The sequence below is a fragment of the Crocuta crocuta genome, unplaced genomic scaffold (genome assembly GCF_008692635.1).
Source record: "Crocuta crocuta isolate KB4526 unplaced genomic scaffold, BGI_CrCroc_1.0 scaffold56, whole genome shotgun sequence".
NCBI classification, from domain to species: Eukaryota; Metazoa; Chordata; class Mammalia; order Carnivora; family Hyaenidae; genus Crocuta; species Crocuta crocuta.
In genome coordinates this window covers 2219102-2363280 of record NW_027531334.1, presented here as the reverse complement: position 1 = coordinate 2363280, position 144179 = coordinate 2219102, and the positions used below count along the sequence as shown (strand labels likewise).

The 144179-nt window shown below is 37.6% G+C and overlaps 2 protein-coding genes across 5 annotated transcripts; one reads left to right on the top strand and one right to left on the bottom strand.

The window, feature by feature from the left end:
- Positions 1-26754: 26754 nt before the first annotated feature.
- NAA50 (N-alpha-acetyltransferase 50, NatE catalytic subunit) lies at positions 26755-54545 on the bottom strand. 2 transcript variants are annotated; one of them, XM_077771792.1, is made up of 5 exons: positions 54235-54545; positions 31931-32067; positions 31154-31273; positions 30668-30734; positions 26755-29717 (listed from the first exon to the last, which is right to left on the bottom strand). In XM_077771792.1, exons 1-5 carry the CDS (start codon positions 54240-54242, stop codon positions 29540-29542), a joined length of 510 nt encoding a protein of 169 aa, XP_077627918.1. In that variant the 5' UTR covers positions 54243-54545; the 3' UTR covers positions 26755-29539. The 2 variants fall into 2 exon arrangements, with proteins under 2 accessions (XP_077627918.1, XP_077627919.1); XM_077771793.1 differs by having other exon boundaries at positions 31931-32064.
- Positions 54546-55179: 634 nt separating this feature from the next.
- ATP6V1A (ATPase H+ transporting V1 subunit A) lies at positions 55180-121400 on the top strand. Of its 3 annotated transcripts, none has more exons than XM_077771817.1 (15): positions 55180-55425; positions 85855-85949; positions 89418-89546; positions 93261-93475; positions 93761-93898; positions 96986-97137; positions 98943-99105; positions 99626-99734; positions 105690-105812; positions 106136-106250; positions 106818-106881; positions 108913-109116; positions 113881-113975; positions 115753-115924; positions 119053-121400. In XM_077771817.1, the coding sequence occupies exons 2-15, from the start codon at positions 85865-85867 to the stop codon at positions 119143-119145; spliced, it is 1857 nt and encodes a 618-aa protein (XP_077627943.1). In that variant the 5' UTR covers positions 55180-55425; positions 85855-85864; the 3' UTR covers positions 119146-121400. The 3 variants fall into 3 exon arrangements, with proteins under 3 accessions (XP_077627943.1, XP_077627942.1, XP_077627941.1); XM_077771816.1 differs by having other exon boundaries at positions 55180-55432; XM_077771815.1 differs by having other exon boundaries at positions 55181-55411.
- Positions 121401-144179: the final 22779 nt, after the last annotated feature.

Sequence of the window (144179 nt, the reverse complement as noted above, 5' to 3'; positions counted from 1 at the left end):
CCAGAGTTGGATACACAACAGACTGAGCCACCCAGGCACCTCTACTCTTTTTAAATGAGTATTTAAGAAGAATCTCTATTATTACCTACTTAGGTGTAATGTTGTATTAAGTATTTTTAAAAGAAAATGTTTGCCCTTTGAAATAAACTTTGATAACAAATTACTATGCATGCATTTTCTTTTACTCAATAATTGCCTGGGGCATGTATATGTGTATTTTATTTTTAAACTGTCTACATTATTTTGTTTTATATTTGTCTGACATAACACAAATCAGGAGATTTGGCTCTACACAATCTAAGAGCATTAAAAAAAACAAGAAACAAAAGGAAAGAAAAGGAAAGGAAAGGGAAGGAAAGAAAAGAAAAAAGAAAAGTAGAGGATTTATTCCAGTCACATTTATTGTAAATATTGTCCCATGTGGTCATATTCTCTTCTCTCTCTCCTCCCACCTATATTTTACTTTTCCTTGCCTGATTTTTTTGTTTTATTCCACAACACCTTTTTTTTCTCTTTTATCTGTTCAATTTATGAATTTCTCTAGCTATTTTAAGAAACACATGATGGCGGACATTTGATATGTTCTCCTCTCCACCTCATGGAACTCCCTGATTCCCACTGAGGCGTGTGCCCCTAAACCAGCCCTTGTGCTTCAGTGGCAGGCCTGGGCAGGGCTTGGCAAATGGCTTTTTTCTGGGCACAGTGACTGGTCTCAGACTGGTCCAAATATAGCAAACTTTAGGACTTTTCCTTGATGTATGGGTAGCTATGCCTTTCCCTTTTCCAATTTAAAGAGAAAGCATGTAATTTCAAATATGGACGTTACAGACATCATGCAAAAGAAAGAAGCCAGTTTGAGGATGAAAGTGAAACACAAAGAAAAGCAAAGCTGAGAGAAAAGCAATTGCTTATTGATAAACCTATCTTCACATTAACATTTAAATATATTGTCTTCCTCTTAAAAACAGTATCTATGGTCTCCTTCCCTCTCATTACGAAAGGATTTTTTAATTTTTTTTTTTTTTGAGAGACAGAGAGAGAGAGTGCACATGCAAGAGGGGGAGGGGCAGAAAGAGAGAAAGGGACAGAATATCTGAAGTGGGCTCTACACTGACAGCAGAGAGCCTGATGGAGGGCTCAAACTCATGGACGGTGAGATCACAACCTGAGCCAAAGTCAGACTCAATCAACTGAGCCATCCAGGCACGCCATTATAAAAGTTTTAAAATATTCTATTTCTTACCCACCAACTGCCCACTGCCCATCTCTCATGCCAAGCTTAACTGAAATTGTGTAGAATTTTGGCTCTAGTGGTTAGTTCTCCTCCTTGATTTATCTTGCATATCCAACAGTTTATAATTTTCTTCTTTGTCTTTTTGTACCATATTTTAAAAATATACTTTATTTTTGGCAGAGTGCAAGCAGTGGAGGGGCAAAGAGAGGGGGACAGAGGATCCAAAGTGGGCTCTGTGCAGACAGGCTGACAGCAGCGAGTCCCGTGTGGGGCTCAATCTCACGAACTGTGAGATCATGACCTGAGCCGAAGCTGATGCTCCAGCAATTGAGCCACCCAGGTGCCCCATACTATATTTTAGAAGAATTCCTTGGTTTGATTATCTAGTTTATTAGTCATCTATTACAATCATGTTGCTATTCAGCCTGCTACTGAAGTTTTTCTTTCAGAAAACATGTTTCTAATTTCCTAAAACCTTCTTGTTCTTTTTCACAGCACCATTGTTTTTTTATGGAAATCACATGCTCTCAAATTTTTTAGGATATTTTAAACAAAAATGTTATCTTTTGTCCATTACATTCAATTCGCTCTCTCAAAGATCAATTCCTCTTTTTGTTCAGCATGATGTCACTCTTTCATCCTATTGGTTTTCCTTAAATATTTAGTGAGAATTCGTTAACTGGATTAGCAGAGGGTTTCCCTGGCTTAGTAGTTTTCAATTCTGGATACACGATAGAAACCATCCCTTTAAAGAAAGCTCCCTAGATGATTTTAATGTGCTTCTACCACTAAGAACCCATGCTTTAATATATGTGAAAATCACTCTTCTCCCTGCCATGACTGTGCATGCTAATCATAAAAGTTCTGGCTATCAAAAGTATCACACATGGATGGAGAGGTGGCTTTTGATTCTCTCTCTGGTCCTAAAGCCCATGGAGATGCCCTCAATTTATATAAACATATTCTACTAGGTTAGCCTGTGAGGAAACACTGTAATTAGGTATTTTAATTGGTCCTGTTACAGCTGTTGTGAAGTCTGCTATTTAATCACCTTTGACCACTGCTATGGTCTGAATGTATCCCCCTAAAATTCTTATGTTGAAATCCTAAATCCCAAGGTGATGATATTAAGAGGTAGGGCCTTTGGGAAATGATTAGGTCATGAGGGCAAAGCCTTCGTGAAGGGGATTTATGTCCTTAGGAAAGATGGTCCAGAGAGCTTGCTTACCCCTTCCACCATGTGAGGGGGGTACAATATCAAGTAGGTAGACCACAACCTGGAAGAAGGCCTTCAGCAGAATCCAACTATGCTGGCACCATGATTTGGACTTCTAACATCCAAAACTGTGAGAAATGAATTTCTGTTGCTTATAAGCCACCCAGTCTACATTTTGTTACAGCAGCCTGAATGGACTAAGACAACCAACCTCAAACCCTTACTACTTTTCAAAATTTCTAAGCTTTGGGATTTTCCAGAAGTACAGTGGGAAAACTCACTTTCCTACTTTAAGTTTGTGATGTGTTGCAAGTTCTCCAAACTGTATAGTTTTGCCATCAACCCAATCCCATATGTTTTGCATTTTTCACAAATTCCTTAGTGTTTTTGATCTTTAGAGGGCATCCTTCCCAGCTTTTCAATGTTAATAAAGATGTATCCTTATTTTCCTATTTTTAATTCTTTTTGTTGCTTAATAATTTTTTTCACTATACAAATAAAACATCCTTATATTAAATTACTTAGATCATACTGAAGGTTTTAAGTCATAAAAGATACAGTCTTTCACACCAACTTTCCTCCTCAAATTTCCTGTTAAGATGACTCAAGTAATTACTGCTATGCTACTATTTTTCCCTTTCCATACTCTAGTCTTTGGAAGCGGGTACTAAGTCTAACCCATACTCAAGGAGAAGGGAATTAATCTCCATCTAATAGAGAAGAGAGTACCTAAATATATTTTTTAAAATTATGCTGCTAAGATTTGTCTCTTCTCCAATTTATTTACTCAATCATTTATTTATATCAGCATGGTCTCAAAGAAATATTTTACCCTTTCGGTTAAAATATAATGATATGGTTATTTTATTGTTGAAATTATTCAAGCTTTGGCCATTGGGCACTCTTCCGAGCTAGTTTCTGTGTCCTTTTCATGAGCCCTCCTCTCCCTCCCACCGCCATATGATGCTAGATGATGTTCTGAGCTCATCTTGTGATATATATTCTATTGGTTCTGTTTCTCTGAAGAACCGTAACATAGTAGGTAATCAATAAGAATGCTAGTGAGGTGTCTTGGTAGCTCAGTTAGTTAAGCGTTCAACTTTGACCCAGGTCATGATCTCACAGTTTGTAGGTTCAAACCCCACATCAGGCTCTGCGCTGACAGTGTAGAGCCTGCTTGGGCTTCTCTCTCTCTCCCTCTGTCTCTGCCCCTCCCCTTGCACTTTCTAGAAACAAACAAACAAACAAATAAATAAAACTTAAAAAGAAAAAGGATGTTTGTGAAGGAATGAATGACTGGTGCAAGGTGCAGGAAATTTTTTAGGCCCCAAAAAGTGATTCTGAAGCACAACCACTATAATTACTAACACCCCATACATCTGTCACCTCAAATTAATGAATGAATGGCATAGGAGAATGAGAAAAGTCTTTGATATCAGACCTAATATCAAAAAGCTGACATTTACTAGCTATTTGGTTTTAAAATAACTATTCTTTGGGGTGCCTGGCTGGCTCTTGATCTCAGAGTTTTAAGTTCAAACCCCACACTGGGTGTAGAGATTACTTAAAACAATAATAATAATGGGGTGCCCGGGTGGTTCAGTAGGTTAAGCATTAGATTCTTGATTTCAGCTCAGGTCTTGATTTCAGGGTCATGAGTTCAAACTCCATGTCGGGGTCTACACTGAAGTAAAGCCTACTTAAAATAAATTTTTAAAAATAAAAATAAAATAAAATAAAAAAATAAAATGAGTCTGGGTGGCTCAGTTGGTTAAGCATCTGGCTACCATTCAGGTTATCATCTCATGGTTTGTGGGTTCAAGCCTCATGTCAAGTTCTCCACTGACAGTTCAGAGCCTGGTTCGGATCCTTTCTCTCCCTCTCTCTCTGTCCCTCCCTTGCTTATGCTCTTTCTTTCTCTCAAAAATAAACATTTAAAAAATAATAATAAAATAAAATCTTTTTTTTTCCCCCCCAAGTCCTAGGGATTCCTGCATAGCTCAGTCAGTTGAGCATCCAACTCTTGGTTTCGGCTCAGGACATGATCTCATGGTTTGTGAGATGGAAGTCTGAATCCAGCTCTGTGCTGGTGGTACAAAGCCTGCTTAAGATTCTCTCTCTCCCCCTCTCTCTCTGCTCTTCCCCCATTCATGCTTTCCCTCTCTGTCTCAAAAGAAATAAACCTTTAAAAAAAGTTCCTCCGTTAAAAAATAAAATAGGTCATGATCTCACTGTCCATGGGATTGAGCCCCATGTCAGGCTCTGTGCTGACAACATGGAGCCTGCTTGGGATTCTCTCTCTCTCCCTCTCTCTCTGCCTTTCCCCAACGTGTGCACACTTACATGCATACACACACACACACACACACACACACTCTCTCTCTCTCTCTCTCTCTCTCAAAAATAAATAAAATTTTAAAACTTTAAAAACAGTAAAATAACTATTACTTGAAGTCTTAGCATCGTCACATTTAAAATTTGGGAGACTATCACCAACCTCTTGGAGGACTGTTAGGATTTTATAATGCATTTAATGCGTCAAGCATGTGTCTGGTACATGGCAAGAGCTCAGTACACAGTAGTTGCCTTTTTTCCATTTCCCACCTAATTCACTGGGAAGATGGAGGTCATCCGGTAAGAGTTCCTTCACTGCATCCAACATATACCATAACAGACCTGTGCCCACGCATACTTTCAGCACTCCAGAATACCCAAAGGTAACTCTTCCATCTACAGAGAAGGACTCTATACTTGACTCCTTTCTCTCTAGCACTTTATCTCCTCCTTAACCATTTTCTCTTTTGCTTCCAAAATACAGAGCTTATTAAACAAACATTTACTGCCTTTTCTATCATTCCATTTCTTTCCTACTACTCCTCTGAAACTTCGCATCTTTCCTGCATTAGCCAATCCCTCCTAACCCCAGGGTAGCAGTCTTCTGATTGTCCCCACCCACCAAAGCTGCTTTCTCGGAGGTCTGGACCACTCTTCCCCACACCAGAGGTCTTTTCTCTGCCTTCCCTCTCCTCTCTGCAGGACTGGAGGCTGCTGCTGTCTCCCTTTTCTCGGTGATTTCTCTCTCAATTTGTCTTCCTCTTCTCCAATTATGCATTTTCCTTCTCTAAATGAATCCTGGTCTCTCACTTTGACTTCCAAGGCTCAATACCGTTTGCTTTTCTATTTGCTTTCTCTCTACAAAGTTTCAAACTGTTTCCGTGTAAAAGGCATGTTTTGTTTTGTTTTGTTTTATGATACAGCCAACTTTCAACACAAATCTTGCCCCAAACCTTTGGTGAGGCAAGTGCTCTTCAGAATATTGTATTTCAAAACCAATTAACAGGTTTTTGCAACATGCTGAATAACCTTGCCTCTTAAGAGACCTACTTCCAACTTCTCCATTTTTATCAGTGACACCAAAACTTTATCTAGGCCCTAAAGCCAAAATTAATCTTCAAAATTTCTCACCAAATCCTATCACTTCTTTTCACAATGTTCATTTCCTCCTGTTTATTCCTACAATCTCAGATTAGGCCCTGTTTTATACGTCTGGCTTTTTTTTCTTTTTCTTTCTTCTTTCTTTCTTTCTTTCTTTCTTTCTTTCTTTCTTTCTTTTTCTTTCTTTCTCTTTCTCTCTCTCTCTCTCTCTTTCTTTCTTTCCCTTCCTCCCTCCCTCCCTCCCTTCCTTCCTTCCTGAGTAGGGTTCATGCCCAACACAGGGCTTGAACTCACAACCTGAGATCAAGACTTGAGCTAGGATCAAGAGTCAGACACTCAACCAACTGAGCCACCCAGGCACCCCACATGTATGTCTCTTAATAGTCTTTTTAGCTCCCAGTCTTTCCCCTATTCTTCAAAGGCTTTATATTCCAGTGTCTCAGTCATCTTTCCAATTTACACTACTCAGCATGCACCTCTCCTGCTTCAAAATCTACAGTACTACTTCCCAGCGTCTACTGTATCAAATCCAAACTCTTGGGACCTAACTTTCATGGCTCTACCTAATACCATTTTCTTCACTGGCCAGTCTCACTTATCCACTTCCACTTAATACAACACACACAGGAGAAGGGCAATCAAGCTAATCATGTCATCTACCCTTCTTTCCAATCCAGACAGGTTCTTCTCTATGCTACTTATCAGCTAGTTCATTTTTTGCTAAGTCTACGCTATTTGCCCACCGAAGTGAGCTTTCTACTACTTTGTTCTGCTTATTCAAATACTATTAACCCTTTAAAGAAACTCTGTCCTCTTCTCTAAAACCTTTCCTAATATGTCTAAATAATACAAAACTCTCTACCTTTGTTCTGGATTCTATCATTCTCACTTCTTAGTAATCTTATTATGTAATATATCTTCTCTCATATATTATTAATCTCTCCTCCTCTGTTAGTGCTTTTTCATTTAAATATATCCTTATTCAGGGCACCTGGGTGGCTCAGTCGGTTAAGTGTCTGACTTCGGCTCAGGTCATGATCTCCCAGTTCGTGGGCCCGTGGGTTCGAGCCCCGCATTGGGCTCTGTGCTGACAGCTAGCTCAGAGCCTGGAGCCTATCTTCAGATTCTGTATCTCCCTCTCTCTCTGACCCTCCCCTGATCACACTCTCTCTCAAAAATAAATAAAACATTAAATATATATATATGGATATATATATTTATCCTTATTCAATTGAATACATCATTATTCAATTTTTTTTTCATTTAAAAGGCAAAAAAGGTTTTCTTTCTGATATTGTAAGTCCTTCCAGGTTTCATTCTTTCTCCCTCCCAACCATCAGGCTTCTTCAACAGTAGCTTATACTTGCCGTCCCTTCTTCCTCACTTCCCATCCACTCTTCACCATTACCTGGCTTTATTCACCAAACTGCTTGCAAAAGATCTCCACACTATCAATCCAATGAACTCTGTAGGAAATATCTGTTGTTGTTGTTTGGCTTTCTGGCAACAATAGCTTACTTTTCCCTTGGAGAGCTTCTCTGCCTGATTTCTGAGGTCTGATAGGACCATCAAATATGGGCTTATCTCTGAGGTAGGCAAAGGGCTGACCAATAAGACCACAAGGAGGAAAGGAGGCTGGGGCTCAGTTAGCCCTATGGGCCCATGGGATCCTGGAATATGCTGTTTCTAGGTATTCTGCCTTCCTTCACTTCTGTGAGCTTAGCCAATATCTATCCATAAGCTTTCTGCTTCAGTTAGCCAAAGGCAATTTCTATTGCTCATTACCAAAGAGAAATGAGAGTAGAGGTAGAAGTGGTACCTCTCATGGTTACACCACACATTTCTTCTCCCTGTCCCCTTCACTGTGGCTTCTGCTGTTTAAGAAATTACAGAGCTAAGGTGAGGATGCCTTCACCAGGGGACCCAATAATGGCTTCATTAACTGTGAAGTAAAGCTATCTGGGGCTCCACACGCAGCCAAGCAATAGTTAAAAGGGAAGATACAGGAGCACAGATGGAAACTGGAGAATCCTGGGGCACCTCTTTGTATTAACACTAGCAGTGAAGTTACCAGTAGATTACTGCTACCCTACACAGGCAAGACCTGCAAGGGTCCTCTATTCCTGTGTTCAGGAATAAAGTTTGCAAACCACATATCTGACTCCAAAGTCCATTCTCTTTGACATACCAGTTTCTACTGATACCAATCTATTTGTAGCTCCTTACTCAAGAAAGGATCCCACTTGTTTCCATTCTTTGGTACCTGTTAGTTCATGTGGAATGTTCATATCAACCTTTCAACTGAAAACTCCTAATTTATCCTCTTTGAAACTTTCTCTGATCCCTAGAGGTTAGTCCCAAACATCCTGACATAATACTTCACAATGTCTTAACATGAAATACACTCTATTACGCTTCTTGGTTTTTCTCACTAGCCTGTAAGGCTTCTAAATGGTAGAAACCACATCTTTTATATTTGTATCCTCAACAATTAGTACTCAAATATGGGCGTAATAAATTCTACTGAAAGAATATCTGGTCTTTCTTAAGTTTTCATAATATTAGTCACTGCATCTTAGATTTGGGGTATTTATGTTTAAATTTGCATCTAATGAATACCATCTTCAGTACTTTAATTTATGAAATGGTGTTCCCCAATCCTTCCAATAAGTCTAAAAACTTAAGTGCTGGGTCCCCGCTGTTTACTATTTCTGTATTCTCTTTAGCACCTATGAGTATTAGGCACATGGTAAGCACTCAATAAATACTTGATGAACTGAATTTAAAACACAGTATTAGCACATTAATAGGAGCAACTTATCATGCTCTACTGATCTAATTAAAAGATCTGGCCTTCTGAAGTAGTGCAATTGTACTCATATGGAAAATTTAATGAGAAAAAGAAAAATTATCCAACTGGACAGTTAAAAGCTTTTTTCTTAGTGAGAGTTCTGCAAATATTTTATGGATAATAGGAGTGAACCTCTAGAGCTCAGAGTAAAAGACTCAAGATATGTATCCCCACACATATTGGAAGGAAGATTACATGTTTAGGGGAACTGCTGCAACCATAATTACTTAAATTCCATTAACCCTTACCAAATCCATAATAGAAGTATAAGACATAAAAATATTTAATAGCAAATCTATCCATGTCAAGTCTACCTACACTAAAGAAGTATAGGACTATCTCTGCATAATGTATAACACGGCAGTCATTTACTCACTCAACAAACATTTATTTGGTCCCTACTAATGACACGTGCTATGTTAGGTCCTAAAATTACAAAGATGGGGGTACCTGGCTAGCTCAGTTGGTAGAGCATGTGACTCTTAATTTTGGGGTTGTAAGTTCAAGTTCCATGGGGGGTGTAGAGATTACTTAAAAACAAAATCTTTAGGGGCACCTGGGTAGCTTAGTTGGTTGAGTGTCAGACTCTTGGTTTTGGCTCAGGTCATGATCTCACAAACCACAGGACTAAGCAGCGTGGAGCCTGCTTGGGATTCTCTCTCCCGCTTTTTCTCTCCCTCTCTGCCCTCCCCCTGCTCGCACCTGTGTGCTCTCTCTTTCTCAAAATAAATAAATAAACTTTAAAATAAAATAAAATCTGGGGTGCCTTGGTGGCTCAGTCAGTTAAGCGTCCAACTTCGGCTCAGGTCAGGTCATGATCTCACGGTTCAAGGGTTCGAGCCCTGCGTTGGGCTCTGTGCTGACAGCAAGCTCAGAGCTCGGAGCCTGTCTTCAGATTCTGTGTCTCCCTCTCTCTCTCTCTGGCCCTCCCCTGCTCACGCTCTCTCACTCTCTCTCTCAAAAATACATAAAACATTAAAAAATTTTTTAATGAAATAAAATCTGTAAAAAATATAAAAAATTCAAAATGACAAGGATGAAGAAGAGCATGCACTTCCCATGTTGGGGGATTCTAACTTTGCCATGCTGCAATGGTATTAAGAATATAACATGAGGGGTGCTTGGGTGGCTCAGTAGTTTAGGCGTCCACTTCGGCTCAGGTCATGATCTCATGGTCTGTGGGTTCGAACCCCACATCGGGCTCTGTGCCGACAGCTCAGAGCCTGGAGCCTATTTCAGATTCTTTGTCTGCCCCTCCCCAGCTCCTGCTCTGTCTCTGTCTCAAAAATAAATAAGCATTAAAAAAAATTTAAAAATGAGAGAATATAACATGAAACATACCTCCTGGAATTGCTCAACATGGAGGCTCAAGATAGCAGTCTGGTAGAAAAGGTAGATAAACACACACTATGGCAACGTGATTAGCAGTACCCCAGAAATAAGTACAAATTGTTATGGGGCCACAGAGGAGAAAATAACCAACCTACTGAAGGAATCAGGAAAAGATATGTTAGACACTGACATCCATACATGAAGTCAGTGCAAGTTAAGGTGTAAGAAAGCTACCACAACAGAAACATCAGGGACAGAATCAAACCTGAAACTAGGGATGCAAGCAGTGTCAGAAGAATTCCAAAGAAAATCAATCCAAATCATAGCAAATTACTGTAGAAGAGCCAAAAAGTAAAATGCCCCTTGCTGTTAAGCTTGAGAGTAATGAAACACATATACAATTAAACCTCCACAAGGTATAAGCATAAAGGGGGTCTTTTAAACAACATGTGGCAGAAAGTTCAAAGGGAACCAATCACTAAGAGTTAGAGCTGTTAGGAAAACCTTCGAAAAGCAGAGTTAGAACTACTGTTGGTGGAGAGAAGGAGTAAAAGGAGGGCTGTCCACATGCTGAAAATGACCAATGTCATTAACAAAAGCAAGATTTGAACTACACAGTTGTGGGACCATGAAGAGGTCCAAAGGTTTGGAAGCACTGGGTTAAAAACTGGACACATGAGTGAAGGCCTGATTCAGCAGAGCCAGGAACACAAACCTAGCAGCTTGAACACTGTTCTAGACTCAGGAGTTATCAACCATGACCGCTACACAGAAACACCTGGGGAACTTTAAAAACTATGTCTCTGGCTAAGGCTCACCCCATATCAAAAGTAAGAGGGGCACCTGGGTGGCTCAGTCAGCTAAGTGTCCAACTTTGGCTCAGGTCAGGATCTCTCAGTCTGAGTTCGAGCCCCACGTCGCACTCTGTGTTGACAGTGGGATGCTTGGAGCCTGCTTCATATTCTGCCTCTCTCTCTCTCTGCCCCTACCTCGCTCATGCTTTGTGTGTGCGTGTATCTGTCTCTCTCTAAAAAATAAACATTAAAAGTTTAAAAAAAAAAAAGTAAGAGAATCTTTGGAGGGAGTGGTATGGACATTAAAATGTAAAAGCATACAAGGTGATTCTACTCTACAGTCCAGATTCAGAACCACTGGACTTGAGGCTAGAGAAGTAAGGGATGACAGATATGGTAAAACCTAAGCTTGATTTCAGTCCCTGTTTATAAGTAACAATGCTGAGCTGATTACCTGTGGATGCTTATCTTCTAACCTTAGTTAAACATTCTGTTTTCTTAATGTTTCTTTTCCCTTGTTGACCATGTAACCCATCAATTTCTCTTACATGACTGGTTCACATTTCCATGATGTCTTATAGACAACTAACTTAGAAAATAAATATTTCAATCCTATGCTGCCCTTATATCCCTGCAATGCTGTGCTTTCATATTAAGGACTGTTCTAGGCTGCAATCATTTTTTAAATCCTCTTTTAAATATAGATAGAATATAATACCTACATATACAAGATCTATATTACTTAAACTAGATCAAAATATAAGATTAAGTATTTATTCTTGTAGTATCTGGAGACATACTATTCCCAGTTACAGACATACAATGATTGATTACAAAGTACTTTGCTTCAGGATCCTTTACAAATAAAGACAAGCAACAAATGTATCCCATACAGTAACTCTGTACTACATTAAAGAAGTGTCCTAACTGAGAGGAAAAACAGAGATGATTAGAGAGTAGGGCAGCCTTCAAAAAGCAGGTTGGTTTGTTTGCTTACTTGTTTTTAAAGAAAAAGCAAAGGTATGGATATACTTTAGGGTCCATGTTACTCACTGCAGTATTTATTCAAGAAATCTTTACTTTGTCTAAAGGTAAGCAACCTTCTTTATGCAAACTTAAGTCAGCTACAACTGTCTTATTGTTGGTGGTGTTAGATCAGTGTACCTACTTAATGGTAAAAATGGTATGAGTACATAATCTGGAAGCTCTTAGCTGGATTCCACACACACATAGGTTTGTGTAGTCTCTAATTTCCAGACAAAGTTAATAAACTCGAACGACCATATCCCAACGTAACCGTGGAGCGGGGAGGGGACAGTGAGCATTGGAAAACCCAATGGTCAAAATGTGAAACATGAAAAAAAGTCCAGAAATATTTCTTCAGAAATATGGAGCCAGATTTCAAGAGTTGGCCATTTGCTTGTACCGATCCTATTAAGAACGGAAAAGAAAGCCTTCTAAAATGAAAACGCAAGCCTAACTCTCTGACTGTAGGGGTGAGACTCACCAAGCAAGTCTCATGAGTCGGACCAGCGGGTCCGAAGAAATTCGGAGAGCAAGGAATAAAGTGGGGATGAAGGAGACGGAAAAAGGTGAAGGAAACAGGCAAAGGCCATCCGGTGTGAACCTTGATGCCCGGCTCTTTATGCACCCAGGGCAGCGTGGAGCCTCCTTCGCCCCGCGCGCATCTGGGGGCCCGGCCGCAGCGCAATTCCCCCACCGGCCCGGCACCAGGGGGCGCGGGGCGCCGGAGACCGGGGAGAAGAGGGGTAGGTTCACCGCCCACGCTCGCACCCCACCGAGTTCCGTACTCAGGGGTCCCCAGGAAGGAGACACACTCTGCGCAGCCCTAGTCTNCGCGCTCCCGCCCCTGCCACTCCGCCCACCAACCCGGTCCCGGGGAGGTTGCCGCGGTGGCCAATCAGAACCTGGAACGCCGTTGCGCTAGGCTAGAGGGCGGGAGGAGATAGAGGGAAAACCGAAGAGTGAACGGGCCTCGGGCGGCCCAATGAGGAGGGCCGGGGGGCGGAGGTGTGCAAGTTGGGTTGAAGGAACAGGAAATATTCTTAAAGGTAGAGTGATGGGCAGCAAGGAAAGCCAGTAGGTGAATGGGAGAGAGGTGGGCCTGGTTCCTTAAAGGGGACGCCTTGAGAACCTAGAAAAGGAGGTGGTTTTAAGAAACTTCTTTGTATCTTGTTCTCTGTGCTGCTTGTCACGTCTTTCAGTAGTTTGGAAGTGGAAAAGCTAAAAAGGAAAAAGGCATGGAAGGCTTTCAAGAACGACTAGAGAGCTCCTCTTAGCCTAGATGGTAGGAAGGGAAACGATACCTCCGTCACAAGAAGTGGGGGAGAAAGAAGAGAATCCAGACGTCTCAGACTGCCCTTTCTCCGGAAGATCATTGCCAACCTGACGCTGCTCGAATTTGTAGGTTGCGGTCATCTGTCATCCTGCGTTTACAAAAAAGCACGGATTCCTTTCAGCTGGAGATGACTGTGTTCAGAAGTGTCCTGGCGGCCTTCCGGCCGGGAGAAAACAGTATGTGGCATTGGGGGTTGGGGTTTGGAACCTCAACCTTGCGTTCCTAGAGACCTAGAGCTGAGAGGTGTAGAGCCGCGGGTCGTGAATGGAGACCTGAGGGTCCCCTAACTGCGAAATGGGCTTGGAGCGTTGGAGCCGTGGTCATAACTCCCTTTTCCTCCTTTCGCTTCATATTTCACAACTCTTCCTCTCCTGAAACAGGTGTCCTCCACCTAGTGGTGGTGAAAGATTCCCAAGCGCTTCCACAATCAGGTTTGGAAATGTCCCAGATAATAGATGCGCATGGGCCAGACCAGGTAACTTCCAGAAGGTGCACACAGGGCATGGCATAGTAGGAATTACTGAAGCCTATATACAAAAGACGCTGACCTTGTATTGAGATAAAGTTAAACAGTAACTGCATCTTAATGTTTAAAAGGTATGATGTAACAGAAAGCCTTTAAAAGGTTGCCTATAAACTGTGGCACCACAGACTGGATATTTTCTTTTAACTCGTCTATCTAGGCGAATGAAGTTCTAATTAGCTTCTAGATAGACTTAGCCCACCCAAATCAAAGCTGCAGATGAGGAAGACTCTACAATTCAGAACCTAATGGCAATCGTAATAGCACCTCCATGAAATTGTATAGTATTACTATGTCCAGCGGTGGAAAATCATTTCCATTAGGATCAGAATATAAAGTATTCTTGTTAAGAAACTATTCTGGCTAGGGGCTTGTGGCTGGCTCAGTCGGTGGAGCATCTGACTCTTGATCTCCAGGTGGTGAGTTCCAGTACCACATTAGGCATGGAGCATACTTAAGAAAAAAAAGAAACTATTCTGGTTAATAAATATCATATCTAGGGTGTGTATGATTTTCTAAACAACTACAATTTATCAATTCTAAAATAACACAATTTGGATGGTTCAGAAAACAGAATTTAAGAGTTTTGTTGGACCGCTGTTTAAAACAACACATTAACACCTTAAAAAAAATTTTTTTTTACAGTTTTTATTTATTTTTGAGAGACAGAGTGTGAACTGGGGAGGGGCAGAGAGAGAAGGAGATACAGAATCCGAAGCAGACCCCAGGCTCTGAGCTAGCTGTCAGCACAGAGCCTGATGCGGGGCTTGAACCCACGAACTGTGAGATCATGCCCTGAGCCGAGGGAGTCGGAAGCTCAACCGACTGAGCCACTCAGGCATCCCACATTAACACCTTTCTAGCACAATTTAGAAGTATTAAATAAGAGAAATTTCTGTTTGGTCAAAGATCTGAATGTTAGTTTTTTAATTTTATCCTCATTTGTGACTAAAGCTGAAATTCTAATCATACATCTTTCTATTGGCTTTGCTCATTCAACACTGGTTTACTACACTGGATATGAGGGGATGACATCAAATAATAGCACCAGTCCAATTTTCGGGTTAGCTGGCATGCGTTTGCAGTTTGTAAACTAGTGATATAATAGGGTGGCCAAGTGAACCTGGTCTGCCTGTCTCAAGACCAAGTCCATTTTTCACATAGCCTATGTGAATCTGGTTTTCACTCACATGCTTAAAACCCTTCAGTGGCTCTGAAAGCCTATTTGCATGATGTACAAGCCCCTTGCTTGCATCTTCAATTTATTTTTTTAAATATTATTTACTGTCAAGTTGGTTTCCATACAACACCCGGTGCTCATCCCAACAACTGCCCTCCTCCATGCCCATCACCCACTTCCCCCCACCATCACCCCTCAATTTGTTCTCAGTCTCTTATGGTTTGCCTTCCTCCCTTTCTGTAACTTTTCCCCCCTTCCCCTTTTCCCATAGTCTTCTGTTAAGTTTGTCAAGATCCACATATGAGTGAAAACATATGGTATCTGTCTTTCTCTGACTGATTTATTTCACTTAGCATAATACCCTCCAGTTCCATCCACATTGCTGCAAATGGCAGAATTTCATTCCTTCTCATTCTTTGCCAAGTAGTATTCCATTGTATATATAAGCCACAACTTCTTTATCCATTTGTCAGTTGATGGACATTTAGGCTTTTTCCATAATTTGGCTATTGTTGAAAGCGCTGCTATGAACATTGGGGTACATGTGCCCCTCTGCATCAGCACTCCTCTTTCCCTTGGGTAAATTCCTAGCAGTGCTATTGCTGGGCCATAGGGTTCTGTTGTTAATATTTTGAGGAACCTTCCACACTGTTTTCCAGAGTGGCTGCACCAGTTTGCATTCCCACCAACAGTGTAGGAGGGTGCCCATTTCTCCACATCCTCTCCAGCATCTGTAGTCTCCTGATTTGTTCATTTTAGCCACTCTGACCGGTGTGAGGTGGTGTCTCAGTGTGGTTTTGATTTGTATTTCCCTGATGATGAGTGATATTGAGCATCGTTTCATGTGTCTGTTGGCCATCTGGATGTCTTCTTTGGAGAAGCGTCTATTCATGTCTTCTGCCCATTTCTTCACTGGGTTATTTGTTTTTCGGGTGTGGAGTTTGGTGAGTTCTTTATAGATTTTGTATACTAGCCCTTTGTCTGAACAGTCATTTGCAAATCTCTTCTTATTCTGTTGGTTGCCTTTTAATTTTGTTAACCATTTCCTTTGCAGTGCAGAAGTTTTTATCTTGATGAGGTCCCAACAGTTCATTTTTGCTTTTGATTCCCTTCTCTTTGGAGATGTGTCAAGAAATTGCTGCTGTGGCTGAGGTCAAAGATGTTGTTTCCTGTTTACTCCTCTAGGAATTTCATTTCCTAACACCTCCTTTTCTCTGTTGGTGGGGATGTAGGAGTAGGAAAGAAAGGTGCTGCCAGCCAGGCTGAGGTCATGGTCCGCTGGGGGTGGAGGGAAGGCTCCGCAGGGCTGCTTTGGGCTTTGCTCCGCCTACTGACTTCAAATCCCGAGGTAGGGGCTGTGTGATGTTCTTCCTTCCTGGGAATGAGTACAGAGGCTGGTGGAGTGCAAACATGGTGGCGTGTGTGTCCTCTTGTCCGAGACGTCTGGGCGCCCTGTGCCCCCTGGTGCCAGGTGCGTGGGGTTTCCCACGGCGCTGTGATCCCTGATCTATGTACTGGGCAAGAGAGATTCCAAGCTGGCATTTTCTTTTTAGGAGCTTCCAGAAATAAATGGCAGAGTCTATCTAAGGCCATACCACCCTGAACGCACCGATCTCGTCTGATCTCGGAAGCTAAGCAGGGTCAGGCCTGGCTAGTACTTTGATGGGAGACAGAAATAAATGGCAGAGATGCAAGCGAATAGCCAACTCTTGAAATCTGCTTTGGTATTTCCTGTGGAAACGGCCTAATTGTTTTCCAGAGTGGTTGCAAGATTCTGTATTTTCAACGGCTATATAATCAGATTCCAGAGATTCCACATCATCTCCAACCTTTGATGTTATCAGTCTTTTTAAGTCTAGCCATTATAGTGGGTGTGATGTGGTTTCTCCTGATTTAATTTGCATTTCTCTAATTACTAATGAGTTGAGAATATTTTTGCATGTTTATTGGCCGGTTGCATCTATGGTAGAGTGTGCAAATCTTTAGCCCACTTTTAAATCAGAATGTTCTGGATAAAAGTCCTCACTTGTGGAGATGAGCACTGGGTGTTATATGGAAACCAACTTGACAATAAACTATTTGTAAAATAAATAAATAAAAATTAAAAAAAAAAGTCCTTTTTCAGATATGTGTTGTGTAAATACCTTCACCCATCTGTGACTTTACAAATTAAAAACAAAATAGCTTGAGGTGCAAGGGTGCCTTAGTCAGTCAAGCACCTGACTCTTGATTTCAGCTCAGGTCATGATCTCACTAGTTGGTGAGTTCCAGCCCCTGGAATTTATTTGTTCATGAAAAATCAATAAATATATAAATAAAATATACAACACTGTAAGTCTGACATATGTAAACACCTTTGCAAACATCTCAATTAAAAAAATATATATATATTTATCCTACCCTCAAATTTCCGCATGCTCCATAGTAATTCCTTCCTCTTGCCTTCATCTGTTCTCCAGGCAACCATTAAACCGCTTTTTGTTGCTGTAAGTCACTTTCATTTTCTAGAATTTTATGTGAATGGAAGCATTCAGTGTATACTCTTTTTTGTCTGTCTTCTTTCATTCAGCATACCTTTTTTTTTTCTTTTTGAGATTCACACACTTTGTTGTATGTATCAATAATTTATTAGGTTTTGTTGCTAAGCACTGTTCCATTGTATGGATATGTTGTATATACTGGGTTGGAGAGCAATTGGACTGTTTGCAGTTTTTGACTGTTACAAATAAAGATGCTGGAACAATTGTGCACAAATCTTTTTAAGGACATTTGCTTTCATTTTCCTTGGCTAATACTTGGGTAAATACCTGGTGGAATGGCTGAGTCAGATGGTAAGTGTATCTTTTTATTAAAAAATGCCAAACTTAGTCATAAAAAATGAAACCTATTTCATGTTGCTATTTGCAACAACATGGATGGGTTTAGAGGGAATTATGCTAAGTAAAATAAGTCAGAGAATGACAAATACCTTATGATTTAATTTCAATGTGGAATCTAAAAAACAAATCAAGTGAACAAACAACAGACTAAAAAATACAGAGAACAAACTGGTGGTGGCCACAGGGGAGGTGGGTGGGCAAATGAGAAAAATAGGTGAAGGGGGATTAAAAGGTACAAACTTCCAGTTATAAATAAGTCAAAGGGTTGTAAAGTACAGCATAGGGAATATGGTCAATAATACAGTAATACCTTTTTAAAGTGACAGGTGGTATTACACTTATTGTAGTACTTTTTTTATGTTTTTTTTTTTTTTTTAATTATTTCTAGGGGAGAGAGAGAGAGACACAGCGTGAGCAGGGGAGGGTCAGAGAGAGAGGGAGTCACAGACTGAAACAGGCTCCAGGCTCTGAGCTGGCAGTCAGCACAGAGCCCGACGTGGGGCTTGAACCCACGAACTGTGAGATCATGACCTAAGCGAAAGTCTGACGCTTAACCGACTAAGCCACCCAGGCACCCCTGTAGTATTTCTTAATATATATAAATGTCAAATCACTATGTTACTCACTTGAAACAACTAAAATATTGTATGTCAGCTATATATCAATTAAAAATAATTTAAAAATGGATACATACATAAATACTGCCAGTTTTTCAAAGTTGTACCATTTTATGTTCCCACCAGTAGAATATGCAGGTTTGAAATCTGAATCATACCATACCCTTGTCAACACTTAATATGGTGATTCTTTTCAAATGTTAGTCATTCTGATAGGTGTGTATTGGTATTTCATTGTGACTCTAATTTGCATTTCCATAGCAAGTAATATACTGAGCATCTTTTCATGTACTTACTAGCCATTTCTGTACCTTTTGTGAACTGTTGTTCAAATCTTTGGCCATTTTTATTGAGTTTTTTTTGTTAAGGCTTTTTAAAAAAAAATTTTTTTTTTTTTTTAAACTTAAGTAATGTCTACAAGCCTATTGGACTCAAACTCATGACCCTGAGATCAAGAGTTGCATGCTTTATTGACTGAGCTGGCTGGGTGCCCCAAGATTTCCTTATATATTCTGGATCATATATATTTTTTTACGTTTATTTATTTATTTTGAGAGAGAGAGCATGCATGATCAGGGGAGGGGCAGAGAAGGAGGAGAGAGAGAATCCCAAGCAGGCTCTGTGCTGTCAGCACCAAGCCCAATGCAAGGCTCAATCCCACCACCCTGGGATCCTGACTTAAGCTGAAATCAAGAGTTGCTCAACCGACTGAGCCACCCAGGTACCCCTGGGATACATATTCTTTTTTTTTNTTTTTTTTTTTTTTTTTTTGAGTATTAAATTTTTTTTTGAGTATTCTTTATCAAATATGTGCTATGCAATATAACCCACTAGTTTCTGTGTTATTTTTTCATTCTCTTAACAGTATTTTTCAAATAATTCTTAATTTTAATTCCAACTTACAAGTACTTATTTTATGGATCATACTTACGGTGTCATACTTAAGAAATCTTTAACCAGTACAAGGTCACACAGATTTTTCCCATTTTTTTTCTAAAAGTTTTATGTTTTATATTTAGATCCATGGTGTATTTTAAATTAATTGTATACTGTGGAAGTATGGGTCAAAGTTTACGTTTTTGCATTGGGAAATCCAGTTTTTCTAGCACCAATTATAAAGACCATTGTTCCTCTACTGAATTGCCTTTCTACCTTGGACAAAAATATATTGACAATACATATATTGATTATATATGTATGGTTGTATTCTTGGACTCTTTTCTGTTCCATTGATCTATTTGTTAGTCTTAACACCAATATCGCAGTGTTTTGATCACTGCAGCTTGAAGTCAAGTAGTATAAATTCTTGAATTTTCTTGTTCCTTTAAAAATTAACTATTCTAGGTCCTTTGTATTTCCATATAGACTTAAGTTTGTCAAGTTAAAAAAAAAGTCTGCTAACATTTTCATGGGGGGCGACATATAATTCAATTTGGGAAGAAGCTATAAATTAATATTGAGTCTTTGAAAAGAATTCATGAAGATGTTATTTCTCTCCATTTATTTGGATCTTTTAAATTTTTCTCAGGAGCATTTTATAGCTTTCTGTATACAGGTCTAACATATATTTTGTTAAATTTATCCCTGAATATCTCATATTTTATGCTACTATATGTATTACCTATTATTTACTTTGTTAAATGTTATCTTTTCAATTTCAATTTCTAATTGTTATAGTTGAAAATACTATTGATATGTGTATCCTGTGACCTTGTTATACTCACTTATTAGTTCTAGGAGCCTTTTAAAAAAAGTTATAGCAGGGACACCTAGGTGGCTCAATTGGATGAATGTCAGACTTGAGCTCAGGTAATGATTTCATGTTTCATGAGTTCAAACCCTGTATCAGGGCTCTCAGCTGTCAAGGAGGAGCCTGCTTTAGATCTTCTGTTCCCTTTTCTCCTTTCACCTCCCCAACTCATGCACTCTCTCTCAAAAATAAATAAACATTTAAAAAAAGTTATAGCATATCTGCTTCATCATCTCATCTGTAAATAACATTTTTTTTCTATCCAACTTGCATACTTAATTTTTTCTTGTTTTACTGAACTGGTTGGGGCTTCCACTGTAATACTGTAAAAGATAATCACATTTTTCCTTTAAATTTGTTAATATGAGGGGTGCCTGGGTGGCTCAGTTGGTTAAGCGTTCAACTTTGTCTCAGGTCATGATCTCACGGTTTGTGGGTTTAAGCCCCAAGTCGGGTTCTGTGCTGACAGCTAGCTCAAAGCCTGGAGCCTGTTTCAGATTCTGTATGTCCTCTCTCTGACCCTGCCTGTTCATGCTCTCTCTCTCAGAAATAAATAACACATTAAACAAAAATTTGTAAATATGATGAATTACACCAATTGATTTCCAATTGTTAAATAATCGTTTTAATCCTGGGACTAATCCTATTTGATGATGATATAACGTTTTAATAAATTGCTGGATTTAAATTTTTTTTTAATGTTTTTTATTTATTTCTAGGAGAGAGAGAGACAGCATGAGCAGGGGAGGGTCAGAGAGAGAGAGGGAGTCACAGACTGAAACAGGCTCCAGGCTCTGAGCTGGCAGTCAGCACAGAGCCCGACGCGGGGCTCGAACCCACGAACCGCGAGATCATGACCTAAGCGAAAGTCGGACGCTTAACCGACTAAGCCACCCAGGCGCCCCTAAATTGCTGGATTTAATTTGCTAATTCTTTTCAAGGATTTTTCCTGTATTATTTTATAAGTTTTCTTGTAATGGTATACTGATACCAATACTGCTATAATGCCATTCTTATAAAATGAGTTAGGCAATATAATTCTACTGTTTTCTTGGAAAGTGTAGAATTAGTATTATTTCTTCCTGAAATATTTGATAGAATTCACAAGACAAGCCATCAGGGCCTGAAATTTTGTGTGAAGGATTTTAACTACAACTTCTTTCAGACATAGAAGACTATTCAAGTTACTAATTTAAAAAAATTTAAGGGGAACCTGCGTGGCTCAGTCAGTTAAGCTTCTGACTTTGGCTCAGGTCATGATCTCGCAGTTTGTGGGTTCAGTCCCTGCATTGGGCTGTGCTGACAGCTTGGTGACTGGAGACTGCTTCGGATTCTGTGTCTCCCTCTCTCTCTGCCCCTCCCCTATTCACGGTCTCTCTCTCTCTCTCAAAAATAAACATTAAAACTTTAAAAAAAATTTAATGCCTATAATACATATTTATATATATCTATATATAAAAATCTGTCTACCTACATATGTATATTGGTAGTAGCTTATGGAGTTATTCACATACCATACAATTTGCCCATTGTGGCTGAATAACATTCCATTATAAGGATATGGAACATTTTATTCATTCATCAGTTAATGACCATTTGGGTTTCATCTACTCTTTGGCTATTAATAACACTGCTATAAACATTCATGTAGAAGTCTTTTGGTAGACATATATTTTCAATTCCCTTAAGTATATGCATAGGAATGGAATTGTTGAGTCATATGGTAACTCTGTTTAACCTTTTGGAGAACTGCTACTTATTTCTTCTTGAGTGACCTGAGTGATTTGCGTCTTTCAAAATATTTGTCCATGTCATCTAAGTTGTTGAATTTATGAATAAAGTTTTTTGCAGTATCCCTGTACTATCTTTTTGTTGTAAGTCGTTTCTTTCCATCTTGGTTTTCTGTTTGTCCCATCTGTTCTTCATTGTGTGCAATTTTGTATCTTGCCTTCTTCTGCCTTAATCACATTATTTTTAAAAGCTAGGTAACATTGACATACTTACCCTTATTATTCAGCATTTTGGATGCTTCCAGTTATTCACTGTGAACATTATTATACAGGTGGCTTCTCCCAACTTGGTAATTGTATCAGGAAGATTTATTTCTCCGAACTGGAATAGTGAGTGCTTATGCCTTGGCCTCTGGAGTCACAAAACATGGACCCTAATCCCAGCTTAGCTCCTTAATGAGTTATGATCTTGAGAAAATTACCTTCTCTAAGCATGTTTCTGGCACTGTAAAATGAAGCTAATGAAAGTTCCTACCATCAGAGATTGCTGTGTGAATTAAATAAGATGTATGGAGCACTGATACATGGCAAACTTTCAATAAGTGTTAACAGCAATGAATGAATCCAGTGCAAGCAAGTAGGTTAGGCCTAGCAGGACATAAATGTTTTCAAATACTCAGCATTAGGGAACATAAACCCATAGTTTCATAAATTGCCCATTTGTTAGAATTCCCTTTTCCATCATTAATTGTATTTTTTTAAAAATTTTTATAAAGGTTTAATTTTGAGAGACAGAGTATGAGCAGGGGAGGGGTAGGAGAGTGAGGGAAACAAGAATCTGAAAGAGTCTCGAGACTGAGAAATGACAGCACAGAGTCCGACGCAGGGCTCGAACCCATGAACCATGAGGTCATGACCTGAGCTGAAGTAAGACAGCCACCCGGGGCACACCAGTAATATATCCTTTGTGATAATAAAAACAATTTACAGAGGAAATTATCAAGATCTCAGTGTTTCTCATAGATATGAGCTCTTTAAATAGAGTAAGTTCTTAATAGATTTTCCAGTCTTTTTTTTACTATATACATTTGTAATTCTATTTAAATCTGACCATATTTTAAAATTTTTATTGTTGAGAGCAAGCAAATGGGGAAGGGGCAGAGAGAAGGAGACAGAGGATGCAGAGAGCCCGATGTGGGGCTTGAACCCACAAACTAGAAGATTGTGACCTGAGCCAAGTCAGTCATTCAAGTGGATGAGCCACCCAGCTACCCCACTCTGACCATATTTTTTAAAACTTTGTTATTTCTGGAATTTTCCTGCATACACCTGTTAGACTTCCCTGTTCTGCATTTTTAGAGACACTTTATATTCTTTACATCCACGAATGTGGCATATATCATCACTTTTTTTTCCATTAATTCTCAGTAAGTTCCAAAGAACTTAATGTCTTGTATATATACAACTTATCGTTTTTACTAATTACTCATCCTGCTTTGTGATAGTTTTCCATTCTAGCTGGTGAGTGCAGGCACAGTGCTGCTGACATTGTATCTAGCTTTTTTTTATTAAACTTAGTTGGTTCTGTATTGAAATGTTATCTTGGATTTCTCAATTCCAAAGCATTGTTAACATTAACAAGTGCTTTTTTCCACAGGTGCAAAAAGAACAATATTAACAATTATTCATTTTGTATTGAGAACCAATGTCAAATTGTCTTAGATGTTTTTCCCCAAATTCCAGAAAATGTATTATACCTGCCATTCCAATATACTACCTCATGGCAACTGAAATGTTTGTTCCCGACCACACTGTTAAAGATTATGAGGGTGGGTGTCATGCCCATCTTTGTCACTGCTCTGTTCTTAGTACCTGACCCATTGTGTACACTCCTTGGCCAAATCGAGGGCAATGTAATTTAGCCCTACCCGTTATAAAGAACAATTTTTTTAAATGTTACAGACATCATAATGCAGAAACCATGCCCTAAACTTGCCTCAGGTTACATATTATTATTAGCTGAATTTCAATTTGGAGTGACGAGACCCTAGATAATTCTATGTAGGCAAAAAGGGCTCGGCGAGAGAGGAGGAAGTCAGTAAGTATGCGATAGTTGTGGTAGTTACAACTGCAGGACTTAACAGTGTTTTAACCACAACCAAGTATGTAAGACAAGGTGTGAGGAATCTCGCACAAAGCGTAAATGAAGGTCATGTAGATTTGCTTACATGTAAAATAAACGAATTCAATCAAGTCTCCAATAGGCGGTCATTCCTAGAATCAGTCATCAGAAGTCCGTGGTAAGGCTCAGAAACCAAGTGAAGGAAGGCCTAGGGATGCAGAAGTTCACACTTTGGATTCTGGTGCAAAAGATCAGCTGTGTGGAAGGTCATACCTAATTTGGCTGATAGTATGATCTCCAGCTAAGATGCCAGTTTGGGCTAGTCTGCTGTTTCTAAGCTTCCCCCAGGAAGTTGAGACTAGAATAGGCTGAGTCCAGGGAGACAAGCAGAACCTCTACAATGTAAATTAGATGGTTTCTGTTGCATATTCCTGATTTGCACTCCTTCTCATACTTTTAGTCTCAGCTCTTCTATGGGAATTAGGTGTTTTTTTTGTTGTTGTTTTACTTAAATTATTATTATTATTATGAGAAAGCAAGTCAGTTTAAGGAAATATTCCTCTCCAAGTTCCTTCCAAAGTTAAAGTAAACAGCCTCAGAGGCTCTAATCATTATTTTAGTAAAGAGGCAGGCCTTTACTTAGACATGAATTCCTTTTAAAGAGGCCCCGGCTCTTATCTGCCTAGCTCACTGACATATTCTTAGAGCTTACAATAGTAGGTACTCAACAAATTAGTAGGAACAATTTGTAATTTTTTTTATCTATATAGAAAATTTTGTGGTAATTTAGTTTCAGTAAATCAAGAATATCAAAGTTCACAAACTGCAAAGTATTTCCTTCTGATAGGGTACCTTCCCTAATGGTGGATTTAAGCTTTCATCAGAAATTAATAGAAAACAGGCCATTAATTCTTTCAATTCTATGCTGGAGGGCACCAGGCTGGCTTGGTAGAGCATCCTTCAACTCTGGGTTCTAAGTTTGAGCCCCATGTTGGGTCTAGAGATTACTTTAAAAAAAAAAAAAAGTTATTTCTATGCTGTTTAAAAGTAGTGACTGCTTCATAATAACTTTATGCTCCCAACTATTCCTAGAGTAGACTTTGATTCTAGATAAACAACTTTTACCTAAGAAATCCAAGTGTTTTGGAGAATTAGAAAGGTTGAGAATTTTTCCCCAATAACAGACTATTTTCTGGCTTCACATTCCCCAATGTTCTATCAAGATAACTATATCAACATTTAAAAATCTGACTCAAGCCCTTCCCCCCCCCATATGGCTGTTACTTGGTTGTATCATAAACTAGGACTTAATTTCTACAGTACAGCCTTATAGTAACCCTCTACCATGATTTATTCCCTGAAAATTCTTGTAGGCTCACCACTCCTTATCACCACCACACCCAACTTCCAGGAATGTTCAAATCACCCAGCTAGAAAAGTGCTCTAGGAAGATTACTATACATCACATCCCTACTCTCACCAGGCCCCCGCCAAATTCAACCAATTCAACTGTAACAGAACTTTTAGGCCCACTTGCTATTTTTTTTACACTCTGAATGGTAAAAAAAACAAAAACAAAAACAAAAACCAGTACTTTCTAACCCCTATTTAGGAAACTAAACCCTTCAGAGAATAAGATAACAGCAGCCTTCCAACTACCTTGCCTTGGTTGACAACAAAGCCCAACATTTTCCCCAAGCATAATGTGGCTGGAGGTCCACATTGATCCCCACCTCCTGCTAATTATATCCTTGTGTATTCCCCTCCCATACCGTAGCAGAATGGCATAATGGTTGGTCTGTGTGACCAACAGAATGTGGCAGAAGTAAATGGAATGTTGCTTCTGAAGATGGCTCATAAAAGAGTATGGGGTCTACTTACTTTCTTGAATCATTTGCTCTAGAGGACGCCAGACACCACTTGTTACCCAGGAGGACTTATGGAGACACCCATACAGTGGAAAAGGAGTCCTTCAGTGACTCAGTGGAAAGAATCATCTTAGAGGTTCCTCCTCCAGACTTAGTCAAGCCTTCAATGATGCCACCCTGGCTGAGTTTCACTGCAACTCACTGATACCTCAAGCCAGAACCACCCAGTTAAGATGCTCTTGGACTACTGACTTGGAAACTGTGGGTAACTATACACATCAGTGATTAGACTGCTGAATTTTGGGATGATGTGCTCCAAAATGATAACTGACACAGAGGGCAAAGATCACCCACTGCTTCCTGAATAAGCAAAATTCTGACACTTCTAAGACAATGAATACTGTTAGACAAAATTTTAAATTTATGTTTGATATTCAGAAAAAAATTTAAGCAATTCTCAAAACTCACTCAACGACCAAACTTAACAAAAAAAAATTCTTAATATACATTACCTGTAGTCAATGCACACTACTGATTAGACCATAGCTTAAAAGTGTCCGTTGTTTTTAACAATTACATTTAAAACTTCACAGCTTAAGTAAGACCTCTCCTTGAATCTTATTTTCTCTCACCGATACAGAGCTGCAGAAACTCAGCAGTATTTCTAGAAAGTTCCAAAAGGTCTGAATTAGGAGGCCTTGATTGAACCTGGCCTATTTTAATGTTTTAAATTAGATTTTAAAGATATGTAAAAGTAAATACAACAGTATGGCCAAGAGTAAACAAAGACTATGCAGAACTGCTGATCTCTGTATTCAACACAGTGCAGGATTTTCTTGACATTTATCAGACATCACAGATTACTACCAGAACATCACATAAGTTTATTTCAGATGTAACAGCAATGTTAAAATCAACAAGTTTAATTTTTAACTGCACCAAGTAAACTTAGCCATTTAAGTATTTTTAAAGTTATTCCCTCCAAAAAACTGAGGGAGCTTTTCTTTTCCACCCACAAACCACGGTTTCCCAATAGCTCTATTTTTGGAGGACTTTCAATTGATGAGTTAACTGCTTTGGGGATATTTTAGAACTTCTTTCCCCAAATTAAAACTTATCTGGACAATTATATATTGCATAGATTTCTCTGAAGATTCTTTTCTTTAGAACCTAATTGCAATTACAATACAGGGTAATTTTTACCTATTTGCCCCACAGTAAAAACTATCTGCCCTAAAAAATATGGATACATTCTCTGATCTTCCAGTTAATAGAACTGTTTTACCTCAACAATTTTTATGTTCCAAAACAACCAACTCAATATGGGACATTATTTGAGTCTTTAGCGACTCACAGGCATATGAACTAGTACCCAGCTCCTACTGCTTCTACATCCTCCTCTTCCTTAAATGGATGGAATTACTTAATACAAGTTTGATGTAGGACAATTAACTCTTTCCAAACATTTAAAATTTAGGTAAAGTCATTGTCTAGTGTGGAAAAAGAAAGTATAATGATAAGGAGCCTACACACTCAATTCAAAATGTAATTTTCTTCCCTCCTTAAATAACATGTACTTAATTGTCATGAGGCAGCTATTCAGTTTTCAATAACCACATTTAGGGATACATTCATAGGACTGATTAGATAGTCCAGGTGAAATGGTTATAGAAATAGAGGCAGTGTCATCTCAGAAAACTCATTTATATATCAAAATCTATTTTGATATCTGGAAGTTTACAAAAAGGCTGAATTCTTCAAACTAAGTATGCCTTCTGTAACTCAAGCACTCTTCTCTTGGCAAGAGCAAGCTGAAGCTTATCCATGAAGGTAAAGGTGCTTAATGCTAACTTTTTTTTCTAAGCTTGTATCTGGACTGCTTAAGAAACTGATACCCAAGAAACCAGCATGGTCCTTCTACATTTTTACTATCTTAAGATTAGAATCCTATAAACTCATTCAACTATCTTCCTTTTCTATATTACTCTTGGCACTCAATTAAGACCGTTGAAGTCTATTGTACTTTGTACTTTCACATTCTCAAAGAAGAACTTAAGATTACAAAATGTGCATAAACATTGTGTAAAATAATTTTGCCATTTAATATATTTGGAGAGATGAGACTTCTATTATCAGAATTCACATGAGGATAAATATTGTCATTCAAATTTTCTTTTAAAGTCAAATGACAAGATAATTCAAGCCCTGTGCATTGTTTTAAAGTCAAATGAGAACATTTCATGGGCCACCAGTACTGGCAATCTAGAGAATTTTAAATATTCAATATGGGACAATGGAGGAAAACATGAAATTTTCAGATGTCTCCTATCTTACAAAAAGTTATCAACCCATCCAAGCCACTCCCTGTGTCAGAAAATGATCTGGCATAAACCAGTCACATCAGCAGAGGAGGTCACAGTGAAATGTGTTATTAACACTTCTAAACTTCTACTTTTCCAATAGAAGCAATTTGTTTAACAATTTCCCCTCCCCCAAATCCTTAAACTCAATATCATAGGCACAGAAAATAAGCAAATCTGGGATGTTCTCCAACAGATAAGCAATAGCACAGCTATGTTATTTTCAAAAATACTGTCTAGATATTCTCTCCTATATAATCAAATGCTCAGTGGCCACATTTTTAAGTCCACATTAGCTGACATTGAATGCTTTATTGTGCCACAAATCCATCTAAGCTTCCTTTTAGGTGTTTTTTAGGATGTCCAAGAGACGATACCTGCTTCAGATTTATTTAGGGGTATTGACCTATAAGGACATCAACTCCCATTTTTAAGGTTAGACTAACTATTGTGGGTGTACTGAAGAAAAAGGACAGGAAAAAAAGTAAATCACAACAAACCTCTTTAGGTCAGTTAAAGGCCATATCTCTAGCTGGGATATTAAAAAAAAATTAATCTCACCAGCCCACACTCTAAAAGTTAATGCCACTAATAACAATCAACAGCAGGAAAAATAAACCTGCCAACAACCAGCCCACTCATGTAACTCAAATACTGAGACCAAAGTAAACACTACCTACCAAACCATCCCACCCACCCTTAGCAAGGAAGAAAGAAATAATTGCTTAAAAAACAAAATAAGCTTAGTATTTCTTACAAGGATAACAATGGTCCAACTCCTGAGATAACACTCAGAAGGACAAAAGGTGGAGTGAAGGCAATGTCTAGGGATTAGTATCCCACAGTCTTGAAAAACCCAAAGTACCACAAACACACTAAACTTGTCTTTGAATTAGAGAACAAGATATTGCTGTTTCTTTCTGTCTTTTGATATATACAACATTTTGTAGGCTCTGCCCTTCAATGTGAAAGCAGGACATAAAAAAAAAAAAAATGGACACTGACACCCAAATTTTTGGGACCATATATATCTTACTACGAAACCAAACAGACCTATACCTCCTCCTTCCTACAATCAAACCACCTCACAAAAGTAAGAAAACTAAAACAATCCAAACATGATTAATATTGAAAGTCCTTGGAAGTATTAAACCTTTTAGAGGAAAGAAAAAGAAAGGAAGACAAGAACAAGGTAGGAGGTGGGGAAAGAAAGAGGGGGTAAAAAAAATCAATGGGCCTCTCTTTTATTTGGCGACAAGCAAGTGCAAGAAAGTTCATTTCTAGTTTGTTCAGTTGTCTGTCTTTTGCACATCTGCATTCTGGCCAGAAGGGACTTTGAGGTTTTTCTGCAGCACATGAGCATCTGCGGGCTCTATCCTCTTATAGTAGTTCTTCTTTGTCTCAATAATCTCAAAGCCAAACTTCCTGTAGAAGTCAATTGCCGACTCATTGCTGATCTGGACATGCCTGAGATGTAAGAGGGTATCAGAAAAAAAAAAAAAAAATGAAGACTTCATCAGCTTTTGCATATTCTGCAAATAGCTTCATATTGGTTGGAGCTGGATTACAGCAGATATTTGTTAGATTCTCTTCACAATTACTAGTAATCAACAAAGACTAGGTATTCATTTCAGAAAAACTTAGATGACAAATTTACACTTGTAACCTGTTACATCTGCAAGACAGCTGGCTGAAGTTGAGACTCAGAAATAGGTTTGATTCTTACAATCAACAAAGGGTAAAGTACCCTAGCTAGCATAACATTTTTCACTGCAAGAAAAGAAAGGATTCTTGGAATTATAAATAGGTAAATAACCACAGGGATGATTCAAAGACCATACCAACACATGCAGAAAAAAAATGACAGAAAAATAATATCCTATTGTCTCAAATGCCTGAATATACCCTCTTCCTGATTAATAAAAAACATTCTATATTTTAAAAAGTTTTGTCAATTACCCTTCAAAACAGCATGACATAATTTAATCTTTCCCAGTGCCAAAGTTATAATAATAATCTTCATATTGGTATTATCAGCTAGATACTCTGATTCTGACATTAAACTCTACTACTACTGAGTCTGTCACTGAGAATGTTAAACAAAACCCAGACAGCAAACAGATGGCACGAGAAAAGTATTAACAATACTGATTCTTCAATTCTGAGTTATTTTAGTCTTGGTTTCATCCCTGTGACTTTGGAGCTCCCACACCAACATAATAAAGCAAAATGAGAGTGTTTTATCTTAGGTTCCTGATCTATTACTGACACAAAACAAAAACTTCATAACCACTACTTCCATAGTTTTTCCAAAAGGCTATTAAATACGTAACCAGATTTTAAAGTTTCCAGTAAAGATTTCTATTGCCAATTTATTAAATTCTTTAGATAAGAACATTAAATATCATTTTACTTACAGATAGATGTTGTCAAAAGTGCCATCTTTTTCACAGATGTTTAATACATGATTTAACATTTTTGTTCCTATTAACAAGACAAACAATAAATAATCTTAGAAAAATCAATCTTTACATTACACATCTAAATCACCTTAACATTTACTGAGTCCTAAAAGATCTATGAGGTAAACACTAGACAACCTGATTTTTGAAAATTTTGTTCTCTCCCTACTATCTACATGTTAAAAACTCTAATAGAAAAACAACCTTTACATACAAGCCCTGCCAGAGAAAAGGAAAAAGCAAAAGGGACATTGATGACAAATCTCTATAGGGCTTCTAATTGAATTACGTTAACAAATCAAGTTATTTTCTACCTTAAATAATTCAGTAACTCTTTCCCAATATTCCCAAAAGAAACGGTAGTGACTCAATGGGTCAGAAACAGTAATGATGTATTTATGCTTCTTTACACAAATTAAAAAAAAACACAAATAATTTTACCTATTCCTAGCCTTCGGTATGGTGCCAGACATCCTAGTGTCATGATGTAAAGTCTCTTCTGATTCTGTGAATGATCCACCCTACAGCACACTGCACCTACTGCAATATCATTGAAATACGCTGCCATGGAAAATAAAAAAATATAGAGTTCAAAAGACAGTACAACACATTTTCTCATATCTTCCTCCCCTTCTATAAGAGCTAAATTATTGCTATCAGCTTCTCGGAACAGCAAAACCCTCAAAAATTTCCTATATTGTCTTAGGAATTTAGGCATCCTCTAGAGTAAAGATAAATATGAGAAAACACACAGGCACATACTAAATAAGAGAGAAGGTATTTAGCATTTTCTTTAAAAATTCAAATATTTTGAGGTGCCTGGGTGGCTCAGTCAGTTAAGTGTCCAGCTTCGGCTCAGGTCATGATCTCACGGTTTGTATGTTCGAGCCCCCTGTTGGGTTCTGGGCTGACAGCTCAGAGCCTGGAGCCTGCTTCAGATTCTGTATCTCCCTCTCTCTCTCTCTCTGCCCTCCCCTGCTCATGCTCTGTCTCTCAAAAATAAATAAATGTTAAAAAAATAAAATAAATAATAAGTAGTAAAAATAAAAAATATTTCGTCTTGATTTCTCAGAGATCTTTCTCAAAACCCAGATCACCCCCATTTCCTCATTTGTAAAATAAAGAGATTAAATTAGTTAACTCTGCTCTAATATTAAAAACTAGGGGTCATGAACACCAACAAAACAAATGAAGGGAGGGAAAAAAAATGTATTATACCAAGTTTTGCTAGCTCGCCGACCTCCAGCACATCCTTGTAGAACTTGTCATTGTAGCTGACTGGAAAGATGACTTGGTTCAATCTCTTCAACTGTTTAATATTGTGTGGTGTCACATCTCCCAGCTCGATCCGGCTACTGGAACAAATCAAAATGTACTCAATAAAATATAATTAGCTTCATTCGTTAAGATAAACATACTAGTACCACGTCTTTTTTACATGACTGATATATCCAACATTTCATAGTGACTTTATATTCCTACAAAGATTACCGTTTATAAGATTCTGCCAGCCTTTCTATCCAGATTCAATTTGTCGCGTGCATACAATATGTATTTAGAGACAAATATGGTAAACAATAATTACTCAGAAGGCCAGACTAATAATCTATATAAATGCCAAAAATCTTCCTTGCAGTTTACAGTTTTTAGACATCTGTTACTGATGCAAAGGACTGATGATACCAAATATTGGCAAAGGGATGGCAAATGTGATTCTTATATTCTGCTGGTGAAAATGTAAATAGAGTATCTCTGGAACACAGTCTAGTACTTTGTGTCTCATAAAGCCTGAAAGGTACATAGTCTTTGTCCAAGTAATTCTATTCTAGGAATTTATTCTCAGAAAATGGGACAAAAATTATATACATTGAGCTAGGAACCACATCAGTTACATGGGGTGGTATTCAAAATCCAGATTCCTGGGGGCGCCCGGGTGGCTTAGTTGGTTAAGCATCCGACTTTCGCTCAGGTCATGATCTCGCGGTTCGTGGGTTCGAGCCCCGTGTCAGGCTCTATGCTGACTGCCAGCTCAGAGTCTGTGACTCTCTCTCTCTCTGACCTTACCCTGCTCACACTGTCTTTCTCTCTCTCTCTCTCTCTCCTAGAAATAAATAAAACATTAAAAACAAAATTAAAAAAAAAAATCAAAATCCAGATTCCTGGACCTCACACCCCACACTTTCAGAGGCAGAATCTCTGGCAATGGAACAAAGGAATCCACATGTGGTGGGGGGCGGTGGGGGACCTATCTGAAAACCACTTATCAAGAATGCCACAGTAGCATTTCTGAAAAACCAGATGTAATCAAAACAATTGGTTTCACGGGAAAAGGAATTAAAGCTAAAATGATTCAGACTCATAGTAACAAAGTTGTTTTGCCTATAATGCTGTCAACAAAAGGATTTTTTAAATAGCTCAAGTTCATTTCTCCACCATAAGCTAAAGGTTGATCAAATGTGACAAGACAAACCTGAACAGCATCTACACATATTTTTCTTCCTATTACCACTAGGCATTATTAGTAGAGTTGCTTACATACATTATTGGCCTTCTTAAAAAAAAAAAATCACAACAGTAGATGATAAAATACTTTAAAGAAGATCAAACAAACAAACAAAAAATCAGTTGAAAAATAAAACAATCTGATGTCAACCAAGCAGTGGGTCCTACTCACTGGGTGCTAGTTCCAGATCACAACGGCATTAGTCAATAGCTAACAAAGATTATTATACTCCTTTCCAATTTTTAGACATATAAATAAATATGGTTAAATATGGCTTCTCCTAAGTATGTTACAATTAAAATGAAGTCCCTTTGTGAGATTCAGGTGTTCTTTAACTAGGTTTTATCCCCCTAAGAACAACTACCCTCTTCATAAAAGCACCCTGGCTTTTGTCTTCTTTAAGGCTGAAGGAAGTAACATTTCACTCCAAGTCTTTTACTGATTAAAACCTGCTTAGGCTCACTTATCCACCAACTACCACTCAAGTTTTTTATTGGTAGATACTGTTATGCTGTAAAATACACAATTATTAAAATACAGGGATATCTTACCTACACTATTCTTTTTTTAAGAAAACGTATTCCTCCCATGATTAATACATCTATCACCTCACCTTTTTTTTTTTTTTTTTTTGGTAAGAACATTTAAGTTCTACTTTCTTAGCAAGTTTCAATTATACACACAGTAGTATCAACTATAATCACCGTTATACATTAGCTCCTCAGAGTTTATTCACCTTATAGCTGAAAGTCTATACCTTTCTACCAATCTCTTCCTATTCCTCCTACCCTGCAACCCCTTATCTACTCTGTTTCTACAAGTTTGACTTTTTTTTTTTTTTTTTGATTTTTAGATTTTTTTAGATTTCACCACTGTCTGTCTGGCTAGTTTATTTCACTTAGCAGAATGCTACTCTTTCACTAAGTATAGCACCCCAAAATGAGTACAGTAATTATCTATTGCAACCAAAAGTCAGTCTCCGTATTTTAGAATAACCGAAAAACTACATTATGAAGTTTAATAGTAAACAATAAATAAAAACTTAACCTAGAAAGCCAACGTCCTAAATTCTCAGTTTTTAAAAAGTTTAAGAATGATTTCTAGGTGGGATGCCTGGCTGGCTCAGTTGGAAGAAGATGCAACTCTTGATCTTGGGAGTTGTGAGTTTGAGCCCCATGTTGTGTGCAGATTACTCATACATACGTACATACATAAAAGAAAAAAAAAGAATGATTTCTAGGTAATCACCACACTTCAAGTATCTTTATAATTTAAAAAATAACAACCAGGTATTTTTTGACTTCATACAAAAGGAAAAGGTGGTTATGTTACAACATGCTAGAATTAAACCAAATAAAAGTTAACTATTAAAAAAGTTTCCAGTAGAGTAGGCAGAACAGGCCTAAACACAGAACACTGTATTAAATCATTAGGAAATAGGCAGCTTAATCTTTCCCTGCTTAATATAAACAAATAAAAATAAGTAAATAAATAAATAAAATACAGGTCTTGGGGCACCTGGGTGGCTCAGTCAGTTAAGTGTCCGACTTCGGCTCAGGTCACGATTTCACAGTTCGTGGGTTAGAGCCCCGTGTCGGGCTCTGTGCTGACAGCTAGCTCAGACCCTGGAGCCTGCTTCGGATTCTGTGTCTCCCTCTCTCTCTGATCCTCCCCTGCTCATGCTGTCTCTATCTCTCTCTCAAAAAGAAATAAAGCATCAAAAAAAAAACAAAACAGGTCTTGATTAAAAAAAAAAAGTCCATTACCATAAAAATTACTTAGGAAGTGAAAATCCTTTAAGGCTACTACCAGAAGTTAGTCTGATATATACGGTCTCCCTGTATTTTTCTGTACACACACACACACACACACACACACACACACACACACTTCAAAACAGATTTGGTATACTATAGCATATCACTTCAAAACAGAATTGGTATACTATGAATACTGTATGGTGGCTGTTTAAGAAGTATCTATTAAATATAACTTTAATAGATCAGCAAAATTCACCTTCAAATATAGTTTAACTTTCTCGAACATGATATGTCGGACTGAAATGGAATACTTCTGTAATCTTGATCACTTAGCTCTGAATTATTTTAAGATGTGGATAGTCTAAATATACCAGAGTAATAGCAACTTGTAAATATAATTTAGCAAAAGAACGTGTAGTATCAAAAGCATAGAGTGCTATGCAAAAATGTAAAGTGAGAACATGACTGTAAACAAATAATAAACTTTTGAAGTTAAAAGAACGTTTAAAGTCAAAAGTAATTTCAAAGTATTAGAAAATTAAAGAGAGTTTTCATGAATTCTGTGAATCTGAAATTTTCTAAAGTTTTAATGAACATAATAGTTGCCTATTCAAAGCATAAATTGGGTCTATTTCAATAAATATTTGAACACCTATATGCTAAAATGTGGAAAGCAAAGGAGTTTATACCTGGTAGGAAATACAGGTATGTGTATATATTCATCACACATATATTAATACACATTACATATATAAACAAAATAGCAATGATGTGCTCCCCAAACTACAGGCAGTCTGATTTGGTAAAACAAAGTGTACTGTGTGATGGTCTTCCTCACCACTACACTGCCTGCAGAGGTGGCAGCCATCTCCTACTTCGCATCATGGCCACTTATAGACCTCTGGTGAAGCCCAAGACACTTAGAAAGTGGGCCAAGAGAAGTTCCTCTGGCACCAGTCAGACCGATGTGTCAAAATTAAGCACAACTGGCAGAAACTCAAAAGCACTGACAATAGGGTACAAGGGCCAGATCTTGCTGTCCAACACTGGTTATGGGGGCAACAAGAAAACAGCACATGCTGCCCAGCAGCTTATGAAGTTTCTAGTTCACAATGTCAAGGAGCTTGGTTAAAGTGCTCTTGATGGGCAACAAATCTTATTGTGCAGAGATTGCTTACAATGTCTCCTCCAAGAACCACAAAGTCATTGTGGAAAGAGTAGCCAACTAGCCATCAGAGCCACCAATCCCAATGCCAGGCTGTGCAGCAACGAAATGAATAGACAACTTATGTGCATGTCATATTTGTGTTAATAAAACCATAAAACTATGAAAAATGGGGGTAGGGGGAGCACCTGGGTGGATCAGTTAAGTGTCTGACTGATCTGATAGCGCAGAGCCTGCTTGGAATTCCTTCTCCTTCTCTCTGTCCCTACTCCACTAATGCGCTCTCTCTCTCTCTCTCTCTCTCAAAATAAATAAATAAACTTTTAAAAAAAGCGTGCTTTGTGTAAATGTAGAAGCTGGTATTGGAGAGAAAGAGAACAATTTTGTGAGGGGCTTGCACATCAAGATGGTACTTCCCTATCTTCTCTATCTACACTTGCTCTCTAGGTTGACTTCAATATCAAAATCTTATGGCTTTAATGCTGCCATCTTCCAAATCTCTCTCTGGCTTAGAGGTCACTCCAAACTTCAAAGCATCTGTAGTAGACACCTCAAATTAAACACACCCAAAACCAGATCTCTGATCTTCCTCCCAAAATTTGTATCACCAGCAGCTTTCTCTGTTGATAGCCTCTTTCATCCTTGGGTGCAGTTTAGTCTCTTACCTCCTTTAAATTTTTGAGACAGAAGAGACAGAGCATGAGCTGGGGAGTAGGAGAGAGAGAGAGGAAGACACAGAATTGGAAACAGGCTCCAGGCTCTGAGCTGTCAGCACAGAGCCTGATGCGGGGCTTGAACCCACGGACCGCAAGATCATGACCTGAGCCGAGGTCGGACGCTTACCTGACTAAGTCACCCAGGCACCCCTCAAGTTATATTTTTAAGAGCATAAATATTTGAGACTGTTATGAGTTGATGAATGGCTGTAATATTCTCTGTCTTTAAGTCTACTTTATTCAACAATAGACATACTGCTTTCTTCTAATCAATACTGCATCATGTATCTTTACCATCTTTTACTTTCAACCTCTCTGTATCCTTCTTTTGTGAACAGCATATACCTTAAAGTCTTGCTCCTCTAATTTGACAACTGGAGAATTTTTTTTTTGTTACACAATTCTTTAAATATTATGCAATGTGCATTTATTACCTCTACTTATTAAAACAGCATGAAAGAAAAAAGGGAAAATGTCATCACATTGAGTCATGCTAAACCTCACTGTATGGTTCCAATTTTAGTATATGTGTTGCTGAAGCAAGCACTTGACAACTGTAGTATTTGGTCTGTCCAGATTAATATAATTGATAGTCTATTCAAGTCCACAAGCTTGCAAATTTTCTATATGTATCAACTCTCAGTTCTTTATTTTTCAAGCCTTTTTTTGGGGGGGTCAATTTTCATTCTTAGCTTTTTAAAAAAGTTTTAGGGGCACCAAGTGGCTCAGTCAGTTAAGTGTCTGACTCTTGATTTTGCCTCAGGTCATGATCTCACGGTTTGCCAGATGTGCCATGCACTGGGCTTAGGGCATAACCTGCTTGGGATTCTCTCACCCCCTCTCTCTCTGCTTAACCCCCCTCAAAATAAATAAACTTAATAACATAAGTTTACATAAAGTTAAATTCACTTTATTTTGTGTATAGTTCTGAGTCTTTACAAACATGAACAATGGTAGTTTTTGAGATATAGATATATCACCCAACAATCTCTCTCACGACCCACTGTTCAATTCTACCACCAGTCCTAAGCAATCTGTTTTCTGTTCCCCATATCTTTGCCTTTTCAAGAAGGCCACTTAAATGGAATCACATAATACAGAGCCATTTGCTTAACTTCCTTCATTCAACATAATGCTTTTGACATTTATCACACTGTTTTATCGACAGTTCATTCATTGTTATTGCTAAATAGTATATCCATACTATGGTTTACCCTTTTGTTGAAAGGCATTTTTAGGTTTATAGTTATTGGAGATTATGAATAAAGTTGTTATATACCTTTCTGTATAGGTTCTTGTGTGAACATAAGCTTTTAATTGCTTTTGAATAAATACCAAAAAGAGGGAATGTTGGATTATAAATGTACTAGAGTTCCAGTTGTTCTGCATCCAGAATTTGGCACTGTCAACCTTTAAAAATTTACACTAATAGGTGTGTAGTGATATTTCGTTGTGGCTTTAATTTGCATGTCTCGAAATAACAAATGATGTCGAACATGTTTTCATATATTTCTTTGTCACTGATAGAACTTTTTTGGTAAAGGAGCTGTTCAAATCTTTTGCCCATTTAAAAAAATTGGGTTTTAAATGCATTATGGATACATGTCCTTTGTAAGCTAGTGTACTGCAAATAATCTGAGGCCCCTTCCCACCTTCTAAATCTTGTATTTTTCTTATTTTTTTTTTAATTTTTTTTTAATGTTTTATTTATTTCTAGGAGAGAGAGAGACAGCATGAGCAGGGGAGGGTCAGAGAGAGAGGGAGTCACAGACTGAAACAGGCTCCAGGCTCTGAGCTGGCAGTCAGCACAGAGCCCGACGCGGGGCTCGAACCCACGAACTGCGAGATCATGACCTAAGCGAAAGTCGGATGCTTAACCGACTAAGCCACCCAGGCGCCCCTATTTTTCTTATTTTTAAAAAATGTTTATTTTTGAGAGTGACAGTGCAAGTGGGGGACAGGCAGACAGAGAGGGAGACACAGAATCTGAAACAGGCTCCAGGCTCCATGCTGTCAGTACAGAGCCTGATGCAGGGCTCAAACTCACAACTGCAAGATCATGACCAGAGCCAAAGTCGGACGGTTAACTGACTGAGCCACCCAGGCACCCCTAAAATTCATATTTTTAAGTGTACAATTCAATGATTTTTAGACTATTTACAGATCTGTGCAACCATTACCTCAGTTCAGCTTTAGAACATTCACATCCCATTCCCAAAATCCCTTGTGCAAATCTGAAGCTAATGTCCTTTCCTACCCAAAGCCAGCCACTAAATCTACTTTCTTTCTATAGATTTGTCTTTTCTGGACATTTCATATAAATGGAATCATACAATTAACATGATCTTTTGCACTGCACTTCGTTCATGTAGCATGTTTCTGAGGTTCATCCATGATGTAATGTGTCAGCAAACAATATTCCATTGTACGAATATACCATATTTTGCTTATGTATTCACCACCTGATGGCCATTTTAGTAATATTCATGGTCATTATAAATAACACTGTTATGAATACTGCATTCAAGTCTGTGTGTGGACATAGCTTTAGTTTCTCTCTGGTAGATACCTAGAAATGAGATTGCTGGGTTGTATGGCAAATATGCTTAGCTTTTAACTAAAAAAATTTTTTAAATGTTTATTCATTTTTTGAGAGAGAGACAGAGCGTGAGTGGGGGAGGGCAGAGAGAGAGGGAGACACAGAATCTGAAGCAGGCTCCAGGCTCTGAGCTGTCAGCACAGAGCCCAAAGTGGGGCTCGAACTCATGAACCATGAGATCATGACCTGGCTGAAGTTGGACACTTAACTAACTGAGCCACCCAGGCGCTCCTGCTTAACTTTTTAAAGAAACCGCCTGTGATAGGTAGAATAATGACCCTCAAAGTATGTCCATGTTCCAATCCTAGGAATCTTTTTTTTTCTTAGTTTATTGTCAAGTTGGTTTCCATATAACACCCAGTGCTCATCCCCACAAGTGCTCTCCTCCGTGCCCATCATCATCCTTCCCCTCTCCCCCACCCTCATCAGCCCTCAGTTTGTTCTCAGCATTCAAGAGTCTCTCATGGTTTGCCTCCCTCCCCCCCCAACTATTTTTCCCCTTCTCCTCCCGCATTGTCCTCTGTTAAGTTCCTCCTAATCCATAGGAATCTTAGTTATTTTACATGGAAAACACACTTTGCAGATGTGACTAATACCTTGAAATGGGAAGATTAACCAGGACTATCTGGGTGGGCCCAATGTAATCACAGAGGTCCTAAATATAAGACAACAGGGGCGCCTGGGTGGCTTAGTCGGTTAAGCATCCGACTTTCGCTTAGGTCATGATCTCGCGGTTCGTGGGTTCGGGCCCCGCGTCGGGCTCTGTGCTGACTGCCAGCTCAGAGCCTGGAGCCTGTTTCAGTCTGTGACTCCCTCTCTCTCTGACCCTCCCCTGCTCACGCTGTCTCTATCTCCCAGAAATAAAAAGAAAAAAGAAAAAAAAAAGAAAAACTAAATATAAGACAACAGAAGCAAAAGCAAGAGATTTCAAGAAGCTACATACACTGCTGGCTTTGAAGATGAAGGGCCACAAAACAAGGAATGCAGGTGGTCTACAGAAGCTGAAAAGGCAAGGAAATGGATTCTCCTCTAGAACCTCTGTAAGAAACACAATGTTGTGTAAATTTCTTGAAGCTGCCTTAACAAATTACCATTCAGTGGCTTAAAACAGAAATTTATTCTCTGAAATTTACAGAATCTGGAAATCTAAAATCAGGCCAGCAGGGCCATGCTCTCTGGATTCGGACTAGAATCCTTCCTTGCCTCTGCCAGCTCCTAGTGGCCTCAGATGTTTCCTGGCTTGTGGCAGTAACAAGCAATGCATGCCTCCATCTTCACATGGTGTTCTGTGTGTGTTTGTGTCCTCCCATCTCTTCCTTTAAGGACAATGGCCATTAGATTTAGGTCCTACCCTAATTGAGAATGACTATCTTAATTTTATCTGCAAAGACCGTATTTCTAAATAAGGTAATGTGCCAAGGTTTCAAATAGACACAAATTTGGGGGGAGGGGGGTGGTACTATTTAAAATTACCATTCATACTAACACCTTGATCAATAAAATCTATTTGAGATTTTTTTACCTCAAGAACTAAGGTAACAGATAATGTGTGGGGTTTTTTTTGTTTTTTTTTTTTGGAGAGAGACAAGAGTGAGTAGCAGACGGGGGGCGGGGGGAGCAGAGGGAGAATTTGAAGCAGGCTCCAGGCTCTGAGCTGTCAGTACAGAGCCTGACGTGGGGCTCGAACCATGTGCCATGAGATCATGATCTGACCTAAAGTTGGATGCTCAACCAACTGAGCTCCCAGGAGCCCCCAGATTTGTGTTTTTAAGCCAGCAAGTTTGTTACAGTAGTAATGGAAAACAGTGCTAAACTGTTTTCTAAAGTAGCTGCATCATTTGCCTTCCTACAAATTTCTCCACATCCTCACCAACACTTTCTACTGTCTCTTTATAGCCATTTTACTAGTATGAAGTGATAATCTCAGTGGATTTTCATTTTCTAATGACTAATACTGTACAACATCCTTCTTTATGGTTATTAGTCATTTGTATATCTTCTTTGGTGTAATGTCTAAGTGTTTTGTCCCTGGTCTAGGCCTGAGAATAAACCCACAATTTTAACATTAATTAATAAAAGAATTCTTATTTTTATACTGGATTATTTATCTTACTCAGTTGTAAGAGTTCCTTATATGCAGTATTTTATACACACACACACAAAGTTATATATTTTATATTCTCTGTACAAGCCCTTTATCAGGTATATAATTTGCAACTATTTTTGCCCAATTTTTGGCTTGCCTTTTCATTCTAACAGTGTACCATGCTAATGTAAACTGTTACTAAAAGGGGGGAACTGGGAATTCTCTGTACCATCTTCACAAATGTAAAGGTAAAAACTATTCTAAAATGCTTTGTTTTTTAAAAAAAGAGAAACTATCACATTAAGAGATGATGAGAGGGTGCCTGGGTGGTTCAGTCAGTTAAGCATTTGACTTTGGCTCAGGTCATCATGCGGTCCATGAGATGGAGCCCCACATCAAGCTCTGTGCTGCCAGCTCAGAGCCTGAAGCCTGCTTTGGGTTCTATTTCCTTCTCTCTCTGTACCTCCCCAAGCCGCACTCTGTCTCTCTTTCTCTCTCAAAAATAAACATGAAAACTTAAAAAAAAAAAAAAAAAAAAAGATATTTTAGCCAATGAAAATGTGTGGAACTTCTTGGATTCTGATTTGAAAAAGACATTTATGAGACAAATGAGAAAAGGCAAATACAGACTGGGTGTCAGATCATAAGATGATATTAGATTTAACAGTATTAGAACTCTTTTTTTTATTTTAAGTCCTTCCACGATAAAGATTCATACTGTAGTTTTTACAGATAGAATGGGATAGTATATTAAGAATTTCCTTTGAAGTACTCCAGCAAAAAAGGAAAAAGGGAAAGTGTTAATCAAAGATGAAAGAACATGAGAATACTATCTATTGGAATTGAATGCACTGAGGACTCAACATCCTATTTACTTTTGTAATTTCTGTAAAAAAAAATAAAATAAAACAAACATACATTACTTATTACATAAGGAACTACAAGCTGTAGTATTTTGCATTTATGTTAAGTTTTGTTAGCAGCTTTGTCCAAGAAAGAACAAAGATTGTAATTTTGATACTAAAACTCAGAGTAGAAAGCATTTGATGCTTTATTCTCCACTTCTTGAAAAACGGTCAAAGACAAGAATTCAAACCTTTAACAAACCACAACTCCTCAATTTCCAGCTGTATCAAGCCTTTGGTTTGCAGAAAAGAAGTTGAATGAGAGCTGGATGAAAATGAGCCTTCCATTCTGGTACAGGCTTCCTCTTCTAAATTCCTAAGTCTCAGGATAGCCTGTTATACAGTCTTTGCTTTTGGTGTAAATGGCCTACATGCCCTGACATTATTTCTTTTTCCATAAACTGCCAAACATTTTTTGGGTAAGATTTATCATTTGAAAAAGTATTTATATAATGTAGCCTAAAAACTTTTTTAATGTTTATTTTTGAGAGTAGGGAGGGGCAGAGAGAGGGAGACACAGAATCTGAAGCAGGCTCCAGGTTCCATCTGAGCAGTCAGCACAGAGACTGTTGCAGGGCTCTAATTCACAAACCGTGAGATCATGACCTGAGCCAAAGCTGACCACTTATCTAACTGAGCCACCCAGGCACTCCTATATAAATGTAGTTTACATGCTACCTAATGTGATTAGAAGCAATGTTGGTGTTAAGTAGATAAAAACAGATAGTAGAGGGAACACACCCAGAGTTTTTCCATTAACTTAACACATAAGGAAAAATTTTGTTACACATCACTTTGAGAGTTTCCTGAAATAAAAATACTGCATAATATATATACCGATTATGTGAACATACCACATTACCAATAGTATCATTTTGAGGGGCGCCTAGGTAGCTCACTAGGTTAAGCCTCTGGCTCTCAATTTCAGCTCAGGTCATGATCTCACTATTCATGAGATAAAGCCCTGTATAGGGCTCTACTTTGACATCAAGGAACCTGCTTCAGTCTCTTTCTCCCTCTCTCTGCACCTCTTCTGCTCACAACATTTTCTCTCTCTTCGTCAAAAAAAGTATCTTAGTGGGGTGCCTGGGTGACTCAGTCAGTTGAGTGTCTGACTTAGGCTCAGGTCATGGTCTCACAGTTCGTGGGTTCGAGCCCCACGTCGGGTTCTGTGCTGACAGCTCAGAGCCTGGAGCCTGCTTCAGATTCTGTGTCTCCCTCTCTCTCTGACCCTCCCCTGCTCACGCTGTCTCTCTCAAAAAAAATATAAAAACATTAAAAAAAAGTGTCATAGTGAATTAGAACATCTAAAAATATAACTACTAAAAGAAATACTTGAATTTTAGGGGTAAACAAATAGGAGCCCATAAAGAAGTCTGAGAAAACAATTTTCAAGAGAGGAGGGATAAATCTGGAGAATCACTGTCACAAAATCCAAGAATGGATTCCAAACCTGGCTATATGCCAGAATCGCCTTGCCAGTTATAAACTCAGATTTCCACATCCCATCGCGGCCTCTTTAATAATTAAAGCTTCTTATGTTAACCACACAATTTTTTTTAAATTTTTTTTTTAACGTTTTATTTATTTCTAGGAGAGAGAGACAGCGTGAGCAGGGGAGGGTCAGAGAGAGAGGGAGTCACAGACTCTGAAACAGGCTCCAGGCTCTGAGCTGGCAGTCAGCACAGAGCCCGACGTGGGGCTTGAACCCACGAACTGCGAGATCATGACCTAAGTGAAAGTCGGACACTTAACCAAATAAGCCACCTAACTACACAGGCGCCCCTAACTACACAAATTTAACACTCACCTAAATTAGTTAACTTCCCACTGCATATGTGTAAATTTCTATATCCAAGAATTCCAATGAAGGAAAAAGAGGCTAAAGACGGTCACAGAGAAGTGGATTTCACATAAATTGTGGAATTATTTTTCTTATGTAAGTAAACAGCATATTACACTATAGTTAGTATTGAGAGCTAGTCTCAAACTCAAATCAGCTTGACTCCTGAAACCTAGTTGTTGATCACTACACTGTTTCCTTATTTTGGTATGATTTTAATGTAATTTAACAATATAAACTATCTTAATTTATCAGTTTAGGACTTCTCTTCTGTAGATAAACTCCAAATTTTCCTGGACTAAAAGTCAAATCTGCTACATCTAATAGACGCAACAGTTTCTTGTTTTTAAGTTGGTTGTTTACATTTAAATCAAAAGCTTGTACATAAAGTCTACATTTCTTGGGGTACCAGGGTGGCTCAGTCAGTTAAGCGTCTGACTTCAACTCAGGTCACGATCTCACAGTCTGTGAGTTCGAGTCCCACATGGGGCTCTGTGCTGACAGCTCAGAGCCTGAAGCCTGCTTCCGATTCTGTGTCTCCCTCTCTCTCTCCCCCTGCCCTGCTCATGCTCTGTCTGTCGCTCTCAAAAATAAAATAAAAACATAAAAAAAAAAAAAAAAAGGGCCTACAGTTCTCATCTTTTTTTTTTACTCATTTACCTTATCTGCCTGTTCCTGGGTTCTTATTGGCACTAGTTTACAATCCTAACTGTAAAAAACTGAATACAGTAGTAATTAAACTGAAATACTCTTTGGCTCAAGTTAAGTTCATGTGACGTGTTATTTTTTTTTTCCATGTTTTTCAAATCCATAACAAACCCCAATGTTTCTTCACACCCAAGGTTTTAGAATAAGGATCTAAAGGCGGCGGGTGGGGGGTGAATGATATAGCAAAAGTGCCCTTGTATATATATCAAGTTCTTAAATTTGGAACACAGCTTAGTGGCCTCCTACTTTATACAGCCCATTAGTTACTTATTTGTGTCAGCACCATAAGATGAATCTGTTACTCTGTCAAATTTCTACTATCTTTACACTTAAAATATGGTAGAAGGAAAACTTTTTTTTTAAAGAAAAATTTGAGAGAGAGCGCGCGCACAAGTAGGAGAGAGGCAGAGAGAGAGGGAGATAGTGAATCTGAAGCAGGCTCCACATTGTCAGTGTAGAGCCCGTTATGGGGCTCGAAGAACTCATGAACTGGGAGATCATGACCTGAACCAAAAGTCAAATGCAGTATAACTGACTGAGCCACCCAGGTGCTCCTATGGTAGCAGCAAAACTTTATCTGTGGCTTAAAACAAACCCTGTGCCACAACTGATAATGCATTATTAAGAATTCAGCACAGCAACACCAGATAATAAGTACTCAATTTTTTTTTTAATTTTTAAAAATGTTTTTATTTATTTCTGAGAGAGAGAAGAGGCAATGTGAACAGGGGAGGGTCAGAAAGAGAGGGAGACACAGAATCCGAAACAGTCTCCAGGCTCTGAGCTAGCTGTCAGCATGGAGCCCGCCGCAGGGCTTGAACCCACAAGCCACAAGATCATGACCTGAGCCAAAGTCGGATGCTCAACCGACTGAGCCACCCAGGTGCCCCAATACTCAAATGTTTTTAAGCTATTAAAAGTAATGCCAATTATGCCCATAATTATAAAAACAAAATTTAGTAGCAATATTCTGAAGGGCCACAAGATGGAGATATGACTACACAAAAGTAGGCCTTTCTCTACAAAGTCTGACTTTTTAAGTTACACTGCAGAAAGACAAAGTGAAGAACTGTACAGAGAAAGCTTAAAGCCTAACTATTTACATTCTAAATGAGTACTGAGTATAACTTAGCCCAAAATTTTAACTGCTTGATATTTCTTGTGCAGAGTGTTTGATTTGGATGGGAACTTAGAAGCCACTGGGTCCATTCCCCTTCATTTCACAGATGATGAAACTGAAGCCCAGACACAGATGTACCTGTAGTTTATACAGCCAATTATCGATAAAGCCAGAGCCAGGCCTATGTCTACACATTACCATTATAGTGCAAGATCAGCCACCCATATGACTACCCTCAAAGGAGCCTTTACTCCTCAAGGTTGAGAGAGAGAAATACCAAACCTGGAACACTTATCTAAGGTGTGCTAATGATAAAAGGGATTTGCATAAAACTTGGGCTTAGGGTAGGTAATTGTCTTAGCTAGCATTAATCTGGTTCTAAATTCTTGCCGTCAAATCAATTTCGTGAAAGATTAATTTACAAGTCCGCTGAGCATCTACCAAAGCACAGCTTAAAACGAATTGCTCATGAGGTCTTAACCAGTCATCCTGCTGACATTTCCACCTCATCTGAACTATATTATATTGTTTGTATCTTTCCAAGGCACAGTATCTCTGTACCACTCTAAGCATTTATTTTTATACCTTACCTCTTCTAATGAACTATAAGATTTAGGGCAGGACCTCTAATATTTTAAGGAATTGATTAATTACTTTCATTAAGTACAAGAATCTCTAGGCCCTTAATTTAACTGATGGGCTCTCTCTCATCTAGATTTTAGAGCAGTTTCTTCTTTCTGGGCTGGATAATTCTTTGTTGTGAGGGACTCTGTGGAGCACTGTAGGATATTTACCATCATCTCTAGTCTCTACCCGCTAAATGCTCCACCCCATTGTGACAAACCAAAATGTGTCCAGACATTACCAGATATCCAGGAGTGGAAGGTGTGAGCCTGTTTAAGACTCACTGTTCTAGAGGTTTAGCAGGCATCAAAAAAGTGGTGGTGACTGGATTAGCTCTGCAAGCTGTATAAATGCAAGAATCAAGTGTACAAAAATGTCAACAAGTATTTGTTGGGATACTAGAAAAGCTAAGCACACATCAGATAAAACCTACTTAAATAACCTGAAATAAAATAACCTGAAAATAACCAAATTATCCTTTGAAAAATTTTTCCATGATCATTCATCCATACACTCAATTAGGAGAGCTTCTTTCCAGCTATAGCTTTTCCATTACATTCCCTAAATGTTTTTACTTCTGGGATGCCTGGGTGGCTCAGTCCGCTGAGTGTCTGACTTCAGCTCAGGTCATGATCTCACAGTCTGTGAGTTCGAGCCCCGCATCAGGCTCTGTGCTGATGGCTCAGAGTCTGGAGCCTGCTTTGGATTCTGTGTCTCCCTCTCTCTCTATTCCTCCCCTGCTCGCACTCTGTCTCTCTCTCTTTCAAAAATAAAGATTAAAAAAAATTTTTAAATAAATAATATAAATATTTTTACTTCTAAATATGAGTCCAACCACATATTTCCAACTGCTTACTAGTTACCTCTATAGGAATCTCAAATTCAACACATTGAAAACTTAACTCATCCTCTATCAGAAATTAGAACACCTATCTCTATCCTCTATTTTTAGGAATAGTCCCCTCACCCATCCAATATAAAAAACTTAGTTTTAGATGTACTCTTACATCCCATTTTAATCCCTATTAATTCTGCTCCCCAAGTATCTTCATAACCTGTTTCTACCCATACCCCTTCTCTAAGCAGTATGCTTCAGAGCATCATTTAAACACAAATTCTAACAGCCTAATGAAGAGAAATAAGACTAGAATGAAGGAGACAAAGCCATGACAAGGCAGAATAATCTTTTGAAAATACAAATACGATCACTTTATTTTTAATGCTTAAGATCTTTTAATAGCTGTATATAACCTGCCAAATGAAATTCAAATAGCACTGCATATAAAGCCCCTCATCACCTAGCTATAGCCACTGGCCTCACCCTCCCTCTCTCCCATCGTTTTTTGGCAGTATGTAACTACTCAAAAATTCCATAACACATCAAGCTTCCTTTCCTTCTTGGTTCACCTCTGTAATGCTTTTTTCATTAGTAAACAAAAGATACTGTACCTAGAGATATATTAGTAGACTATGGAAGCTATCTTAGAGGTATTGCAAGAATTGAGAATCTATGGTCTGGTATTAGGTACCTGTTAAAAAAAAAAAAAAAGTAAAAGTGCCATGAGGGGGAGGGGTGGGAGAGCAAGACTCAAAAGGCAGACACAAGCGCAAAATGAAGAAAATAACTTAAAAGAGAACAGTTCAAATATGACCCGTGATTCCAAAGTTTTGTTTCCTGGTATCATAGAAAGTTAGAGCTGATAAGAGACCAGGGATGGCAAACAAGTGACACACATGCCATAGCAGTCATGGTAGATATTAATAGTCAAGGACATCACTTTTTTTTTTTTTGGCAATCTGAAAATTCATCAAAGCTATCAGCAGATTAAATACTGATAAAATACTATGAACATATTAGAAGGGGCACATAAAATTCAACTTTTGGCTGTTCCTGTTCAGGTTCAAGCTGTTTTCTTTAAAGACAAAGAAACCAAGTCCCAGAGGTCAAAAAACCTACTAGTGATCCTAATGCGAATTATTGTTAGTGGCATACTGAACTATAAAATGTGGTTGCTTTTAGTTCAGTGCTTTTTGCATTAAAGTAAGTCTCCTTTAGGAGAAAAAATTATGCTATGAATAGTAATCTATAAAGATTGGGGGCAATCCAAATATATTTTTAAATGAAATTTTTAGTTTTCTGGAAAGATAAATAAGAAATGTTTAAAACGCTAATACAATTGTCCTGCTTACACTAGTTTAACAAGCTCTGTAAAATATTTCTTCTCATGTTCTAGGTCCTAAACTGTTATCACTCTGATAATATTTACTAATTTGAATGTCTCAACCCCATTTCCTAAAGAATACTGTATTTGACTGCTTTGTAATTTGAAGTCAAAATACAATATCCAGATTAGAAACTGATAACCTATGCAAGTAACAGGTGAGTCACAAAGACACACAAATGGCCAGTAAAAGTGGGAAATGTCCAACTTGACTAATCAAATTAACAGTAACAAAAAAACGTGGGGAGAGAAATACCACTTATTATCTAAGCAGCAAAGTAAAACTACAGTTAAGGCTATTATGTGAATATGTCTCCAAATCCAACTTGTAAAGAATTCTTATTTCTACCATTTTACAAATGCTTAATGTATGCCACTCATCCCAGAAGAAGGTAATTTATACCACTAATGGATGAAACACCTTCCTCCTTTTCCTTAAGTTTTCTGCAAGTACCCCTCCCCTTCCCCATTAGCCCTGGAGAAGAAAAGGGCACTCTCACACACTGTTGGCAGTATGAATTGCCACTATCTTTCTAGAGGTCAATTGGCAACAAATACCAGAGATTTTAAAATGCCAGCACCTTCTGATCCAAAAAATTCACTTCTAAGGAATTATCCAAAAGAATTAAGGACGTGTATCAAGTGCTTTTATAAACAAGCATTTACCGCTGTACTATCGAGGACTGAGAAAAGCCTCTGGACTTCTAAAACAAGTGTCTTCCAGTAACAGCTTCAGCCACAATAGAGGCAGAATTATAGGTCACCCTAGCTCAAGAAAGGCAAAAATGCATACTTCCAATCATTCCTTCTCTATCCATGGCAGACAAAGTAACTAGATTATATTTTAATCTAAAACCAAGAGTGGCCTCAGAATCCTTCACCAGAGGTATAACCAGTCATATGCTATCTGCTGGCCCACAAACTGCGTATTTACTATTTAGAAACCATCTGAAAATTGGATCCTAAGGAAAGAGATCGTGTTTTACAGTTTTTTTTTTCCAGAGTCTAGCCCAGCACTGTCCAAAATAAATACAATTAGAGTCACAGACATAATTTAAAAGTTTCTAATACCTACGCTAACAAGACAAAAAGAACAGGTGAAATCAATTCAACATGTCCAAAATAAAAATTATTACCTTTCCTTTTTTAAAAAATCTTTTTTATACCAAGTCTTTTAAAAAAAACAGTGCATACTACACTGTGATGCTAATTTTCCTCTCAAATACTTTATCTATATTTACATTTCATAAAATTTATACTAGATTCACATATCTAGGTTGTTCCAAAAATTGTCCATCAACTACCAGTTTTTAAATTTAAAACTTTAATTAAAATTTAGTTTCTCAGTAACCTAAGCCACATTTCAACTGCTCAACAGCCAAATGTAGCTAGTTACCACTGTATTAGACACGACAGGACTACCATTTTCCCAATAAGTTAGGCAGTGAATGCATATAGAAACTGACAGAAGAGACCAGATCAAGAAAAAGCAAGTGTTTATGATAAGACAATTACATAATTTTGTAGTTATTAAACTATAATACACACAATTTTCATTTCTATGATAAAAAAAGTTTCTATCAGTTGCAACTGGTATTTTAATGGTTTCTGTAGGTTGCGCTTAAAAAAAGAAAAAAGGACAACCATTTAAATAAAGAATTGAAAAGTTTTATCTTTTTAGTTGGCGCAAAGCTGGAAGCCATAGCTAATACCTGGAAGAGAAAATCAGAAGTCAAATGATTTCCACAGGCCAAAATGGAAAACGTAAGCAAAGTGAAAGTTAATATAAATATTAGTTTGGTCCAGCAAAAGCACTATCTTTGAAAGATAATGCTTTATATGGATAACTTTTAGAAATCTTTTTTGACCCAGAAATTCTTGATTATTCTTTGTTCAGAACTTTACTAACAACTGTCCACAATTTTGGGGAAAAAAATCACAACACTAATGTCAACATAGCATTAGTCACCGGTGCACACATCTGTATTGTTAACAGATCTCTTTTCTATATTATATGATTTTATTTACAGACAGATGCAAACACCTAACCTTATGACTTAGGATGTAGTTGTACCTGGTCATTTACATACTGAAAAAGAAACCTTATCATGGTTTATTTTCTTTTATTGGTTAGGTCATTATATTGATTTTCTAAAACAAATCATGGTAGGTTGTTTTATGTGAATTCATCTTAATACAGCAAGTGAACAATAAAAAAATATTTTAAAATCCAGTATCTCAATCCACATCCTACAAATTATTGGCTTCATAGAAGCCTGGAGTACAAACCGGAGGTTTACAAAGTTTCCTTAATTCTCCTTCAGCCACACTGCCTGTCCCCCAACAAAAAGAGCAATACAACCTTTAAAAAAACCTGTTTTATTGAAGTAAAGAATTTGTATGGTAAAGAGCACAAATCTTGTTAACAGTTCAATGATTTTTCAAATCTATATATATACATCCATGCAATCAATATCCAAGGTAAAGACAGAGAATATTTCTAACACTTCAGAAAACTCTCTTGTGCTCCTATCAGTGATAACCATTATTCTGAGTTCTTCAACATATTCTTTTGATTGCAGAATCTTTGATTTTAATATTTTAATTAGTAAACTATACTGCTCTGTATACTATACTTACATTATTGTCATCTACTTTCCCATCTTTACTTTGCACATATTCACATCTTGTTAAAGACGTTTTTATTAGAACTAATTTATACCCCTTTGCTACAACTGAAAGGTAAATGAATTCAGTTTTACTTTCTATTATACTAATTATATTGTCATCTCAGTCATGGTTGTGACTTATTTAAATATCACCTTCCCTAGAAAGGAATAATAGATAAAAAATTACCAGCTTACCATCCACTAATTCAAACTACAACATTCCTGTCCATAAAAACTAGCAGCTTTAGTTCAAAGGAAACAATAGTTTGTAATATACCTCAAATTTCTAGACCATGCATATAAATACGTGCAGTAATTAAAAACTGGAAATTTATCTACTTTCCTACGGAGGAAAGGCAAATAATATGCCAACACAATGGAATGTCCCGATACTACCAATAAAAACTAAGTAAAAACATGAAGAAAAAATCAGATAACCTAGTAACTTTAAAAAGTTTGAAAAGGATAGTGAATATAGGCAAAAACACAAAACAGTAAACAGACTGATCTAGAATTAGAAGTTCTTCAAGAGTCAGGACTATAACGCTAATGACATTGTGCATAATGATACAAGTCTTTGAACTCAAGGACCTTAGAATCTTTTAAATAATGTCTATTATCTTCATTTGTTCAGTGCCTTAAATCAAGACTTATAAACACGTTTTAAAGTCCCATCTTACCTGGGAGTTAGCTGTCTGGGAAGTTAAAGGGACTGAAATTCCTTGTGAAATCATCTTAAAAATTTACCATTAGGATGAACACAACTTTAAGCTCCCAATCGTAAGTGATAGGAACTAGACCTAAGGACCCTTCATTTTGGGGATAGTTGCTAGCTTATGGTACCAACTTAAGAACTATAAATTTCCTCCAAATCTGGCCAGTTACTTGTTTCTGGTGACTTAGCACCATCATGTTGTTACACATATAAAACACCATTTTAAATAAAGAGCTAATCGCCTCATAAGTTTATTAACTGCAGGAAGATTGTGAATAATGTCATTGTTTGACCCCATTTCTATTGCCAAGTTAGATATCAGAAAGAATATTACACCCTAGCAAGACAGAGTTAAAGATTTTGGTTCTAAACACCCAAAATAATCTCTTGAAGGCCTTCCTTTATAGAACCATGCAGAGTCTCAAACATGGGACCTATTCAGCCTTATTTTTAGTACCTTAACAGAACAAGTATCACACACTGATGATAATACAAAAATAAGTAAGAGACAGCATGCATATTAAAGGAAAAAGAAAAAAAGAAAAATCTCACTAAATTACATTGGATCATATAAAAAATAGCCAAATTTTCTAGTTCATGGTTCAAATATTACCAGTACCTCCCACACCTCAATTAGTATCCTGATTGGAACTCTTCAGAATCTGACACGAAATAGCGCAGGTACTACGAAAATTTCATTATTCCTACACTTTAATGTAAAACATACAATTAAACATTAGAATGAATTTCCAGTATAAAGCAAACTCAGAGCAGGAAATCATATTACAGACCTAAGGCCAAATTAAACTTTCTTGGACCTCTGCGACCCCACACACATCGATATTTAGAGCCTTGCTTCAGGCAGCTTGAGATTATTTCAAAGACTGACTTTTATTTCATCCTTCAAAAGGCTGAACAGTTTGTAAGGCTTCACTAACTCGAAACAGAATTCCAATTCTTTAACTGACTGGCTATAATAGAAAAAAAAAAACCCTCAGCTTTTAAAACTGATAAAAGGAAGGCTCCAAAACGGCTTAGGATTTAGGAAATATTTTCAAATACTGTTATGTAATTAATATTTTAAGAGTATGTAATTTAATAGTAAGGTGACATCATCCAAATGGAAAGAGCTGAACCAATATAATCCCTAATTTTATCCAAGAGGGAAACTGTGAAAGAATATTAATTTTTCTAATTGCCTAAAAAAAAGCTTCCTGGGGTAACCAAGAACCCCCCTCACAGCACAGGGGCAACAGTAAACTACTGGAGCAATAGCTCCACCTACTGATCAACAATACTTCCTCAAACATTTTGGCACCCCAAGACTGTAGAGCTCACGCTCTCTCCCCCTCCTCCACTCGCTCTGACCCAACCCAAATCCAGTTGAGTCACTAGCTCTTAATACTCAGCCCCACGCTCTTTATTCCAACTCCTTCTCCCTCCAGAAGGTTCTGCCCAGTTTCCAAGTGTAAATAAGACGGAAACGTGTCAAAGACCGCAGTTCCTAGGGCAGAGCCTGGATCTGAAGAGGACAACCAGATCACTCCACTTGGAGTGGCGGGCTGGGGATGGGGGGTGGGGGCTCCGTCGTCCGCTCCCAGGTAGGAGGCCCAAGGAGCCTCACAAGAGCCTTTTCCCTGCTGCCCCACTCGGCTGCTAGTGTCCGCTCGACCCATACTCGTCCTCCCGGCCGAAATCCTGGCTTCCCCGGGTTTTGCCCCTGCTGGCCCTTCAGCCCGCCAAGAGCCCGCGCCGAGCATCCGCCTCCTCAGCTGGGCAGACAGAAGCCCAGAATTCTCCCTCCGCCGGGTCTTCGCCCGGAGTCTCTCCCCTCCTTCGCTGCCCCTCTCCCCCGCCCGCCGGGCCCTGCCCGGCTGCCCTTCTCACCCTTTCATCTTCCCCGCCTGCTGAGGCCGTTGTTACCACCGATATCAACGCCGTTGTCGTCGCCGCCCTGAGCTCTCCGAGCCCTCAGTTCGGGCCACTCAACCCCCACAAGCCGGCCTCCCCACCTAGGGCAGGGAGCTGAGCGGGTGACGGAGGCCGCGAGAATCGAGCGCAGCCCTGCGTCTCCGAAGGGGGCGGGGGTGTCTCCCGCGGCCGCGCTGTGCCGCCGCTTCTCCACACGTGCACACCGGGCAATCGACTCCCGCCCGCGGCCGCCGCCAGCCAGACCCGCCACCGCGCTATGACCTTTCACCCCGCCCCCTCTGCGCGCCGGCGCGCCGGCCGCCTCGCGCGCAGCCGCACTGCTGTTCTCGGTGCACCCTTCCCCCTCCACTTCAGGCCCTCCATTTTCTTACTGGGCTGTGGCTTCTGGCGTCATTTTACTCCTCCCATCCCTTACGACACTACTTGTGGGGCTTGTCGGGTCGGCCCTGGCGGTAAAATCCGGATTTTTCCACCCCCCTCGCTCTCTCTTCTCCCGCTTTAGCAAGATCAGTCTTCCCCGTCTTTCCAGTTAGTTGCCTCCAGAATGACCTTCAAACACTACTGTCTCCTAATAGGATTTTATAAAGATGGTTCTTCTAAATGCAAAGGAATCTGCGGTTGACTCAAACTAATGAGACGTTTTTAAGACTAGCGTAATCAACAATCGGCCCGATAATTTGGTTTCCGTCCAGCATGTTCCAAGTTTGGGGGGCCACGTGACTAAGGGATTAAGCCTGGGATTTCGCCTGGGATTTCATCCGCCAGCCGCTGTGGGACAGAACGCCATCGCCATTTCCGGCCCTTAGAGCGTAGCATAAGCGTCACTTCCTTAGCAATGCACTTTAACCTATTTCACGCACGCGTTCCACGTTACACTTTACGAGGTAGTCTTTGTGAAATTTTTTTGTTTTTTTTTCTTCTCTAATTTAATCGCAAGAACATTACTGTTCAAGCATATCGCAAAAATACAGGCCCCCAAGATGCATCACGCCCGCCTGGGGCGGCAGGGCGGAGCTTTGGGTCACGTGACTGTCTAGGCCCGCCCCTCTCTGCAGCTGAAGATTTCTCCTCCCGCAGTGACAGAGCCTCTGATCCGTGATCGGTACTGCTTCTGCACCTCGCGCCCGAGCAGGTGAACGGCGACCGGTAACCGGTGACTGGTGGGGATAGGACCAGGGGTGGGAAGAGGAAGATAAGGGAAAGTGTGAACGGAGGCCTGAGTTGTCCAGGGCTTCCTCCCCGCTGTCGTCCTGCACTGGCTGCGAGCTCTTTTCTCCACTTTTGCTGACCCTCCCTTCCCCTACTGTGGTCGCCCCCGCAACATAGAAGTGGGGTGTCCACCTTTCCTGGGGTTAGGGGTGAGTGCGGCCATTATGGTTCCCTGTTTGGACTCAGGGGCTTACTGTAGTGGATTTGGTTCAGCCGTTTCTCGGGGTCTGCAGTAGTCTCCAGGTCCTATTTCCCAAAGCCCATTCTTTGGCTAAGGCCCTTCTCCGTCTGTATCTTCCAGACGCCGGCCGAGGAGCGGGGAGGTAGGAAAAACCCTGGAGGCAGAGGCGTATCCGATGAGACAGGCTTGGGAGAGAATGTCACTAATGTGGCCCTCACTGCGGAGTCACTGTAAAGCTTGCTTCCGAAATGTGCTTTCTCAGTAATTCTGAGGTTTTTTAATCTGACATCCCAGCGAGAGGCATTTTGTAGATGTTCATATACTTTGGTTGAGCCTGGAAGGGCCTTTTACCTTTCTCTTCTGACGTTGTGGTGCAGGGAGAAAACAGTTGAAAGAATAAAGATATACTAGCTTCAAAACAGGAGATGTTGGTAATGCGACAGTCTCAATTGAATGGGAGGCGTTCAAGGATGATGGTGTTGCGGCTTCTTGCTCTACAGAAGACCCAGACTAGCTTATTTAAAAGTGACTAGGTTTCCCCGAAAGGGAAGTAATTCTTAAGAAACTAATGTGCTGAAAGTATAATTAAACCAAATGTATTTGGCCTAAAACTTAAAGGTAGGGAAGTTAAGTCGAGATATTGCTTACTTCACATTTTAAGCCTTAGACATTTCTTTTTTGCCACTTCTCTCTAAAATCCTACTTAATCACCACTCCCAGTCAATTCCTTGACCAGTACTAAATTTATATTAAGTAGCACTTCTATTCCTTCTTAGCTTTCCCTATTTGTATAACTGCAAGGGACTTCTTTAGATTTTGATGAATAGCGTTTTGTGAAAATACGGAAATTATTTTGCTTCGGTTTTTGCCCAACCCAATGTACTCTCATTTCATATGTAATGTAGTAGCCAGTGTTTTGACCCCAAACAATGTGATTTAGGGAAGAGTGTTTTTCAGTTTTGGGTTAAACTCTTTTATTTACACCTCAAACTCAGGAAGTCTTTCTGGTTCTTTTAACTTGAAAGGCCTTACAAAAATGACAAATTTGATTTTTTAAAAAATTTTTTATAGTTTATCTTTGAGACAGACAGAGCATGAGTGGGGGAGGGGCAAAGAAAGAGGGAGACACAGAATCGGTAACAGGCTCCAGGCTCTGAGCTGTCAGCACAGAGCCTGATGTGGGGCTCGAACCCACGAACTGTGAGATCTGACCTGAGCTGAAGTCAGATGCTTAACTGACTGAGCCACCCAGGCGCCCTACAAATTTGATTTTTAAAATTTAAATTACACTTTTTTAAAATCTGAAAAGTCATTCTCTATTAAACCTTGTAGTTGTCTAGTCAGTGTAATTGAATCCATTTAAAAGGTAGCTGAAAAGTGAGGAAGATGGAATCAGTCTTTGAGTAGTGGATGTGACTGATTGGGTTTTTGTGTATCCAAATTCTCTACAATAAACTGATTTTGTTAAGGGGAACAAAAGGTTAAAATTCTAGCATAATATTAACAAATACTTTTATAGTAATTTAAAAATCAAAACACTGACCTGTGGATGTTTCTTGGTAGAAAGCTTAATTTAAAAATGTTTTTTGCTTTCCCTAAGTAATAAAGAAGACTATTATCCTGATTTACAGTTTCAGCATTTTGTGCTGTTGTGCTAATCTATTGGTATGTTTATGTAGCCATGCCTGTTACCAATATACATACAGTTTCATCCATTAATTTGCTCCAGAATAAAGTTCCCTGATCTCTAGAGGAGAGAAAAACATAAGCAGTGTTGCTTCATTGACCAGGTGACATTCCACCAAATGCAACACATTTTTTAAGAGCCCTGGAAGTCCCAACCAGTCCTGTCTGGGTGAGACCAAAGTAGGAAAGAGAAAACCAGCTAAACAGCATTGAGTACTAGAAGGGAAAATGTCAGTATGAAAGAGGTTGTGAATGAGTCTGCAATTTTACTTCACAATTTCCCCAGTTTTAGGGAACTATGAAAGCTAGACCTGCTAATGAAATTGGAAGCAGGAATTGGTGGCTAAATTGCTACTCAACTTGAACGTGAAAAAGAGCATTAACATTATGCATAATTCACACAGAAACAAGCAAGTGATTTGAAGCTAGGAAGCCATTTCTGAAACCAGCTTTATCAGTTTTATGCATATTGCATGGAGAAGACTTAACATTCATTAGGGAATTGTGCTCTAGTCCAACAGTAAATGACCCACAAGAGTTTCTGTGTTAAAGTCCCTGACACTGCTTGTGTCATTATTCTGAGGTCTTTCTTATATTTCACTACTTTTATAGATTATCACCACCCCCGAGAATGCTTTTTCCTCCTCTATTGGCAGAACTAGCCATTGAGTCTTATAGACTATTACACAATATTTTCTATTCTATTTTCACTTTTGGCACATTGCATTTAATTACTGTTGGCTGGGCTGTTCCTTAATAAACCATAAAGCTCCTAGGAGTTCAAGAATAGTCTCTGCAGTTGTGTCTTCAGAACCAGGATGCTGAAGTACCTGATGGGTCCCTAGTAAATTGTTTATTGAATGAGTATTTGACAGTTGAACAGGAAGATTAAACTATTTTTCAACCTCTTGCAAATCATAGCTCCTTCTGAGGTTGTTCAGTAGGTACTAATTTTCAAGTATAAATTGGTAATAATAACCATCCAAATCATGGTAAGAGGAATAGACATAACCTTCAGATAGACTTTATTAATGCAGTGTCGCACTTATTTTCACAGCATATGGTTACTAATAAGTATGGTTATCATCCAAGTTTGAAAGGGAAGGGAGGAAAAGTGAGTTATATTTAAAAATATGACTCCCTGTTTAGGCTGCAAGTGTTATAGGACTAGAGTAAAAATCAGAAGATCATCATTCAGACCTACCACTTTAGTTACATGCTTTTTTAAATAAAGTTGGGAGTAGGGGCTTAAGACTTGATATTTGATACTTAGGAATTCTCTCAAGGGTATTTATTGTGAGTTCAAATGAGATAAACCCTAGATAATCTATGTGAAAGTATTTTAAAAACTAAGTGGTATTTAAATGTAAAGCAATATAGTGTAGGCTTTATTAGTATAAATTTCTCAATCACGTAGACCTGGTTTCAGGTTCTGGCCCTATCACTACTTTAGGCTGTGTGACCTTGGACAGTTTACTTAATTTAAGCTTATGTTTTCTATAGATGTATATTTTTTAAGTTTATTTATTCATTCTGAAAGAGAGAGGTAGAGGAAGAGAGAATCCTAAGCAAGGTCTATACTTCCAGCACTGCCCAGTGTGGGGCTCGAACCCACAACAGTGATATCATGACCTGAGCTGAAATTGAGAGTCGAGGCTCAACCAACTGAGCCACCCAGGCGCCCCTAAGCTTGTTTTCTTATATTTATCTCATAACTGCCATTAAATTAGATCATGAATGCAGGATACCTAGAACATACTTGGTAAATTTTTATTAACTTTACTCATATGTAGCTTGGTTTTATATATTGAATTTTTAAAGGAGGCTTAAGACATCCTATAAAATTGAGGAACGGGTTTGGGAGATGAAGAAACGAGTAGATGCTGTTACCAGAAAATAGAAGAGCAAGAAAAATGTACTTATAGCAACGATTCTAAAACAGATTTATCAATAGAAGCTGAGAAATATCAACGTAAGTCCCATTATTTTGGCAACTGCAGTGACTTAATATTAATATAGATTTTCCAAAGCTTACGATTATTAATATGTGGAATCAGTTTAAGGAAGTAGTTCTTTTGTTTCTAGATTTTTATTCCTATGGTGTGTTATAGAAATATGATAAAATTGTACAGAGCTAATAGAGTACCTGCGTAGCTCAGTCAGTTGAGTGACTCGATTTCTGCTTAGGTCGTAATCCTGGGGTTGTGGGATCAAGCCCTTTATCAGGCTCCGTGCTGAGCATGGAGCCTGCTTAAGATTCTCTCTCTCCCTCTCTGCCCCCCTCCCCACCTTGCATGCTTGTGTGCTCTCTCTCTCTCTCAAATTAAAAAAATAATTGTACAGAGCTATAGAGCAGGAACTTTGAGTTTGTTTAAAAATTTTGCCTTTTACTCTACATGTTTTTATATCTTATCTTTATCTTCAGGTGAAGTAGACAGGGGTATATAGAGAATATAATGGAGACTTGAAGTGAAGTAAAATATTCTCCCTTCTAAATTGATGATTCACAAAGATTAGTGGTTTTGTATTGGAAAATAACAGTAAATTGAACAATAATTGAAGTATAGTTATCATGAGTTTATGTTTCACCTTCATTCCTGAAAAATTATTACTCATTTGTTCTAAGGAAAGATTTTATTAAGAGATTACTGAATTTTCTTTAATGTTAACTTCTGTATTTTGGTGAAATAAATTGTGGTCAGTGTTTTCCATTTAATTTCTTTTTGTAGAGACTTCTAAAGTTTTACAGTTAGGTTTTTTCCTATTGTGAAATGGAAGTGACTCTGGTTTGTATAAGTGTATTCTTTTAGGTACATAATACATACATATTATATATAATATAAATAGATATGTATACACATGTATTTTGTGAGTTTGTATTTATAAAGATAGCTGGAATGAATGTATATTTTCATAGTATAGATTTTTCTTTTCACTTGAAACTATCGAAGCCATTTTTAAAATTAATTAACTACTGTGAATGAATTTATTTGAAACTCCTTTTTATATTTGTTTGTAGTTATCTGTAGTTAATAAATTTTACAACTAACATTAGACTGTTTTTAAAAATTGGTATTCATAATATTTTCAGATTTAACCTGTGATTTTTTTTATGTTGCTGTAGCTTATTGGCATCAGTATAACTAGCTTCCAACAGTAAGATTTTCAGTTTTGAGTCTTAATGTTATTATTGCTGTTTTGAGGCTCCTGGGTGGCTCAGTCACTTAAGCGCCTGACTCTTGGTTTCAGCTCAGGTCATGATCTCACAGTTCATGAGTTCAAGCCCTATGTTAAGCTCCATGCTGACAGTGCGGAGCCTGCTTGGGATTCTCTGCCCACCCCCTGCCCCTCCCCCACTTGTGCTGTCTCTTTCAAAATAAATAAATAAACTAAAAAAAAACCCCAAACTATTGTTTCAGTGATAAAACTTTTTAAAAAATTATACCTACAACATGTCATGCTTTCTTTTCTGAAAAATAAGTAAGCATATTTTATTGAAAATCAATGGTATGATGCAGAAGAGCTCCAAATATGTTTGAACACTGAAAAGCAACCAGACTTTATGTTTTGTTTTAGTTATTATTGTTTTTTATTTTTTCGTTTTTATTTGAAAGAGCAGGGGGAAGGGAGAGAGAGGGAAAAGGAGAGAATCTCAAGCAGGCTCCATGCTCAGCGCAGAGCCCGTGTGGGACTTGATCACCCATGACTTTGGGATATAACCTAACTCAAACTCAAGAGTTGGACACTCCATCCAACTAAGCCACCTAGGCACCCCAACAGAGTGTTTTTTTAAAGTAAAATACAGAAGACCAATTAAATTGGAAAATATTCATAAAATTGAAGAAAGACACATGATAAAAAAGAACTATGTACTAGTAATTGTATATACCTATTGAAAAACTTGCAAGAAAATGCATCAGTATAAGTGATTATCTCTGGATTAGGAGATTAAAGAAAGATTTAGAATTTATTACTCTACCTTTTGTATATTTAAATTTCTACAATGAATAGTCATTGCTTTGAGCACTAGAGTTTTTTTTTAAATTCGATATGGAGAATTAAGACATTTAAATAATGATTTCTTGTTAATTCTCTGAATATCTTAAAGGAAAATGTTTCAGCTTTTCCAGATAACTAAGTAAGTTATTTAATTTTGTATGTCCAGACATATGTTTAGGCATATGTAAGCACAGCAAAATTTTAAAAGCAGAAGTAAATCCCAGCATGCAAAGCAATTTAATATCTGACAAAGTAATATTTCAATTCAACATAGAAAATGCATATGTATAGTAAATATAACTGATACAACTTTTCTGTCTAGAAGAAAACAAAATTGAGCTGCTGCTTTGCAGCACACACACAAAACAATTTTGGAGGGATAAAAGCTTAAATGTAAACAAAATATTTAAAATATTAATCTCTTGAATTTTCTTTATACATATAGTCTAGATGTGGTAGTTTTCAGTGGCAAAGATAAAGTACAAAAGGTGGATTGAAAAAAAGTGTTTGAAATAACAGATACAGAGTATAAAAGAAAAAAGGTTAACATTTATAAGTTAACTTATAAATTATAAGTTATTAAGTAAAAGTCCATACAATAGAAGCCTGGTTAAACATACGACCAGAACTTCATAGAAGACAAGTCCAAACATTCAACATACTTTAAAAACAATATAACTTCATTAGTAATTGATATACTAACAATGAAATATTCTTTCATGATTAGCAAAAATTATATGGTAAACCTACTGCTAGTAGGGTTTTGTGGTAAAAGACTTTCTTATAAGATGCTAGTGGAGATGTGAATTGTTATAGGTTTTTTTAGTAAACAATTAGGGCAGTATCTGTTAATATTGAAAATATATGTTCTTCCATTCAGCATTCCCACTCCATGGAATTGTTTCCTTAGAAATAAAAACACCGGGGCATCTGGGTGACTTAGTCAGTTAAGTGTCTGACTTCAACTCAGGTCATGATCTCACAGCTGGAGGGTTTGAGCCCTGTGTTGAGGTCTGTGCTGATAGCTCGGAGCCTGGAGCCTGCTTCAGATTCTGTGTCTCCCTCTTTCTGCCCCTCACCTCTCTCGCACTCTGTCTCTCTCTCAAAAATAAACATTTTTTAAAAATAAAAAAAAAGAAAAGAAATAAAAACACCAGGGGTGCCTGGGTGGCTCACTTGATTGACCATCCAACCTTATCTCAGGTCATGATCTCATGGTTTATGAGTTGGAGCCCCTCATCAGGCCCACCGCTGTCAGTGCAGAGCCCACTTCAGATTCTTTCTCCCCCTCTGTCTCAAAAAGAAAAAAAGAAAAACACCAGTAACCAAGCACGCATCTACGTGAATGTTGATTGCAGCAATGGTTTGTAGTAGCAAAAGCCTGGGAACAAAGGGAATGCCTGTCAGTAGGGTATTGTATAAATCATGGCACAGGCATATCATGGAATATTTTTGGAGTTATTAAAAAGTGGGAGTTAAAATCTATACTGATAAGTTGAAAGGATCTCCATCATGTATCTTAAGTAACAAAGGCAAGGTTAGAGAGATGTATATAACGAGATCCCATTTTTATAGAACAGTTGAAAAACATTTTGAATTTTGTATATGCTTGTATATTTGTTAGCATTGGAGGGAGGAAATAAGCAAAAAGAAAAAGAAGGAAAGAAAAAAGGGTATCCACAATAATATATGTATATAAAACTACCTGTTTCTGTGTCTGTATAAGATGAATTGCAGAAAAGGATAGTCACCAAAATGTTCAGTGGCCATCTCAGAGTGGTTGGATGGGCATTTCAGGTGATTTTTACTTTTGTTTCTTACACTTTTCTATATTATGTGTTTTTATTTTTACAACGAACGTGTAGTGTTTGTTATTAGAAAAAACAAAACTATTAACATTTTATTTAAAAAAATTTTTTAAAATGTTTTTATTATTTTTGAGAGAGAGACAGACAGAGCAAGAGCTGGGGAAGGGGAGAGAGAGAGGGAGACACAGAATCTGAAACAGGTTCCAGGCTCTGAGCTGTCAGCACAGAGCTTGACGTGGAGCTTGAACTCGTGAACCACAAGATCATGACCTGAGCCGAAGTCAGACACTTAACTGACTGAACCACCCAGGTGCCCCGAAACTATTAGCATTAAAAAAAAATAAGCATTCTGATAGGTCAAAGAAAGAATTAATAAGGGGGAAAATACTATTTGAAATGGCCAGAAATGGCAATTATCTGAAATACTTTTTGCCTTAAGTAGTCTGATATCTGAGATGAAAGTGTGTAACTTATCCTGATAACCCCATAAATTCTCCTTAATTTTGTGTATGTGGTAACCATTAGGTGTCCAATAAGAAATAGTCATTTAAAATGTGCAGAAAACTTATAGGAAGATTAGGAGGAACTTAACGGAGGACCATGGGGGAGAAGAAGCGGGGAAATAGTGGGGGAGAGGGAGAGAGGCAAACCATGAGAGACTCTTGAATGCTGAGAACAAACTGAGGACTGATGGGGGTGTGTGTGTGTGGGGTGGGGTGATGGGCATGGAGGAGGGCACTTGTGGGGGTGAGCACTGGGTGTTATATGGAAACCAACTTAACAATATACTACTTGTAAAAAAAAATGTGCAGAAAAGTCATAGGCATTACCAGATCGGTTTGCAAATAAACATTTTGATTTTGATATGAATATTAAGTTTTCCAGAAATGCTTCATGCCTGGGAAATACAGAGCATATTTCACAAGTGTGTGGTGTGTCACCTGACTTAATCATATGACAGAATCAGAATAAGGAAAAGTCCACTTTTGAGTTTTAGTTAATTTAAAAAACAAACCTAGATACATGAGTAATTCTCCTTAGGGAAAGCTTCAAATAAGAATATCTTTTTTTTTCCCCCAAGTAATCTCCACTGCCAATGTGGGGCTTGAACTCATGACTCTGAGATCAAGCCAGGATGTGGCTGAGTCACATGCTGTACCCACTGAGCCAGCCAGGCACCCCTCAAATAAAAATGTCTTTAAAGAGGCAAAATTAAAAGTATTTACAATTATCTAATACTTTATTTCAGTTATTATGAGAGGCTGAGGTTAGTACATCATCCAGGCTGTAATAGAACGTGGCAGCTGCTTTAGAGTTGGATTTGTTGCATGTTTAAACATCTGTATTTGTTTCTCACGTTGATACTTTTTTCCCCTTTTCGTTATCGATATTAACTTGATTGTATATATGTCTTTATTGCAAACTGTACAAATTCTTTTTGAAAAGAATTGGAATAATATGTAAATAAAAAGTAATTTTCAAGTAGTATTGAGAGGCAGTATAGCAAGGACTTTAAGGACCTAAGTACTGGAGACAAACTGGCTCACATCCTGGCTCTGCTACTTCCTAACAGTGTGACTTGGGGGAAGTTACTTACTTTTATCTTTCTGCATTTTTTCAGCTTTAAAGTAAAGATCAGGAATATTTACTTCATTAAGTGTTGTGAGGATCAAAGCAATAATATAAGAAAAGTGATTAGGCCTATTGGCACATAATAAGATCTATATAAACATTTTTCATTATTATTTAGTTACTATGCTTTTTGCTCAGGTATATACAGTATAGTTTTATTACTTGGCTTAATTGTTTTGGCACTAATTAAATCACTCAACAGTATTTTTAATCAAGTTAAATGGATAGTACACATACAAATGAGTAAAAATTATGTATTTATATGTGTGTGTTTTCTCCTTCTCTCCTAGTCCTTATTCTTTTCTTATATGTATTTGCTCACAAATACATATTATTCTGGGCCTTATATTTTTCACTTAAAAGTGTTATCTTGGAGATCTTTCCACGTTCATACAGGGTAAAGCTTCATCCTTCTTTTAAATTGTACTAATGTGTCATCATCATCATCTGTAACATTTATTGAGAACTTCCTACTGATCCAGGCACTTAATATTTGGGTTATATTAATTCATGGAAACCTCACAACAATTTTATATGATAGGTGTTAAATTTTCCCCATTTAACAAATGAAACAAATTAGGGATGGGGTAGTTAAATGCCCAACAGTGTCACAGAGCTCATAAGTAATAGGACTCAGGATTTTAACCCAGGGAGTCACAGAGCTCATAAGTAATAGGACTCAGGATTTTAATCCAGGGAGTCTCTTTCCAGAGATTCTATCTTGATACTACTGAGTATCACAGCTTCTTACACTACCACAAGTTATGTAGTCTCCGTATTAGTGGTCATTTCCAATCTTTTGTTGTAAGAAACCATGCTATAATAAATATTTTGTTAATAGAATATTGTGTACACATAATTTCTAGAAATGGAAGAGCTTGGTCAAAGGATATGTACATTTCAAGTTTTGGTGTGTATGGTCAAATTACTCTTTAGCAATGCACGGAAGTTCACATTTGTCTTTGGTATTGTGCTGAAATCTGCCAAATCATTTAGCTTGAGTCTTTAGGAAGCTGAGTAAAGGCCTTTACATTTCTTGCACCGCTGAATTATGAGTGTCTACCATCTTGTGATAGCATAGGTAACCCATCATGTGTAATTAGTGTAACAATGTCAGTATGAGAACAAGGTATGACCCTTGGATTTCCTGTTACTTTCAAATAATGGTAAGTATTCTGGGTATAAATTGAAATGCTATTTATGTGATTTATACACTGAAATGCTATAAATTGAAGTTTGAATGGTGTCATTTGAAAGAGCAAAATGCTACAATCATCAATGCACATTATTAAGAGTAAAATGCTGTGATTGTTAATAATGTGGAAGTGCTTTCAAATAGTTAAATAGGGAATCAGATTGCCAATTAATAAGGCCATTGAGAGCGTGATAGATAAATGTATGAATAATTATATATTTTCTTGTGAAATATGGGTTTTCAGTAATCTGTAAGTCCTAGTCTTAGGTTTTGCAGAATTTGCCGGGAGGGGGAAGGACAGGAAGGGGGCTTTAGTCAGCTGAGTTACAACATCCACAAATTAAAAAAAATTTTTTTTAATGTTTATTTTAGAATGAGAGAGACAGAGCATGAGTGGGGGAGGGGTATAGAGTGAGAGAGGGAGAAACAGAATCCAAAGCAGGCTCCATACTCCAAGCTGTCAGCACAGAGCACAATGTGGGGCTCAAACCCATGAACCATGAGATCATGCATGACCTGAGCCAAAGTCGGATGCTTAACCAACTGAGCCACCCAGGTGTGCCCACAAATTGTTTTAAATATAATATACTTCAGCCTAGTGTTCTCTATCTCATTTGTTTCAAGAAAGGGAAAAAATTATTAATCCAAAGAGCAGGCTGACTAACACCAAATTCTTTAATGTGATCCAAAGAAGACACTTAAAATACAGATTCTGCTCTGCTCTGGTCTTAGTTTAGCGTACCTATCTGTAGTACTTGATTGTACCTACAGTGCTTGAATGCAGATTTATAGTACTTGCTATTATTCATTGGTGTGTGTGTGTGTGTTTTAAATATGATCTCATCCCAAAGATATTGTTGGATAAGGAGGTGGGTGAAGTACCTATAAAGAGGCGGAGATAAACAGGCTATCAGTACTTTATTGTGAACTGTTGCTACTTCGAATTAGAACAGTATAACAACAATAAGACAGTAACTTTCCCTTTCCTTTTACCCTCCAGGTGAGTCATTGAACCATAGCAATTTTGATATCCGAAATATAGAGCTTAGCCTGCGTCTTGGAAGACAAAACCTTTCTATACCTCATATTTCAAAAGTTCATTCAAGCTAGAGTTAAGATTTTCCCAAATCCTCACCAGCATATTGCCATTTAGCCTTGTTCTGAAGACATAGAGGAATAGGTACTTTAAAGGCATAACTGACTGCTGTACTCCTCAGCTGTTAAGGATTCGCAGGATTTGCTGAACTTGACAATATTGAAGGGTGCTCATACAATACATCCTTATGAGGAGCCACATAAATGCATTCTAAACAGACAAAAACCCATTTGGCTGTTTTCAATGGTTCCCCCTATGATGCTTCTTGGGTTAAGATTCTGAGTTTCATAAGCCATATAGTCTTTCAAAACCATAAGTAAAAACATGAATGTGGTGTATATTGTATAAGTATTTATGCCCTACATGAATCAAAATGCTAATAATTTGTGCTTTTTAAAGTTTAGTTTTATTGAAGTATACTTGACATACTTGCATATATTAAAGTGTAGTCCGGTGTTTTGACGTATGTATACACCTGTGAAGCCATTGTTGCAATTAGTGTGGTGAACATGTCCTCACCTCCAAAAGGTATTTCCTCATGCTTCCTTGTAATCCCTTCCTTCCATACCTCTCCAGTACCCGTTTTCAAACACCTCTAATCTGTTTTGTATCACTATAGGTTAGTTTGCATTTTATAGAATTTTACCTTAATAGAACCAGTTTTTATTTTTCCTGTCTGCCCTTTACCTAGCATAATTATTGTGGGATTCTTGTAGACATTGTGATACCACGATTGGTTTATCCATTCATCTGTGGATAGATATTAGGGTTGCCTTTCCACTTTTTGACAACTATGAATAAAGCTACAATGAATATCCATATAAAAGTTTTTGTTTGGACGTACGCTTTCATTTTTTTAAGGGCTTATTTATTTATTAAAGTTTATTTTGAGAGAGAGAGCACGCATGCAAGTGGGTAGGGAAGGGACAGAGAGAGGGAGAGACAGAATCCCAAGCAGGCCCGACACTGTCAGCAGCAGAGCCCTACATGGGGCTCAGACCCACAAACTGTGAGATCATGACCTGAGCCAATATGGAGAGGTGGACGCTTAACCAACAGGGCCATCCGGGTGCCCCTTAAAGTATTTTTTAAAAAGATTTTTTTTAAGTAATCTGTATACCCAACACGGGACTTGAATTTAAAACCCCAAGATGAGAGTCATATGCTCTACCAACTGAGCCAGCCAGTTGTCTCCATAAGCTTTCATTTCTTATGGATAAATACTGAGTAGAATGGCTGGATCGTGTGTGTGTGTGTGTGTGTGTGTGTGTGTGTGTGTGTGTGTGTAACTTTTTAAGAAACTGCTAAATTTTTTTCCAAAGTGGTTATATCACTTTACATTCCAGTGGCATATGATAGTTCTGGTCCTGTATCCTTACCAACATTTCATATGATAAGTCTTTTTAATTTTAGCCATTCTATCATGTTCAGAGTGCCATTTTATTGTGGTTTTAATTTGTCTTTCTAATGATGTTAAGCATCTTTCATGTAGTTATTTACCACCCATATATTTTCTTTGGTGAAGTATGTGCTCAAACCCTTTGCCCATCATTTTAATTGTGTTTTTTAAGTCCAGTTTTGGAGAGTTTTAAGATATATTCTAGATACATCCTTTTACATTTGTGCTTTGTAAATATTTTTGCCCAGTATGGATCTTGGCTTTTAGTCCTAACAATATATGAAGAGCAAAAAAGTTTTTAATGTCCATGAAATACAGTTTATCAATTTGTTATCTTATGGATTGTGTTTTCAGTATTGTGTGTAATAAATCTAACTAGTCCAAGATCACAAAGCAAGGTTTTACATTTAGGTCTACTATCCGTTTTTAGCTTATTTTTTAAATAAGGTACAAGGTATGGGTTGAAGTACATTTTTGAGAAAGAGAGTGAGTGCGAAGGGGCAGGAAGAGGAGATAGATAATCCTAAGAAGGCTCCACACTGTCAGCAAAGAACCTGACATTGGGCCCGTGACCTGAGTAGAAATCGAGTTGGATCCTTAACTCACTGGACCACTCAGGTGTCCCTTAAAGTACCTGTTTTTTGCATTTACATATAGACTTATTCTACTACCACTTACTAAAAAACTATACTTTCTCCACTGACTTGCCTTTGTACTTTTGTCAAAAGCTGTCCGTTTATGTCTGTGTTATATAGCCTTTTTGATAAATGTAGCATTTTAAGTAATAACACCAGATAGAACAGTAGCGATTTTATTCTTTGTAGAATGATTTGGTGTTGTGGCATTGATAATATTAAGTAAAATAACTGCTAACATTACAACATTTTTAACTTCTAGCAAAAGTTTTTATATTAAAAGGCCATTCCTAGGGGCGCCTGGGTGGCTCAGTGAGTTAAGCATCTGACTTCGGCTCAGGTCATGATCTCACAGTCGTGGATTTGAGCCCCCCGTCGGGCTCTGTGCTGACAGTTAGCTCAGAGCCTGGAGCATGCTTTGGATTCTTTTTCTCCTCCTCTCTCTGACCCTCCCCTGCTCATGCTGCCTCTCTCTGTCTTAAAAATAAATAAAACATTAAAAAATGATATTAGAAGGTCCTTCTATGATGATGATATCTGGTTTCAGCTTTGACCACAGCTAAATATTGTTTTTTTAGATCTTGGCCATTGGGCATTATGCCAAAATGTGTATTTAGTGCACTTCAAAGGAGTTCTATCAGTTTTCACTCAGTGAATGAGCATGCCTATTTCCCATATACCTTTTGCCAGTATTGTCACTGAGCACCGTTCAGTAATTGCCTACTATGTGTCAGGACGCTTTACTCTGCAGTTGGGGGTACTCAATGAGCAAAGCAGATGTGGTCCTGTTCTCCTGGCATTTACAGTCTGGTAGTGGAGACAGACATTGAACAGCTCTGTTCACAGATTTTTAATTATAGTGGTAGCAAGTATGACAAGGAGTAATATTGAAGGCTGTGAGCACATACCGGGAGGAACTGGAAGTTAATTCCTTAGCAAACTATACTTTTGAAAATCTCTCTGTGATTAAATCCTCTTCCCACAGCCAATTTAGTTACATAAACCCTGGTTGTTATTAATCATGGAATAGTAGGCAAGCCATTAGAAATGCAGATTTCTTACCTTCTGAATTGGAAATGTCTGTGAACTTTGGACTAAAGTCATATATTTAAATCCATGATGTAAGGTGTTTTCCACCTATACTAGGCATCATTCTTTTCCACTTCTGTACACACTTTATCTTCTGGGTCATATTTTCATTGCAGAGATTTTGTGAATTCCTGAGTTGAAGATGAACCTGTTTATGGTGATGCTTTTTATAAACACTGGGTTAATGTGCCTTTGCACATTTTGTGAACCTTCTATCCCTTCTATTCAATCCATGAAATAAATGGCAAGACAGAACCATTTAAATATATAAACATTATTTTATAACACAAATGTAATAGCATTTTCACTGCAGCACTGTTGGTGCTGACTCTTGTATGGACATCGTTCTCAAATACATATATTGTTTATAATTGGCCAGTTTGGCTGTTGGTGATATGTTTTCTTGGCAAAGCAATCCAGAATATGTCTCATTAATATTTAAAAGATATTTAAATATTTAAATATTTAAATGATATGGTAATTGTCGGCAGTTTTCAAGAGAAGTTTCTAAGTATTTTGAACAGTAGCTTTTTTTTTAAGTGGTTGAAAAATTTCTAGGTTGACTACTTTTGAAGGGGACAATTCTCATGCATGACTGCTGACATTTTTTTTTTAAATTGGTAAAGTCATTTCATAGGCATTTTATGTGAGACAACCTATCCAAAATGCTCAGAGACTGTGAAGGATCCTCTCAGAAGAGAATTTGCTAAGGACAGTCCTTGGTACTGTGAACTTGGAGTGGCAGACTATTTAACACAAGAAATTTCATTATTATTATTATATTAAATACGTTAGGGCTGAGGGAAGACTGTAGGATTTCAAATAAACTAATACTTCATTTTGTTGTTAGATTTTAAAGATAGTTCTAGTTTTTCACTTTCGCAGCGTTAAATACCTATGGAAATAAATACTTTCCATTTGTCAAATGTATTCCCAGAAGTACAGTTTATAATCAAAGGGTTTGAACATTTTTAAGGGCTTTGTTGCAGTTGCCAAATTGCTTCCCATATTTTTTAGAAAATAACCTAAATTGGCCTTTGTTTGATGGTTGCAGGTCATTCTTTTTTTTTTTTTTTTTTAATTTGAGAGAGCACGTGCTTGGGGAAGGACTCCCAAGCAGGCTTCACACCCAGTATGGAGCCCAGGCAGGGCTCAGTCCCACAACCCTGGGATCATGACCTGAGCCGAAATCAAGAGTTGGACGTTCAAGCAACTGAGCCACCAGGCACCCTGGTTATAGGTCATCCATATGACCATTAATCAATTCATAATCTCTTTCCTTATCTACTTTTTATTTATTCTTGGAGAGTAGCCCTGTAATTGGTATTTTGCTGCTTTAACTCTTCAATGATCTAAAATATTGGGTAATAATTTTTAATTGTGAATAAATTGAGTCAATAAGACAATATCAAAGTCTCTTGAAATATGTAGAAACTTAGAGACTATCATTTAGCAATTTAGAAATCAATTTTTCTATTTCTTAGTCTTTAATAAGGGTTGGTGAGTCTGATCTATCTAAATATTATTACACTATATGTAGTTCTAACACCATATATGATTGTTTCTAGGAAATACTTTTTCCCCCCCATTTTAACAACTGAAATGAATATCTGTCCTGCAGTTTCTGGAGTGTGATAAAAGAGTACGTTACAATTGATGGTATTTTAGATTACATGAAACATGGTATTACTTCTAGGTAGGAGTGTGTGTGTGTGTGTGTGTGTGTGTGTGTGTGAGAGAGAGAGAGAGAGAGAGAGAGAGAATTGCTCTTAGGGGACATCACCATAAAGACTATCCTTATGGATCTTTAGTTGGTTGCCTTACCTTGGCTTCCCCTACTCAGTAATTTAAAATCAATAGTATACTAGCAAAGTGTAAAAAAGTACAAATAACAAAAAATGGGAAGCCATCTAGGTACCCAGTAAGGAGAATTATTTGGGAAGCTATGATATCCATTTAACAAAATATTATACAATTTAAGATGATACTTTTAAATAACAGCATATGAAAATGTATTATAGTGTTGATTACAATTTTTGACAAAAATTGTTTATTAGGAAATAAGTCAGTAATATTTAAGTGATGAGACTTTCCCCTGGACAGTTTAAGAATAATAAGCATATTGCTTTTGAAAATAAATTTTAAAGAAAAGTATAAGAATTAAAGGCTTATTTTCTTTACTGTTTATATCATTTGGCTCTCTTCTTCGCTGTTTACATGTTAGGTTACTTAGGATATAAATCAAGGGACTTTCTTCTTGGACTTTTTTTTTAACCTGAAATTGAGAAAATGTTCTAAAAATTTACAGAAAGTCAAATGGGATATTAGTATTAGCCTCACTAGAGCTTTTTACACTCCATTTCAAGTTTAAGAAATAAGGAAAATAAGAGGAATTTCTCAGGTACTATTTAGGTAGCTTCATTGTTCCAAATTTATGACAGTCTACTAACCAGCAAGTTTACATTACTATTCTCTGCTTTTAACAATAGCAAAATTGAGTCTGTTTTCATTAATACTCTTACTTGCTCCAAAGATGGTCATTTTCTTCTTAGATATGCCCATTTACTTTGCACTTCATTAATATTTACTTTTTTTCTGCTATTATAACCAGTTTGTGTTATGAAGCTAGGTGTTAATAAAATATGGCATTATGCACTGTTCTTTAAAAATCTTAAATTTTTAGGAGATGGATATTTTAGGAGCAGTCAATTCTTGGTTGTTCTACTGATTACTCTTTAGTTTGTGAATGATCTGTCATCTTTTCATCTCCTTTCTTTTGCATGAATATTAACCTTTGTAATTCTAACATAGACTCAGTTACAAATGGAAAATAGGCACCCCATGGTTTTAAAAAGAGAGGTAATAGGGGCGCCTGGGTGTCTCAGTTAGTTGGGCATCTGACTCTTGATTGCCGCTCAGCAATCAGGTCAGATTGCTGGTGGTTTGTGGGTTCAAGCCCAATGTTGCACTCCGCACTGACAGCATGGAGGCTGCTTGGGATTCTCTCACTCCCTCTCTCTCTCTGCCCCTCCCCTGCTTGAATGCACTGTCTCTCAAAAATAAGGGGCGCCTGGGTGGCTCAGTTGCTTAGGCATCCAACTTCAGCCCAGGTCATGATCTCATGGTTTATGAATTCGAGCCCTGCGTTGGGCTCTATACTGACAGCTCAGAGCCAGGTATCTACTTCAGTTTTTGTGTGTGTGTCTCTCTCTGCCCCTCCTCTGCTCATGTTCTGTCTCTCAAAAATAAATGTTAAAAATTTAAAAAAAAAATAAAAAAATGAAGAAATGAGAAAAAAAATTTTAAAAAAAATAAAGCATTTTTAAAAAGAATAAAAAGAGAGGTAATAAAGGTTAAGGCTGTTGGTAAAATAAGATCTTTTGAATTATCTGTTATAAAATGCCTAGGTGTTAAAATCAGACTAACTCTGTGCTTCATCAGTTTATACCACTGTTGTCTTGAGTGGGTTGCTTAAGTCTCAAAACCTATTTCCTAAGCAAACAATTCCAACATCGTAGCACTGTTGTTAAGTGTTAAATGACATGTGCCGACTTTTTAACATAATGCCTAGAGTGCGCTATGTGCTTAATGAATAGTAGTTGCTATTATCTGTTTTTAATTTCAGACGTTTTATCAAGTTACTACTGTGCAAACACTTTGATGTTTGGAGGGAAGGGTAAGAAAATGATAAATATGCTGTTTGAAGGCCAGAATACTCAAGTATATTCATGTTATGGCTAACCATTTATCATAGGCTTCTAGCCTATAAATTTATATCATACAACTTATACATTAAATACAGTATTTTGTGTTTTTAAAAATTTTTTAAAGTTTATTTATTTGATAGAGCACACGTGCACACGAGTTGAGTAGGGGCCGAGAGAGAGAGAGAGAGAGAGAGAGAGAGAGAAAGAAACTCCCAAGCAGGCTTCATGATGTCAGTGCAGAGCCCAATGCGGCTCCATCTCACAAACTGTGAAATCATGACCTGAGCCGAAATTAAGGGTTGATACTTAAGAGATGAGCCATTCAGGCACCCCCAATATTTTGGGGGGTTTTTCTAAAACTTTGGACTATCACATTCAATGTAGTACAGTTTTATTTATAAAAATTTGAAGTGAAAGGAATCTAATTGGTTACTTTTAGAAATCCTATAAAAATTGCTCGTGGACAAGCCTGTCAACAAACCAAAAGCGTAGCTGATTCAGTTTGAATTCTATTCTCCACTGAAGTATCCACTCTAGCTTTTATTTTTACTGCTTCTTACATAGGAATGCCTTTAGTCTGATAAATGAAAGGGTGTGTGTGTGTGTGTGTCTGTGTGTCTGTGTGTATGCGTATCCTCAAAAAGTTTTGTTCCAATAGGAATAAATTTTTCCTGATTCCATTAGTCCAGTTTGCCATCTGTAATTTTTTTGTACTTCTCTACTCTTTGGTTCCCACTTTTGTCTGCACATTTCCTTATTGTCCATCTTAGTAATTTCTATACACTGTGTGAGTAATGACCTTATGTTTGTCTCTATTCTTAACCCTTGGTCTATTTATTGTTCTTTTTTTAAATAGCAATATGAAATATGTGTAACATATAAAAATATTTATTCTTGAAACTCTTTCTTTTAATGTTGATTAATTTGGTAGACCAGTAAAAGCAACAAAGACCCAGATGCAGGGTGGCCTGTCTGCTTAGATTGGCTCCCCACAAGGTCCTAAGTTTATTCATGTCCCAGGCAGGTGAACACATCCTGAGCAAAAAATGTTTATCATGGCCTGTATCTTTTAAAGAGCAAAGGAATCATTTCCACAAGCTTTTCAACAAACTTGGCCTTACCTCTTATTTGTCAAAACATTACACACTCATTTCCAAACCAGTCATTTGCAGAGGAACTGGAATTCCCTTCATGGGCTTACCAAAACTTGAACCAATTTAGGGTTTTATTGGCAAGATACAAATGGAAACATAGTTATGTATAGTCATCTGCTGCATAAGCCTTTCTAATGGAGTTACTAGGTGGGTTGTTTAAGTAAAAATGAATAGGAAAGTATTTCACAAAATGATTTACCACTGTACTCTATAAATATAAGGTAATGTTTTAGCTTATTACTATTATTATGTTATTGTTATATTAATGTTATTAGCATATTATTGTTACTGTGCTATTACTTATTTTATAACGTTTTTGACCAAGCATAAGAATATCAACCAGGTTTATGCTGCCTATCTCTAAGAACGTAAACTGTGTACAAAATTAAGCATTAAGTATCTCAGGATTTTATATGTAAATAACATTGTCTTGGAACCTTGATATTTAGCCCTCACGTAACACCTCATACTTGCCCCCACTAGCCCCCAGTATTTCTGGAATGATGAAATTACCAGGTGTAGTACCTCAGTCAGTAGCAATTTAGAAAGAACTTTGTTAAATGGAGGAAACAGAAGTGGGCCTCGGTGTTGTGCTTTGCAGTGTTCTGCAGTGTGGAGGAGAGACTGATGACTCATTAGATCAGATGGTTGCCTGTGCTAACTTTCTGGATTTTTCCCCTTCCGTAACAGGATTCAGGATTTTGTTTTGTTTTTAGTTTTTTACAAATAATGAGCATAAAACCGTACAATTTGTGACTTTAGGAATCTTAGTTGTAAATTGCATTCACTTTTTATCCTTAAAGTAGGAATCAAGAAAGTAAATGCAAGGTTTTTATGTAATCATCGACTTGATTTCTCTGATTGCAACTATGTAAACCACATTCTTTTAATGAAAGCAATTGTTTTTAAAGTAGGTATCATGCTTTTATTTATCTTTTTAAAATGTTTATTTGGGGGGTGGGTGGAGAGAGAGTACATGTACACATGTACACATGCTACACATGTGCTAGCAGGGAAGGGGCAGAGAGAGGACAGAGGAACTGAAGTGGGCTCTGTGCTGACAGTAGAGAGCCTGACATGGGGGCCCGAACTCACAAATGGTGAGATCATGACCTGAGTTGAAGTCTGATGTGTAACCAACTGAGCCACCCAGGCGCCTCCTGTGCTTTTATTTTTTAGATGATGGAAAGCAACAAGAATAGCTGTATTTTGTAATAGGAAGGAGTTATTAAATAGCATGTAAAACTTAATGTAGCATGAAATCATATCATGTTATTTTAGACATGGAGATTTGGGATAAGATTAACTGTCAGTGTAATATAACTTGCAACATAATTTGCTGATTTGGAGTTACAATGTTGTCTTTTTAAAAAATGTTTATTTATTTTTGAGAGAGAAATAATGTAAATGGGGGAGGGGCAGAGAGAAAGGGAGACACAGAATCGGAAACAGGCTTCAGGCTCTGAGCTGTCAGCACAGAGCCTGACACAGGGCTCGAACTCAAGAACCACTAGATCACCACCTGAGCCGAAGTCAGATACTTAACCAACTGAACCATACAGATGCCCCTAAAATGTTGTCTTAAACATCTTTAAAAGCCTGTGCTTTTTCACACTGAGGCATAAGCATTAAATAATGAAACAGAAGATTTTCATGTGGGGTATTTTTTAAAATTTATTTACTTAAATTCAAGTTAGTTTTTGTACAGTGTAGTATTGGTTTCAGGAGTAGAACCCAGTGATTCATCAGTTGCGTATAACACCTAGTGCTCATTCCAATAAGTGCCCTCCTTAATGCTCATCACCCATTTAACCCATCCCCTTACCCAACACCCCTCCAGCAACTCTCAACCCTTTGTTCTCTGTATTTAACAGTCTTTCATGGTTTGTCTTCCTCTCTGTTTTTATTTTATTTTTCCTTCCCTTCCCCTATGCCCATCTGTTGTGTTTCTTAAATTCCACATTTGAGTGAAATCATATGATATTCGTTTTTCTGACTAACTTCTTTAGCTTAGCATAATACACTCTAGTTCCATCTATGTTGTTGCAAATGGCAAGATTTCATTTTCTTGATTGTAGTATTCTATTGTGTGTGTGTATGTGTATACCGCATCTTATTTATCCATTCATAAGTCAATGGACATTTTGGCTCTTTCCATAATTTGGCTATTGTTGATAGTGCTGCTGTAAACATTTGATGAATGTTCCCCTTTGAATTAGCATTTGTATACTTTGGATAAATACCTACTAGTGCAATTGCTGGGTCGTCAGGTAGTTCTATTTTTAACTTTTTGAAGAACCTCCTTACTGTTTTCCAGAGTGGCTGCACCAGTTTGCATTCCCACCAACTGTGTAAAAGAGTTCCTTTTTCTCCATTTCCTCGCCAACATCTATTGTTTCCTGAGTTACTAACTTTAGCCATTCTAACAGGCGTGAGGTGGTATCTCACTGTTGTTTTAATTTGTATTTCCCTGATGATGAGTGATGTTGATCATCTTTTCATGTGTCTGTTAGCCATCTGGATGCCTTCTTTGGAGAGTGTTTATCATGTCTTCTGCCCATTTCTTTACTGGATTATTTGGTTTTTTGGGTGTTGAGTTTGGTAAGTTCTTCATAGATTTTGCATACTAACTCTTTATCTGATATATCATTTGCAAATATTTTTTCCCATTCCATCAATTTCCTTTTAGTTTTACTGGTAGTTTCCTTTGCTGTGCAGAGCTTTTTATCTTGATAAGGTTCTAATAGTTCATTTTTGCTTTTATTTCCCTTGCCTCTGGAGACATGTCTAGTAAGAAGTTGGCTCTGGCTGAGATCAGAGAGATTGCTTATGTTTTCTCCTAAGTCACATTAGGTCTCACATTAGGTCTTTTATACATTTGAGTTTATTTTTGTGTGTGATGTAAGAAAGTGGTCCAGTTTCAGTCTTCTGCATGTCACTGTCTAGTTTTCCCAACACCATTTGCTGAAGAGACTGTCTTTTTTTCCACTGGATATTTTTTATTTTTACTAGTTTCATAGATAACAATGAAGGGTGATTAATGGACACAAAGTAGTATGTTGTTATGACTATGCTTATCGAACTGCTATATGCTTAGCCCTATTCAGTGATTAAGCCAATATAATATGCCTATCTAATGAATTTTATTTTATTTGTGGGAAGGAAGCAATTTCCTCTTTATCTTATAAAATAGATATTGTATATGACAGAGTGCAAAACTTGCTTGGAATAAGAGAATGTACAAGAGCATACAAAGAAATTTCTCTGCTTTATAGTAGACTTCTATAACATCCTGTTCTCTGTCAGGACTGGAAAGAGGTAGGGGATTTATTCATTCACTCTTGTTTTTCTCTTATTGGGATGCTTTGGTGAAAAAATGTTAGAAGTACAATGGGAAACCTTATCTCAGTGCTGTGGGAATTGAAAATTTAATTTTCAAAAGAGCCCATTACCTTGGACCTGCCGTTGGAAGTTTCTCAAAGTGCTTAAATGTTAAAGAAGTTGGAGCCGAAAACTTCTGGACATGGAAAACATATTTTCCAACTCTATCTGAAAATAGTATTTTAGAAGTTAAATAAACTCTTAATTGGCACTTCTTTTCCTTTAACTACTGATGATGGGTTCTATCTAAGTTTATGTTGAAGGACAAAAAGCAAGTTACTTGTAGAAACTAAGGCTTTGGTTGTAAGGGGACCTGACCTCTATGTCAGTTGCTTGACTTAGCCCAAACATTGCCCTAAGTGCTCTGCTTTCTAAAGCCACTTTTGTATTTCTCTTCCCCTCTCACAGAATAACTAGTTACAAGATAACTAAGAAAACAGGCCAGAGATCTTTGTGGTTCAAGTGTGAGTCTAAGTTTCAGTTATCCAGGGGGTAATTATTTACTTTATTCATTATTTGAGCATTTTGGGTTCTCTGGAATCAGATGCCAAGAGTCTATTGTATAAGATGTTTTTTAGGGATCCACACATGTGAAAGGAAGGGGACAGACTCCGAGTTGGGCAGAGAAGTTGAAATGCAGTTCAAACCTAGAAAAGCCTTAGCTGATCTTGTGGGGAAATCTAGAGTGAGTATTACTTTTAAGAGAATTCCATATCTGGTTGACATGGCTGGGTCTTTATGCCTCTGTTTTGCTCTGACACCAGGTGCAGGTTGCCCTGTTAAGGGTGTGAATGTGGGCAAGGCAGCTGTTCAACTGAGGCAGACCCTGAAGGGTTGACTGGCAGCTGTTGGCTACCACTGATGACATTCCCCTGTCCTCTTGTTTTTCCCCAGTCTTTTCTTGATGGGGGATCCAGATGCTGCCTATCCGAGTCTAATTTTTTTTTTTAATGTTTATTTATTTATTTATTTTGAGTAAAAGCACAAGTGGGGAAAGGGTAGAGAGGAAGAGGGAGAGAGAGAGAATCCCAAGCAGGTGACATGGGGCTTGATCCCATGACCACAAGATCACGACCCAAGCTGAAATCAAGCGTCTATGCTCAACTGACTGAGCTACTCAGGTGCCCCCTTAGTCTAATTTGACAAAACTATTGCCTTGAGGCAGAGACTGTTGTCCTTCCTACCATGTAAGATTGTTTAGATGCAGACATTAGAAACCAGCCTTGGTTTCTAGGCAGAGTGTGCAGGGCTTAAGGCCCAGAGGCATTGGAGTCAGATTGCCGAGATTCAAATCCCACCTTTACTTCTCTCTCATTTTGTGATCTTGAGCAAACTTAACTTAAATCTCCATTCCTTAGGTTTCCCATTTGTAAATTGGAGGTGGTATCGGTGGGTATGAAGCTATTAAGTAACTATTCACTGAGTGCTTCTTTTCTTTGTCCAGGTACTGTTTATTGTGCCTTCCTGACCTGCATTCTAGGGAGTGATACAGATAGTAAAAGAGTGAACTAAAAAGAAAAATTATATTCTTTCAGGTAGTTAGTTTATAAGTGCTGTGAAGAAAAGCAGATAAATAAGAGCCTTGAGGCTGACGGTGGGAACAGGGAGTCTGTTCATGGAAGTGAGAAAACACATTCCAGGCAGTGGCACAGCCGGTGTAAAGGTCTGAGTTACTAGAGCCAAGATTAAAATTTAACTATGTTAAAACATCAGAAATGGACAAAAGTGCTCGGAATTCCTGATTTTATACTTCAAAACTGATGTTTTCATAATTTTCTTATTTTATCCTGAAAGATGTGTTAAGAGCTGGGGATATATTTGCAACCACTTCTCTGCATATAACTCAATGAAATAGAAAAAGCAAAGTTACTCATAGTTGTTACCATTTTTGCTCCTCTTAACACTGACTTTTTAAAAAGTAGAATCATCTTGATTTGCTATGTAAGATATTAATCAGATGAATACAGATTTGTAGATCTAGTGAAACCATCTCTAAGTAAATTTATAGAATTATTATTTAGGCTCTTAATTCTCTTATTTGATGTTACTGTTTCTAATGTCTGTTGTCTTTAGCATAAATTAAATGACATATGCCTAAAAATTAAAAAGTTTAAAATTACAGAAACACTAGTTCCCATGGTGGCTAGGATTATTCAGCTGAGTGATAAACCCACAAGGCAGCTGAATCATGAGTAAACCCTCTGATTTCCACTAATCATTGTTCATACACTTAGAGGCTGTCACTGTTGTTTTAAAGGGAACGTATATAAATACTTATTTTAAAAAATCAGAACAGATCCCTTTACTGCCTTATGAACTCTCCAGAATACCGTGGTGAACCCAAGAAGATATGAATCACCTGTGAAGAAGCTCTGCTGGACACTCCAGTGTCTCCTTGTTCATCCTGCAGGTCTCAGCCTAGCCTGTTCTAAGTCCTGCCCGTCCTGCCCAGATCTGGGTCCCATGCCTTTCCTTTATGCTCTCCCAGATCAGCCTGCACAGCTCTATGATGGCATATGTGTCACTTACTGTGGCTACCTGCTTGTCTTCATATCTATCCCTCCAGGCCAGAAGCTCCTTGGGGGAGAGATTGTGTCCTATCACTCCCTCCTATTTTCAACCTGTAACACATAACACCTGGCACATCATTGATGCTTAAAATCCATTTTGCTTTAAAAAATAAAGTTATAATAAAATACACATAATAGCTAAGAAAAAGACTAGCCAAGTGACTAGATTTGGTTCAAGTAACAAGGTAAGAATACACTAGGTGCTATTTATTTATTACACTAGGTACTTTTTAGGAAGTTGGGCAAGATTAGCTTGCATTAGCAGAATAAAGTTGGTAGTCATCGCTATTATTTTTAGTTTTATTTTATTTATTTGAGAGAGACCAAGACAGTGTGAGTAGGGGAGGAGCAGAGAGAGAGGGAGAGAGAATCCCAAGCAGGCTCTGCACTGCCAGCACAGAGCCTGACACAGGGTTCAGACTCATGAAACCACGTGATCATGGCCTGAACCTAAACCAAGAGTGAGATACTTAACCAACTGAGCTACCTAGGTGCCCCATCACTATTACTTTTCTGTTAGGCTTACTGTTAGGGCCTTGCAACAATCCCATTAGATTTTACAGATGAAAGAGAGACTCAAAAGGTTGAAAGAATGTGATTTGCCCAAGGATGCAACTTAAAAATCCAAATTCAGTCTGTCTGACACAAAGCCGTGGTCTCTGTATCAATAAAAAGAAGCAGCCAGGACGGATGAAATGGTATTCTTCAGTACTTACTCATATAATATTCAGAATACTATTTTTTGAATTTTTTTTGCTCTGCTTTAAAAGAGAAGAGTAGCCTCTGGAGAGAGAAATCTGAAAAACACCCTTGGAGAGTTAAGGCACTGAAGAGAATTTCCTTGGAGAGGTCCCGATTCTGTGTGGCTACAGCTGTTGGAAGAAATAGCCAAGAGGGTAGAAACAATGGGGAAGTAGATTTATGTGGAATATGATGTTTTCTAAGGGAGATTTTAAAAAATAGAATGGCTTTTTCAAAATTCAAGCTCTGTTTAAATAGTGGCATTACTGATGAAATTTTTGTAAGCATTTAAATTTCACAAGGAATGTTAAACAAATTTGTAATTCAACCACATCTATGGGGTAGTTAGTAGAATTGTTCCTGCTTTTCAAATGAAGATATGAAGGATTTTGATTTGTTCAGATCCTCCTGTAGCATGTCCCTGGTAGAACCAGAAAGCATCTGAAGTCTTCTGACTCAAGATTTCAGTGCCGTTTCCTCTTTAATAGGCAAGTGACCATGTATCATGCAAGCTATGTAGGAAATACTTGTATTTGGGAAAGAAGCTAGACTCTGATTATCAAGTTTTCTGACTTCGAAGTTTTTTATTTTCTGAAGATTAAAATTTGACTTCATTTGTTTGTTCACTACTTCTTTGAAGACTTTGCCCAACCTGTTTCCCAAGTAAATGTTTGTTTTTGTTTAATTTTATTAAAAAAATTTATTTCTGAGAGAGGGAGAGAGATAGTGTGAGCAGGGGAGGATCAGAGAGAGAGGGAGACACAGAATCCGAAACAGGCTTTGGGTTCTGAGCTAGCTGTCAGCACAGAGCCCGATGTGGGGCTCGAACCCACGAACCGTGAAATCATGACCTGAGCCAAAGCTGGGCGTTTAACTGACTGATCCACCCAAGCACCCCTAAATATTTGTTTTTAAATTTTGTTTTTCGGGAATGTAAACTGGTGCAGCCACTCTGGAAAACAGTGTGGAGGTTCCTCAAAAAATTAACAGTAGAACTCCCCTATGACCCAGCAATAGCACTGCTAGAAATTTACCCAAGGGATACAGGAGTGCTGATGCATTGGGGCACATGTATCCCAATGTTCATAGCACTCTCAACAATAGCCAAATCATGGAAAGAGCCTAAGTGTCCATCAACTGACGAATGGATCAAGAAGATGTGGTTTATGTATCCAATGGAATACTACATGGCAATAAGAAAGAATGAAATCTGGCCATTTGTAGCAACGTGGATAGAACTCGAGGGTGTTATGCTAAGTGAAATAAGTCAGTCAGAGAAAGACAGATACCATATGTTTTCATTCATATGTGGAAAAGGAGAAACTTAACAGAGGACCATAGGGGAGGGGAAGGGGAAAAAATAGTTAAGGAAAAGGAGGGAGGCAAACCATAAGAGACTCTTAAATACTGAGAACAGACTGAGGGTTGATGGGGTTAGGGGAGAGGGGAAAATGGGTGATGGGCATGGAGGAGGGCACTTGTTGGGATGAAGCACTGGGTGTTATATGGAAACCAACTTGACCGTAAACTATAATTTAAAAAAGATATTTACCATAGCAAAAAAAAAAAACTTTGGTTTTTTTTTCTCATTATTCTAAGTAGTTTCTAGAAAAGCTTGTTCTATCTTTTCTATATTCCATTCTTTTGCAGTTTCATACCTGATTACTTAACAGCCCCTTTAATGCATCTTTAGAAAGTTGGAAAATCCTAATAAGCCAATTTCCCCTTTTCATTACTTCCTCAACTGCCCTTCCTCCAACTTAATTTTCCTATTGAGAACACAAAAATCTTTCTCTTTAATTGTGACATTTGTGATTGTGGTATCTGGTTTCTTACTAATTCACTTCCATTGTTTCCAGTGCATATACGTATAACCTAGCTTTATCAATAAATTACCAGCCTGTTAATAGTCTCTACTGTATCACTGCCATCTTCAAGTTCTTGGTACCCTTCTTGCCCCTTTGATCATATTCTTCTCACTTCTCACCACACCCATATCTCTGTGTGGTTTTCGTCATTGTTTTCACTCATATTTGTTTCTTTAATCACTGGGTTCTTCCTTGTTAGCCCTATCCACTGTTACCCTTCTGAAGCCAGAGTATATTCAGCAGATCTCCACTGTTAATGACTTCATTGTTAAACTCTCCTCCCTGATTCTTTCATATCTTGGTTAATGGCTTACAAATTGTGTCCCATGGAGTGTATGGTTCTGTAGTGATCCTTCAGTGGCTCCAAAAAGACAAAAACACAACTCAGCCATGCCTGACTTAATCCCCAAAGCCCAAGGTTTGTTTTTCCTTTCTCTTTCTGTATTGTTTCCAGCAACCTGTCCCTCATACCTCATCTACATTGGTTTGCACTTCTCCCACATCTGAATCCATTTCTCTGTTACCAGGGTGTTCTCATTTTGAACACTAAAGTCATTTTGCTTATAGTACCTTTGTTTAAAGCCTGTGAAAGCTCCTTTTATTCACAGTCCTTACTCCCTAAGTTAAACACAGGGCCTTTTCCTTGGTAGGAGCTCAGTAAACATTTAATGACTTAAATTCCATTGACACTCAACCCATAACCATTTCCAGAGCTTTCCAGCTTCTTATCATACCTGCATTCCATCCCCTACTTTAACCTATTAGATGAATTAAACATCATTCTTCTTATAACAATTCTTTCTTGGTTATTTTCCTATTATGTATAAGATAAAATTCACTTGGCATTCATTTCAAGACCCAAACATCAGTCTCTACTGTTGCATCCTTACTTTTCACTGTTAACTTAATATAAACCTTTTATTCCAGTTATACTATCTATTAACTGTTCCTAAAATTTTTATTTCCATTCTTTTGTTCTCATTATTTCCCCACCTGGAATGCCTTTGCTTTCCTTCTTTTCTTAGTTTATGCTAATTTTACTTGACCTTCAAGAAGTCTTCCCTAATCATTCTAATATTTGTACTTTTAGTAAATAAGTGTGTATTATTTGGTACTTTATTATTTATTGATCTGTGACCCTTTATGGTTGTTTGGGGACATTATTAGATTTTATATTTACATGTATTTTATCTCCCTTATTAAGTATTTCTTATATTTAATAATTATTAAGTTAGACCAGCAATCAAAAGTAAACTTTATACTTTGGGATCTGCAACCAGTTTTTCTGTTTGGACTTGAATTGTTCATTCTTTAGGTTTTTGAGGTTGCACATCTATAACAAAGGTGAACTGAATTTCTTAAACTGTTCTGTGTTTGCAAAAAGAAGAAGAGGAACAAGGAAAATTACTCCCAGAAGAATTGTAAAGATAGATAATACATTAAAATTTTTTTATTGTAAGATATAGTGTGTCAGATAGTGACACAGTTCAGGGAAGTTGTAATTTTATTTCTTATTTTTTACATTTAATGTTTTTTTGTTTTTGAGAGAGATTGTGCTCAAATGTAAGTGGGGAAGGGCAGAGGATCTGAAGACAGGATCTGAAGCTGGCTTTGCACTCACAGCAGAGAGCTGGATATGTGGGGCTCAAACTCACCAACTGGGAGAGAGCTGAAGTCAGACACTCAACTGACTGAGCCACCCAGGCCTCCCTATTTCTGGCAATTTTAAATAGATAGGCAGAGAAGCTCTTCAGAGAAGACAAAATTTGAGTTAAGACCTGAAAGAGATACAGGAGTAGTTATCTTGGAAAAGAGTACTCCAGGCAGGACAACATGTGCAGAAACCCTGGGGCAGAATGTATGTATTCTTAAGAAATGGCAGAGTTCAGCATATATATATGTTTATATACACAGAATGATTAAGGAGAAGAATAGTTAGAAAGTTCAGAGTGGTAATGGCAGGAAGGACAAGATGTTGCAGGGCCAGGTAAGCCTTTGGAAAGACTTCACATTATTTATTACACTCCTTAGTATTTACTATGGAGTACTTTGCATTTTAATAACTGTAGACCATCGAGGAATGAAGTACTTTCAAGCAAATTTTAAGAACTTTATATTTTACTCAGAAGAAGTGGTAAAAACTCAAGAATACCGATGATGAAATTGACAAATATTAGTTCTTTTGCTTTATGGTTTGTAATTAAAACTTTTTTCTTTAACCATAGGTAAATTAACATGATGGATTTCTCTAAGCTACCCAAAATCCTTGATGAAGATAAAGAAAGCACATTTGGTTATGTGCATGGGGTCTCAGGACCTGGTAAGTAATATGTAATAATCTCAGTAGAAAAGATTCCTAGCTTCAATTAATGTCTTTTCAAGGCACTTTAGGCAAAATACACAAGTTTCTGTTCACTCACAGAAGTTGTATTTGTCCCTAAAAGATTTCATAGTTGCTATATGACTGAGGTAATGCCTCTATCATAAGAGTTTCTCTAGCATTCATTACTTTTTTTAAATTAAGTTTATTATTTATTTTGAGAGAAAGTGTGTATGTGAGTGAGCGGGTGAAGGGGCAGAAAGAAAGGAATAGAAAGGGACTGAGAGAGTCCCAAGCAGGGTGCAGAGCCTGTTGTGGGGCTTGATCTCATGAACCGTGAGATCATGACCTGAGCTGAAACCAAAGTTGGACACTTAACTGACTGATTCACCCAGGCACCCTTTTTGTATTCATTACTTTATTTATTTATTTATTTTTGATGTTTTATTTATTTTTGAGAGAGAGAGAGAGAGAGAGACAGCGTGAGCAGGGGAGGGTCAGAGAGAGAGGGAGACACAGAATCCGAAGACAGGCTCCAGGCTCTGAGCTAGCTGTCAGCACAGAGCCCGACGCGGGGCTCAAACCCATGAATTGTGAGATCATGACCTGAGCCAAAGTCAGACACTTAACCGACTGAGCCACCCAGGCACCCCTGTATTCATTATTTTAATTTGATAATTATTGAGCACTAATTTGTGGTATCAGATTTATTATGTAAGTATGTATTGTTCAGGGTTTTAGATATGTCTTAATATTTTTGTTACATCTGAGGTGAAATAAGGCTATATGATATAAAGTTTATAGCTTTTAGAATATAATACTCTGCAGATAGTAGGCATTCAGTAAATATATGTTAATGTGGTTTGAACTTCAATAAGTTTTTTCTGAGCATTTCTCAACAATTTCAACCATGGCTCTTTGCGTATATAAATCCTCCTGAACATTTATTTCACATTTTCACGTAATTAGGTATCTATGGGAAAGAAGTTTTATGACATGAGAATGATAATAGAAAGCAGTTAAAAAAACTACTTTGTTTTATTCTGCCAAAATTTGGGATATTGCATTTTAAATAATACATCTCATTCTAGTATTCATTGATCTTACTCCAGTTACAAAATATGATTCATAGTTTCCATGGTAAAACACATTCGTTGATTTATAATCCTTAGTGCTATGGATACTTATTTTTCCCTATGTCTCTCTTTCTCCTTTTTAAATTTTTATTTGAGAGAGAGTGTATACAAGCATGGGAGAGGGCCAGAGAGAAAGAGAAATAGACAGAATCTTAAGCAGGCCCCATGCTCAGCACAGAGTCCAACACAGGGATAAATCTCGCGACCCTGGCATTATGACCTGAGCCAAAATCAAGAGTCAGACACTTAATCGACTGAGCCACCCTGGTGCCCCCCATTATGTCTTTTTTTTTTTAAGTTATTTATTTACTTTGAGAGAGACAGAGACAGCGCAAATAGGGGAGGAGTAAACAGAGAAAGAGAATCCCAAGCAGACTCCACACTGCCAGTGCAGAGCCCAGTGTGGGACTCACATTCACAAAACCATGAGATCATGACCTGAGCTGAAACCAAGAGTCGGACTCTCAACCAATTGAGCCACCCAGGCGCCCCTCCTTTTTATAAACCTCATGCTATAGTCTTTTTGTTCTAATCACAGTGGAGGTTATGACCCTTTTCTGGTGTTAATGCAAATGAAGACAGTAAGTTACAGTGTTTATTTCTCCCTAAGAAGCTTCTACAGCTTGGAACTTAGTGTTTGAACTTGAACTCATTGGCAAAAATACATTTCACTGTTTTCAGTTTCCTTTGCTTTTACAAGAAACAGTTTTCCTAATGATCAGAAGGGTTTTTAGGAAAGGCAGGCTATATTCAAGAACTTTTAGGGAAAATACAAAAAAGAATACCATCAAAAGAGTTTAGGCAAAATACTTTTACAAAATTTTACAAATAAATCTTACAATTTATTTTACAAAAATAATATTTTAGACAAAAATATTGTCTGAAACGTGTAGTAAACAGCTCCTAGAACCTATTTCTAATTCTGAAGTACTTAATAAAATGATAGAAAAATGGCATACTTTGGGTTTATGAAGATTGATTTAAAATTTTAGTTATCTCTGACATTTCAGTGCATCTTAGTTATAAGATGACTTATCTCTTATATAGTAGGTATAGAGGTAAATATTTATGAAATTAACAAGTATTCATTGTTCTAACACAAGTTAATTAAAATGCTTTAATAGTTTCCACTTGAATATTGATAGGTAGTTTTAATTAATTGTATCAGGAGGCTAAATATCAAAAATAGAGTTACTCTGGGTTGCCTGGGTGGCTCACTGGGTTAAGCTTCTGACCTTGGCTCAGGTCATGATCTCCTGGTTCATGAGTTTGAGCCCTCGTCAGACTCTGCACTGACTGTGTCCTGACAATGCAGAGACTGCTTCAGATTCTGTCTCCCCCTCCTCTGCCTCTCCAGCTTGTATGCATGCATGTGCACACACTCTCTCAAAAATAAATAAACATGAAAATAAATAAATAAAAATCAAGTTATTGCTACACAGACCTGAAAATGTACAACTTTCCCTGCCTACCAGAAAAGTAACTTTTACTTACTAGACAATGTGATGTAAATAGTAGATAGTAAGTGTAAATTCTGGTTCAGTGTTTATAAGAAATAGGAATTATAAATTAGGACTTCACCCAGTAGAGATGACTAATTATAAACATCTTTATGGTCTATGAAAAAAAATTTTTTCTAGATTTTATTTTTTAGGTAAATTGGTATACCCAAGTTGGGGCTCAAACTCACAATCCCAAGATCAGGAGTCACATGCTCTGCTGGCTGAGCCATCCAAATACCCTTGAAAAAAAATTTTTGATGCATATGTGAGTTTTTCTAGGTAGAGCTGTCATAAGTTTATCAAAGAGGTCCTTGTCTCAGAAGAGTTTTAATAGCCAATGTGAAGTGTTAGAAATGAAACTAAAGATGTTGTTTTACATATTACTTCTCAAAGGAATGGTGACAGTGTAGCAGACTGATACTTGTGTGGCATTCTGCCCTGCAGCTCTTGTCCTAGTTTTAGTTTAAACTTTTTTTTATTCCAAATCCTTCATTCCGTGTATTATAGCAACCTGGGTTGATCAAAGTGTGTCTCGATGCTGCTAGGTAAGATCTTGTTTCCCAAATAGAACTTTGGACTTTTTGAACATAGTTTTCATGTGTACTATGTAAATGAATAAGCTTTAACCTAACAAATTCATTTTGTTTACCTCTATATCATATGCTAAAAATGCATATTGTGGTGAAACTGTATGTATGTTTCATAGTGGGTGTTTTATTTTTCTTGTGAGTATGTGAGAGAGATGTATTATTGGGTTAACCAGCTATTTTAATTATGTGTAACTCTTCACAAAATCTTAACTTACCAAAACACTCATTTGTTCATTTCAGTGGTTACAGCCTGTGACATGGCAGGCGCAGCCATGTATGAGCTGGTGCGAGTGGGCCACAGTGAGTTGGTTGGAGAGATTATCCGATTGGAGGGTGACATGGCTACTATCCAGGTGTATGAAGAAACCTGTATCCTTTTTTGGTTCAATTTCTCACCACTTTCTATAAGTCACAATTTAGGGATTTATAGCAAAGGTGGAAACAGCAACAGCCAGTGATACCAGATTCATGAAATGCTGGTGTTATAAAGAACCCTAATTTTTATAGGAATTTTGAGGAAAGGTACTAGGAATTAATGGTCTTATTTTTTTTTATTTTTTTTAAATGTTTTATTTATTTCTGAAAGAGAGAGAGAGCATGAGCAGGGGAGGGTTAGAGAGAGAGGGAGACACAGAATCTGAAGCAGGCTCCAGGCTCTGAGCTAGCTGTCAGCACAGAGCCTGATGCAGGGCTCGAACCCATGAACCGTGAGATCATGACCTGAGCCGAAGTCGGACGCTTAACCAGCTGAGCCACCCAGGTGCCCCTTAGTGATCTTATTTTAAGAAACTAATATTATCTTCTGAACTTTCCTTGCTCCTTATATTTTGGTAGTTCACAAACTTTAGAGGAAACCAATTAGAATTTTTCTTAAGAGTAACATTTTATTTTTGTAAGAAGAAAGCATAAACAGAATTAACAATATTAATTTATATGGTTAAAATTCTCCAATCTTGATTTCTGTTTAAAATAGTAAATTCATAAATCAGTCACTACTCTCTGTCTTTATTCTAATAAATAATGCTGGATGGCACTGTACATTATAGCATTAGCACTAGGAAATCTTTACTTCTTGTTTGGTGATCATAATTTTGGCTTTCAGGCATAGTATTTTCAGTTTTCTATGGAAAAGAGATAATGTGATAAACTTTGTGAAGAGGAACTACTTTTTGTAAACTTAATTTGTGTGTTTTACTTAAATTGATTCTTAAGGTCAGTATTCTTATTTATTATTTTAAAAAAATGTTTTTGTTGAAGGATAGTCAACATACAATATATTATATTAGTTTCAGGTGTGTTACATAGGGATTTGACAATTATATACTTTATAAAATGCTCACTATTATAAGTATAGCTACTCTCTTACCAAAGTTATTACAATATTATTAACAATATTCTACATGCTATTCCTTTTTATCCCTCTGACCAATGTATTTTATAACTGGGAGTTTGTACCTCTAAATCTCCTTCATCAGTTTTGCCCATTCACCCAACCCTCACCCGTCTGGCAACCACTAATTCTCTGTATTTATGAATCTGTCTCTGTTTTTGTTTGCTCATTTGTTTTATATTTTAGATTCCACATATTCATGAAATTATATGGTATTTGTTTTTCTCTGGCTTATTTCATGTAGCATAATACCTTCTAGGTCTACCCATCTTGTTGCAAATGTCAAGATTTCATTCTTTTTTATGGCTGAGTAATATTCTATTGTGTAATATACACATATGTACATATGTTACAATGTTATATGTATATATGCACACAGGTATTCTACATCATCTTTATCCATTAGTCTATCAGTGGACACTTAGGTTGCTCTCATCTCTTGGCTATTGTAAATAATGCTGCAGTAAATATAGGGGCAGCATTAGTTTCTTGACTATTTTATTAAGATGTGTTTGGTACAACCTTTTTGCCATACTAAAGTACTTTTTTTGCTCTCTTTGTGAATGCTGGTGTGCTAAATCAAAATAAAATTATCTGAAAATTTATTTATTTTTAATTTTTTTTTCAGTGTTTTATTTATTTCTAGGAGAGAGAGACAGTGTGAGCAGGGGAGGGTCAGAGAGAGAGGGAGACACAGAATCTGAAACAGGCTCCAGGCTCTGAGCTAGCTGAGAGCACAGAGCCCGATGCGGGGCTCGAACCCACGAACCGCGAGATCGTGACCTAAGCGAAAGTCGGATACTTAACCGACTAAGCCGCCCAGGCGCCCCTAAAATTATCTGAAAATTTAAATAAAATTAGAAGTCTTTGTAGTTATGAAATCATGACTAATCGAAAGGACTTTTTTCTATTGTTAGCTTTATCTTTCATTCAGTCTTTTTCTTGGTTTGAAGATTTAAGATAAAAACGAATGAATGTGTATACAGTGACAACCCTCTTCACCATTGCCATCCTATATTTGGCCAATTTTCAAAACATGCATGCATGCAGTCATTTTTATTAATTCCTTTTATGGTATATCCTTTTAGGTTGTTAGTTGCGTATATGAACCAATATAAATATGTTTTCGTTCTCCCTTTTTCCCCCCAAAAGACAGCATACTATATGCAGTGTTCTATACCCTTTATTTTTTATTGAAGATGGATAGGTATGTGATAAGTATAGAAAAATGTTAGTGGTAACATCTAACTGGTATATGAGAGTTCACTGTAAAATTTTTTCAACTTTGCTCTAGGTTTGAAAAGTTTCATAATGGAAATGAAAACATATTTTGAAGATCTTTCTAGAGCAATTTATAGAAGCTCCTCTTCTTTTTTTACAGCTGCATAGAATTCCATCATATAAATATATATAATTTATTAAACTCTTCAGTGATAGAAATTTTGGTTGTATCTAATCTATGTGTGTTATAAACAATGTTGTAGTGTAACTATAATATGAATTCACAGAAGTTGGATTCTTGGGTCAAGATTTATGCATTTTAAATTTTGATAGATTTTGCTGAATTGCTGTCAATAAAAGTACTGATTTTACTCTTGTCAACAAATATGTGAGGGCAGCATGGTTCCAGTGTGCTTACTTGCAGATTTTATCCTTTTGCTTTTCAAAACCACTTCTTATAATTTTAAGTTTTTGTCCAAGTACTAGTATCCTTTCTAGGGGACTGATATTCCTCAGTAGTATAGTTGAAATCATGTATTAAAGGGAGTTGAGGGGCGCCTGGGTGGCTTAGTCGGTTAAGCGTCCGACTTTCACTTAGGTCATGATCTCGCGGTTCGTGGGTTCGAGCCCCGCGTCGGGCTCTGTGCTGACTGCCGGCTCAGAGCCTGGAGCCTGTTTCAATCTGTGACTCCCTCTCTCTCTGACCCTCCCCTGCTCACGCTGTCTCTCTCTCTCTCCTAGAAATAAAACATTAAAAAAAAAAAAAAAGGGAGTTGAAAAAATGTATTAACCATATATTGCTTCTCTTTTTAGCTCTGTGGTTCCCAGACTGTGCAGAATGCATCCTGGGCAGCTGCAGCAAACTCATGTGATACCACAGGATATATAAAAGTTTTGAGGTTAACACAGGAATATTAGACATGCTGCCAGACATCACGTGAACCAGTAGCTTCAGTTAATAAACACTTTAATTATTTGGCCACACTATATTCTTGTCTATGATGTCATATCTTTGGGAAGCTAGCTGAGTGGTGATTGTTGGGCTAGAAAACAAGTATCATACAAAAATGAATGTGGGACAAGTATTCAGTTTGAGTTCAAGGTTTGAAAATGGTACAATGCCCAGTAAGCACTTACATCCCATTTGTAAGAATTGATGTTATTTAAAAATTAAGCTAAAATATTTTTTCTTTCAATCTATATATTTTTCTCTCAGTGCCACTTAGTGGTTAGGACATACATATTGATTAAATTGTTTTGATAGAACTATTTAATAAATGGAATTATTAGATATTCTTTTGTCATGGGTCACTGTGAGAAAGTTAATGGAACACTAAAGATGTTGTAAACTGAGAATGTTTGAGAATTTCTGTTTTAGCGTCTTAAGTATCATTTCCTGTTAAACTGTGGTACTTCCTTTTTATAGTGTCTTTAAACTTTCATAGTGAGTTTTCCTCAACTACTGTTTCTAGCTGGTGTGTCTGTTGGAGATCCTGTACTCCGCACTGGTAAACCCCTCTCCGTAGAGCTTGGGCCTGGCATCATGGGAGCTATTTTTGATGGTATTCAGAGACCTTTGTCAGATATCAGCAGTCAAACCCAAAGTATATACATTCCTCGAGGAGTAAATGTGTCTGCTCTTAGCAGAGACGTCAAATGGGATTTTACACCTTGCAAAAACCTACGGGTATGTCTTTATAACCAAGACTTCTAACGTTGGTGAAAGAATATGAAATGGATGTTTAATGAACTGTTTTGTACTCCTTAGTCAAATAAAAATAGACCACAGAAGTATAGTTTAAATTTTTCTTTAAATCTGCTAGAAGAATTATAGGACTAATATGTTTTATTGATACATAAAGCAAATGATTTAAGTAGTAGCAGCAAGGATAAATCTGCTTGGCATTTATTTAAACATTAAACAGTTTGATGTTTATTTGAACATTAAACAGCCAATGCTTTTATTCTCTAGGTTGGTAGTCACATCACTGGTGGAGATATTTATGGAATTGTCAACGAGAACTCACTCATCAAACACAAAATCATGTTACCCCCACGAAACAGAGGAACTGTAACTTATATTGCTCCACCTGGAAATTATGATACCTCAGTAAGTAGTATATAAACTTTATCTCATATTGTGGCCCTACCTGGTAGTCCCAAGAGAACCCTTTTTAGGGTCCTAAATAGTCATAGAACTATGTGTTCTATGTGTGGGTTTTAAATAACTTCCATATTTTTTTTACCATGATGATTTAATACCCTTATTTATTGCAAAATGATTACCACAGAGGGTTAGTTAACATTTCGATCAGAACACTTTACATACTTAACTTGAGTGTGTGTGCGGTGAGAACATTTAAGATCTACTCTTTAGGGGCGCCTGGGTGGCTTAGTCGGTTAAGCATCCGACTTTCGCTTAGGTCATGATCTCGCGGTTCGTGGGTTCGAGCCCCGCATCGGGCTCTATGCTGACTGCCAGCTCAGAGCCTGGAGCCTATTTCGGAGTCTGTATCTCCCTCTCTCTCTGACCCTCCCCTGCTCACGCTGTCTCTCTCTCTCTCTCTCTCTCTCCTAGAAATAAATAAAAATATTGAGAAAAAAAAAAGATCTACTCTTTAGCAATTTCCAAGTATAGAGTACTATACTGTTATATACAGTCATCATGTTGTACAAGATTCCCCTATTCCCTTTTTTTCAAGTTTTTATTTAAATTCCAGTTAGTGGGGTGCCTGGGTGGCTCATTCTGTTGAGCATCTGACTTCAGCTCAGGTCATGATCTCACAGTTTGTGGGTTAGAGCCCCATGTCGGGCTCTGTGCTGACAGCTCAGAGACTGGAGCCTGCTTCAGATTCTGTGTCTCTCTCTCTCTTCTGCCCCTACCCAGCTCATGCTCTGTCTTTCTCTGTCGTAAAAATAAACATTAAAAAAATTAAATAAATTCCAGTTAGTTAACATACAGTATAATATTAATTTCAGGTGTAGAATGAAGTGAGGCATTACTTACATAAAAACCCATTGCTCATCACAATAGGTTCCCTCCTTAATACCCATCATCCATTTATAACACCTCCTCCTGCCTACCTCCTCTCCAGTAACCCTCAGTTTGTTCTTTATAGTTAAGTGTCTGTTTTCTGGTTTGCCTCTCTTTTTTCCCCCTATGTTCATCTGTTTTGTTTCTTAAATTCCACATGAGTGAAATCACATGGTATTCGTCTTTCTCTGACTTGTTTTCTGTTTTAGCATAATACTCTGTAGCTCCTTTCACATCATTGCAAATGGCAAGATTTTATTTTTTATGGCTGAGAATATTCCTGTGTGTGTGTGTGTGTGGGTGTGTGTATCAGTCGATGGACATTTGGACTCTTTCCATAATTTGGCTGTTGTTCATAATGCTGCTGTAAACATTGGGGTGCATGTGTCCCTTCGAATCAGCATTTTTGCATCCTTTGGGTAAATAACCTAGTAATGCAATTGCTGAATCATAGGATAGGTCATTTTTAACTTTCTGAGGAACTTCCACACTGTTTTCCATAGTGGCTGCACCAGTTTGCATTCCCACCAACAGTGTAAGAGGGTTCCCCTTTCTCTTGCCAACACTTGTTTCCTGTAAATAACTGCCATAATTATTTTTTATGTAAGATTTTATTTTTAAACTTAGCCTTGGGAATACAAAAAGCAGAACACACTAAGTTGTTGGGGGTTTTTTGTTTTTTTTTAGTTAAAAAAATTTTTTTGACATATATTTATTTTTGAGACAGAGAGAGACAGAGCTTGAGTGGGGGAAGGGCAGAGAGAGAGAGAGACACAGAATCTGAAGCAGGCTCCAGGCTCTGAGCTATTAGCACAGAGCCCGACATGGGGCTTGATCACAGACTGCGAGATGATGACCTGAGCCAAAGTTGGCTGTTTATCCGACTGAGCTACCCAGGAGCCTCTTTTTTTTTTTTTTTTTTAAGGAAAACAAAATCTAGTGTATCATTTTCCTCCCTTCTTAATTTATGCTCGTTTTAAGCCTTGATTCTTTAGGCATAGAGTAGTCTTTGATTTTAACTGCTAATCTACATTGCATAATTAATTGTTTAATGGGTTATATGAATTCTAACTCTGGATTTGGCTGTTTAAAACTTAGTCCTTTAATGTTACTGATAGTCAATCAAATATAGGAGACTAATAATAGTCTTGGTAGATATGAAGATAACTTTATTAAGAAGACCATTGTAACAGTCTGCTCCAAACAAAATATGATAAAAACAATTTTCTAGTCATTTCTCAAGAGTAAGTCTGTGCTCTGTAAAATATAGAAAGCAAAAGAGTTAGGATTCAGAGCAGTCAGCTGGCTTTACCAGCTTAAAGACTCACACACATGGAAGGAACACTCTGAGGTAGACAGTTCAAATTCATGTAGCAGCAAAATTACAGATTGCTGTCTGTGGACATTGGAATTGTTTGTGAGTAGTTGAAACAATCCTAGTGTTCATAAATGTATTACTCATTATGTTTTTGCTTTTGTGTTTGACTTTATTAGATATCTTAGGGTTCTTAATAAGTATTTTTCATTAAATCAGTATGAGATCACTATATTAAACAAAAGAAAGATACAAAGTAAATTATGAAAGCTTTCATTTCTACTTCAGCCCCAAGAGTATCTTTTGTATCTTTTGATACCTGTCACTGTCCATATCCATTTAACTTTTTAACTATTCTCCCATAATTTGAAATCCGTCTTTCTTAACTCCTATATTTTAAGCATTAAAAGACTAATAAATGCACCTGATTAAAATAAAATTAGAACTGTATATAAAGATTTCCAGGGCACTTGGATGGCTCAGTCAGTTGGTTGTCCAACTTTGGTTTTGGCTCAGGTCATGATCTCATAACTCACGGGAGTGAGCCCTATGTCGTCGGGCTCTGTGCTGAGCTTCCTTGGGTTTCTTCTCTCTCTTTCTCTCTCTCTCCCCCTCCCCTTCTCACACACATTCTCTAAATAAATAAATAAACATATATATATTTATAAAAGTTTATTTATTTTATATATATAAAACATATATATATATAAAGATTTGCAGTAAGAAGTATAAATCCATTTCCACATACTACCTTTTTGTCCCCAAGAGGAATCTGGGATTACTTTGATGTTAGAAGAAGAAATGTTCGTAAATTTGACTGTACTTAATGTCCTGCTGTATTTCTGTAGGATGTTGTCTTGGAACTTGAATTTGAAGGTATAAAGGAAAAGTTTAGCATGGTCCAAGTATGGCCTGTACGTCAAGTTCGGCCTGTCACTGAGAAGCTGCCTGCTAATCATCCCCTCTTGACTGGCCAGAGGGTCCTTGATGCCCTTTTTCCGTAAGTTTGAGCTGTGTTCTGTGGTTTTTCCTCAGAAGATTATATGTGCTTATTGTTTCACTTCCTTAGAGATATCTTATATGCTAATGCTGTAATAAATTTTGTCTTGAGAAATAATAGTGAATTAGTTAAATATGTTCATATATTGCCAGTGCTTATTATGGAGTCAAATCATTGAAGGAGGTTCATTGTTTCTCAGTTGCAAAAAGAGCATTATTTCTAACACTTTTTGAAAAAATAAAATTTCCAGCAAATCTGTACCCAAACAATACAGCTATCTTATTTAGCTATCCCAGAATTAGTAGATTGGTGTCACTGTAAGTTGGATTGGTGTAAGTAGGTTGGTGTCACTATAAGTTAGATTGGTGTAAATAGGTTGGTGTCACTATAAGTTAGATTGGTGTAAGTAGATTGGTGTCACTGTAAGTTAGATTGATGTAAATAGGTTGGTGTCACTGTAAGTTGGATTGGTGTAAGTAGATTGGTGTCACTATAAGTTAGATTGGTGTAAGTAGGTTGGTGTCACTATAAGTGTGGTTTCTAAAACCAACTGGGCTCTCTGTGCTGCCTGGGAATCTTTCTTAATTTATAGCCTGCTTTTGCCATTTTCTTCATCAACTACTTAAAAACCTCAAATCTCCTCTCTTTAAATCTCACACTTCACCATACTCTGCTTTACTGTCAACAAAAGACTTCATCATTTAATTCACAGAAAAGACAGAAGCCATGATACAATAACTCCTTCAACTTCTAATTACCAAACCACATATATCCCACTTAACTCTTTCAAACCTATCCTCAGAGTTGTTCTCATTATTTCTCACAAGATCTTTGATCCTGTGACTTCTTGTTAGTCAGCACCTCCTGTTTCCATATCCTTCAGGAACCAGCTTAAGCTTAATAGCCTGTCACTCTTGTGGATACTGGCCAGTATACTGTATTTTCTTGTTCCTTTGTTTTTTGTCACACCCACACAGCAAAATCCCAACTGAATCAGTCCAGCCACCTCCTTCTCCCAAGTCTACACACAGTCTGCTGAGAAATTCAGATAATCGGTGCAAGGTGGTATATCCAAGTTGGGTCCCAAGTCCTACTCTATTTCACTCTCTATTGCCACTTCTTAGGGAAAGTTTGAATGTAGTTGCTAAATGGCACTGTTAACCACCAGCTGACTCTCTGGTTTACCCCACTGGAATGTGAGCCAGAAACACGGTTATCTTATTTGCTGGTGTCTCTCCTGCATCTCCAAGCAGTTTTTAGTGCCTAGGAAGTACTTTATAAATGGTTATTCAGTGTTTAAAAAGGGATTCACATAACACCTTAACAAAATCTTTGTTCATTAACCTTTATAGCAAGATACGATTTTCTTAGGTCTTATTTTTTGCCTTAAGTTTTGCCTATAAGTTGCCATAAGGCAACTTAGAAAAGCTGTTTAAATTTTTCTTTTAGCTCTAATTCCAATATTGTGCTTACATGAACTAATTTGTATAAGCATTCCAAGTATCGTTAGTACTGTTTTATTTTCATATTACTTTTCCCCAGGTACTTTATGGCATATACCCTCACTATCCAGCTATTAAAGATGGTAGAGATGGTTAATGATAATAAAAAAAATACACTCTTATAGCTACCAGCTGGGGGAGCAATTATTGTATCTGTGTATCAATCTTTGTATATATAGATAGAGATGAAAATATTTCAGAGTGCTTTCTTTCTTCAACTTGTACTTCTGTGTCACTTACCTACTTTATTTGTTAGTAGTAATTAGCAAGTAAAGTAATCCACACTTTGTTTTCTCCGCTCAGATGTGTACAGGGAGGAACTACTGCAATCCCGGGGGCTTTCGGCTGCGGAAAGACAGTGATATCACAGTCTCTATCCAAGTATTCCAACAGTGATGTGATCATCTATGTAGGATGTGGTGAACGAGGAAATGAGATGTCTGAAGTCCTCCGGGACTTCCCAGAGGTCTGTACATATAAAGCTTCAAATATTATTCTAGAGAAAATACCACTAACCAACTTTTGTTGGCAATTAATAGAGCTTTGTGTCAGACCTAGAGCAATGCTCTCATTTGTCAAGGATCTCTTAAGGCATTTTCTGATTATATTTGTGATTCAATATGTATATTCCAGGAAAGGAATTTGAATTTTTCTGTCAAATACTTCAGAGTTTCCCTTTGTGGTCTGGTGGCTTTCAGTTATTGGTAGAAAGATAAAATAGACAAAATATTTATAGATGGGAACTTTATATTGGCTTTATATGATCTACTGGGTTGCTGAAGTAATATTCCTTTTTCCATAAAATAATGGACTTTATGAAATGGAAATAATGCACAATGGGGCAGGGAGGAGAGGTTGGAGTGATGAGGAATATTACTCTGAGGAAACTGATAATAAGAGGGATTAAATATGGGTAAGTTGTAAAAGTGGGAACTGAAATGTTCTCTTTGGAAATGGGAGGAGCATAATAGATTGTTTGCCTCTAGCTCACGATGGAAGTCGATGGTAAGGTGGAATCAATTATGAAGAGGACAGCTTTGGTAGCCAATACCTCCAATATGCCTGTTGCTGCTAGAGAAGCTTCTATTTATACTGGTGAGTATATGAATTGAAATAAATGCAGTTTACATTTGTTCTTAAGTGTAAAGCCAGCACCAAACCTTTTCTTTGTCCAAAGAATGTTTCTTTCATTCTAAAATACTTTGTATGTGTAACCATATTTCTAACTTGTAAAAAATGCTTTACAAAAGTGAATAAATAAGTAAAAATAGAAAATGCTTTATGTACTATATCTTGAGGATATGTCAGTATAAGATATTTATAGAATTGTCTCAATCTTGTTAATAACCATAAAACAATGCTATCTTCTACTACCATTTTTTTCCTTACATGTTTTACCATTGCTCTAAACTCCAAATATACCTGTATCTCTATAACTATAATTGTCAGCTTTGGATTATTATATTTTGATGGCTGGACACAAAAGATAAGAAAATCAGTGCACTTATGTGTTACCTCCCATCTTTGCTCCCACTTCTATCCCTGCTTTTTGGTACTTTTATTGCTACATTTTCAGTTTTATAATATTCACATTCTATTGTTTAACCATGCATACACTATTCTTATTAGCCTTAAACCTAAAGTAAAATGGAGTCAGCCCCCACATACAGTCTTTTGCCTATAATTTCTCCATTTATTTTGTAGTTGGCTAAAATCTGACTTTTGAAAGTTTCCTTAAGAAAGACTCAGGGGAAACTACATTCCGTGAATTCTTATTTCCTCAAAAGTTGGTTTTTTCTCTACTACCTTTAAATTTTCTTTGTTTTTTTTGTTTTGCTTTGTTTTAATGTTTATTTTTTGAGAGAGAAACAGAGTCCAAGAGGGGAAGGGTCAGAGAGAGAGAGGGAGACACAGAATCTGAAGCAGGCTCCAGGCTCCAAGCTGTCCGCACAGAGCTGGATGCTAGGCTCAAACTCACAAGCCATGAGATTGTGACCTGAGGTGAAGTCGGATGCTTAAACCGACTGAACCACCCAGTCACCCCTGTTTTCGTTTTTTATTTTTTTTAAGTAATCTCTACCCCCAGCATGGGGCTCAAACTCAGGACTCTGAGATCAAGAGTCATACACTCTTCTGACTAAGCCAGCCAGGAACCCCTCTACTACCTTTAAATTTTAATAGTAGTTTGGTCTAAAATATGTAGGATCAATGTTTGTTTCCTTGAGAACTTTTATTGTAGCATTAAATAGTAGGGAGAACTCTGAAGTCAACCTACTTTTTTCCTTTTATAGAAGGTTTTTTTTTTTTGCCCAAAGAAATTTCTCTTTAAAGTTTTATAACTTTGGGGTGCCTGGGTGGCTCAGTTGGTTAAGCATACGACTTCTGCTCAGGTCATTATCTCACAGTTCTTGAGTTCAAGCCCTGCAGCAGGGTCTGTGCTGTCAGATCAGAGCCTGGAGCCTGCTTTGGCTTCTGTGTCTCCCTCTCTCTCTGCCCCTCCCCCACTCATGTACTGTCTCTCTCTCTCTCAAAACTAAATAAACATTAAAANAAAATATGTAGGATCAATGTTTGTTTCCTTGAGAACTTTTATTGTAGCATTAAATAGTAGGGAGAACTCTGAAGTCAACCTACTTTTTTCCTTTTATAGAAGGTTTTTTTTTTTTGCCCAAAGAAATTTCTCTTTAAAGTTTTATAACTTTGGGGTGCCTGGGTGGCTCAGTTGGTTAAGCATACGACTTCTGCTCAGGTCATTATCTCACAGTTCTTGAGTTCAAGCCCTGCAGCAGGGTCTGTGCTGTCAGATCAGAGCCTGGAGCCTGCTTTGGCTTCTGTGTCTCCCTCTCTCTCTGCCCCTCCCCCACTCATGTACTGTCTCTCTCTCTCTCAAAACTAAATAAACATTAAAATATTTTTTTTTAATGTTTTTATTCATTTCTAGGAGATAGAGAGACAGCATGAGCAGGGGAGGGCCAGAGAGAGAGGGAGTCACAGACTGAAACAGGCTCCAGGCTCTGAGCCGGCAGTCAGCACAGAGCCCGATGCGGGGCTCGAACCCACGAACCGCGAGATCATGACCTAAGTGAAAGTCGGATGCTTAACCGACTAAGCCACCCAGGCGCCCCTAAACATTAAAATATTTTTAAAAAAAATTAAGTTTTATAACTTTATTAAGATATATGCCAGTGTTGATAGTTTTGATAATTTTTTTCCTGAGATGTAGTTACCTTTTTAGCTTATGAACATGTCTTTTATTTTGAAAAGTTTTCAAGAATTGTTTCTCAAACTTTTCTCTTCTGCTAGTTAACTTCTTCAAACTGGACATATCGGGTCTTCTTTATCTGTATTCTTTATGTGTCTTTTCCTTTCTAATCCTTACTTAGCCTTTTGTTCATTTGCTCACAAGATAATCAGTGGTTATTCTTTACTTTGCTTCTAATGAAATGTTCATTTCCATAATGGCTTTATTTTTTCATCCTGCTCTTTGTTGAGCTCGGCTGGCTCATGAAACCTCTTTTCTGACTTTACTGTATATTCTTTGAGATTTTATTGTGCGGTAAGATGCGTTATTAATAGTTTCTTTCATTAATTAATTGTGGTCACAGTTTTCACCTGTTCTTTGGCATGTTCTTTGACCATCATTTTATTTGTTCTTCTGTCGTTTTTCTTCTTGTGGGAACTACACAAAATACAAGATGTGTATTGTTACCATTACTCATCTCTGCAGGAGATGGGAGGAGAGACGGGATTGCTTCATGGCAGTTTGTGGAGCTTGTGGCATGGAGTTGTATAAGTTACTTTGATCTCCTGCCAACAGAAATCGACTGCCACAAGGTCACTTACAGTGAATTCTTTCTCTTCTACCCTGCCTCACCCACTTTTTCCTCACTCTAAGAGTGCCTACCTGCATTTTGTTTGTCCCCATCACCCTACTTCTTCTCCTTGATGCCATACTGGATCCAAGGGACTCCTGCCAGCACCCAGTAACCCTGGTGCAGTGTTTCAAACAAAGGATTCTTGGCTTTGCCCTAGTTTTACAGAAGCGTAATCTGAGATATGCAGCTTCAGGTGAATTCTTGGTGTTTTCCCACATCCATGTTTGGGTTTTATCTCATTTAGGTGGCTTTCCTCATTATTTTGTTGTGGAGCTAAACATGTCCCCTAGTTTTTGGTAATATAGTTTGTGTTTTTTATATTTCTTGTTCTCCTTGTTTGGTGATTACTTTTATGAGAAAGGAAAGGGACATATTCATCTATTATTTTAAGACAAGAAGCCTACCTACTTCTTTTAAATGGCTTCCCAGTACCCCTTCTGTATGGTTGTATCATAATCTGTTTAACCAACATCTTTCTGGTAGACACTTAAATTATTGATGGGTTTTGTTTTTTTGTATTTGGTTTTTTTTTTTTTTTTTGCTATCACAAACCTTGATTCACTAAAACATCCTTATGTGTGTTTTTTACAGTTTCTTTTCATGTTTTGTGCATGTTTCTTTGTACATTTTTATAAGGTAAGTTTGTAAAAGTAAAATTGCTAAGCATACAACTGTTAATGTAGATTTTAGATTTTGATAGCCCTTAAAAAGGATAACAGTGAACAAGAGTCCTGTTTCTCCACATCTTCACCAATGCTAGGTTTTGTAACTCTTCATAATGATAATTATCAAACACATGGTGAACACTGATGTACTTAGCACCTGGATTGAACAACTAACATTTTACTATTCCTGCTTTATTAGAGACCTATTCAGTCTGTGTTCTGTCTCTCTCTCAAAAATAAATTTAAAAAACATTTTAAAAAATGTGTTAAAAAAAAAAAAGCCGGGGAGCACCTGGGTGGCTCATCTGGTTAAGCAGCTGTCTTCAGATCAGTTCATGATCTGCATTTCACAGGTTTGAGCCCCGCATTGGGCTCAGGGCTGACAGCTGACAGCCTGCTTCAGTTTCTGTGTCTCCATCTCTCTCTGCCTGTTCCCTGCTCATGCTCTGCCCAGTCCCAAAAATAAATTTTAAAACACTTTAAAAATTTTTTAAAAAGATACCTGTTCAGTCTGTATTTCTTTCAGCTAGCCTCTTTCCTATCTGTATTAACCATTTGAAAGCTGCTTTCTGTCCATTTTCCTTTTGGATAGGAGTTCTTATAAAGCTCTTTTAAATTGGTTTTATCTGTCATGAGTTGCCAGTGTTTTCCTGGTTTGTTCATCTTTTAATTTTGTCTGAGGTCTTTTGTTTTTGTTTTTGTTTTTTTAACTAGTAGGCACTAAAAACTCTTTGAACTTTACTCATGTATCTTTTTATTCCATCGTCTCTCTATTACATACATACAAACATTAGTGAGTATTATCACAGAGTCTTAAAGTGCAGCTGTATATGCTTATATAACTAAGGATTGATCCTGTCATCAGATTGAAATATGTGATAATTGTTGTTTTTTTTTTAAGGCTTTTTAAATGTTTACTTATTTATTTCTGAGAAAGTGCAAGCAGAGGAGAGGCAGAAAGAGAGGGAGGGAGAAGATCCCAAGCAGGCTCCACTCAGTGCTCAGGACTGTATCTCATAAAGCCTGAGATCACGACCTGAGCCAAAATCAAGAGTGGATCACTTAACCAACTGAGCCACCCAGGTGTCCCCTTTTTTAAGACTTAATAATGAGAGGCAATATTTTTATAAAGACTTCATTCATGGAATCATTTTTTAGAAGCCTCAAATATCAATATTTCTTATTCTGAAGGTACAATATGATAAATAGTAAAGCACTGAATTTTCGAGCACTATTTTGTTTTACTGTATAACTCTTTCTTTGCTAAAGGAACCAGAGTATTAGATTTTGGGACTATTATAATTTAGCAACAATTGTAAGTTTCTAATTATCTTAGAGTTGCATAGTACTTGGTACTTTCAGAGGGCATTTATACATATCATTTCATCTGATACATACACGTAGATAAAACAAGAGTTTTCCATTTTGACTGATTAGGAAACCACAGTGGGAAATGAATTTAGTTTGTGGAAATTAATCACAGAACAAGAACTAGAACCTAGGACTTCTTTCTATTAGCTTGTTCTAAATGGTTTACTATAAGTGATTTAACAGAACAGAACCTGATATACACAGCAGACTGATCTGGATAATTAAGATATTACTTGTGTTAACATTTGTTACTTTTGAAAAATAAGCAAACTAGTTGATGTATGTGTATGTGTGATATGTAGACAAAAGCTACAATGGAAATTAATTTCAGACTTAATTGTCTCAACGAAGAATAGAGGAAAAGTGTTTTCCTACTTTTTAAAATGTACAATATTGGGGCACCTGAGTGACTGTCAGTTAAGTTTCTGACTTCGGCTCAGGTCACGATCTCCTGGTTTGTGAGTTCAGGCCCTGCGTTGGGCTCTGTGCTGACAGCTTAGAGCCTGGAGCCTGCTTCAGATTCTGTGTCTTCCTTTCTCTCTGTCCTTCCTGTACTCATGCTCTGTCTCTCTCAAAAATAAATAAACATAAAAAAATTAAATGTACAATATTAGAATAGGCTTTGGCAACAAATAAACCCAAACTTGTCATTGCTCAGGATAACAGATGTTTTTTCAAGTGGCCAGGGGGACTCTTCTTCATTCTATCATTCTGGGCTGGGACCCAGGCTGAAAAGTACTCTACCATTTTCAACTACTGACTTCCAGGGCTCCTGGGAGTCCTGTCCATCTCAGTAAGCCAGAAAGAATAAAGAGCATGGAAGAATGTGTGGCTTGCCTGTTAGCTTTCACTTTCATTCTGTTAGCTAGAGGTCAGTTACATGGTCGCATCTAAATACAAAGGAGGCTGGGAAATATAATTCGGCTAAATGCACAAAAGAAGAGGGAAGGGATTTTGGTGAACAGCTAACAGTTTGCCTCATGTATTTATTTGCTTTGTTGTTTTTGTGGAAATTAATTTATTTATTGTTTTTGTTTTTATTTGTTTTATTGTTTTCATGCTTTATTGTTTTCTTAATGGTGACAAAGTCAGGATTCTACATTATAGAATTATAATTTGTAATATTCTCCCCAATTTAGGAATTACACTGTCAGAATATTTCCGTGACATGGGTTATCACGTCAGTATGATGGCTGACTCTACCTCTAGATGGGCGGAGGCCCTTAGAGAAATCTCTGGTCGCTTAGCTGAAATGCCTGCAGGTAAGTCTTTGTGTTGCTTATTAAAAGGTTGATAGGACTTTTAGGACTGATTAGAACCTCTCTTAAATTTCTTTTCATGGAGCAGCTGAGTGGCTCAGTTGTTGAAGCATTTAACTTCACACATAAGGTCATGGTCTCACAGTTGTGAGGTCGTCCTGCGTAGGGCTCTGTGCTGTGTGCTGACCCTGTGGGGCCTGGAGCCTGCTTCAGATTCTGTCTCCTCTCTTTCTGCCCCTCCCCTGCTTATTCTCTGACTCTCTCTCTCTCTCTCTCTCTCTCTCAAAAATAAACATTAAAATTTTTTTTTTCTTTTCGCTTTTCAGATAGTGGATATCCTGCATACCTTGGTGCCCGTCTGGCCTCCTTCTATGAGCGAGCAGGCAGGGTAAAATGTCTTGGAAATCCCGAAAGAGAAGGAAGTGTCAGCATTGTAGGAGCGTAAGCATCTGAACCATTTACTTTTCAAAAGAAATTAAAAAGTCGTATATTTTAAAGAGAAAATATCAGCTTCCTCTGAGGGTAGTGGTTCTTAACCAAGGTTGCCCTATAGGGTCACAAGAGGAGCTCTTTACAATGTACATGTTTAGGTTGTCCCTGTATATTCTAGTTATTTGAGTTAACTGATTTATTATATATAAGTCACAATATCTTAAGAGTAACTTAGAAAACTATAGACAATTTAGGTAAGATTGTAGAGAAAAACAAAGATCCATGATCACTACGTGAAGCCATATGTTCTTAGAGTTTTTTCTTCCTTTCTGCTTCATCTATTTGATTAGAATCACGAAACTGATATCACTCATTTCTCGCACTTAAAGGCATTCAATAGTTACCATTCTTATTTGCAACTTAGTATTGATTTTTATTAATACTTGTATGTAAGATTTTCTTGTCAAAGGTTAGTTATAAAGTTATTTAGAAATTAACTTCCAAAAAACTTTTACTTTCATATACCAACTATTTTTTCTTCAGCTTTTCTAATGATTTTTTTTCATTTAAATTTAGGGTTTCTCCGCCTGGTGGTGATTTTTCTGATCCAGTTACATCTGCTACTCTTGGTATTGTTCAGGTATATCTTTTCCTGGCGTAGTCAGCTTCTGAGCTTTCCCAGCCCTGCCCTAATATTATCTACATCATGGTGAAGTATTAAATTTACTTATTAAAGAGTAGGCAATAGGGAAGTCTGTTTTAGGAACATTCTTGTCACTGAGAGTTTTTATCCTGTCCATTCATTCTTAGCTCTTTGCCTAAGATTTATAAAATTTAATTTCTGTAAGTGGAAAATATATCCAGAATAGCAAAGTTTTATTAATGTTAGAATAATACTACCCTTTAACTGAGAGTAACCCTAGTTGTAGAAACACATTGGCCTAAATGCATAATGACAAAAACCCAGTAGAAGTTTCTTTTTCCTCATAGTATTGTCTAAAGCAGATGACCCTATCAGAGGGCAGCTCTTATCCATTCACTAGTAATTCAGAGACCAGGGTTCCTTCCAGCTTAGGCTCCATCATCACCTAGACTGTTAACCATCTGCATCTTGCTGCCACAAAGGAAACTGTGGAGAAGGCACACCCGCTCTGTGAACTTTAGGCTCCAATGCAGTCCCCCCACTCACTCTGTTAGCCACACCCAGATGAAAGCAAAGCTGGAAAGTGTAATGTCTGCCTTCGCAGCTGCCTCCCAGTGACAAGGCATGAATTGTAGTGGATAGCTAGCCAACTTGGCCATTAAGACAAGCCTAAATGAAGTATGTATACAAATCAGGGCTATAGTAAAGAAAACAAATGTTGATATATTCATAAGTATTATTCATTTGAGAAAAAGAGAATATTTGCTTGTTTCCATCAGTGTCTGATAAAAAGAAATGTCAGGCTAAATTTATAGCTCTCAAGGTGTTTAACCTTTGCTAATATTTTGAGTTTAAATTGCAGGAAAAGGGGGAGCAAAGAAGAATGTATAAAATATAGGGGTGACTGGGTGGGGAGGACTGGGTGGCTCAGTCGGTTAAGCGTCCGACTTTGGCTCAGGTCATGATGTCACACCTCATGAGTTCGAGCCCCACATTGGACTCTGTGCTGACAGCTCAGCCTGGAGCTGCTTCAGCTTGTGTCTTCCTCTCTCTCTACCCTTCCCCCACTCACACTTTGTCTTTATCAAAAATAAGTAGATGTTGAAAAACAAAACAAAATGGGGCACCTGGATGACTCAGTTGGTTAAGCAACCAACTTCAGCTCAGGTCATGACCTCACAGTTTGTGGGTTTAAACCCCGCATCCGGCTCTGTGTTAACCTCTCGGCGCCTGCAGCCTGCTTCAGATTCTGTCTCCCTCTCTCCCTCTGCCCCTCCCCAACTCAAGCTCTGTCTCTCTCTCAAAAATAAACATTAAAAAAAATTTAAGGGGTACCTTGGTGGCTCAGTTGGTTGAGCATCCGACTTCAGCTCAGGTCATGATTTCATGGTGTGTGAGTTTGAGCCCCATGTTGGGCTTTGTGCTGACGGCTCAGAGCCTGCTTCAGATTCTGTGTCTCCCTCTCTCTCTGCCCCTTCCTTGTTCACACTCTTTCTCTCTCAAAAAACAAACAAAAAAAAACCATTAAAACAATTTTAAAATGTTTTAAAAAATAGAAAACTTTTTAAAAATGTCTAAAATATATATGAACATTTGGCCTTTGAAAAATGATTGTTAACTGGGTTGACCCTTCAGGTTAATCAGAATGTTTCCAAGTTTTCAATCAAAGGGAAGAATCTATTCTTTCTCTATAGACATTTTCTGGTTCCTCTGTTTATATTGTACCATAATAAATCTTCAAAAGAGTCAACATTTTTTTTTAACTATCAGATTTGCCATATTATTGAGGAAATTCAGATACAGTTTGAATTTGATTATATACATAATATCCATCTTGAAACTGAAAGGAATATATTTTTTAACTATAAATTTTATTCTATTTCAGTTATACATGGTACATACCAAAAAGAATTTGACTGAAAAAATACAGAATTATGTATTTAGTACAAATATACTTCAAAGCTTTTTAAATTTTACTTTTTTTTTTTTAGAAAAATCTTGGATTTGTTTTTTTTCTGTTTACATCAGGTGTTTTGGGGCTTAGATAAGAAACTAGCTCAACGTAAGCATTTCCCCTCTGTCAATTGGCTAATCAGCTATAGCAAGTACATGCGTGCGTTGGACGAGTACTATGACAAACACTTCACAGAGTTTGTTCCTCTGAGGACCAAAGCTAAGGAGATTCTGCAGGAAGAAGAAGACCTGGCAGAAATTGTACAACTTGTGGGAAAGGTGAGTGGTTAAGTCCCGTGGAGGACAGATCTGTGCATTGTACTGCTGTGTTGTAAGGACAGAGAGAACCGTGGATATGCAGATTCTTACCTAGCAAAATGAGTCCTTTTTAAATTTTTTTTAAACTAATAGAATTTAAGCTTATCCTTTATCCAGTAGATATTTGAGGGTCCTATTTATATTACGGAAGGTAGAAAGATGATTATTGTTTTGATTATCCACTGTTGAGTAACAAACCACTCCAATACTTAGTGGTTTGAATGGTGTTTTACTGCTTGTGGTTTTGGGGCTGGTGGGGTATTGGACATTCTTGCTCAGGCCCTCATACAGTTGCAGTCATGTGGCGGCTGAGCCTGGAGTCATCTGGAAGTTTCTTCCCTCATAGGTTTAGTGCCTGGGCTGGGATGACTAGAATGGTTAGGGGTCAGCTGGATGTTTCTCTCTCTATGCAGTGCCTCCACGTGGCCGTTTAGGGCTATCAGAGAGAGTATATAAAAAGCGAGGAAATGGAAACCAACAGCTTCTTAAGCTGAGGCCCACAAACTTGTATATCACTCTGTCTTATGTTCTGGTCAAAGCAGGCACAGAGCTTCCCCAGGTTAAAGAGGGGCTTGCACTTCAAAATGGTCAATCAGAAGGAGAAATTAAATTGTTAGGGCCTTTGTATTCTTTTTATCCTTTGTAATACTTAGCATGGTCCTGATTATATTGTAGATGAGAAAGAAACACTGGATTTACTTTTATTTTTTGAAATAGAATGTACCCATCACCAACCAGATTAGAAGTGGTATGGTTTGGATCTGTTATATTTTTGTAGGAGCGCCAAAGCTAGGAATCAGAAGGATTGGATACTAGTTTTTTTAATAATAGCTGTGTGACCTTAAACCAGTGACTTATATTCTTGTGTCAATGTCTTGATGTTTCAAAGGAGGATGGTATGATTAAATTTAGCCAGATTAAATTCCAGAATTGAATGACTTCTCAAATGGTATGCAGTGCTAGTCAGGATGTCAGAGTTCTCTGTCTAGCTGTGTTCTTTTGTTACATGTTATAAAGTCACCTCCTAATTTCTTTTCCACAAACAATAGTAGTATTAGCTAGCTAGCACATATTATACTCATTTTTTATAAATAAGTACTATGGCCACACTAAGAGGAAGTAGAAACAGAAGACCTTCAAAGACAGTATAAGAAAAGAAAATCACAGTGGTATTTTGTTTGTGAATATAGATATCAAATTCCTAAATTAAATAGTACTATTTACCAGATTCTTTAGCATATTAAGAAGAATAAAATAACACATCATGAGCAAGTAAAGTTTATCTCAGGAATGCAAATATGATTCAACACAAAATCTATTATTGTAACTCACCAATGTAATTAATGTAATGAAGAAGGGATATCTCAACCAATGTGGAAAAAATATTTGAAGTTCATTTCTTATTTATAGTTTTTAAAATTTCTTAGTTAACAAGGAATAGAAGAGAACTTCCTTAATTTGTTAAAGGTAACATACTAAAACTTAGGGAAAACATTTTACTTAATGGAAAAATTTGTGATGCATTCTGTTTAAATATCAGGATTAAGACAGGAATGCATACTATCACTGCTTATGTTCAAATGCCAGAAGACCTAACCAATGATGTAAAAAAAGAGAAAACTTGAAAGAGATTAAGATACTATTATTTGTAGATAATATGCTCATATAACAAAATAACAACTAACAGAGAAACGATTAGAACTAATACAGTTTGGTGAGGGTTTCAACATAAAAAGTCAAGGAAATATTTCTGTATTAGCGATAGCAGTTAAAAATAAACTGTCCACAAGGGCGCCTGGGTGGCTCAGTCAGTTAAGTGTCTGACTTTGGCTTAGGTCAGGATCGTGGGTTTAAGTCCCATGTCGGGCTCTGGAGTTACGACTTCTCGGAGTTATAACTTCAGAAGTTAAGACTTCTCGGAGCCTGGAGCCTGCTTTGGAGTCTTTGTCTCCCTCTCTCTCTGCCCCTCCCAGGCTATTGCTCCGTCTCTATTTCAGAAATAAACATTTAAAAAAATTTTTAAATAAATAAATAAAAATAAAAATAAGGTGTCCACAATAGTAACAAAAACTAGAATGTAGGAATTAATCAAAAATACGTTGTTTCTTCTGTGGAAAACATTTTAAAACTAATAAATGAAACAAAATCTGAAGATAGTCAAAGCTCTTAGACTTATTAAGAAGATAGCACTTATAGTATAAATTTGATGTGATGCCAGTCAAATTCCTGGTTACATCCTCTGTATAAATTAGTAATCATTTAGAAATTCATAGGCTATCACAAATACTGTTCTTTAAAAAAGAATAATAAAAAGGGAGCTTTTACTCCATTGGATATTAATACAAAACATGTGTTAATGTAATAAAAACATGTTATTGGTGAAATAACAGACAAATAGATCAGTGAAAGAAAACGGAAATGTACTCATGTATATATAGAGTTTTCATATTGCAAAGATGATATCACAGTTTGAATGCAGGGAGGATGGATTGTTTTAGTCAGTGATGGTGGAAAACTATTTAGTTGGAAAAAAATAAAAATGCATCATTACCTAATTCCACACACACACACACACACACACACACACAAAATAGACTCCAGATTAGCAATTTAAGTGTGAAAGATGAGACTTTCAAATTAATAGATGCTAAATGTTAAGAGAATATCTCTGTGATCAATGGTTGGAAAAGGACTTTTTAAACAAACCCCCGTGCATATGCACAAGCAATTATAAAAACAAAAAGATTTTGGTTTCCTCAAATGCAAGGATTTTTTTTTTTGTTCAACAAAGGCCTACCATGGATAGAGGTAACAAAACAAATGACTGATTGGGAGGGAGTTTGCAACATCTAAAACTAATGAACTGTTATCTAACAGGTTAGTTAACAAGAAGATTAGAAGTCGCAACAGACATATGGGCAAAGGAAGGAGCAGACAGATTATAGAAGAGGAAACACAAAAGATTAAGAAGCGTGTGGAGAAATGCTCAAACAATAATGAAATATCATGTCATACCAGTGAAAATGGCAAATATCAGAAAGCTGGATAACGCCAAGTAGTGGGGGGATACAGGGACGGTATGCTGTTGGTGGAGTGTCATCTGGTGCTGGCATTGTGGAGAGCAGTGACAGTACTTGCTTGTATACCCTGTGACTTAGTGGTTCTGCTTCTGGATATTTATCTCGAAAGAAATTCCCAAACAGGTCCTTAAATGGACACGTTTGTGGTGGCAGGAAGTTAGAGGAAATCTCCGTGCCCTTTACTGAGGGCAAAGATGGAAAATAAAAATAGGGAAGTTGCATACTGTGGAATATGAGGTATGTAAGAGCTAGAAGCAGACTGTGTGACACACAGCAACATGGATGGATCTGAAAAAGTGCCAAAGACACAAATATAACTGCCTTACATAATTAAAAATAATATTAGAAAATAAAATACCCATTTCACATGAATTTATGCACATAAAAGGATACACATAAAACATTTTAATACTTGCCTATGGTTGAAGAGGAGATTAAGGATAAAAGGGATTTAAAAAGTAGGAGAAAGAAGAGAAGCAGAAGACCTGATCCTTAGGATCTTACTTGTAAAAAGATGACAAAAGACTACAGTTAAGGGATGCCCGGTTGGCTCAGTCAGAAAAGCATGCATCTTCTAATCTCAGGGTCGAGAATTTGAGCCCCACATTGGATGTAGAGATTACTTAAATAAATGAAACTTAAAAAAAAAATGTACTGCATTCCAGTCATTGTTAAAAAAAAAAAAAAAGACTAGTTAACTTACTGAGCCTGTCCCTTTCCCACAATTCCCAAGAAATCTTTACCTGTTAGCCTGATTAGGGTGATTGCAAAAGTTAAAGCTTTTGAGGCAGTGACATTTAAAGAAGCTCTAACAGCAATTCCAATAAAATAGTGCTGACATAAATAAGTACATGCTTACTATACTTTGCATTTATATAGTTATAAACACCATGTAATGTTTTTTTAAAAATTCACTGTTTGTGGGATGTATAGATTTTGAAACAAACTTAAGACTCAAAATTCAGATAATTAAGACAGGAGCCCAGGATGTGAAGAAGAAAGTATTTCCAAAAAAAGAAGAAAACCAATTTATTTGTATACATACCATGTTCATAGTAGCACCTATTCACAATAGCTAAGAGGTGGAAACAAGCTACTGTCCTTTGATGATTGGATAAACAAAATGTGGTGCATTATAAGAGAATATTATCCAGCCTTAAAAAGGAAGGAAAATCCCAACACATTCTACAACATGTATAAACTTTGAGGCAACTATGTAAAGTGAAATAAGGTAGTCACAAAAACACAAATATTGTATGATTCCGTCTAATGCAGTCACATTCATAGAAACAGAAACATTCTAGAATAGTGGTTCTGGGGCCTGGGAGAGGAGAGAAGGAGAGTTGCTATTCAATGGGTATAGAGTTTCAGATTTGCAAGGTGACCAGTTATGGTAATCTGTTTCACAACAATGTGAATATACTTAACACTATTGAACTACACTTAAAAATGGCTAAGATGGAATTTTTTATGTTATATGGTTTTTACTACAATAAAAAAAAAATCAGCAAGCAGTTATAAAGTAAATCTATTAGTGATAGGTGATTATGTATTGATTATATAGTTTTTGTTTGCTTAATTGATTATAATCACTAATCCCACATTATGGAAGTAAGTTTCTAAAAATGTTTTTTTTTTCTTTTAGGCTTCTCTAGCAGAAACTGATAAAATCACTCTGGAAGTAGCAAAACTTATCAAAGACGATTTCTTACAACAAAATGGGTATACTCCTTATGACAGGTAACCTATCCTGATTTTCTTTTTTTATTTGAGGATTTTCTATTAGGTTTTGAAGAAAGAACTGCCTCCACATTAGAATTCTTTTTTTTTTTCAAATACAGACAAAATTCTGACTCAATATATGTTTCTTTGGATTGTTAGAGCAAACATGTAATGGTCTTATATGTCCCCTTGTCTTGATTTTGTTCATTTGTGCAGTTATGACAGTATTTTCATTCATTACCCAGCCATCTTTTTTTTTAATGTTTTACTTATTTCTGAGAGAGAGAGAAAGAGACAGCGTGAGCAGGGGAGAGTCTGAGAGAGAGGGAGACACAGAATCCAAAGCAGGCTCCAGGCTCAGAGCTGCCAGCACAGAGCCCGATGCGGGGCTCGAACCCACGAACCGTGAGATCATGACCTGAGCCAAAGTTGGACCCTTAACCGACTGAGCCACCCAGGCACCCCTACCCAGCCATCTTTAATTAGATTAGATTGTGGCATAGTGTGCAGAATGAGGGGATCATTGCCTCCTTCAGAAGCTTTCCTCAATACCTCTTACAACTGCCCATGCCTCATCTACTTTTTTCCTCAATAAGTGTGTCCTACTTTCCTGCTTCATTTCCTAGTAGACCTAGTTTCTTTCTGCCAGTCTCTGTTAGATGTCCCACTTGTCTCTGCTTCTACTGTGGCTTATTTAAAGTCTCCATTTCTTTAATTTATTTATTTTTTTTGAATTTTTCTAATGTGGTTATTTTTGAGAGAGAGAGAGTGTGAGCAGAGGACGGACAGAGAGAGAGGGAGACACAGAATCTGAAGCAGACTCCAGGCTCTGAGCTGTCCGCACAGAGCCCAACAAACTCATGAACTATGAGATCATGACTTGAGCTAAAGTTGGACACTTAACTGACTGAGCCACCCACATGTCCATCTCCATCTCTTTGAAACTTTGATCATTTTGAGCCTTTTCATCATAGGCTAGCTTTTCTCCCTTAGATCATATTTGGACTGAAGAAGGAACTGAATAAATAGGAAGATTATGAGAATGTAGGACAAGCAGAAAATATAGTAATATAAACAGTAAGCCTCAACAATCTGTATCAGGAACTTAAGTTCTGGCCAGCCATACAAAAATAACTCAACCAGGGGAAAATTCCTTGGAAAGCATAATACAGAATGTGCATGAAATTGTGTATGCAAGTGTTTTTAAATGTGTCAGGAAGTTGATAAGAATGTATGTGATCCAAGCTGAATATTAACTTGCGTGTCCTCATTATTAAAAGGTACGGGTAGGTGAAAATGAACACATTAATGGGGGAAGGGACCACTGTTCATTTTAGGAAATTGCAGTTTTCTGGTTTTCTGTTATTCATTAAACCTTCACCCCACTATCACAAGGGAGTCTTTGCAACTCAATTATTTTACTGTTTGGGTTATTCCTTTAACTGTACTGTACAAAAACGAACCCTCAGCGAGTCATTAGATTATAGCAGTACTGTTTAATTGTTCTTCCTCTTTAGTTATTTTAATAGATTAAAAAAGAACATCACTCTTTAAATAAATGAATGAATATATATCTCCATCTATTATTCATGCCATATCCCATCTCTACCCCTAAACTCTGGGTATGCAGTTGTTAATCTTTACCACCTATTTTTCCTATTCCTTATTATCTGATAAATATAAGTAGTCTGCATATTTAAATAAAGAAGCTAATGCTCTGGTATTTTGTAGATGAAGTATGAACCTGCTTTGGATTTTATTTTGTTAATTATTTTGACTTTCATTTTTACCCTAGGTTCTGCCCATTCTACAAGACAGTAGGGATGCTGTCCAACATGATTGCATTTTATGATATGGCCCGTAGAGCTGTTGAAACCACTGCGCAGAGTGACAATAAAATCACATGGTCCATCATCCGTGAACACATGGGGGAAATCCTCTATAAACTTTCCTCCATGAAATTCAAGGTATATTTTGTTTCTACCCAAGTTTTTTAGTAGGAAATGTTTCTTTTCAATTTTTTAACTATTTACAAACAACCTATTTCTCCGTAGACCTGATGTGTGAAACTTGGGTTTATCATTTTCCCACATGCTCAGGACCAGAACAGACCTTAAAGTTATGTTCAAATAGGAATTCTAGTGATAAAAATTATAGTATGTCATGTCTAAAATAAATGCTGACATGTTTTCCCTTGTGTCTTAACCGCCAGGCAATTTAGAGCTAAATCATGGCTGGGAAGCAATTACTTTACCTCAAGTATCTATCTTTTTACCCACTTAGCCCCATGCTCACCTGAAATGACTTCTGCTGTTTACTTCTAAGCATCCTATCACACATCATTTTTAACTTTTAGGTGGATTCTGTTTTTTTCTATTACTCTAGACATAAATAGATAATTAAATGAGTTTATCAGTAGAAATTCCAAATATGTAAGATTGTTTTCAAAATATTTGATCAGTTGGGTTGTATGTAATTATTTTTAAGTTATGACATCCAAGTATATTTACTAATCACCTTTTGAGAAGTTGAAAATGATCCTCTGAGAGTGTTTTATATATATATAGTTTTTGTTTATACTATAGGTTGAAAGTAAATCTGTAAAAATAAGCAGTCATTGTATCAAGAATTTTAACATATTCTCACTCTGAGTCCTGTCACTTCAGTTCAAAACGTATAACCCAATAATCAGATTTCTTTTTAAATGACGTATAGTTGACACACAATAATCATTAAAACACTTCTTTTTAAACAATTTTGTTAATGTTTGTTTATTTTTGAGAGAGCGAATGCAGGGGAGGAGGGTACAGAGAGGGGACCGAGGATCTGAAGCAAGCTCCACACCGACAGAAGCGAGCCTGATGCGGGGCTTGATCTCATGAACCACGAGATCATGACCTAAGCCAAGTCGGACACTCAACTGACTGAGCCACGCTGGTGCTCCCCCAATTTTTTTTAATACATCTTTTTTTTTTTTTTTGAGAGAGAGAGAAGGGGCATACAAGCAGGAGAGGGAGAGAGGGAATCCCAAGCAGGCTCCTCACTGATGAGCACAGAGCCTGACACAGGGCTCTCTCTCATAAACCGTGAGATCATGACCTGAGCCAAAATCAAGAGCCAGACACTTAACTGATTGAGCCATCCAGGTGTGCCTAACCAGAGACTTTTAATATGAATATATGTAAAAGATTGTTTATTAAACTTCTTAAATTCATTCAAGAGTAAACAGGATCAACAGTGCAGTATGGCATGTACATTATAGTGAGAGTATTATGAAGACCTTAATATCATTTTTTCAAAGAATATCCAAAGATCTGAGCAAATGTTTATGGTATAATGAGTGAAAAAAAAATCAGGTTGTAAAAAAATTCCATATGTAATTTGATCCAAATTTTATTTTTAAAAATTATACATTCACATGGATAAAGAAAGGGTGAAATCTTGCCACTTGTAACTTGGATGGCTCAAGAGAGTATAATGCTAAGTAAAATAAGTCATTTAAAGGAAGGCAAATACCATATGATTTCACTCATATGTGGAATTTAAGAAATAAAACAAACAAAGGAAAAAAGAGGCAAACCAAAAAAAAAGACTCCTATGGAGAACAAGCTGGTGATTGTCAGAGGAGAGATGGGTTGGGGGAATGAATGGGTGAAATAGGTGAAAGGATCAAGAGTACACCTGTTACCATGATGAGCACTGAGTAATGTATAGAAGTGTTGAATCAGAGGTGCGTGGGTGGCTCAGTCAGTTAAAGCATCCAACTTCGGCTCAGGTCATGATCTCACGGTTCATGGGTTCGAGCCCCGCATCGGGCTCTGTGCTAACAGCTAGCTCAGAGCCTGGAGCCTGTTTCAGATTCTGTGTCTCCCTGTCTCTCTGACCCTCCCTTGCTCATGCTGTCTCTCTCTCTCTCTCTCTCTCAGAAATAAATAAAATGTTAAAAAAAAAGAAAAAGAAGTGTTGAATCACTGTAATTATATATTTACAACTTATATAACACCGTATATTAATTATACTTTAAATAAATAAATGAGATTATACATTCATAGGAAGAGGATAAAAAATATATGCAATAAGGGCACCTGGGTGGCTCAGTTGGTTGAGCAGCTAACTCTTAGTTTCAGCTCAGTTTGTGAGTTCAAGCCCCATGTCAGGCTTTGCGCTGACAACATGGAGCCTGCTCAGGATTATACCTGTCTCTCTGCCCCTCCCCTGCTTGCTCATGCCTTCTCTGTCTCTCCCAAAATAAATAGATGAACTTAAAAAAAAAATTCATTAAGAAAAAAAATATGTATATGTGTATATATATATGTATGTATATACAACAATAAATAATATCTCATAGTGTGATTCAAGGTGATATCTTTTTTCTATTTACATGCACATTGTGTCAAATTAATATCTCAGTAATTTTTTATGTCATTAAATATTTTTCTATAGCATTATTTTGTGTCTGGAGAGTAATCTTTGCCTATTGTTAGATATATAGGAAATTTCCAGTTGTTGATATAGACAGCTTTGTTTATTTAATTGGTTTTGTGTATTTTCCTGTTACAGCTTCCCAGAAGTGAAATGATTGAGTCAGGGCTTAAATATTTTAAAGTCTCTTCTATATATACTGCTCAAATAAGTTGTTTTCCATAAGGGCTTAAAATGTGCATTTTGAGATTATTGTAGAAATTTTACTTCCCTTGTCCCAATGTGATACTGTGAGATCTTGAACAGTAAATTATGGTTTGACTAAATTAATTCCAACTATCATGTACATGCTATTGAATCTAATATGTGATACTACATAATTTTCCCATATTTTGCATGTCGTTGAGGATAAATCATCTATTGGTCATTGAATACAGTTAGCAGGCAAAATACAAAACCAAAATTTTGTCTTCTTTCTGTTAGGTTGGAGTATTGCTCCATTTATACATTTCTATTCTTATAGGAAAATAGGATAATTTTGATTCCTGCCTATGTTTTACCAGTGTACCTCACTTAACCTAATACTCAAAATATATTAAACATAGGTAACTTACTAGCTGTCCTGAAAATTCTTTTCCAGGGGTAAACTGAATTCTGTAATGTCTTTTTTCAGGATCCAGTGAAAGATGGTGAGGCAAAGATCAAGGCTGACTATGCACAACTTCTTGAAGACATGCAGAATGCATTTCGTAGCCTTGAAGATTAAAACTGTGATTTCTCTCCTTCCTTTCCTCAGCAGTCTCTCATCAGCGTATATTTTCCTAAATTCCTCATCTCCAAACCCCTTGCTTCTTTGTTGTGCAGCTTTGAGACTAGTGCCTATGTGTGTTCTCACTTGTTCCCCTGTTTATCTGGTGGGTCTTCTATAAAACAAACATTCCTTTGTTCCAGTGTTTGAAGGGCCTCCCTGATCCTTTCTCGAAGTGGTGAATGTAGTAAATATGATATATAATGGCTACACTACTGTAAACTCGTATGCGGGGGGACATCCCTCCTTGTCCTAGGTTTGCCCTTTCCTCATCACCATTAAATTGTAAACGAGGCTACTGCATGTACTCTCTTTGCAACAGAGTTGGAATGGGAGGTCAGATTTCTGTACATTTTGACAGGTACTTTGTGAAATGACTCCATATCTATGTGGTAAGATTATTTGCAAATTAGCATTTTTCTGAGTACTGCTTTGCAGGTTATAATGGCTTTTTTAAAAACATGAATGATTAATGTTCCAATTATGCATTGCTTCCCCCAATATAAATCAGGAATGTTTATAGGAAACTGTTGGGAATTCTACTGTTTTTAAAACAGGCATTTGTGGGACTCAACACAGTATATGAATCAGTACCCTCTAATAAAGTGGAAAAGGAGCCAGGTGGTCAAACTGAAGCATCATCTTGTTAAAGCATATTTTATTTCAGTGTGAAAAATATAATATCAAGGACTGCACTACTACATTACTAGGAAAGTCTTTTTAAAATCACATTTAAACAATCACCGGGAACTTGATCCACATCACACCCTTTTTTCTTTTCCTCAAACATCTTAGAAGCCTAAGCTTCTAAGAATCATGTGGCAGTGTGACAGGCAGTAAAATGCCACAGAGAAGATCTTCAGTAGCAATTAAAGGCTATTTGCACCATTAAGGACCAGCTGGACTGTAGTGATTCTTGGGGCCAAAGTGGCATTATGTTATTACAAGATAATGGTGTGTGTCACATGTTTGCATGTTTGTTTGCTCACTGAACTTTTGAACAACCAGTTTTCCAGCTTACTGGCTCAAAAGACTTCTCAGAATATCTATAACAATAGCATAGCAGTTTCCACCCTGTTTAATAGGGGTGAAATTCATTCTTCTATCTGCTGATAGCAGAATCTGGGTCATGTGGAAAAAAAGGTAATTTCATCCTGTCTTTTAAGTATATGTTTTAAAATAATAATTTCTGTCTTTATGTAAGCCACAATGCAGAACAGCTCTGAGAGCAACAGGCTCTCACTAACTCTTTATGACCAATAGTGCTGGCACCACTGCTTCCTCTTTGGGAAGAGGAGAGGGTATGTGAACATGCCTAACAATCTCAAATACCCAAGTGTAATAGCATAAGTAACGTATTTATTTTATGCCTCAGGATATTATTATTTAAATTTTTAGGTAACGTATTTCTTTTGGTCTGTCAAGGAAAGAGAATTCAGCGGTAGTTTGTTTCAGTCCTTGCAGATTGCATGTTTTTACAGTGGCTTGGTGTTAAGGATAGTATTCTTCCATATGCAGCTTTTTTTTTTAAAACTTTTCTGAATATTGGAAGATATAAAAATTATGCAATGATTCATTGAGATGTGGACTTAATGGTGCTGCTTAATCAGTTTGCTTCCAATGTGGCCTCCTACCCAGAGGCCCTAAGACCAGTGGAATTGAAAAGGATTTAAAAAATGTTCTATTCCTACTTTAAACCTACCAGCAAACCAGGATTGTGATAGTAATGAATGATATGATGAAGAAAGTTTGACCAAGTTTGTGTTTTGTCGTTTTGAATTTGCAATGTAATTCTTACTCCCTTTTAAGAATGCTGATGAATGGCTGTGAAGATGCTAGAGACAGAAGATGCTCTGATACTCATTGTAAGTGTCCCTTTACCTGTATGTTGTAGGAATTCAAATTGCTCACTGATCGTTATTTCTTTAGTAAGAACGTGTTAAAATTTCAAGTCTTTTAAAAAGATGATGCAGTTCTATATTTATTGTGCTATGCCTGGTCCTAAGTGGAGCCAGTTAAACAAGTTTCATATGTATTTTTCCAGTGTTAAATCTCACACATTGTAACCTTTGGAAATTCCCTTCCATCCTGAGGAATGAATAGAAGAGGCCATATATATTGCCTCCTTATCCTTGAGATTTCACTATCTTTATGTTAAAAGTTGTGTATAATTGTTAAAATCTATGAAAGAATAAAAAGTGGATTTAAATTAACATTTTTTTCCTGTGTGTGTGTGTGTGTGTGTGTGTGTGTGTGTGGCAAGATCTGCTAGAAAACATACCACCTTGTGTTTTTACTTATTGTTTTCAGTATGAACTTCTAAATTTTTTGTTTCTCCCTTTCTTTATAGATTGTTCCTTAAAATCATGAAATTGAATTGGGGCCCTCTCTATAGACTACAAAAAGTCCTATAATCATAACCAGTAAGATTTGGAAGTATAGTACACAGAATCTCATGCCATTCTGAATATTGCTTTAAATTGAAAAAGTGAATGGTTTCTAAAAATGCACTTATAAATTAAATGAGATCAGTGGTACTCATTTCTGTTTTTGACAAATGACTAAAACCTTGTTATTCATGATTTGCAAGCTAAGTCAATTAAGATCCAACATAACAACATGTTACTTGGGACATATTCTTTATTTTAAAAAATTTTTGTAATGTTTATATTTGCGAGAGAGACAGAGTATGAGTGGGGAAGGGGCAGAGAGTGGGAGACACAGAATCTGAAGCAGGCTCCAGGATCCCAGCCGTCAGCACAGAGTCCAACACGAGGCTCAAACCCACGAGCTGTGAGATCATGACCTGAGCCAAAGTTGAGGGCTTAATCCACTGAGCCACCCAGGCACCTCTATTTTATTTCTTTGAATGTATTTTTAACAACTTCCAAGGGAGTAAAAAAAGCAGTGTGAAATGAACAATTCTGTATTACTGTGAAGTGTCAAGTTTATATAAAGAAATACTTAAAAATCCATAGGAAAGCATATTCATTATAAAATGTCTAGATAATTTTTAGTCCACTTGGTAATATCCCAGTATCTTTGGGTTATTCTTTTAATGTATTGCTACCATATAAGAGCACAAAGAAGAAAAAAAGCAACTTTCCCAAGTGGGCTGTGATAAAATGCCACTGAAGTTATCTTAAGCGCCTCCCTTTCGTTTGTGTTACCCCAGAAGTTGACTCTGAGACAGGTAGTTGAGTGCAGGGAGTTTATTTGGTATGTGATCTCAGGACACACCAGTAGGCAAGTAGAGAATTCAGAAATTGAAAGAAGCCAATAAAATAAATTATCAAGCAAGTCAACACTTTGGACTATTAAGCACAATGCTGCTGGGGAACTCTGGGAGCAACTAAGAATATGCACCTCAATTATCTCCCCTGGTGGTACAAAAGAACTGGTGTACTTTCATCAGTTACTGATTGATAGCCAGCTCCTGTCAGTCATCCAGTGAAGGCTGTGCTCACAAAGACTGGGAGAGTCAGTGCCCAGCCCTTGCATGTAGGTAGGTCAGGCACTGGTGGCCACAAAAAACCCTGCAAAGAGATTGGGTTGCAGGTAATTGGGGGAGATTAGGCCGCTGTGCACTGAAATGGTAGTCCTGGCCAAGGAGATTTAGATGGGGCACTACTAGCAACTGCTTCAGGCCTCTTAACCCAGGAGGGAAAGGATCATTCAATAAGTCGCTGAAAAGCCATTGTTCTTTTTTGTTTTTTAGATTTTTTTTATGTCTTTTATTTAATTTTGAGAGACAGAGAGGGAGCTGGGTAGGGGCAGAGAGAGACGGAGACACAGAATCTGAAGCAGGCACCAGGCTCTGAGCTGTCTGTACAGAGCCTGACACGGGGCTCAAATCCACGGACTGTGAGATCATGACCTGACCTGAAGTCAGACACTTAACCGACTGAACCACCCAGGTGCCCCGAAAAGCCATTGTTATGCAAAGTAAGGAAGCACCCAGTAAAAGGATCAGGAAACACTTTGAATTCAGGCAGCCTGATTCCAGAAAGCATACTCTTAATCACCACACTACATTCTGCCTCTGTATTTGAAGAGTTTTTTTAAAGAGAAGATGTTTTTTAAAGAGCAAATAGTATACACACCAGTTATGGTTATAAAGAGTCAGATGGGGGGTTTAAAGCGGCTTCTTCGATTAATGAGGATGTTGGTCATTTATTCCAATCCTGTCATTAACACAAAAGGGGAAATTGAAGTCCAGAGAGGTTAACTGATTTGCCCAATGTCACACTGCTACTTAATGAAAGAATTCAGGCTTCCTGATTTCTAGTGTCTATACTGAATCATACTGTACATCTTTTTCCTTAGGTATACATGTTTCATTCAGAACCAGGAAGTTGGTATGAATAAATGTGAACCATAAAGACAGATAAACCAGAAGAAAAGCTGGGAGAAATGACTGGCCGAGCAAGGTGGTCATAGACATTGTGGTGACTCACCTGCTTTAAGAAGGCAAATATGATTAAGAAACTGTTAGAGTTTGACCCAGAGTTTAGGGAGAGGAGTCTGGAAGTAGATAACCATTTTAATCAAAATTATAAGAAGTCATCAAAGTGCAGAGGAACAAGAATATAAACAGTGACAAATATTTTACAAAGGGCTTGTAACCAGAATACATAAAGAACTGCAAATAAAAAAAAAGTGACAGATCTTATAGATAATTGGGTAAAAGACTTGAACAGGCACCTCACGAAATGGCTCATTGATACAAGAAAAAGATGCTTAGTTTCTACTCACCAGGGAAATGTAAATTCAAATTACAATGTGATACCATTTCAGACCCTCTCAAAGAACTAAAATGGAAAGAACAGAGAATATTAGTGTTGGTGAGGATGTGAGACCAGAACTGTCATACATGGGAACACAAATCTGTGCGATCGTTTTGGTGGTATCTACAAAGTTGAATTAGGAAAACCTAATGACCTAGGCATCCCAGGTAGGTCTGTACACAGCAGAAATGAATACATATATGTTCACCAAAAGACATACCAAGATGTTCATAGCAGCACTATTTGTGACAGCCTCAAACTGAAAACTACCTAAATGGTAGCTTGGAAGGAAGGATGAATAAACAAATTGCATGTTCACACAATGAAATACTCGATAGAAACAAAGAGTTAATGAAATAACGTGCATAAATCTCAAAAATACAATAGTTAAAGAAGCCAAACAAAAGAATATATACTGTATGATTGCAATTATATAGAAATCAAGAACATAAAACTAATACATGGTGTTTGAGGTCAGGATAGCAGTTACACATAATAAGGAAGGGGATGTTATAACAGGAAGCTAGCATATGAGGGAATTCTGGGGTGTTGAATATGCTCTGATTTTTGTGGGTCCTGATTACATGGGGTGTTCATTTTGTAAAAATTCACACACATGATTCAAGCACTTTTCTGTATATATGTCATACATAATAAGTTGACCAAAATAAAAAAGCTTACACTGAAGTATTTATTTAAAGGAGGTTTGCACTAAGATAATGTGGTGGGTTTAAAATGCTTTGGGGCAACTGGGTGGCTGGTAGTTAACTGTCTGACTTTGGCTCAGATCATGATCTTTGTGCATCAGGCTCTCTGCTGCCAGCACAGAGAATCTGCTTCAGATTCTCCCTCTCTCTCTGCTCCTACCCCACTAGCACTCTGTCGCTCTTAAATAAATAAACTGAAAATAATAATAACAATAATAAATAAAATACATTTAAATTCTACATAATAAAATCACGTTTTTGTTTGATTTTCAAACTTGTACTTTTGTAGAAATGGTGATAGATTTGAAGCTTTCAATTCAGGAACTCTCCATTCTCTTTGCAACCAGTAACTTAATTTGTCACACAGGTGACCAGGATTTGGGGAATAGTTTGTAATTAGAACAGTGAAGCTAATGAGACACACTGTCATAGCATGCAATAGCCGCTCATAAACAACCACGAGCCTGGGTGGCTCAGTTGGTTGAACATCCAACTTTGGCTCAGGCCATGACCTCACAGTTCATGAGTTTGAGCCCTGCTTCAGGCCCTGTGCTGACAACTCAGAGCTTGGAGCCTGCTTTGGATTCTGTGTTTCCCTCTCTTCCTGCTCCGCCCCTGCTTGCATTCTCTCTCTCTCTCTCTCTCTCTCTCTCTCTCTCTCTCTCAAAATAAATAAACATTTAAAAAATTTTTGAAGTAGAAAAAAGAAACTATGTTTTCAGACATCCCTGGATACATATCACAGTCCTCAAAGCAGCAATGAATGACTATTTTAAAAGGGTTTGATGTTTTAAGTAAGTGCATGTGTCTTAATTAGCTATTTCTAAAACTTCTCTGAAGAAATCTATGGGGCTGTATTTATGACAGATTCTCAGGCCCACCCCAAATGAACTGAATTGAAATCTATTCTAGGGTAAGGGTATAGGAGTCAATTTAACAAACATCCCGGGTAATTCTTACCATGGGCAATTTCTGCAAAACAAGTATTCTTATTCATGCTTAGATATGAAAAGTAACAAAGGAGGCTTAAATAAGTATTCTCCCAAAGTTGACTAGGTTTACCACAATCTCAGTGTTAAAAAATTTTACCGAACCATATACCCTATCAGTCATCCCTTGTTACTGACCTTGATTTAAACACTGCTCTACTGATTTCCATGTATTCTGACTCATTTAGATTCAGAATAGTCTGACAGTAGAACAAAATATTCCTAAAATATGACATTTCAAAAGCAGCAATTGTTATACATACAGATTTCAAGCAGGATTGTTACCGTAATTGCAGGTATTTACTGAATGGATCATCTGTCTCTCTCCTGAGCATTTCTTTATATGCAGCAGAATTCAAAAGGGAATCAAAATTCTGTGACATATTCGAATTTTGCCCTACACAGGCTTAGTTTGTGAATGTAATTCTAAAAGAATATAATTTAATTCCATTTTTTAAAAACAGCATTTGTCTTGGGATTCAAATTCTTTTTTATTTTATTATTATTTTTAATTTTTCTAAATGTTTTAAATGAGCAGAGGACGGGCAGAAAGAGAGAAAGACAGAATCGGAAGCAGGCTCTAGGCTCTGAGCTGGTCAGCACAGAGCCTGATGTAGGGCTCGAACACACAAACTGTGAGATCATGATCTGAGCTGAAGTCAGACACTTAACTGACTGAGTACCCCAGGCGCCCCTCAAATTCTTTTTTAAAATGTCCACTAAGAGGAGCGCCTAGGGGACTCAGTTAAGTGTCCAACTTCAATTCGGGTCATGATCTCACGGTTTGTGGGTTGGAGTCCCATGTGAGGCTCTGTGCTGACAGCCAGCTCAGAGCCTGGAGCCTGTTTCAGATTCTGTATCTCCCTCTCTCTCTGACCCTCCCCTGCTCATGCTGTCTCTCTCTCTCAGAAATAAATAAAACATTAAAAAATTAAAAAAAAAAAAAGAGGGGCGCCTGGGTGGCTCAGTCAATTAAGCAGCCTAATTTGGCTCAGGTCATGATCTCACAGCTCAAGAGTTCAAGCCCCACATCAGGTTGTCTGTGCTGACAGCTCAGAGCCTGGAGCCTGTTTCAGATTCTGTATCTCCCTCTCTCTCTGACCCTCCCCTGCTCATGCCCTGTCTCTCTCTCAAAAAGTGAGTAAACATTAGAAAAAAGTTTAAATGAAAAATTCACTAAGAATTTTTTTAGTTTGATTTTTCAACCATCATCTGAATAGCTTTTATCCTTTTATAACTCCCAAATAGCTAATAACATCAAGCATTTACTAGATGACTTAAAATTATACTGAGTTTTGGATACCCGCTATAAAAGCCAAATTGCCTTCAATCACATAAAATCATATTCATGGCCTTGAGTTTTAAATTTCATGCTTTATTTTAAAGCCATTAGAAAGACCTTTGACACTTGTCCTAAAAACACGATGTAGGACAGTATCGCCTCTAGCATGGTGTTGCAGGTTGGATTCTTTGGAAACCTGCTGAGATGGAGATGGGGGTACAAATCGCTCCTTTGGAATCAACATTGAGAAAAGAAGGGACAAAACAGGGTGTGCATAGTGGAAATTGAAAGACAAAGCAGGCCCCACAAGGCCTTGGCCACTCCTGCAGGGAAGGTCTAGGGCAAATATTGCCTATCAGAGTTGACATGCATCTGGCTGAAGTGGCTGGGCCTTATTAGTCCTGCCTCCCTTGTACTCCAGGCTGCCCTGTTAGGACATGACCTCAGGTGAGGTGGCATCTGCAGACCTGACCCAGAAGGAGCTAACAGCAGGAGACTGACTGCTGAACAGTCCGACAGCTGAGCGACACGTCACACGTCTTTCCTTGAAGGGATAGCTGCACAGCATGGCTCTGTGTCCATGAGATAGTGTTCAGAGAGAGACATGAATAGTACACATTTTAATGTATAAGAGGCAAACATTTAATACTTCGTATCCAAGGTTTCAAGGATTTGCGTAGGAAGGAAGCCAAACCAGTAAATATGAAGTGAGGTGTTTTTCTTTTTAAGTTCGTTTATTTTTTTGAGAGAGAATCCCAAGCAGGCTCCTCACTCTCAACACAGAGCCCAACACAGGGCTTGATCTCACAAACCATGAGATCATGACCTGAGCCGAAATCAAGAGTCAGATGCTTATCCGAATGAGCCACCCAGGCACCCCAAGTGAGTTATTTTTAAAGAAAAATATTAAGTATAGAAAGTATAGTATAGATAGTAAAAAGATACAACAAAAACTACAAAGGTAGACTTGAAACCAGAAACTTCAGCAACACTGCCTGTTAGTTAAAAACCATACTGATTGTTTTAGTACCTATTAAAATGCAAGTGCTTGTCAAATACTTTTATTTTTTTTTTTTTTTACGTTTAAAAAGAAAATTTTTTGAGAGAGAAGAGACAGAAAGAGTGTGTGAGCAGGGAAGGGGCAGAGGGAAGGGAAACACAGAACCTGAATCAGGCTCCAGGCTCTGAGCTGTCAGCACAGAGTCTAACACAGGCTCACACTTGCAAGATCATGACCTGAGCCGAAGTCGGACACAGTGAACCAACCGAACCACCCAGGCGCCCCAAATTCCTGTTATTTCCGAGCTGCTCAAGTAAGAAGTAACACAATGTACTTCTGAAGCTGATTTGTTTCTTGGAGGCATTTTTTGGGCTTTCCAATGGGAAATTTGGATGTGCCACATTGCCTGTATTTTATCCCAAATTCAATGATCAATATATTTGAACTCTCCAATTATTAAATAATTTTATTTATAATTCTTTGCCATTAAAAAAAGGCCTATGTAAAATCATTATATTGTATACCTGAAACTAATGTAATGCTGTATGTTAATTAATTATACTTGAATAAAAAAATTTTTTTTTTAATATTTTTATTTATTTCTAGGTGAGAGAGAGACAGCGTGAGCAGGGGAGGGTCAGAGAGAGAGGGAGACACAGACTCTGAAATAGGCTCCAGGCTCTGAGCTGGCAGCCAGCACAGAGCCCGACGCGGGGCTCAAACCCATGAACCGTGAGATCATGACCTAAGCGAAAGTCGGATGCTTAGCCGACTAAGCCACCCAGGCGCCCCTTATTATTTCTGAGAGAGAGAGAGAGGGAGTGTGAGCAGGGGAAGGTCAGAGAGACACAGAATCTGAAGCAGGCTTCAGGTTCTGAGCTAGCTGTCAGCACAGAGCCCGACACTGGGCTCTAACTCACGAACTGTGAGATCATAGCCTGAGCCGAAGCTGGACCCTTAACCAACTGAGCCACCTTGAATAAAAATTTTTAAGTGACCTATAGTAAGAGTCACTTTACCATATCCTCCAAACATATTTTCCTTTTTAAAAATATTTTTCTAAATGTTTTTATTTATTTTTGAGAGAGAGAGACAGACAGAGTGTGAGCAGGGGAGGGCCAGAGGTAGAGAAAGAGAGAGACAGAATCTGAAACAGGCCCTAGGCTCTGAGCTGTCAGCACAGAGCCTGAGGTGAGGCTCAAACTCGTGATGGCAAGATCATGACCTCGTCAGACACTTAACCGACTGAGCCACCCAGATGACGCTCAAAACACATTTTCATGAAATTAAAAGAACCCCTAGAAACTTTGTAAACAGAAACACAGGCTATAGAGTCTATACATTGAGCAGAAAGGGAGAGCTGCACCTTGATTTTACAGAAAATTAGGTTAAAGTATAAGTGATATCACAAACATGACAAGAACAATGGGCTTGCTTTTTGAAAAAAGAACTGAATTAGTTACATAATATGTTTAAATAAATGTATGTATATGTGTATTTCTTACTAGAGCTTTAACATAGCTCTTCTCCTTACCACCCTCATCATCTCCTGAGAACTTCGTTCCAACAATTATCTCATACTTAAAATATCACCCACAGGTTCTTTCCTCTTTGTTCGACAGCAGGGACAAAACATCATGGTCAGTAAGAGTGTAAGATCTCAAATTAGACTGTCCAGTTTCAAATACCAGTTCTGCAGCTTGCTAGCTGTGTGACCTTGGCCAATTAACCTCTCAGTTTTCTCATCTGTAAAATAGGAATGATAAAAATATCTACCTGTTTCAGTTAGGATTAAGTTTAGCTTGAGTGACAGAAATCCAAAATAATGTGGTTAAAATAAGGTCAAAGCTTATTTCTTTTACACAAGTGTAAGCAGGTGTAAGATAATGACCTTCAGCCACCCAACTGTGTTTGTTCTTCTCCATCCATAATACATGTCTTTCATCCTCAAGTCCAAATGGCTGCCCCCGCTCCTGCCATAAAGCCTACAGAGCATATTCTATCCATCAGGAATAAGAGCAACACATTCTTTTCCTTTAAGGACATTTCTAACATATAACTGGCCAGGACTGAGCTACAAGGCCCTGTCTATCTGCAAAACAAATTGGGAGAGGTAACCTTTATTCCAGGAAGCCATGAACCAAGACAAAGATCAGAGTTTCTCAATGATGGTGGCATCATCCCTACGGGTGTTTGGGAAATTTATGAAGGCCTTTAAAATTTGTTACCCTGGGGTGCCTGGGTGGCTCATTCAGTTAAGCATCCGACTCGGCTCACGGTTATAATTCCACGGTTTGTGGGTTCGAGCCCAGTTCAAGCCTGCTTCTGATCCTCTGTCTCCCTCTCTCTCTGCCTCTTCACTCCCCAACTTGCTCTCTCTCCTTCAAAAATAAATAAACATAAAAAAATGCTACCGCTCTTCTTTTAAAAATAAAATAAAAATAAAATTTGTCACCCTGAATGCATATTTGTGTGCATGAATGTGTTTTTTGAGTGGGGAATTTTTTGTCAGTGGTATATAATGGGGAAGGCCAAAGATATTAGATATTTTGAAATGTGAGGAATGAAAAATCACCCTGTATCCTGCATGAATTCATTCACATAGGTTAAGCATTTATTTATAATTATCTGTTCCTATAATCAAAAAAATTCTGAATTTTTAATACCATCAAATTTATTAACCCTTCATGATTGGTACATTTTTGTATCCTGTTTTGAAAATCTTGGAATTCATGAAGATATTCTTGAATATTATCTTCTGAAAGTTAAATTAACTTGTCTGTTGGGGCACATGGGTGGCTCAGTCAGGTAAGCGGCCGACTTGGGCTCAGGTCATGATCTCACAGTTCGTGGGCTTGAGCCCTTCGTAGGGCTCTCTGCTGACAGCTCAGAGCCTGGAGCCTGCTTTGGATTCTGTGTCGCCCTCTCTCTCTCTGCCCCTCCCTGACTCACACTCTGTATGTGCGTGTTTGTGTGTGTGTGTGTGTCTCAAAAATAAACATTAAAAATTTTTTAAAAATTATTTGTTGGTCACATTTTGGTGTGGTGGAAAGTACAAGAACCCAGTTTCATTTTCCACATGAATGCCCTATATTCACATCCTTTCTCCATGGCTATGCAGTATCACTTCTGTCATAAATCAAGAGTTCACATAAGCAAGGAATTTCAGGGTTCCCTATCATTTTTCATTGCTCATGTTTGTCTATCTCTGTACTGTTACTACTCTGTTTTTATTACTATTGTTTTATAAGTAAATTTTGATGTATAATAGGACAAATCTTACCACTTGGCCATTCTTGAAAGCTTACCACATTGCTGTTCTTATTTTGCCTGTTCTTTGCAGTTCTAGAACAAGATTGTAATTTTAATTAAACTTATATTTAGTCTAAATTTGAGAGATACTTGACATTTTAAACTATTGAGTATTCCAAACTATGAACATGCTACATCATTCCATTTATTTTTATCTTCCTTTGTTTTAAATTTTTAATGTTTATTTATTTTTGAGAGAGACAGAGACAGAGTGTGGACCAGGGAGGGGTAGAGACAGAGGGAGACACAGAACCTAAAGCAGGCTCCAGGCTCTGAGCTGTCAGCACAGAGCCCAACACGAGGCTCAAACTCACGAGCTGTGAGATCATGACCTGAGCCAAATTCAGACGCCTAATTGACTGAGCCACCCAAGTGCCCACATGTATTTACCTCTTAAAAAAATTTTTTGGGGGGCACTTGAGTGGCTCAGTTTGTTAACCATTCTACTCTTGATGTCAGCTCACATCATGATCTCATGGTTGGTGAGATCGAGCACTGCCTCAGGCTCTGTACTGACTGTGGAGTCTGGTTGGGTTCTCTCTCTGCCCGACCCCTGTGCTCGCTCTCTCTCAAAATAAATAAACTTTTAAAACATTTTTTTTCAAAGAGGCATAAGGAGCAGGGACTTTTACAGATATTTATTTATAAACCTATGTTCACAATTATCAAAACCTGGAAGTAGTTCAAGTGTCCATTGATGGATTAATGGATAAATAAAATGCGGTGTTTACACACAATGGAATATTAGTCAGCCTTAGAAAGGAAGGAAATTCTGACGCGTGCTACAACATGGATGAATCTTGAAGACATTATGCTAAGTAAAATGTGCCAGTCACAAAATGACAAATACTGTAGTATTCCATTAATGTGAGGTTCTTATAGCAGCCAAATGAATAGACAGAAAGTATAGTGGTGGTTGCCAGGAGCTTAGGGAAAGAGGTATGGTTGTCCTCGTTTAATGGTTTTGGAATTTCAGTTTGGGAAGATGAAAATAGTTCTATGGATGGTCACACAACAATGTGAATGTGCTCAATACCACTAAATTGTATACTGTACTTAAAAATAGTTAAAATGTTAAGGGGTGTCTGGCTCAGTTGGTAGAACATGTGACTCTTGTCTTCAGGGTCGTGAGTTCAAGCCCCATGTTGGGTATAAAGCTCATATTTTTTAAAAAAGTAAAAAAAATAAGATGTTAAGTTTTATGTCATATATATTTTACCACAACAAAATTTTTTAAAAAACACCTCAAAACCCTAGCATAAGGTATACTCCACAAAAGTACTTTTTTTGTTTATACTTCTGGAAATGTCCCGTATACACACACATGCACTTAAAAATACTCAGAAGCGTAACATACATGCTATTATATATCAGGTTTCTTTTTTACCTAATAATACATGTTGGAGAGCTAACGATTTGCTTGCATATACTTTCATATCATTGTTTTTAAAGGCCAAGTGATGTTATGTTGCATGGCTATGTCATTATTTATTTTATTTTTACTTAATTTTAATTTTAAATTAAGCTTTCTTTTAGATAATTGTAGATTTACATGCACTCATAAGAAATAATACAGAAAAACATGTATCCTTTATTCAGTTCCCATAAATGGTAATATCTTACAAAACTGTAGTATAATTATCACAATCAGGATATTATTGATACAATTCACCAGTCTCATATTGAGTTCTCCAGGTTTCCTTCTCTTGGTGTGTGTGTGTGTGTGTGTGTGTGTGTGTGCGCGCATTCAGTTCTATGCAATTTGATCACATATGTAGGTTCATGTATCTACCACTAGTCAAGATATGGAACAGTTTGAACGCCACAAGGGTCTCAGCTGCTGACCCTTTGTAACCGCACCTCCTTCCCTCCTACCATCCTTTAGTTCTCCAACCCCTCCCTAACCATGGCACTTAATTTTTATAAAATTTTTTTCATGAAAAACTTCAAAGATACAGAAAAGTGGAGATAATGGTATAATAAATCCCAGTGCACTGGTTAACTAGGTTGAACAATTATTAATATTTTGCCACAGTTTATTATTTTTGCTGAACTATTTTGAAGCAAACTATACTCATTATGACATTTCTCCACTAAATATTTCTAAATCCATCTCCAAAAATTAAGGACTTTTTTTTTCTTACATAACCACATATGTAACTGACAGTTACATAACTACATACCACAATTATGCTTAACAAAAATTATTTCTTAATATTAGTTAATATACAGATACTATTTACATTCTCCCAATTGTTTTTAAATAAATTTCTTATATATATTTTCTTCAAATCAGAATCTAAATGAGATCCACACTTCACATTTGGTTCTGATGCCTCTTAAGCTTTTTAAAATCAAGAGTAGACCTTGGGGCACCTGGGTTGCTCAGTTGGTTTAAAGTCTGACTCTTGGTTCTGGCCCAGGTCATGATCCCATGGTTCATGGGTTTGAGCCCCACATCAGACTCCACACTCACAGTGCAGAGCCTACTTGGGATTCTCTCTCTGCCCCTCCCCACTCACTCTCTCTTTCCTTCTCAAAATAAATAAATAAACTTAAATATATATATTAAAAAAATTGATCATGGGTTTACATGATGTCAGCTAACCCATTGACTCTAACATCCTTGTATTTCACCTAATGATCTTAGCAGCCATTGGTGATTATTGCCTCGATGGAGATTGTCCAGTAGAACTTTCAGCTGATGTGAATGTTCTAAATCTTTGCTGCAGTATGGTACCTAAGTAAACTGAGCGCTTGAAATGTAGTAGTATGGCTGAGGAACTGAATTTTACTATTAATTAATTTAAATTTAAATAACAAATTGTGGTTAGTTGTTACTATACTGGAGACCACAAACCTAGTTTCCTTATTTCACACTTTTGATATCCAATTTTATCATCCCTTCTATAATTATTAGCTGAGATTCTCCTAGAAGATAGGACATCCAGGATGGCTTTAAATTAAATTCACAGCTTGAAGTTTCTTTGGATCACCTAGGTCAAAGGGATATGGTCTGCAAAGCAGAATAATGGTTTGTTTATAATTACAAAGTTTAAGGTATGTGATTCCCAACTACCTTCTAATTTCTTGTAGGTGAGAACATGGGATGGATTTTCTTCAAGTTCATTCCCTGCTTTATGGGAAGGTGGTTCCCATTAGACTCTCCATGCTAAGATTTTCTCTTCTGTCATTCTCCTCTCTGGACCTTGAAAACTGAACCTTAGGGTCTGGCCAGGTTCAGGGCAAAAGCAGCCTCATTACTTGACTCATTTTTCTGTGCTCCTTAGACACCAGCTTGAGAACTCTTACTATCTTGTCAGTTCTCTGATGATTTGCAGAAGATTTCTGAAAATATTTTATGAAGTATTTTTAGTTATGCTTAGAGGGAAGGTTGTCCCAATGATGTGGCCCTCTCTATTTCCAAAACTAGAAATGGAACTCTATCGTGTAGTCCTTAAACCTCACACAACTTTAAGGAAGGGTTGCTATTATTCCTTTTTTTTTCCCAGATAAAGAAGCAGAAGAAACTTGCACACAATCACACAGCTAGTGGACATCGGAGCCAGAACTTAAATCCACTTCTATTTTACTCAAGCCTCTTCCCTTAACCACCCAACTATATGCCTTATTTAGATAGAAAGCTTTAAGTGGCCTTTATGAAAAGTAATTTAACTTTTGAATTTTGCTTATTTACATTATTAGCTAACAATGAACCCAGATGCTAAATAAAAGGTGTTTAAATATTAAAATCCAGTTCTATTTTTTAACGTATTAATGGCTGCTACCAAAAAATTCTGGAGTTAAAATATGCAGCTGAAGAAAGCAATGAAGTGTTAAGATAAAAGGAAAAGGAACATTAAATAAAAAATAGTTCCTGTGGGGCGCCTGGGTGGCTTAGTCGGTTAAGCGTCCGACTTTCGCTTGGGTCATGATCTCGCGGTTCGTGGGTTTGAGCCCCGCGTCGGGCTATGTGCTGACTGCCAGCTCAGAGCCTGGAGCCAATTTCAGAGTCTGTATCTCCCTCTCTCTCTGACCCTCCTCTGCTCACGCTGTCTCTCTCTCTCTCTCTCTCCTAGAAATAAATAAAAAATATTAAAAAAAAATAGCTTCTGTATTTGTCCCTGTTGGTAAACTGGCCATAGCTCCTTTACCAGACCAACGGGGTGTCAACTGCTAAGGAACTCACAGCACATTTGTACTGAAACTTGCCCTCAATGCATAACAGCTGCTACATCTGGCAATGCCTAGAAGGTTAATCACTCTGTGTCTGCACTCCCTTCCAACCCCCACACCCAGATGCCGCAAGTCAATATGAGGTATCAAAGGCCAATCTCAGCAGCGCCTATGTGGCTCTGACTTCGGTTCAGGTCATGAACTCATGGTGGTTCATGAGTTTGATCCACCATTGGGCTCCCTGTTGTCAGTGCAAAGCCCGCTTCAGATCCTCTGTCTGTCTGTCTCTCTCTCTCCCTCTCTCTCTTTGCCTCTCCCCCCTTGCAGTCCCTCTCTTTCAAAAATAAATAAAACATTTCAGCGTGCCTGAGTGGCTCAGTTGGTTGAGCATACGACTTTGGCTCAGGTCACGATCTCATACTTCATGAGTTCAAACCCTGATTCCCTTAACATTTCTCCAGAGCAGCATTCCCTTCAGTAGGTCACTCCCAGGATTCTTCTCAAGCTCAGCTTCCAGGGAACTGAATTAAACACATTACCTTCATTTCTTCCCTCTGCTCCATTTTCTCTTCCACAGAGATTCTCACAGAATAGAAATAACTATATACTCTGAATTTTCCAGCCATGTTGAATATGGTCAGGCAAGCATCTTGTTCTGAGCATTTTTCACTAAAAGAAGATGTTCACACTGTAGCCTTCATGTCGAGGGAATTGAGGATTCAATTCCACATCTTTTTCTTCTATGTCTTTCTTCTGTTCTAGGATCGGAATCACATATAGATCCTGTTTTCTGAGGGGCCATACTTACTTTTAAATGTGCCATTGTGTGGTCCAAGGTAAGACTACTGATATTAGTAGTCTCTGTTCCCAACACACATAGCTACACAAAAAATATTACATATTTGGGGCGCCTGCATGGCTTTGTCAGTTAAGCATCCAATGCTTGATTTCAGCTCTGGTCATGATCTCATGGTTCTTGAGATTGAGCCCTGTGTTGGAGTCTGTGCTGACAGCACCGAATCTGCTTGGGATTCTTTCTCTTTCTGGCCCTCCCCTTCTCACATTTCTCTCTCTCTCTCTCTCTCTCTCTCTCTCTCTCTCTCTCAATGAATAAATAAACTTTAAAAAATACTACATATTTTATAATGTATATGTATTTAGCACGAGTTCTAACCACAATGAGCACAATTTCTATTTTTATCTGTAGTAGGCAGAATGAACGCTTTCCATGAATTATAACTGCTAAATTGCTAATGATCTCGCTAGAGAGTTTTAAAAAATGATACTCCTGTGGCCTGTTAGATTCAATAAAATGGATAATGTAGTTTCTAAATATGTCTATCAGGAAGAATATTATATAAAAGAAAACATTGTCTCAATGTGTTTGATGATCTCTAAATTTAATTACATTATCAATAGTCTATTGGAAAACATATGCCTATATCTTTGTAAAAGCAAATATTTTTACGTAAAATAACAATTCATGTCCCTGTGTGTTGAGGCACAGGGATAGGAGACAGGTATGAGAGATGGCAGGCCAACTTCAGGTGTGTTTATTTATTTAACATCATAAGTTACAGTGCTACATTAGATAATTAATATGAGGCATTCTGTTTCAGAAACTGGCTCCAGGTGGATTTAAATAATTCACAGTTTAATGAAATACAATCTAGAAACCTGATAGTTTTAGCAAATGACGTAGGAAGTCTCTCAGTTTGCACTTTTCTCTTTTTGCCCCAACTAGCTTCTATTTCACATGTAGCCTTTGCTTTGGCCAATCTCTAAAGTTCCGTCCAGGGCATCGCATCCTAGTCTCCCAGGAAATGTTACCCTTTCTCTGTCCTCAACCTCTTTTGGCTCTCTGTTAAACTTCTCCATTGGGTTTTTCATATCAGGTGAAAAATTTATTCCAGCCACTTACATCTTACAAAAACTATTCAAATCAACACTAAGACTTTTCTGCTAACCTAACATTCAATGAGTAACCCTAAAATAATAGTATAATTATTTTTGTTAATTGTTTTTTTATTTACTTAAAAATACTGTGGAATGTATCATGCATACAAAAATATATAATATTTACATGGACAATTTAACAAATAATATAAATATGTATGTATCCATTACTCAGATTAAGAAGTAGACCATTTAGGACACCCAGGTGGCTCAGTTGGTTAAGTGTCCAACTTCAGTTCAGGTCACGATCTCACCACTTGTGAGTTCGAGCCCCACATCGGGCTCTGTGCTGACAGCTCAGCACCTGGAACCTGCTTCAGATTCTGTGTCTTCCTCTCTGTGCCTTTCCCCCTGCTCAAGCTCTCTCTAAAAAATGAATAAATGTTCAAAAAATTAAAAAAATAGAACATCTGAGTAACATAGAAACCTGCCTCCCTGCCACCCCTGCTGTCCTTCCTTCGACTGCATCCATCTTCCTTCCTTTAAAGAGACATTACCCTGAACTTTGTGTTAATCAGTTCCTGTTTTAATTTATAGTTTTCCCTTATATGTATTCCTAAATAATGTATTTCTTAGTTAAAAATAAAAGAAGAAGAAAAGCACAGCTGAGTAGCAAGCAGCAATCTTTCTGTACGAGAAGGGGTGACGTCGCCACTATCAGATAATGGCTTCTGATGGGAGAAAATGGACTCAACAGAGCTGATGGGTCATGATTTGGCATCAGGTTCCCTGAACATTTACCAAAATGGTTTCTAGGGAAGTCAGTGGGCAGGGTCTTCTGGTATCCTAGCAAGCATAGGGCTCACTGTAGTTTGGGCCCCTTGATCAAATACTAGACATTTAGCAAAAGTATGGTCAGAGAGAGTGGACTGCTCTGTGTTTTCTGCTTCTAGACTTCCCCTGGCTACTTCCAGCTCTCAGGAGAAAGTTCAAGCAGAAACCTGTGGAGTGAAGCAGCAGAGCATAGAGGCAGAATAGGGACTTCACAAACTAAGTACGGAAAAGAATCTGAGCAAGGTCTGTCGGGGGGGACTCTGTTCTCAGCTAAAAAGAAGGTCAATGACAAAAAATAAAGAAAGAGAACGAGGTGGAGGAGGAGGAGAAGAAGAAGAAAGAAAAGGAGGAGGAGGAGGAGGAGGAGGAGGAGGAGGAGGAGAAGAAGAAGAAGAAGAAGAAGAAGAAGGAGAAGAGGAAGAAGAAGGAGAAGAAGNAGGAGGAGGAGGAAGAGGAGGAGGAGAAGAAGAAGAAGAAGAAGAAGAAGAAGAAGAAGAAGAAGAAGAAGAAGAAGAAGAAGAAGAAGAAGAAGTAAAAGAAGGAGAAGAAGAAGAAGAAGAAGAAGCAGCAGCAGCAAAAGAAGGAGGAGAAGAAGAAGAAGAAGAAGAAGAAGAAGAAGAAGAAGAAGAAGAAGAAGAAGAAGTAAAAGAAGGAGAAGAAGAAGAAGAAGAAGAAGCAGCAGCAGCAAAAGAAGGAGGAGAAGAAGAAGAAGAAGAAGAAGAAGAAGAAGAAGAAGAAGAAGAGGAAGAAGAAGGAGAAGAAGAAGAAGGAAGAGGAGGAGGAGGATCCTAGGGATGACAGCACTCAACTGGTTTGTCTCTTGAGCTGCACTGCCCCAAAATAAAACTTGGTGCCTCCAACATCCCACCCCCAGCTGTTATTCTGGAATTTGCCTTCAGCCTCAACTTAGGGGCTTCCTTCCTCTGTCTTCTGGTTCCATTTCCAGTTTTTTGTATTCCACATTTTTGTCTTTACTGGTTTCTCAATGGGGCAGTTTCTCCAGGAGCTTCTTTCTCAGGTAGGCTGGTAAATTTTTTGAGACATGGTACATCTTAAAATCATACAGTTGAGGGCACCTGGGTGGTTCAGTCGGTTAAATATCCAACTCTTGGTTTTGGCTCAGGTCATGATCTCACATTTCATGAGTCTGAGCCCCATGTCAGGCTCTGCACTGACAACATGGAGCCTGCTTGGGATTCTCTCTCCCTTTCTCTTTGCCCCTCCTCCATTAGCTCTCATTCTGTCTCTCCCTCTCTCTCAAAATAAATAGAGAAACTTAAAAAACAAAAAGAAAAAAGAAAAACTTAACAGTGGAAAATTACCACCTTTAAAAAAAATCACAGTTGCCAGCAGCCTGGAGGTACAGAGATGATTTAGAGACCTAACTGCTTTCTAGTAACTTTGACCCTAGTCCTCCTTATTTTAGCTACTATTCTACTCCCCCCCCATTTATTACCAATTCCAGGGTTATTTTGGTGTTGTCAATTCCTGTGCCTTCTCAAGATTCTGAGGTATAAGTTGGGTGAGTCCTCCGTTTTCCCCAATATCAGTTGAGGACCTGGTTTGCTCAGTTTTACAAATCAGTTTCCCCTTTTTCCATTGTTTTCTAGCTTATGAAATTTTTTTTCTCTGGTGTCCTCTCCTGCTTTCCCTATCTTTCCACAATGCCTCTTATTGTGGTTTTGATGGGTTTTGGGAAGGAACAAAATTAAATACATGTGTACAGATACATTAACTCACCATTTATGGGTTAGCAGCATTAGAAAAAAATTATAAAAATTAAGAATGGTATTTTTGAGGGATCTATGCTAAAGTCACTCATACTGAACATTATAAAAATGGAAAGAGTGATGTTTGTAAACTCCTTAAAAGTCTAATAATAAAATGTAAGTGAGAGAGTTATCATTCGGGAAAATTTCACTTAGTAAAGGGGCAAAAAGTGGCATACTTTCTTTCATCACTTTTTCTCTTTTTGGCTTGGCCTATGGGGCTCAGTGAGAAGGAATAAAGAGATGGACCCTGTATGCTCATGGTCATACCCCTGTCTATCTCCATAACACCCTTATCTTCACCACAAATACCTGCCTCTAAGAAATTGTGATGGTTAATTCTATGTGTCAACTTGACTGGATCCCGAGGTGCCTACACATCTGACTAAACATTCTTTCTGGCTGTGTCTGTGTGAGGGTGTTTGCAAATGAGATTAGCATTTGCATCTGCAGACTGAGTAAAGCAGTTTGCCCTCCTTAAAGTGGGTGGGCATGGTCCATCCAAATCTGTTGAGCTCCTGAATAGAACAAAAGTTAGAGGAAGGGACAATTTGCTTTCTGTGACTAACTGCTTGAGCTGAGACACCAGTCTTCTCCTTCTCTTGGGCTGGGACTTACACGGGTTGGCCCTCAGACTCTCAGAACTGTACCACGAACTTTCCTGGGTCTCCAGCCTACAGAAGGCGGATTGTGTAGTTAGTTACATACGCATAAAATTGGTTCTGTTTCCTGAAGACTAATATAGCCTTCAAGACTAATCTTGTTATGCCCTGTAATTTTATTTATGTCACCCAGTACAAGACACCCAAGGGTTCCAGCTCCCCTCCCCCCAAAACTCTCAAATGCCTTCTTGGTGTGCTGTGGAATTCAAAATTAAACATTAACAAAACTCCCTATCTTCTAATTTCTCAGAGTTTTGTTTTTCCTGAAAACTCTCTAGAACTTCTCTTTGCTTTGCTGTGACTGAAATCTCACTTCCCTCTGAAGACACTGCTTTCCCTGCAGCCTTCTCAAGTGGTGGCTGTTTTCTGTCCCACATTGTCATACTGCTCATAGGAGCTTCACTCCTAGAAGGCCCCCAACCATCCTGCCTGCCAGCAGTCTTGCCCTGTATAGTCACCTCCCACAGTGAATCAGATCTGACCCGTTAGCCTAATAGAAGGTGGTGTAAGTGGCAGTGTACAACTCCCAAGGCTAGGTCATAAAAGGCATTGCAACTTTCAGCTTGGTCTTTTGTAGCAACATGCTCTGAGGAAAGGCTCTGCAGTGCCATGAGGGCTCAAGCAACCTCTTGTGTGGAGAGGCACGTGTGGAGAGGAACTGAGGTCTCAAACCAACAGGCAGCCCTAGGTTGCTGGTCATATAAATGAGACACCTTGGAAATGGATCCTCCAGATTCAACCAGGCCTTTTGATGGATCACTAGAGCACCACATGGCTAATGAGGGCAACTTCATGAGAGACTATGAGCCAGAACTGCCCAACTGAGCTGCCCCCAGATCCTTGACCCATAGAAACCATGAGAGAGAATGAGTAATTATTGCTGTTTTCGGCCACTATGGTCTTAGGTAATGTGTTGCAACTTATCCATAATCTTAATTACAACCACCACTTCCTACTTTTCCAACTCATCACCTCTATTTTTTTTCTTAAAAATGTTAGTGTATTTATCCATTGTTGTGATGAGCATCATGCGTTATATGGGAGTTTGAAGCACTGCATTGCACACCTGAAACTAGTATTACACTATATGCTAACTGATTGGAATTTAGATAAAAACTTAAAAGAATTAATGTACTTATCCAAATTTCTATGAATTCTGCCAGATGAGAAACACAATGAGACTCTTTCTGCCATACTATCATTTACAGAGAGCTGACAACTCTTTTTTTTTTTTTTAATTTTTTTTAACGTTTATTCATTTTTGAGAGAAAGAGACAGAGCAGGAGCTGAGGAGGAGCAGAGAGAGAGTGAGACACAGAATCTGAAGCGGGCTCCAGGCTCTGAGCTGTCAGCACAGAGCCTGACATGGGGCTCAAACCCACGAACCTTGAGATCATGACCTGAGCTGAAGTTGGACACCTAACCGACTGAGCCACCCAGGCGCCCCGAGAGCTAACAACTCTTAATTGTAGCTGTCTCTTACTAGCAATCTTTCGACCCCACCTAGATTTAGCAACCTTTAATCCTAATATTTTTCATTTGTCCTTCATACTTTTATTTATTTATTTATTAAAAAAATTTTTTCTTTAATGTTTTATTTATTTCTAGGAGAGAGAGAGAGACAGCATGAGCAGGGGAGGGTCAGAGAGAGAGGGAGTCACAGACTGAAACAGGCTCCAGGCTCTGAGCTGGCAGTCAGCACAGAGCCCGACGCGGGGCTCGAACCCACGAACCGCGAGATCATGACCTAAGCGAAAGTCGGACGCTTAACCGACTAAGCCACCCAGGCGCCCCTCATTTGTCCTTCATACTTTTAAACTTTGCTTTGCCTCTTTCTTAATTTGGATTCTAAGGACAATCATTGCTGCCACACACCTGCATGCACACTCCTCTCCCTTGCACCTCTCTTGCTTTAACATATTCATGTGATAAAAATGAACTCTAATTAAATCCAACTGAGCCCTTTCTGAACCTGGACTTGTGCCACTGCAGAGAAACACACACCTGTGCAGGTGGGGTTCGCTTTATTTATTTTGACAGGTTGGAGTAGTTCTTAATTCTATGAAATAAGTAAACTTGAGAATAGTCTGAAGGCTTCCCATAAACCCTGCTCAGATTTCCCAATTATTAGCATTTTCATGCCTGCTTTATTTGTTTGATTATTCTTTCTCTCTGCACTTAAATTTTTTCTGAATCATTTGAGAGTGAGTTAAACCTAAATACATCAGTTAAACTTAAATAAATATATAGCAGTATATTTCCACAATCAAGGACATTTTCACCATAGTATAATGATCAAAAATGGAAATTAATATTGAATAAATACTATCTTCTAATATGCAGACTTTTTTCAAAGTTTTCCAGTTGTCTCAATAATGTCCTTTATAGCAAAAAATAATAATAATAATAATAATTCTGGTTCAGGATCCAATTCAAGATCACACATTGTATTTAGTTGCTATATGTCTTTCATCTCCTTTAATATGAAGCAATAGTTGTCTTTCTTTGGCTTTTAGAAGCTTGACATTTCTTTAAACATTTTTTTTAATATTTATTTTTGAGAGAGGGACAGAGTGTGGGTAAGGGAAGGGCAGAGACAGAGGTAGACACAGAATATGAATTAGGCTTTAGGCTCCAAGCTGTCAGCACAGAGCCCAGTGCAGGGCTCGAACTCACAAATGGTGAGATCATGACCTGAGTTGGATGCTTAGCCAACTGAGCCACCCAGGGGCCCCTAGAAGGTTGATATTTCTGAAGAATTCAAGTAAACTATTTTGTAGAATGTCCCTCAATTTAAATTTGTCTGATGTTTTCTCCTGGTTAGATTCATAGCATGCATTTTTGTTACTATATGTAGTTTTTTTTTTTTTACTTTGCTTTTGTTCTTTAACAATGTATTTTGTAGATCTTTTCATAATAGTACTTAAAAATATCCTTTTTTTTTGCCATTATCTCTTCAAGTATTCTTTCTGTCCCTTTCTTTCTCTCCTTCCTTCTGAGACTTCCATTATATGTATATTGGTACACTTGATGGTGCCACAGATTTCTTAGATTTTGCTCATTTTCTCTTCAGTATTTTCTTTTTGCCCCTAAGAATTGATCATTTCAAGTAACCTGTCTTCAAGTGTGCTGACTCTTCTGCCTGCTCAAATCTACTACTGAATCTCTCTAGTGAATTTTTCATTTCTGTGATTATATTTTTCAGCTCCAGATATCCTATATGGTTCCTTTTATAATCTCTTTATTGATATCCTTGATTGGGTGAAACTTGGTTCTCATGATTTCCATGTTTGTACATGGTTTCCTTTAGCGCTTTGAGCAGATATAAAATAGTTGATTTAAAGCTTTATCTGTTCAATGTCTGGTATTTATAAGGGACAGGTTTGATTAACGTTCCATGTATATGGGCCATACTTTCTTGTTTTTTCTTACAAAAGCCTTGTAATTCTTTGTTGAAAACTGGACGTTTTGAATATTATAATGTGACAACTCTGGGAAATCAGATTGTTCCCCCTCCCCAAAGTTTGTTGTTACTGCTTGTTCTAGTACTTTTGGTTGTGTGTGTGTGTGTGTGTGTG

Coding starts and splice junctions, on each gene's coding strand:
- NAA50 (XM_077771792.1), bottom strand. Junction 30,735..31,153: donor ATACCGAAGGCTAGGAATAG/GTAAAATTATTT, acceptor TCTTGTTAATAG/GAACAAAAATGTTAAATCAT. Junction 29,718..30,667: donor ACTTTTGACAACATCTATCT/GTAAGTAAAATG, acceptor CTTACATCTCAG/GCATGTCCAGATCAGCAATG.
- ATP6V1A (XM_077771817.1), top strand. CDS start 85,865: ATGATGGATTTCTCTAAGCTACCCAAAATCCTTGATGAAGATAAAGAA. Junction 85,950..89,417: donor GCATGGGGTCTCAGGACCTG/GTAAGTAATATG, acceptor TGTTCATTTCAG/TGGTTACAGCCTGTGACATG. Junction 93,476..93,760: donor CACCTTGCAAAAACCTACGG/GTATGTCTTTAT, acceptor TTTATTCTCTAG/GTTGGTAGTCACATCACTGG.